A 128360-nucleotide genomic window follows, 5' to 3' on the forward strand; every position below is an offset into this window, starting at 1 on the left:
GTGGCATATGTTTTATGTATATGTATAGAGAATGACTTGAAATTTCAAAATCCAAAAAAGTCGATCCGAACCGTTCATCTTGTTTTCCATATTAATATGTGCTTGGAGATCAAATTTTACATTTTTCTGAATTTTTTTACTATTTATTAAGCCACTTTGAAAATTGTTGATCCAACGGTGGCTGCTAATTTTACTGTTTTGTTAAGCCACCGTTGGATCAACAATTTTCGAAGTGACTTAATAAATAGTAAAAAAATTCAGAAAAATATAAAATTTGGTCTCCAAGCACATATTAATATGGAAAACAAGATGAACGGTTCGGATCGACTCTTTGGATTTTAAAATTTCAAGTCACTCTCTATACATATACATAAAAGGATTATTCGGATCTTATGTGGCCGAATCTGTGAAAAATTGAAAAAAATGGTGAGACTGAGTGGAGCATTCGGTTTGGAGAAAAAAAAAGTGGAGACCGAATGCTCCACTCGGTCTTTGTGGTTTTTCAAAAAAGAAAAACAATAATGCTGGTTCCCTAAAAATTGTTTTTCTATTTATGGTTTATAAAAAAATTTCATTGTTCATCGGCATTCAAAGCACCCTGTGAAAGAAGTTTAGTCTGTTAGGTTGTTTACTGTGCTTGTGGAAAAAAAAATATTACTTAAGCTTTGCGAAAATCAGTTCACACTCCACACTCCACACATATAATATTTTGACCATTTAAAAATTTTCATTCCCGTTCTCATTTCCGTTTCCTTTAGACGGCCAAACAGATCCTTAGTTTTTACTTTGAGCATTTTCATCAATGCAATTGATTAGTATTTGTAAGACAGTCGTCAAATTGAAAGTAGCCACTAATTATAAAATAAATGTATTCATGAAAGAGTAGTAATTGCAAAATTTTATTTTTTAAAAAACAGTAACAATCAATTTTCTTAGATAAAAGTGCCTTTGAAAACTTTCATAATACAAAAGCTTTCAAATTTTGAAAGGATTCAATATTTTTTTAAATGAAAATGAAACTGCCAATAAGAACTTTATAATTACATTTGCAAGTCATTGGAGATACTCATAAATTTCGTCCGCTGTGACCCGTAACATACTCTGTTATAAGGAATTCATAAAAGAGAACCTAGATCCTTTCTCAGCTTCTTTTATTCCAGATGCATAGTCGCTTTTTCCTCTCAATTGAAAACAATAATTGTTATTCTGCGTTCAACTCGTCGGCTCGTCGCTAGTGCGTTGGGCAATGAACCATTTGTTGGGGTTTTACGGTGCTAACCAAAAACCCGTTTAGGCTTAAGTTGCGGAATGACCGTAGAACAAAAATTTCTACGGCCAACTTAAGCTCAGGATTAAACGGGGTATGTCAGGAAACTTTCTAAGGCGGTCCACCTTCAGTATTCATTTGGCATCAAAACCCAATTTAATCCTTTTACAGATCTACTCCATGATTGATTTCTAAAACTTTAATCTACTTACCAATTAAATAGATTAATATAACATATTTATACCTTGTTTCCAAATCACAGTTGGAATGCAGACCGAGCGAGTAGAGCCTCACCAGGGAAGGAATCGACTCGGAGTATCACACGTGTGATACCACTATCGGTTATCCACCAGGACTAACCGGAGAGCGGTTTATTTCTTCTGCCAGAAATACCATAAACCGCGGAATTCTGCAAAAACACTATTCACGGGAAAAAGACGAAAACCCATAAACACGAATTTTCGGTTGCTCAGTTTCATCAATATGCAAAACTGACATACCGCAAAATTCGGTAAAACACTATTCATCGATCCCGTAAATATACCTCACAACAACTCGCAAGATTATACGTCAACTACGTATAACTTTCTTTTCTCAACCGAAACACTATTTGGGAGAGAAACCGAGAAAGAGAGAAAATACCGATCATTTTCGACACGAAACGGTATGAGTGAATTAGCGAATTTCTCTCTACCCCTCCACTCCTATTTATAGGGTTTAGGGTCGGTTGCCAAAAGACCAAAATGCCCTCCAAGTTCGGCCTATTTACAAGATATGCCATTGAATGGATAAGGATGACATGTCATGTGGATAAGATCGATGACGTGTCATCTGGATAGGATCGATGACATGTCATGCGAATAAGCACGAATCTGAAAAGACCCGAATGCCCTCGGCCGAATACAAATAATATTCGTATAATTATTCTGAACAATTATATATATTTTTGTTCGGTTGTTCGTTTCGGTATCGATGACGTGTCATCTGGATAGGATCGATGACATGTCATGCGGATAAGGACGAATCTGAAAAGACCCGAATGCCCTCGGCCCGAATACAAATAATATTCGTATAATTATTCTGAACAATTATATATATTTTTCTTGCGGTTGTTGTTTCGGTAATTTATACAATGTGTCCTGCACATTTATAAATTAACCGGTTAACTTTTATACAACGTGTCACGCACGTTTATAAATTAGCCAATGTTTTTGCTTGTTATTTTTACATAACATTTATAATTTAATTATAACACGTATAATTAATTATAACCATCTTACTATTGATCATAACCAATTTATAATCAATCACAATAAGATTCTCCGATTAACTCTTATATGGTGTGACCCAATAGGATCTGTGTTATGTTGGTAAATAGAGTTAAAACTATTTTAACTTCTATAATCATGAGCGGCATCTGGCAACACATCATGACCATCCAATTACACAGATGATGCTGTACAGTACAATATCACGATCCAGTAAACAATTTACTTGTGTCTGTTCTTCTGTCTCATAGCTATCAGATTAGTTTCAAGGTAGATGTGTGTCATCCTTGCTAACTGAATCTTTTCTTGATCTTGAGCAGATTATCAAATATAATAAATCTTGTAATTATACCGCTAGCAGATAATCTTACTCTATCAAGGGGCCCAGTGATGCTATAGCTCGTATAGAGATACGAGGGACAAATAGTATTCTTGGTAAACCATCACTACCTCAGCTAAGCCATGTATACCGAAGAGCTACCGTTATAACTGCATTTTACCGACAGCGTTTGATAACAATCACACATATACATTTCTTAGTAGGAAAGATGAATACCTCATACTGTAGAACTTGACACTGAATGAAAACATAAATGACACGAACACAATTCTATTTAATGTTTCATTCGGGGTCTGTCAAATACCATGTTCCTAGAACATTAATCTATGTGATTAAAATGACATCTCGTGTCAGGTGGTTTGTAAAACTTAACCATCTTTTAATCCACATACTAACCTTATCGCGGTAATTAGTGTTCCTGCTAATTACCTTGGTCAGTGACTTTTTAAGAGTATATATTATCTATATTATGGAGTTTCACAATTTCAATCATGAACTCGAAATGATCCATAAATTCAATAATACTCAAGGCAACAAGATGATATTAATCATCCAATTCATGAACAAAGCTTTATGATAAATTATCGTATTATTGACTTCTAGATTATTACACTAACACCATTGGCGGAAAGTCACACTTACAAAAGACTTTTCAATATGCATTTCATGTTATATTCTTTTTAGAATTTGTTTACAAAAATATGTTAATGTTTAAAAAAAAATTACAATAATTTTGTCTCGCGTTATTCTATTTTCTTACACAAACCTGATTAGAGATAGAGCCGAATTTTCAAACTATTCAAATAATGTGAATAAAAATCCATTATATAAATTTTTTGTGTTGCATATAGAAATCAATTTTTCAAGACTTGTAGCTTTAAGTTATAGAAAAAATTATTTATAAATACAAAATTTGAAAATAAATAAAAATCAATTGATTCTCATATGTTGAAATTGCATGCTCTACTGAACCTGACTATTGGTAGACAAAACGTAGTTTGCTTACTACTTAAGATTAAGCTTCGTGCTTCTAGCTCGATAATTTTTAGAAACGGATCTAAGATTGTTGTTAGGGGTATCAATGGCACCATTTTATCTAAAGGAGGGTTGAAATGCCGATTTTTTTATATATATCCAAAACTTCAATCAAATTACAAAAAATAACCGAAGCACCGTTGAAATTTGATTTTTACCCAATCCGGTTATCCAATAACCGGATTTTATAGAAATGTCCGGTTAACCACTCCCCGGACTCAAAATGCACAAATCCGGTTAATGGTTAACCGGATTTGTGCATTTTGCCTTTTTTTTTTTTTTTTTTGAAAACAGAAATTTTTTATTTTTTGTATTAAAATATTAGAAATATTGAATATATTTCTTTGAAAACAGATATAATACAATATAATTTGATTTATTAGAAAGACTGCAACAAATAACCCGGATCAATATTTTTCAGATCCGATTTTTCGCGGCTGTAAGAAAAATTAATATATTTCTTTATGTGTTATTGGAAAAAAATAAAAATAATTAGATTCCGAGTTATTGATCCCGGTTCAAAAGTCACTTCTAGGTAATCCAGAAAATATTGTGACATTTCTAGTACATTTAATTAATAAAAAGTTGTATCTATTTTTGAAAAAAATCAAAAACTTTAATTTATTTAATTATTGTTTTTCAAAAAGAATTCTCAAAATAGATACAACTTTTTATTAATTAAATGTACTAGAAAGGTCACAATATTTTCTGGATTACCTAGAAGTGACTTTTGAACCGGGATCAATAACTCGGAATCTAATTATTTTTATTTTTTTCCAATAACACATAAAGAAATATATTAATTTTTCTTACAGCCGCGAAAAATCGGATCTGAAAAATATTGATCCGGGTTATTTGTTGCAGTCTTTCTAATAAATCAAATTATATTGTATTATATCTGTTTTCAAAGAAATATATTCAATATTTCTAATATTTTAATACAAAAAATAAAAAATTCTGTTTTTAAAAAAAAAAAAAAAAAAAAAAAAGGCAAAATGCACAAATCCGGTTAACCATTAACCGGATTTGTGCATTTTGAGTCCGGGGAGTGGTTAACCGGACATTTCTATAAATTCCGGTTATTGGATAACCGGATTGGGTAAAAATCGAATTTCAACGGTACTTCGGTTATTTTTTGTAATTTGATTGAAGTTTTGGATATATATAAAAAAATCGGGTTGAAATGCCTTTATTTTTTTGTATCTTTATTATGCCTTCATTTTTAAAAACTTTAATAACTCAAAATTTAAAACTTAAAAGTCAAAATAAAATCGTTAGATGTGATTTATATTATTTTCTCTATGTGCTCATAAAAAAATTATTACATTTCCATTTTTATGTGAATCAATAAGTTGAAAAATCAACGTCTATAAATTATCCACATTAGTACGTTTTTTATAAGCTCTCGATGACAACCAAAACAGAATTGAAATGCCATAATTTTTTACACGTGCGTAGATAAAATGATGTAGATCATATCCAACGGTTTTATTTTAACTTCTAAGTTTTAAATTTTGAGTTATTAAAGTTTTAAAAAATGGAGGCATGGGGGAGGCACAAAAAATGGAGGCATTTGAACCCTCTTCTTTTATTTGTTTATTTCTATTTATATTATATGTCAAAATATAGATAAAGGTAAGATTCTTTTTTTCGTTAGTTTATCGGACACGGGTAAGGATTTTTTTATTATTTTACCCGTTTTTGTATAAAATATTTTTTAAAAATAAAATTATATATATTTGTATGAAGATAATACATGATACGATAGAGTTTTATATTTTATTAAATTTTCATAATACAAACTAGTTGTATTCATTATTTTTTATTTTTTCTTTATTTTGAAAAGTATTTTATCGAAAGCACATATTAAAATGTCAGTGGTACTTTTTTATCCATTTATCTGATCTGTACCGTATTAAAAAAACAAATAAAAAATAATAAAAAATTATTATCATAGTGAATACATGTATGAAAACGCCTCAACCCGATCCGTATTGTACCTGTTGACACCCCTAATTATTGTCACTGAAGAATGCCAGACTCAGCTAGCATTCTATCTTAATTAATTTTTTGCAGTCTTGATGGAAAGTTTACTTCAAAAAGAAAAATAACCGAGAAAGCATATCCGATCTCATTTTATTAATTGCTGAGTAATTATTCATGTAAAACTCATAAAAATTAGCAGATCACACGACTTTATAAAATGTAGATAAAAATGTTTCAAAACGAGAGATGTTCCGCTCTCAAACTACACAACAATGCCGATTTTTTATTTATATCCAAAATAAAATATAAATTTAAAAAACTAACCAAATAGCTAATGAAATTGCAAAACTATCCAAACCGGTTAACCATTAACCGGACTCAAATCAAATTTCCGGTTATTGGTTTCCCGGATCCATTGAAATAGTCCGGTTAACCATTAACCGGAAATTTGATTTGAGTCCGGTTAATGGTTAACCGGATTTGTGAATTTTTTTTTTTTTTTTTTTTTTTTTTTTTAACAGAAATTTTTTTTTTTTTTTATTTTTGTATTAAAATATTAGAAATGTTGAATATATTTCTTTGAAAATAAATGGAATACAATATAATTTGATTTATTAGAAAGACTGCAACTAATAACCCGGATCAATATTTTCCAGGCCGGATTTTTCGCGGCTGTACGAAAAATTAATATATTTCTTTATGTGCTATTGGAAAAAAATAAAAATGCTTAGATTCTGAGTTATTGATCCCGGTTCAAAAGTCACTTCTATGCAATCTAGAAAATATTGTGATCCTTCTAGGACATTTAATTTATGAAAAGTTGTTTCTATTTTTGAAAAAAAAACAAAAACTTTAATTTATTTAATAATTGTTTTTAAAAAGAATTCTCAAAATAGATACAACTTTTTATAAATTAAATGTCCTAGAAGGATCACAATATTTTCTAGATTGCATAGAAGTGACTTTTGAACCGGGATCAATAACTCAGAATCTAAGCATTTTTATTTTTTTTCCAATAGCACATAAAGAAATATATTAATTTTTCGTACAGCCGCGAAAAATCCGGCCTGAAAAATATTGATCCGGGTTATTAGTTGCAGTCTTTCTAATAAATCAAATTATATTGTATTCCATTTATTTTCAAAGAAATATATTCAACATTTCTAATATTTTAATACAAAAATAAAATAAAATAAAAAATTTATGTTTTCAAAAAAAAAAAAAGAAAAAAAAAAAGAAGGAAAATTCACAAATCCGGTTAACCATTAACCGGACTCAAATCAAATTTCCGGTTAATGGTTAACCGGACTATTTCAATGGATCCGGAAAACCAATAACCGGAAATTTGATTTGAGTCCGGTTAATGGTTAACCGGTTTGGATAGTTTTGCAATTTCATTAGCTATTTGGTTAGTTTTTTAAATTTATATTTTATTTTGGATATAAATAAAAAAATCTGGACCGAAATTTTTATAAATATCCAAATCAAATAACAAATTACAGAATCTACCATGTTTTGCAATGGAATTCGAAAACTAGCCTATCCGGTTAACCATTAACCGGAATAGGCCATTCTTTCCGGTTCTCCAATTCCCGAAAATTGAGAATAGGACCGGTTAATGATTAACTGGAAATAAGGTGTTTGGTTAATGGTGTACCGGAAGTAGGATATATAGATGTTAGGTTAATAGTTAACCGAATTTGTGGATTTTTTTTTTAAAAAAAAACAGAAATTTCTAATTTTTTATTTTTTGTATTAAAATATTATAAATGTTGAATATATTTCTTTGAAAATAGATGGAATATAATATAATTTGATTTATTAGAAAGACTGCAACAAATAACCCGGATCAATATTTTTCAGGCCGGATTTTTCGCAGCTGTAAGAAAAATTAATATATTTCTTTATGTGCTATTGGAAAAAAATAAAAATAATTAGATTCTGAGTTATTGATCCCGGTTCAAAAGTCACTTCTAGGTAATCCAGAAAATATTGTGATCCTTCTAGTACATTTAATTTATAAAAAGTTGTATCTATTTTTGAAAAAAATCAAAAACTTTAATTTATTTAATGATTGTTTTTTAAAAATAATTCTCAAAATAGATACAACTTTTTATAAATTAAAATACTAGAAAGGTCACAATATTTTTTGGATTACCTAGAAGCGACTTTTGAACCGGGATCAATAACTCAGAATCTAATTATTTTTATTTTTTTCCAATAGCACATAAAGAAATATATTAATTTTTCTTACAGCCGCGAAAAATCCGGCCTAAAAAATATTGATCCGGGTTATTTGTTGTAGTCTTTCTAATAAATCAAATTATATTGTATTCCATCTATTTTTAAAGAAATATATTCAACATTTCTAATATTTCAATACAAAAAAAAAAAAAAAATTCTGTTTTAAAAAAACACAAGTCTAAAAAAAAAAAATATGAGTCCGGTTAAACATTAACCGGATTTTTTATTTTAAAAAAATAAAAAATAAAAATATAACTTTCCGGTTAACCGGATTTATTTTTTGAGTCCGGGAATCCGTTAACCGGACATTTGTCCCAAATCCGGTTATTGGATAACCGGTTTGGGTATTTTTTGAAATTTATTCGGGATTTGTATATTTTTTTAAATTTTATTTGTTTTTTGGATATTAATAAAAAAATCGGTCCGAATGATATATTTCTATTCCAATAAACAAAATAATATAAATACAGGGTTCCTTTAAATTGGCATTTTAAAATGATAATTGGTTCAAGTTAGGAAATATTTAGGAGAAATAGTCCAGATAAATTTTCAGACAATAATCTATCCGAACTCAAATTAAAATTTTAAACGGGGATAAAATTGGCAGTTTAAAATGAGAATCGGACCAATTGGTTCAAGTCAGGAACTTTCAAAGTTACCTTTTGTTTTGCTGGGAAATAATCAAGCAGTCAAGATTTTGTGCTTGTGCATGAGAAATGGACATTTAAGCATATTACTGCTGACGCTTATTACTCTGACACATATTCAGAGCCATCCTCTGCTCTTTGACCGTTTGCATTGTTTTTTTTTTTTTTGACTTGAACCGTTTGCATTGTTTTCTTTTAAAGAAATGATGGATTTTAAGAAGCATTTTTTTTATTTGGTGGGGTCCCTTCGATCTATCATCTATGTACTATGTGCAATAGACAGATCGGATCGGATCGGATCTTAATTTTTTTTGTATTTTAATCAATGGTATGATACGATTCGTTTGCTTCTGACTAGACGGGCTGGACGAAAAACAGAGGATCAATCTTTTCATGATACGAAGAATGCCAAATACGAATAATAACATTATAAGCAATAAATTTGCGAATAATTTACGTTTTATTTATTCTTTTCAAACCGAATTTCGAATAAAGTACAAAAAATATATAATACATTTTATTCGCAATAAAAATACAATTTTTTCTAAAAAATCACTTTTTTTTTTTTGGGGGGGGGGGGGGGGGGGGGGGGGGGGGGGGGGTTATTTTTTTACTTTTTTGTTGTACTGATATATCCGAATCACAAATTTTTCACTCCGCCGAACCGAACCTGAACTATCACTATGCAGATTACGGTCCTTTTTTTTTTTTTTTCTTTTCTTCAAGGTTATCTTTAAAACAGATTACAGATTTTAACCTAATATATTTTTAGTCAAAATCTCAAATAGTTTTGAACGCAGAATAATGTGAAAAAAAAATACATGTCACGTTTAATTTTTTTGCAAGCTGATCATCAAATGGGGCAGTTTGATGTCAACTGTAATGGAGCAGTCTGATGTTCAGAGTTGTTTAATTTGTATCAAAATTCACATGTAGGCATGTAGCAATTTATTTTAAAATTCACACTAAATATAAATGGCCCTGCGCGATTTTTACAGTAAATCTAACGGCACTGACCAAAACATCAGAGAAATTTAATCCGATGCTCTTGAAACCGCTCCTTTCCAATCATCAAATAGTTGAAAGTTAAAAAATGGAACTAGGACACAAGCAAGTTGTCACGGACGTTGCTCCGTTTGCAGTTATTCGTGACAAAAAATAATCAATTAAGAGACATTAACAAAATATATTTATTTGGAGTATGAACAACTAACAAGGTACAACCATTGTTTGTCAGTTACAGAAATAATAATAATAAAAAAAACAACGAGGTCTTACAAATGCTAAACTTTTGAACTTCCGAGCAAGTTACTTTGACAACAGCAATGAAGCCATTAGCAACAGATAAAAAATGATTCGAAGCTCGTAATAAAGTCTCACAAGAAAGCATTTGGGTTTATAGAAATTACCAACCCAGAAAGGTTGGTCGGGTAGAATTAATTAATCAATGAAAGCTCTTGCATGGAAATTGGGTTAACCTTTAGATGCCACGCTCCTGTCTCATACTATGATTCTCTTTGACCAAATTAAATGTACTTATTCCCCAGAGATGTAAGGTTGCAGAACGCAAATCTCGGAGCCAGATCCAGTGAGAGTTGGTTCAACATTTTTACAACGAATCCGATCAAGTAAGGTACTGCATCTCGTACAGTGAGATCTGAACCGTCCGTTTTAGTCCACCACGAATCTTTAAAAGTCACTGTGAATCTAAGATTAAGTTCGTATATATAAAATTTGATTTGACTAAAAGTTCATTCTATCCCATGCGGTTCTTTAGTTCCTACTATGGTAGATTGGTAGACACTTTGCCCTGCACTTGTAATTCTGTCAAGGTTGTCATTTGTCATGCATAATGAAATGGGGAAATAAATCTGCTGCGATTCTTTGAAATTGCGGGTTCCTGCTTTCTCAAATCTAACTGTCCATTTGTTTTGAGATTCATGCATAAAAATCAATTGTTTTTTTGAGAGTCGTGCATTCCAAAAAATTAATGGTTAGATTTGGAAAAGCAGGAATCGCAGTAAATTTATTTCCCTGAAATAGTTGTGCAACATATAATTTTGTATTTTCTTCTTTTAGTACAGCACTGTTCATGAAAAATATTTAGTATGTATAATGTAGGCACATATTTAATGGGATAATTGTAACGCACGTTTAATTTTTATATTAATTCAATATTTACAGTATATTTATTAAAAAAGTATTTTTTTTTAGATAAAAAATTATAACAATAGTTGCATTCTTATTTATGTAGATAGTGCGTGCATTAAATTTGAGCCAATATAAAGTTAATGAATGTCATTCGTTACAAATTTATTAAAACTCAACTGTTAAATTTTTTAATTATTTGACGGAAGGTTAACTTCAAATCGATCCAAATCTGATGCACGCTAGATCTGAATAATTGAGAACACATGCAGTTAATTTTCAAATTTTTAAGTACTTTTTTTCAATCACATGCAGTTATGATAAGAATCAGATGTATTATAAAAGTTAGATGTACGCTAGAATCATCCTAAAGTTATGAATTATCCTAACTAATAATCATGTTGAGACAGCATTATGTTTTATTCTCAACATACAAATGATATATTTTTGTTCATTTGAACAATATATATTAAGAAAGTTGATTCAGGTTATGGGGTTAATTTGTATTCTAACAAGGGAGCTAACAGCTGCGCCTGCGCGCATCTTTAGATTAATTATCTTGTTTCAAACATTAGTCAATTTAAACGACCATAACCGTCAATGCATAAGCCCGTCACTCCTGACAGTTATGGGATAACTTTTAGGTTGTTTATTAAAATTGAATACCAATGAGTTTGTTGGCTCACATTCATGCCAGACAAGCTTCAAATTTCACTGGAAATGTTTACAAGCCGATTACACAAATAGGAGAGATTTTGGGTCCCATCTGTTAGTGCCCCAAATGAGAGGGAAGTCTTCTCTTGATCAACGAGCCAACGACCACAAGCTTCAAGAGAGATTTATCATTTTATGTCTTTCAAGTTGTCAAAAGCTTCATGATCGCACTCTTTTTGCTCGTGTATGTAAAGTATATCTATTTGTAAGCTTGTTGTTGGTACAATCTTTGCTAGGCCCCAAAAGGTACAAAACTACAGATTGAGACTGAACCATGGATGGGGCATGAATTAATTGTTTCAAGAAGAAAATAAATAAAATAAATTGGGCCAAAATGAATTGGGTTTCTGCTAGCCCAAGTACACTTCCGATCGGTCCAGTAAGTACACGGTAATTATGTAGCAGAATATTCCTGTAATTTATTTTATTACAGCAATGGGTTTCCAGTTTCCACCGAAGTGCGAGTATAACTAGGGTAAGCTCATCAATTCAAAAATTTATAAATTTTGTATATAAACATTACTGTGAAGAAGATCAGTTTTAGTGATTTAGTATCACTTGTGTTGTAGATTGGTCTTTCTGATTGAATTCGTCTTTTGAAGCTAATTCGATAATTGAACTTAAGTCTTGAAGCTTGTCATTTGTCACATTAGATCAATTCCTGATGCTATACCAAAAATAGTTCTCAATTTGTTTACAATGTACAGCATTTGAAGACCCTCAAAACAAACATATCTCACAAAAAAACGAAAATAAAACAAAATTATATTGTTCTAACCCCCCAACTTACAAAACCTACACACTCTTAATTCCAAAATACTTACAGAGCTTTCTTTTGCACATTGGTTGCCACTTGCCACGGTCTTATCACTAAAACCTTTCTTCCTTCTAGCTTGCTAACTTAATTCTCAAGCTGGTACAATACATGCTACTATTTCTTGCACAAATTGAATCTCATTACCACGCCTCTTTCAACTTGAATTTGTGAACTACTATTATCTACAAACATGTGAAACATTAATTACAGAAAAAACATCACAACTCTTGCAAAGCTGATAAGATAATCACTGGAATTATGCTACCAGTTTAGGTTTCTTTTGGAGGCAAAAAGGGAAATAGGAGCTCAATCTAGCCGTTTTGGTTTCCTCTGCATCTCTTTACATCTGCATCCGGTTACTTCTTAAACTTGTGACGAGGTTGCATGTCTTCATGAAAGCACCTAACAACTACATCCATGCATAGAACAGTTAGTCATTAACAGAGAAGCATACTAGCACCTGACTGAATACCAGTTTGACCAATTTCAAGCCTGCTTCTTTACACTTTTCTTGGCTTGTTTGGTGTTTCATTTGAGGTAACTGGCATGTACATTCTTCGTATTGTACCAAGTAGGTGAAAATCACCATACCTACGTACCAATTTTAAAATTCTTGCCAGTGCAATCCTCAAAATAATCACAAATCGGAAAATAATGAATCAATCCTTGTACATGACTGGTACTGTTGGATCCATACAGGTATCAAATTTAAAACATACATACCTCTGGATGGTATTGTAATATAGGGGAGTAACGGTTAATTGTGATGTATATCTTTTGAAGAAGCCTCAACAGAGCATCCACCTCCTTTCCCAAAACATTAACCTAAAAAAAAAGACAAAATTTATTTACTTGAATTTTCTAAGTATACTGTAGACTGGCCCTGAATGGGTTGGTCACCAGAGTTCAGCCCTTGCCTTTTATTTTAAATAATAAATCTAAGCATATGCAGGTTGGATCCGATCTAGCACACCAAGGATTCTAACCAGGACCTGACGCATCAACCATTTGCATAGCCTCAACTAGGTTATGTTTGGGTTGGAATCTTAGAGGGTAATTTTTTTATTCTAGAGTTGCACAAAGAAGTAATTAAAATAGTACTTCATGTGCACAGATACAGCATTTTAAGATGATTTTTACCTCGCTTTCGGCATTATGAAGCTCGGTACGAGTGACATCAAGCATTTCTTGATTCAATGTACCATTTTTCCTCATTGAGGCAGCCTGTTGGGCTAAGGGTTTGCACTCCTTGTTTAGACCTTCCAATCTGCAGGTTAAACAAAATATAAATATTTAAAATCTTTTTTCTTTTTTGTTGATTAAGGTCTATAGCAAATTATGCACCAACATTTATGCAAAAATTACAAAAATATCTAATTTCTCATTCTTGTGCACTCAAACTCTTTTCATTATCAACAAACACCCACAAGTAGATTGCAATGTTGCAAAGATATATTAGGTACAGAAATATAACTCCAGAATCCATGAAAGCATAACTAAGAAAGAAAGGAATTATGTAATGCATTCTTGAGTTATATGAGTACAATAAAGCCACTTGGTCGAATTAATATAAAAAAAGGTGGGCCCTGCTGCAATCAACCAAAAACAGATGGGCGTTTCTGCAAAAGACTAAAATGCAGGGTTTAATTTGGTAAAACTTTACTTTTATTCAAATATGGAACAATACATATCCAAAATCTTGCATCCATTAAAAACTCGATAGTTTCTATGAGAATTTAGTATTGTTCAGCAAAAGTTTACCTGTTCTCTGATCTGTTAATATTCTTTGATAATTTGGCCTCAGTCTCCGAAAATTTCTTTGATAAATTTAGCATAGACGTAATAATGCACCCTAGATTATCATCTGATGCACTTGAATCATTCTCACATATAACCCATTTTTTTTCAGAATTATTCTCCACCAGATTTTGGCCTTCCTCTGTGGATGTCAAGAAACTGTGAACAGTCCTCTTTAATCTATTGTTCTCTTGATTTGCTAACACCAGTGCTTTCTCCTTTTCTAAGATGGTTGCCTCAAGAGAAGATCTCTCTTTCTGACAATTTAGTAAAATACTCCTGCACTTTTCATCCATAGCCTCCATCAACTTCTTTTTTTCTTCGTTTGCCAAAGCCTGCTGCTGCTCCTCCTCTACAACCATTGCTTGAAGAGAAGATATTTCATTTTGACAGTTTGCCAAAATGTCGGCGCACTTTTTATTCATGTCTTCCTGTAATTTTTTATTCTCTTCATTTGCCAAAAGCAATGCTTTATCCTTCTCTAAATTTTTTTTCTCAAGAGAAGACCTCTCTTTCTGAAAACCCACCAAAACAGCCCCGAACTTCTCATTCATGCTCTCCATCTTTTTGCTGCATTCATCAACCACCTTCCTAAGTATGGTATTGTACATCTCATCTCTAATCCTTCCCTCAATCTCCAATTCTTCACATTCACCCCGGATTTTTTCAATTTTTATATTCTTGCTGGATAACTGGTATGACAATTTCTTTACCTCCTTACTTGTATCCAAAATCACCTTCTTAAGATGTTGATTTTCATAATATAAAGACTCGCCCTTACACTTCAACCTACTAATCTCATCTTGATCAGTGCTAACCACAAATACCTCTATCTTCTTAGAACGAATCTCATCCAATTTTGAAATTATATCTGTTATTCTTTTCCTCAAAGAATCAAACTCCTTGTCTTTTCTGACAAACAGTAAACCCTTAGGTACCTCCCTTTTGTACCTAAAAAGTTCTTCGGTCTTCTTCGACAAAATTAGGTCATGCTGCCGCCTCATATTAATCATCTCTGATTTAAAATAATTTATAATCTCCTCCTTTGTCATGAACTTAACATGTGAAAAATCTCGGTTTTCAGGCCTAATTAGGCTCCTTTGAAAATTATCATCCATAACTTCACCGTTCTCTTCTTTTTGGGCACTTAAGAAATCCTCTATTGATCCCATTCGAACATTATCTTTGAATTTTGAGATTATTCTATCCTCTGGGTTATCAGTTTTATTATTACTTTCAGAGTTCAACAGAAGCTTTAGTAATTCATGCAAATCCTTTTGCATAAAGTCAAGTTCCTGCACTTTCTCTTGCCAGTGCTTGTTTAAGGCCTTAATCACACTCCTTTGCTTACACAACCGAGCCTCAAAGTCATCTTTAACCGCTCTGAAACAATCTCTGGTTGTCAGATTAATGATTTCTCCATGAAATTGCTGTACCAAATCAAGATCATACACTGATGAACTTATCAATTCAAACATATCTCGTATTTTCTCTAATCCTGATTGGAGTGATCTCTCTACTCCATTCAATTGTTGACCAATTTTTCCAACATTTTCAGAATTTTGGTTTTTAATTCCTTCTTTCAAAATCTGGATATGATTTTGAACAGTGGACTGTAGGGAGTTTAAACAATCCTTTGCATCTGAGAATAGCTGCACCAAATCATCAATATAATTTTCTGAACTTTTATCAGAACTTGGGTAGGAAATTGGCATGTTCCTCTCTTTTGAACCTACCAAGGTACTTTGGAAACCATTATTTAGCCCTTGCCAATATGAATCTTCATCAAGGTTAAATTTATGAAACAGGTCCGACCCGTTATGTGAAATGTTGTCTGGGTATGTAAAGTTGGTACAGGGGAGAGTTGAAGATTTGTCAATTGAAACCATGCCGCTTTTGTCTGGAGCCTGAAGTTATTTTGAAATTAAATAAGTGAAATTTGGAAATAATTCAACAGAACATGCAACTAAACCTACAGACATAAAAGCAGAATTTGTTTAGACACACTCTTGCTCCGTAACACAGTGAAATGATATGCACACATCACACCGGTACCAGACCAGTTTGAAATAAATGTGTGGCTTATTTTGTTTACCAGTTTGACAACACTGCTACCAGTATCAGTTTGACCAAGTCATTTAATTGCACTTGGTGCTAAACTGAGATTACTTTGGCTTCATCACGGTAATTTTACAACCGATGCTTAAAATGTAAAATTCGGTGCTCAATTGCAGTACAAAATTTGATACATTGAGGCAGTTACCAGTCATGTTGGATACCGAGACAATCTGTTGGGATGTAAAATTACGGGGAGGGAGGGAGGGATAGAGAGAACAGAAAATCAGTCTGAGGAAAGTGGTAACCAATTATACATTTCTTTTTGACACCAGCCTAACCATAAAACCCAAAGGTCCCAACCTCTTTTTCAAGTTTGCAAAACCCACTGTAACTTAAATCTCTCTTCTTCTTTTTTTTTTTTTTTTTTTTAAGTTGTGTATCATTAATTTCCTTTTTGCAACTTCAGAAAAGCACAGACTTTCAGGTGTCCTACTGTAAAGACAAACTTTCAGGTGTTTGTGAGAACAACAAGCAGAAATTTTATCAGAAAGAAAAAAAAAATTGAACATGAGCATAGACCGAGAACTCTACTGGATTCAATTCTGATTTACAAACCCAATCCAGATAGCTCAAAGAAAACACCGAAGTTAAATTTATTCCTGACTGCTGTCATAAAGTTGAAACCGCTCAACTCTACCTCTGAAAAACAGGAACTGCTCAACTACTCCAACTAAATGAAATTGGATAGAGAGAGAGAGAGAGGAAAGGTTTCACATTTCAAACACCTCACAGCAACTGATATTGCTCAATAATTCACACAAAATAGGAAGAAAACAAACCAAAAATCATAAAAAGAATGAAAATTGAGCCTTACGGATGGGATCCGCTCCATGGATGATAAGTCGAAGTAGGTAGTTACTTCTGTTTGGTAACGCCCTTTAGTAACAGTATAACACTGAAACCAAACCCCTGTTTGCTTTCGTTTCCTTCTCTGTATATCACTGGAATTAAGCAAAAAAGGTGGGATCTTTAAACTTTTTCGCTATTTCTCAGGGGCCTGTCGGATTCTATGACAGGGAAAACATAGGTTTCAGAGGAAAGAAAAAATGACCGTGATACATAAGACAAGCTTTTTCTGGACTTCTCTGCGCTTTTAAGAGAGAGGAGAGAACTTTAGACAAAGTCGTCGCAGGAACACAGAGAGAGAGAGAGAACGATTCAGTGAGAAAGCTTGTGGAAGTAGTCCAAGTCCTCTGAAGTACCTCAAATTTTGAGCTTAGATCCGGACCGTAATTAGCCCGAGGTAGAACGCAGCAGTCCCTTCAATATTTGGGCCGAAACAGATTGAACAGTCTAGATCTAACCTCAAAATTCGAGTTACTATCGGTTATATTAATTCTCGTGTAAGTGGGAGCAGCCAGCAGAGTAAAATAACGCCGGAATTCAGATCCTCCCCGGTACCGTAAAAGAGAATCTTTTAGAATTACTGGATCTGGACCGTTATTTTTAACTAGGCACGAATCTCAAAGCCTAATAATACTGCTCCCTGCGCTAGCCCGCTTCTCGAAGCATCTGGGAGTTAATCTCAAACCGTAAAATGAAGGGAATCTTTTACAATATTGGAGAGGATACTTGTCAGCGGCTGTAACCCATGACCCATCTTAGCATGAAATAAGCTACTGACATTAGACCCATACAATTAAATGACTTGTGGCGGATGCATTTAATAGATAATAAATGTTATACAGTTGCAATATGGCATGTTCATTGTAGTAATAAAAATTTATAGTAAAATTACATATGTAATAAAAGAGAACAATAATTTAAAATAAATGTGTCAAAAATTAATTACAAAATTATTTTAAATAAACTTGTAATAAAAAAACCAATAAAAATTCAACATATATTTGAGATTGGAGAGAAATATATTTCAATTATTTTGTATCCTACTTAAACCACAAAAATAACAAGAACAATAAAAAGACAATTTTATAATTTACTTAACAAATTCATCAAAAAGAATTAAGAAAATAAAAAATATACAAAACAATTGAGCAAACAAACTTTGAGCTATGTAGTCCAATATTTTTCAAATAATTTCTTCAAAAGGTACTCAAATTTATAGGACCAAAATGAAGGAAAAAGGAAAATTATGTTTGTCATATATAATTAACTTAATTCTATTTATTTTTTAGGTTCGAATCATAAAAGGAAATAGACACTATGAAATAGTTGCAGAATATGTTCAATATTAGACATAGATTGTTTAAAAACGTGGTGAGTCCTTTCAAAAAAGAATCTCAAACTGATATTTTGAAAAAGACAATTACTATGCGTTATTTTATAAAATTTATTGGACTTATCAGTGAATTAAACTTTGTAGCGTCTATGCGGCGGATGCTGAAAAGTAACATAGGCAGCTTCAATCCTTCAACAAAATATACCTCCCGGACATGTAACCAATGTAACATTTTTTTTTTTTTTTGTTGATAAAAGTGGACTAGGCCATCTGTTTAAACCAGAGTGTCTTACAAAAGGTCACTAAAAGTCACTAAACCAAAATATGAACAAAAATTAGAAATCAGGAATTTCTCAAGTTGTGAAGCAGCAAGAGGAATATCTAAAGTGCCAGAATTAAAGTGAGGGAATAAGCTACAGTTTGCTTAGGACTAACAACAGACAAGCCAAAATTATGACAAACTGTAAATGCTAGTTTGGCCTTTTACTGTTGTTGATAATGATCAACTTCTTCACATCTATCGCGCAATGAATACAGTTATTAATAGACAGAGAAATGATTTTTTTTTTTTGAATAAAACTGTTTTTAAAAATTTTAACGGAACAAACACTATATGTGGAGAAGTTATGAAAAAAGACTCCACCGATTAGAGATCATAGAAATCAATGGAGAAAAACTTCACATTTATCTAAATTCTGCACTATCGGTGGTCCGAAAATGGCTCTTCCGATTTTAGAGATCGGTGGAGAAAACATATATATATATATATATATTTTTTTTTTTGCCTTGGAGTCTTTTTTTTTATAACTTTACCACAAACAGTGCTTGTTCCGTTAAAAAGATTAAAAACAATTCTATTTTAAAAAAAACACATAAAAACTATAGTATACATTTCCGTGTAAATGCTCTACCTTTGAGTGCGATTTGAACTATTAATTGAATAGCCAATTATTTTTACGACAAAACCTATAAATCAATAACTAATTCAATTGGAGTACCTCTATGGTATAAACTTCAACATAAAACTGTTAAGTAGCGACAGCAAGTGGTGTGAAGAGTTTCACTCACAGAAAAAAGAAATACGTATAACACGTGCTATATTTCAATTGAAAGAAAAAACAAGAAAATTGTTTCTGAGGAAATAGTGAGATTCGATTCAAAATTAGAAATAACTCAAAACAAAACTATCCTGAATTTGGTAAGAATGGAATACTTCTCCCGTCTCCAGAGTACGCAAATAAATAATAATATTTAATACGCCAACGAATCTTACTTGTGTTAACAAACAATTAGAAATACCTAGGCTTTTTCAGAACAGGTCCGAGTCAAATAGCAATGATTTGAAGCACCTCTTTTTATATTAAACTATGTATTTTGAAAACCTAAGGACTCGATTGTATAGATATGTAGTGATTTAATTATAGAAAATGGATTCATTAGATATGATCTCGATTCATTTTTTGATTCCGAGCCAGTAAGTTAAATGTCAATCTTGTCAATTGAGTAAATTTGTATGGTCAGAAAGATAAATATCTGCAGCGATCCAACAACATATTGAGCCTAAATATGCTGGTTTGTTGGAAATTCTTTAAGCTATAGCAGATGAGACTAAATTACTTTTCAAAGAGGATCTCCTCTCATCTGGTGGAGATATTCGTTTGGTTAGTATTGGACTGTTTATAACAGTTATATCAGTTATACTAAGCTATTTAGTAATGTTTCTTTCTAAAAAAAAAAAATTACAATCAAGATAAAAAAAAATCAGAATTATGTTAGAAATAACAAATTAAGGTCACTGAGTTGGATAACTATAAAAAATGGGGTGTCGCCAAACAGTAAGGCAACAAGTTTTGGTTATGTTACTGCGAAAATTCAAATCCTTCTGTAAAATACAAAAAGAATCTTATTTAATAATAAATTAATAATCATATTTTAGGTATGAGAAAAAAAAACATAAATATGAAAAATTTGATTGTTGTTGTTGTTGTTGTTTAAATTAAACGTATTGACTTTATTAAATATCAATCGATCATATATATTAATTTACATAGGCCTGGATAGCAATTAGCAAATCATGTTAATTGGCGGATTACCAAATAATAAGCTATTGCAAGTCAAGTTTACATGATAGACTCCGAATTTTGAAATATGCATAAATAACCAGAGAAATTATCTGTTGTAGATCTCGTTATTTATTTTCAACGTGTTTGAAGTCATATTAATTGGACCTGTAATAAAAATTTATGATCAAAACATCCAACAGAGGTCGGTTTGAAAATCTTCAGTTAAGCCGTATGCGTAGTTTGGTGATTTTAGACTAATTATTGTAAATTCTCGTACATGTCATAACAATTGGCATCTCCGCTCTAGTAAATAATTATATTTTTGTCAATTAATTGATTGAAGATTCTAGAGCTAGCATAAGGACTCTATAAAGTACTATACTAATGTATGATCAAACCGCTTGAAGCTTTTATTATTATTATTATTGAGTTTTACTCATCTAGTAGTTTATTGCAAGTTCTTGTTCGTCTAAATAGTCATTTGAATTGCATCAGCCTGTTTATGAGCATGATCTGATAGGGAAAAAAAATTTGGAAGTCAAATTAATTTAATGTTATTGATCAGACGACAAAATTGAACTTGTTTTCTTTACTAACAGTGGGGGCAATCTAATTGGAATCAGATAAAATTCGGTCCGATATCTTCCAATCTCTATTAAAGTTTGTGCACACTTAATCAACACCAATTTTAAAATTATATGTGTGAATCTAAATATGAATTGGACGGCTTTAATCAGACATCATACAAAATTTGATTCGATTCTTATTAGACCTCTCCAAATTCCGTTTTAATTATGTTTGATGTCCCTGGAATTGCTCCTAACAAGACCTTGTTCGGCAGACACATGAGATTGGAAACGGACTTGAGATATGAGTCAAATTGAACTGTTTGTTACTATGTGTGTGAAAAAAATAAAATTCAGTTGAACTGAATTTTTTTCTTCCCACACGCACAGTAACTACGCCAAATAGGGCCTAAAGGACTCCCAATTCCTTTATTAAACGTGTCCGGGAATTGTGATATAATTAGATGGGTAGAACTAGGTGTTCTTAAGCTCACCAAACACCTTGGTGAGCTTAACTCCAAAATCTATTAGATTAGCTTCAAACAATAAATCAAAACCGTTGAAACCAATTTACTTCACGAGTGATGAATTTACATGTAAAGTTTTTAGAATTTCGAATTAATTTTGTAGAGTCAAGTGGTAAAAAAATGTTAGAAAAATGAATGCACTAAAATTAATTTATAAATTTTCTAATTTTGACCGCTTGACTTTATACTAAAATAATTTGAAAACTTAAAATCTTTGCATGTAAATTCATCACTTGTGAAGTAGATGGATTGCAATGGCTTAAATTTGTCGTTTGAAACCGATATAATGTATTTTTGAGTTAAGTTCACCAAGTACTTTGATGAGCTTAAGATTACCCTAGTTTTACTCTAATTAGATTGCTCTCAATTGAGCAGCAACGCATAATTAAAGGGGCCCAATTACCCAAACTGCCGAGCAACAAATTGTGTATATATCTAGTTAATAACTAGCCTGATTAGAGTAAAGCTAGGGTGTGATGTGCTTACCAAGAGAGTTTGGTGAGCCAATTCCAAAAGTATATCAGATCGATGTCAAACGCCGAATTTAAACCGTTGAAATCTATGTACTTCATGAGTATAACACTATGCAAAATATGAATATGGAATTAATAATTGAAAATAATATACAAAATGCTTAAATATGTTTTTCATAGAATAAATCACATTTTAATGTCAACTATCATTTTATTTAAGCATAACATGATATATTTAAATTACTTTGTTCAATTATATTATATGTTGTTAATTTGAAATTTCCAAATGTTTGAATTCTTGAAAGTCAGACAAATTAATAGATATAACAGAGGATTAAAACCCTACTAATAATTGTAACTTTCTCTTTGTATTTGAACTGAATTGCAAAACTTGGAAATATGAAGGTTAAATATTAAAAAAATGACAACTTAAAGTAAAGAAAAATTTGACCAAATGGCCAAAGCCACGCGGCTAGCTTATGGGCGAAACACCCACGTACTTGTTCTCCCTTAATCAATGGTATTCCTTCTCCCTTAAAATGAAAAAAAAGAAGAAGAAGAGAAATGAAAACGAGAAAAATAAAAGAAAACAACAGAAGGGCTTTTGTTCATATATCTCTCTCATTTGTTGATCATGCTTTTGAGATTTAAATCACTGGTCATGGTAATATCCTCAGGGAGCTATACGGTTATTGGCATGGGTAATTTCCTCTCTCTTGATGATGCTTTTCTCTCTCATGATTAGAGTTCTAATAACCTTTGAGAAATGAAGCATGTAACTGCTATATCGCTGTCAATTGAGTTCAAATAGTAATTGATTGAAAATCTTATTCCTTTTTATTTTGTCTTCTTTATATGTCGTTTAAACCTTAACTTGTTAGTACTGATGTCTTATGGTATCGATTTCTACTGCAACCAAAAAGTTGAGATTGGTCAGTTGATGATTTCGCATCTCTAGACTCTGGTATCATTCAGTACCGTGTTTATTAATTTTCTGTTATGGTATAGTTCACTGGTCAGTGGACTAAATGGTAAAATTTGCTAAGTCGGTAAATTAATCATGTTAGAAAGACTAAAGTGAATAATGAAAATATGAAGTATACGGTAAGGCGTAAGCTATAAAATGGAAGAAATGAAGTTAAGTGAGTATAAAGCTCTTGGATTTAAGAAAATAGAAATGTGGTCTTGCCTTGAGCTTGATATAAAAGAAAATAAAATAGAACACACTTGGACTAGATGTGTATGTGAAATTGATATTTGGATTGTTGAACTTGGACTTGAATTACTTGAATTAGTTAAACGGACTTAGACTTGAACTAGGGGCCTGAATTGAATATAAGTGAAAGAAGTTAAGAAAATAATTAAACAATGATTAGGGATGGTTATAACTTATAAGTGTGCTTCGTTATATAGGTGAGTTTAATTGATATCACAAAGCAAAGTATGATTTTAAAATTAATAGAAGATATATATTCTTTTGACATAGGCTTAAAGAGATTGACGGGACATAATGATTGGCATGCGAGGTTATTGCCCTACGATTAGTGACATCGCCTATTGCCCTACGATATCAAGTGCGAGGTTATTAGGTTAGTCTGATATTCATAACTAGGAATTAAATTGTAACTCGCTATGCATTTTGAATATTTGATCGAACTGTTACATCATATGCATAGCCCAATACAATTGAAACTGAATTACAGGTAAGTCTATTGACTGTCATGTTGATATGGTTTATCGATTGGTTGATTCTTATTGTAAATGATTGATTGAGACCACAGTGACTGAATTAATTGAATATGAAATACTGTAATACTTGAACCTTCATATAGTGGAGAAAAATGATTAATATATCGTAAAGTCTAGCTAGCTACTAGACTTTACTCCAGGATCCTTATGCGCATATGGTGAATGACCTCAACTGAATCCAGTACCGGTTGGATAGGGGATATTGAATAAATGTGAATTGTGACTATAAGACTAATGAACTATGGTAACTGTCTTATCATTGATTTTCTTTCCGATAATGACAGTATTGTGATATTCATTTCATATGGTTTCCGTTAATCAGGTGTCAGGATAGTTAGAATGGTATAAGCCTTGACACGACAGATACATGTTATAGTATCTTTCAGTGTTACCAGACTGGAAATTGTAAAGTTAAGAAATCAAACATTACCAGACTTAGTGGTTGTAAAGATTATGTCTCAAATATTACCTGACTTTATGGTTTAAAAGATTTTGACCCAAACCATTTATTCTGATAAGATCCTTAGAGTTCCGATTTATTGAATTTGATTTTTGTTGTTCAATTGGATACTGTTATTAAGCATTTGCATTCGTCATTATGAAATGAACTATTTGTTTCTCGTGCGGTGATTTCATTCTGAATATGGATTTCCTTCAAATCCAATAATCTGAGTGGCAATCAGTACTGAGAAATAATTTATTATTTCTCACTCGTTTCCCCTTGTGGGTTACAGGTTTATTATACGAAGATAAATAGTGCTTTCGAGTTATATTTGATAGCAGGGTCACCTAAAGGTATGAGATTTGAGTTTATTTTATCTGACATGATGCATATAGTATTTCTCTAGCATCATCCACTATAAAATGTCAGGTAATTTTTGTAAATAAATTGGAATGTGGCAAAAATAATGGATGCTATTGGCAATGCATAAAAAGATCCATGCCTAGTGTTAAGTATATTAAATGGTAAATAGACGCGGTACTAGAATTGTCGCACCTCCGGATCGGGGGTGTGACAATGAGTGATGCATGTACATGCAAAATTTTGAAAGTTTCGAACTTATTTACTACACGGTCAAGCGGTCAAAGAAATAATAAAAATGGAATATATAAAACAACTCATAAATTAACTTATAAAATGTTCATTTTTTTGACCGCTTAACCGTGTAGCAAATAAACTCAAAACTTTCAAAATTTTGCATGTACATGCATCACTCACGAAGTATATGGATTTCAATGGTTTTAATTTGACGTTTGAAGTCGATCCGATGAACTTTTGAAGTTGTGCTCACAAACTCTCTTAATGAGCACATCACACCCTAGCTTTACTGCCTCATCATATGGGGTACATATTCCTTAGAATCATTACAGATAACAGTACGGCTCCAATTACAAAAAAGAAAAAAAAATAGTAAGGCTCCACATAATCATAATCTCCTCTACTAAATTTCACCACAACTGGTTTTGATATACTCTTTAAAAAAAACATCATCCGGCTTAGTTTTCGATTTTTTTGTTCTCAAACGTTGAAGGAATGCCAAATAAAATGCGCGTCCCTAGTCCTGCAGCTAGAAATTGTTAGACTTAACCACTCAGCTCGATTTATCTCCATTTCATTATTAAGCACGTACGGTGTCCAATCTGCTAATAGCTATGATTGAAAAATGAAATTTCAGATTTAATCTCAGTCCTCCAATTACATAATTTGTCTTCTTTTGATTAAATGCATCTGAATAATGTGCAGAAGTCTAAATTAAACTAAAAACATACTCACCACACGTACTGCCACACGATGCATTACAATTAAAATTAAATAAATTTTGAAATTGAGCGATATGTTTCCTTATTTCATTCATTCATTATTTCTCCCTCTCAAATTTAGCGATATAATTATGTTTCCTTATTTCTTTCATTCCTTATTTCTCTTCTATATTTCTATAGCTATTGCCGTAAGAATTTTATAAATATTATCAATTTTGTTTATATACATATCTATACATATCACAATGAAAATCAATTAAAAATCTCAGAAGCACAAATCAGTGGGACATGAAGAAGGAGAAGAAAACAAAATTGAAAAGGTCACAAAAATATGAAATCATATGTACTGAAAATACCAATTATTTTTAATTTAAAGTCTCTTCGTTCAGTTTGCTTATGGCATGGGTATTATATCTAATCAGTTGTATCAGGTATTCTATTTTGTACAAATTAATTTAAAATTAGAAAACTCTTATTTCAAATCATTGGTACTTGAAATACATAATCATCACATCATCAAATTATTATAAGAGATCACGATTCAAAGTAATTAAAATACAAAATCATATAATTCTATTCAAAGATCATGTCCCTCAATTTTTGAATAATTATTAATTTTATTGAATGTTTTTTCATAATTTTTTTCTCTTATAATATGTCCCGTTGCAACGCACGGGCATAATACTAGTTTATTCTTATGTAATCATGTCTCATACATTATGACCTACGAGTGACAAGAATATTTTTTGGGAAACAAATATGTTGGAATCTTCGGGGATTTCAGGGACTCTGAAATTTTGAATTCAACCATCTATATATTTTGTGATTTGTGTATAAAAATCTGTCTGCTTTGAGATTTGTGTATGAAAAAACTTAGATGGTTGGATTTGGAATTTCAAGGTCCTTGAAATTCTTTAGGATTTCAGCAGATTTAATTTCTATTTTTTGGGTTTCCCTTTGTCCTATGCAAAATTAAAGTTTCAAAGAAAATTCAAATTTAGAATATTTAAAATGACTGAGTATATAGTATAACCTTTGAGAAAAAAAAAAGTGTATGTTATATTTGTAAAGATTCCATAGAAGTTCTGGTTTAAATTCTTTCTTTTTTTTTGGTTGAAAAAACACTCATGCCGTATAATAATTCTTTCATAAATAAATGGTGGTTGCATGTGCTTTTAAAATATTTTAATCTTATCAAGGGACCTTGGGCTTAGATCCTAAGCTCTCGAGGCTTATCGCCAGAAAGCCATTAAAGAAAAAAAAAAAAAAAGAAAAAAAAAAAGGAAGAAGAGAAGAACAGTAACGGAATTAGAAAATTTAGATAAGTTAAAATTTAAAATACATAATGTATAGTCAGAGTTTGAACCTGCATTTTTACAATTTTAACTACTAAATTATAAATATATACGTGATAATTTATGAGGAGAGATAAACTACGGGTGGCTGAGTATTTTCTGAATTATATATAGATTTGTTTCTCAGAAAAGATCAAAAGCAACATGAAGCCCCTGATTTTTCTATATATAGCTTAAAAGCATCAGATTAGGGGTGCAAACGGATCGGACAGTGGTAAAACCATATCCGTATCCGTTTTTATTTTCCGGATACGGATACGGATCGGATATTAGACGGATATGGATCGGATATTAACCGGATACGGATACGGATATCCGCTTTTTATAATAGTGAATAACATAATTTTTTTCATAATTCATATTAAATTATATAATATATATCTACTATTCGGATACGGATAATTAAAATTCAAAACCGTATCCGTATCCATATCCGCACGGATATTCGGATATCCGATATCCATATTAAATTTTCAGATACGGAGTCGGATACGGTCGGATAATATCCAACCCGTTTGCACCCCTACATCAGATCCTATCTAAGAGTGTTAACGGGTACGGCAGGTTGGATGTAAGTATTTTCATATATGTACTCCATACTCGTTATGATAATAAAAAAGATCATTATCTTTATCTTTATTTGTCTTTTTGAATAGGATACAAATTAGATAAAAAGATAAAAAATGGCTGTTCTTGAAGGGTACAGACTGTTACTGGTAAACTCGCGGTTTCACAGAGGGGAGGGTTTATTCTGACTCTAAGGAAATGGTGGACTCCCTTGCTTTTGGTCAACCAAAAATACATGACTGGAGAGCTTTTCAAGAGGTCTGGGCATCTTGGAAGATACAAAACCAAGTGGGCATGAACCTCAAAACGGTTTATTGTAACAGAGAAAGCTTGGAGATGCAAATTCCTCATTTTTTGGCAAATAGAGGCAGGATAGAGGGTTTAGATAGCTCAGGTTCAGAAGATGAATTTGTTAGGCTGGTGATGAATGTTTTGATGTAGATCTACGGGTCATGAAAGAATCCAAAAAAAAAAAAGTTGCTATTGATATTTCAATTTGTACTTTTAATAAAATAGTTTTCAAAATAAGAATTTTTTTAATAATAATAAATATAACTAATTTGTATTATGAAAATTTAATAAAATATAAAACTTTATTGTATCATCTTCATATAAATATATGTAATTTTATTTTTTAAAAATATCTTATATGAAAATAGTTAAGATAACAAAAATAATCATTATCCTTGTATCCGATAAGCTAATGAAAAAAAAAAATCTCATCCTTATCCGTGTTTTCAGATAAAATACAAATCGGATAAACGAATAAATAAGCGACATTAACACTCCGAATCCTATCACCGAAGCTTTCCAAGATAGCTACTTCGCTTTTCTTGAACTCATATTCTGTTGGATTTAATTCTCAAATAAATGATACCGTTAGGTACGAAGCTAATAATTGCGAATCCTATCCTTTTCAAAGAGTACTCAATGAAGGTGGTCCAACTATCTTCTTGTGAGCTGTTGGTACTGGCTACAACATCTCATTAATACGTTGAACTACTGAAGTTATTCATGCATGATGCTTTCTTTTTATATATATATATATATATATAGATATGCTAATGTGTTTTCGGTAGCATATGGGACGAAATACACATGATCCAAATTTGAAATTTCAAAATTCAAAAAGTTGATCTGAACCGTTCAACTTGTTCTCCATATTAATATGTGCTTGGAGACCAAACTTTACATTTTTCTGAATTTTTTTACTATTTATTAAGCCACTTTGAAAATTGTTGATCCAACGGTGGCTTAACAAAACAGTAAAACCGTTGGATCAACGATTTTCAAAGTGACTTAATAAATAGTAAAAAAATTCAGAAAAATGTAAAATTTGGTCTCCAAGCACATATTAATATGGAGAACAAGATGAACGGTTCAGATCGACTTTTTGGATTTTGAAATTTCAAATTTTGACCGTGTGTATTTCAGTCCATATGCTACCGAAAGCACATTAGCAAGTTACAACAATTTTTAAGTTACAACAAGTTACAACAAGCATTTTTTACATTTTCAAAGTCCAAATCGTCAATCCAAATCGTTAGATGTGATCTCCACAATAAAATATGCTTGGAGACCAAATTTTACATTTTTTGAATTTTTTTTGCTATTTATTAAGATGGGTACAAAATTCAATGATATGAATTTGACTAGTTTTTGTACCTATCTTAGTAAATAGTAATTTTTTTTTTTAAAATGTAAAATTTGGTCTCCAAGCACATTTTATTGTAGAGATCACATCTAACGGTTTGAATCAATGATTTGGACTTTGAAAATGTAGAAAATGCTTGTTGTAACTTGTTGTAACTCAAAAATTATTGTAACTTGATCCCTCCTCATATATAAATATATATATATATAGAGAGAGAGATGGGCTATGGTGCATTGCAATGCATAGGCCTCTTGTGCATTGGACCATAAATCATCGATTCAAAGTCCAAATGACTGATCCAAGCCGTTCATCTTATTCTCCATATTAATATGTGCTTGGAGACCAAATTTTATATTTTTTGGAATTTTTTTACTATTTTTTTAGATTTATTGAAAATCTGGTGAACAGTAAAAAACAGTAAAAATTTCTGGACCATCAGATCAGTGATTTTCAAAGTGGCTTAATAAATAGTAAAAAAAATTCCAAAAAATGTAAAATTTTGTCTCCAAGCACATATTACTATGGAGAACAAGATGAACAGTTTGGATCGGTCATTTGGACTTTGAATCGATGATTTAAGATCCAATGCACAAGGGTGCCTATGCATTGCAATGCACCATAGCCCATCTCTCTCTCTCTCTCTCTCTATATATATATATACAGAGAGAGAGAGAGAGAGTCCGGCTAAATTGCTGCTAGCAGCAGTTCTGTCCAAGTGCTGCCGGGGCTATATTTAGCCGTGTGATGTCCAAACAACAAATCCAAACCGTCAGATGTTTAATCTATATTATAATCTACTTGGAGACCAAATTTTATATTTTTTGGAATTTTTTTACTATTTATTAAGGTGGTTTGAAAACCGCTGATTTTAATGCTGCAGCAATTTTAACGGTTTGAATTTGTTGTTTGGACATCACACGGCTAAATATGGCCCCGGCAGCACTTGGGCAGAACTGCTGCCAGCAGCAATTTAGCCGGACTCTATATATATATATATATATATATATATGAGGAGGGTTCAAATGCACCCAAATTTTTGTGCACCCAAATGCACCTTATCTTTTAAATCCTTTTTCTCCGTTTTTAAAGTCTGAATAGTCAATCCGAACCGTTAGATGCGATCTATATATTAAGATGTGCTTGGAGACCAAATTTTACATTTTTTGAAATTTGTTTACTATTTATTAAGCCACTTTGAAAATCGCTGATTTTACATTTTCTGGACCATTGGATCAGCGATTTTCAAAGTGGCTTAATAAATAGTAAAAAATTTCAAAAAATGTAAAATTTGGCCTCCAAGCACATCTTAATATATAGATCACATCTAACGGTTCAGATTGACTATTCGAACTTTGAAAACGGAGAAAAATGATGGGGTGCATTTGGGTGCACAAAAATTTGAGTGCATTTGAACCCTCCTCTCTCTCTATATATATATATATATATATTTCTTAACACTTTGAATTTTGAAACTTCACAAAATGAAATACGAAAAAAAGTGTTTGCGAATAATTATTAGCGACATTTTGTTTCTGATTCATCCATCATCAAAGTGCGGCCAGACCACACACGTGTGAAATTTGCTAATAATTATTAGCACTTTGTTGTTGGACGAGCTCGAAATGAAATTATCTTACGCTTCAAACAAGAAAAAACATTTCTCAAAAAGAAAACAAAATAATGATGGTTTATATTAAATACAGCTGTATTACTTCTCAATTCTGCTCTCCCAAGTCCCAACAATCAGGTTTCTTTCTTGCAAACTTTTGACCTGTTCTATTTGTGGGTTGTTATTGCCAGATATAAGTAGTCTTTAGTGGTACGGTTAGTAAGCGTAATAAATTATTTGCAAATGCAATTTACAATGCAGGATGTCAACTTAGGGAACTCCGAGAGCCCCCTAGGGAACTCCGTAGGGAAGAAAAATCGATCGAATGTGAAAAAGAAGACGGAGGGTTTGAGAGTCGTTCAGTCGCTGGTGCTTCATTCCGTCCCTCCACTTGTTCTCCTTCGTCGGTCCGGTTCATCTTGCTTCGTCTCAACTGAACGGATGACTCCGTTTAAGAGTTTCGTCGCTTGTTATATTTTTCTGTTTGTCTTAACTCTTCGGATTTGACTGAGAGTTTGTGAATTCATTCCACCTCGTAGTATCTACTTTATTTATATGTGAATAAGATATGTGTTTTTGGTTGTTGCCGATGATGAGAACGCAAAAAGTTGTCTTTTTTCTTCTCTCTTTCTTCTTCTTCCTCCTTTCTGAGTGATGACTGTCATGTTCCGGTTGATTCAGTTCTCGGTTCTGGTTTGATTCAGTGCCATCTCGGCTGACTGGTGACTGTCATGGTTCGGTTTGATTCAGTGCCCTTTTATTTCTCCTCTCTAAGTGGTGACTGTCACGGTCCGGTTTGATTTAGTGCCTCTCGGCTGTGAATTCCTCTAGGCAGCATCGAATTCGAAAAGAAAAAGACGTTTCGGCCTCGAAGAAGAGTTCAATGTGGCATAGTTCGCGAGCTATGCAATTCGAAGAAATTATTGTCGTGTCTACATTATCATAGAAGAAAATCGGAAGGCATACTTGTTATTCGGACGCAAATAAACCAATTTGCATTCTCTGACTTCACATATCTTTTATTTCTAAACATAGCAATGAGATGATTGTACAAGTAGCTCAATGTATAGGTTTTAATGTTTTTTAATTTAAACAAAAGAATTATATGTAAAAGTTACTTTGTAAATTATCGGATGAATGCAATTGTTTATGGGCTTTCAACAAAAAAAAAAAAATATTTGCAAATGATGTGCATACGGCGTTTCCTAAGGGATTCAGATTGTAGAATGATACATAAATTTGCACCGTCCGTCTTAATTTGTACGAATCTTAAATAAGTTGGCATGATTTTAAAGACTTCCGTTACATCTATGATTGGTCCAAAAAAATTATCGTTCGATTAAGATTGTGTACAGTAATGCGGTACTAAAGGGAATACGCTTCCTTCCCAAAGTGTTAATAACACAATCTGCAAAGAAAGAAGACTCAGTTAAACAACCGGGAAAAAAAAGAATTTATGCACAGAGGGTCCACATGCAAGATTTCAAAGGAAAAAAATAATAATGTGACGTAATAACATGACAAATACATTGTAATTTGATGACACTATGTTACATATTTAATTTGAATTTTTTTTACTGATGTGACTACTAATGTATAATACTTGTGTCGCGCAATTATATTTGAGCACATTTTTTTCGGATTTTAAATTAATTAATTAAAAAAATCAGAATAAATACAAATCTTTTGTTTTAAAATTATAAACAAATTAAATAAAAAATAATATTAGAAAACTTGTCATATGACATGACATGGTTAAATAAGTTTACATGACATATTAATATACTATGATAGTATGATGTATTATTTTCATTTGGAAAAAAAAATGTCCCGTGACATGTACAGTGGAATAAGACTTTTATACTATAGAAATCAAATACACATTGAGAGATAATTATATAAAATTTTCATACTGTAAACATGAATCAGTTTATAGTATCCATGATATCTATCTATAGATATAATTGGGACGTCCGGTTACCGTAGAGAAGAGTACCTCCGTTGGATTTGATTTCGGCGGTTGGAGATCTATCCACCATTACTCACTTTGATCACTGACGCGTGTCTTTTATTATCGATATGTTTCCCTTCCGGAATTGTAGGTCCGATGCCCATCGGACCTGGTTTGGTTCCGATGGGCAACATCCACTGTATATCAATCAAATTCTAATCTAACGGTTTGGCAATATTCTAAAACGAATTTGATAAATGCTGACTCTTAAACCCGTTAACCCTACAAACTCCGACCCGCCTTCTATCTCTCTCTCTCTTTTTCAGTTTCCACGCAGATAGAGTATTAATAATACCCGGGTCGGGTATACCCGACCATACCCGCCCGTGCCCACCGCCCGGGGTACCCGTGCCCGAGCCCGGGTATGGATCGGGTACTCGGGTACTCGGGTACGCGGGTACGGGCAAAAACCGGACCGGACCCATTTTTTTGGACCAATATCCGACCATACCCTACCCGACCATACCCGTACCCAACTATACCCGTACCCTAGTACCCGATACCCGACCACTGTTCATTGGAATTCAAAATTCAAAAATTCAGTTTTTCCCTCCCACAAAAAAAAAAAAAAAAAAAAAAACCAACAAAAAAACCAAAAAAAAAAACCAACAAAAAAACCAGAAAAAAAAAACCGTACCCATCCTACCCGTACCCGTACTCGCCCTACCCATCAAGAGTACACGGGTACGGGTATAGGACGGATAGGGTATGATTTTTGAAAAATATACCCTTGTACCCGTCCTACCCGTACCCGAGACGTACCCGTACCGGGTATAGCCGGGGTACCCGTACCCGCCCGCCCATTAAACCCCTACACGCAGACCGTCACCTCCTCTCTCTCTTTCCCACTCTGCGTCGACCACCTCCCTCGATCGAAAGCTTCAAGAGGAGATGGTAGCGGCTGCAGAGCGGTCCGACGAACAACTCTCCGACCATCTTTGTTCTTACCAATTGCTTCATTTAATTCGCCTATTTGCTCTCTTCATTTTGTCATTCCTATTGTAGGGTTCTTTTTTATATATCTTCTTCGGCGAACAAGCAAGCTTCACAGCAGAGAGAGAAGAGAGAGGATGTAGAGGTCTTCAAGCCTAGTGAGTATTTTTAGCGGGTCAAAGATGGACGAGCTGCCGACGAGGGACCCACAGTCAGAGACATCGAAGTAGGAGGTTGTGCAGAACACCTTCTCCACGTCCCTTGTTCATCTCGTACCCATCGTTATCATTCTCTGCAACATCTTTCTCTAGTTCTTCTTCAACTGGTACGGTTTTGTTAACATCTTGATTTTGATTATTCAATACTAAGCTTAAGCAATTTTGTAATTGGATTAGGTCTAGCTATGTTGATTGGAACAAATTCTCAGCTGTGCTTTGGTGTAGCTATGTTAATTGAATAATTTAGGCTTTAACAAAGATTTTACCATCACTAATTGTTTTTTTTTTTATTATTATTTTGCTTTCCTGCTTCTGATATTTATTTATTTTGCTGGTAAATTATGATTGGACAGGACTTGAGATATGAAAAAAAAAATGAAGGATCAATGCCTTTGTTGATGCAGATGGTACTGATGCAGCTACCAGTAAATTACTTGTGTCTTACAATTTCTAAAGGTTGTGACTGTTTATTATCAACCATGTGCTCAACTCAAATTAGATATAGATGTCTTGCATTATTGTATACTGTTATATGTACTTGTATAAATGTTGGCGTTTTGTAATCTTTACAGTAGCGTTGAAGTTGTATTAAGTTGTAGAAGTTATGTATTTTATTAAGATATAGAAATTATGTATTTATTTGTGAACTTCTTTTATTGCTCTAAGAGCATGTTAACAGATTTGAATCAGAATAATTGTTCATTTATATTGTTACTTTATTGCTCTAAGATGCATATGAGGCATACATATATTGCACGGGAATAAAAAAAAAGGAAAATTACTTGCATAAATGAGATGCATATGAGAATAGTTATTCAGGAATATAAAAGAAAAATTGCTTGCATTGTACTATTGCACAAATATATCATTGGACATAGTTTCCAGTCAGGAAATCTTCTATTTTTTTGTCTTCCTAATGCTTTTTATGTTTTAATGCCTCGATAGTTTTAATAGCAGTTTCCATCTTCTAAACAGTGACAGTGGGAGTGATCTCTTCTTAACTGTGACAGCAAGTTGCAAGCAAGTCACTGTTGGAGATTTCGAATTTGTATCTTTTTTTAATTTGAATTGGACATGGAAATGGACAAATTATATTATATTCTTAATATAAATATATATCACTACTTTGAAAGTCTTAGCAATATTATTGATTCAATCAAAATATGGTGGGTCCTAATTGATTCAATTCACATTCAGTTTACCAGTATATAAAGTGCACTCAAATAATAAATAGAGAGAAATTTCTTATGGTGTATCAAAATATATTGTAACTGAAATATATGTACAACAATGACATTATACCAACTGAAGCAATGAATAATTTAATTACCAAGTGAACAAAAACACAAATATGTCTAAAGAAACTAATTTTGTCTCTACTGTTTTCTCAGTATGATCAACTTCTTATTACATCAAAAATGCAATCATCCCTCTATCTATAATGTAAGAAAGAAAAGACAAGATAAATCAACCAATTTATAGATCAAATGAAAATATCAATCACTGTACATATTACATAATAAGCAACAAAGAGTGCATCTGATTAACCCATTTATATTGCAAACTTTGCATCTCACAAAACCACCATTTTCTTCTTCTCCATCCTCTGAAACAAACACCTTACAACTAACCAAGCATGTTTCGCACGACACAAATTTCATACCGCGCAGGCCGCAACCGCTGCATAGCTCCTGGCCGGGTCCCTCTTTTTTAACCGACAATGATTCCCAACTCCCTAAAGTCTTCCCAAGCTTGCCCCCCACCCTCATGCATTCACTTCACCTCCTCGACTCCTCCCAAGTGTCGTCCATCTGCGAAAACCTGTGGCAACTTTACCGGTGAATCTATCTCCTAGTTGACTGCAAATATTTGATAAAGAAGCTAAATGACAAGTTACAGAGAAGAAGATGCCCTGTAATTACCAATGGACCCCACAAAAGTGAATCCAAACATGCTAGCGATGCTGAGCCTTCTCCATCCTGAAAAAAAAATATAACCATCTCTTGAAATTGTAATTAGTTGTACCAAACCAAATTCTCTAAATCAAAATTTCTAGATAAATTTCTTTTCTGGTAACTTCTAAGCATCTAGGACTGGGAGGGAATCTATAGATGTACAACAAATACAAAAGGAGATGAAGGAGATGAACCAAATTCCTAATCTTATTGACTCTTATAAAAATAAAAATAAAAGATGAAAGGGAATACTTATGACTTGTACATATTGTATACTAATAAAGTCACTAAATACATAAACTAGATATAATCTGACAATTAAATTGATCGAGTTCTAAGTAAATGTAGATTAATTTAGCCACAACATAGATCAATCAGATATGTCTTCACCTCTCCAATAAACCCCTATTAGCTTTAAATCAAATAAAAATAGAACGATCAAGAAAATTTTGGTTCTTGTGGAGGAAAGAGGTTATTTCTTGACGAGAGTAGGGTTTCTGACGGCTTGAGCACCTATGTCGCATAAACCCCAAAAAAACAGCTGAGAATTTGTTCCCATCGACAGACGACTTCCAATCAACATATATAGCTATACCTAATCCAATTACTAAATTGTCTAAGGACTAAGCCTAGTATGGATACCATTAAACAGTTCTTATGTAGCCTTAAACATTAGTATTTTTTTTTCCTTTATTATAATATTCTTATGGTACTGGGATGTGATACCATTATGACCTTGTACTCTCCATTTATATTTCTCATTGAAACTGGTGATTTGACCACTTCTTCAACAACAACAAAAAAAAGCGGTCACTGTATCCTAGTACCAAGTGGTGCCAAAGCTGACAGTGTAAGCACCAAAAATATCTATATTGGTGCTTAAGTAGCTTCGGATAGTCATTAAGAGCCATGAACCCTATACTTTTTCAACCTTAAATTGAATTCAACTATACAGGGAGGTGATGTGAATCGACTAAAAAAAAAAAAACAATAATCCCAAACTCTAGGAGGAACAGAGGTGCAAAGCCAAAGATAGTTGAGAAAAGGAGGCTCCAACCAAAAGACAAGTCACAGACACCTCATGAGCTCCCTAAAGAAGTCTTCTTTGCAATATCACATTAAGGCATATAGGAATGAGGTGGGATTCATGGGATTTTTAGAAAAGTAGAAATTTTATTCCGTTGGCTGTTCGGCTGTCCATTTTGGTAACGGGTAAACCCCATGGATAAGTCCAAAAAGTAGAAAATTTGTGGGAATTTGCACATTAGCTCAGAGCTAATGTTTTTTTTTCCTACACGGCTATCAATGGCAGTAAATATTTTCTTTATTATAAATGATAAAAAAGTTGATGATTCACATGTGATTATCATCATATAAAATAATCAAATCTTGTTTCAATATGGTTTGAATTTGCAGTGTCAGTACAATTTATGATATCATTTAATTTAATAGAAATCATCGATTCAAAATAACAAGAAGAAAAACATTTTTTTTTTAAAAAAAATTGGTGATTAATTTTACTGTGAAATATATCTATGATTATTTTGTTATTTGTTCAAATAGAAAGTAACGAAAATAGATATTCGTTTTTGTGCAAATATTTGTTTGATAATTTCCTATGCTATTTCTAATGAGGAGGGTTCAAATGCCTCAATGTTTTTGTACCTCCATCTCTCTCCATTATTTTCAAAGTTCAAACAGTTTATCCGAACCGCTCAACCTAACCTCCATACTAAAATATGTTTGGAGACCAAATTTTATATTTTTAGGAATTTTTTTTTACTATTTTCTTATATAGGTACAAAATCAGTAAATCTGAACCATCTAAAAACAGTATTTTTTTTACCTATCTAAAAAAATAGTAAAAAAATTCTTAAAAATATAAAATTTGGTTTCCAAATATATTTTAGTATGGAGGTTAGGTTGAGCGGTTCGGATTGACTATTTGAACTTTGAAAATGATGGAGAGAGATGGAGGCACAAAAACATGGAGGCATTTGAACCCTCCTCATTTCTAATACTTCTTTTACAAATTATAGCTAATTTTTTTTACAGATTACTATACAAATTTTTTCTTATTTAAATTGAAATTCATTTATAAATAGTAAAAACCAACCTTTTAAAATAGAATTGAAGCAAAATTAAAAATATACATATTTTTTATTTTATTTCAAGCAAATTAAAAATGGTTAATTATCAATTTGCTAATTTAAATTTAAATTTATTTTTCGGTAATTTGATAACAAGTTTACGAGTAAAAGCATCGTTATAAAATAATAAATATTGTTATATTATTCATATTATTTAATTACACTAATAATTATTAATAAGAATAATTATATTGATATCAAGCATTTTCGAAAGAAAAATAGAAAAATAGGGTTTTTCATAACTAATCCCACTGTACTACCGAACACCCATTTCAACATTCCTATAATTAATCCCGTTCGTATCCGTATCTATGGGTTCTCATTTTTTCAAAAGTGGGTTCCCATCCCGTCAAATCTCATCCCATGTAATTCCGTGACAAACGAACAGACCCTAAATGATGATATACTACCCCCTCTATAATCTATTAAACACCACACATTTTTCTTTTTCTCATTTTTTCCAAATGAAAATTGCGACCGTAATTGGCTTTTCTACCGATATTGCAAACAACATCAGTCATATCACCAGTTATTCAACAGTTTTTAACAAAAATAGAAGGAAATGTCCTTATGTAGCCAAGGTCTGGTTCTGGTCAGGCCGTTAGGCAGATGGCAAGATATTTTACCGTACCTGGAATTCTTTTGATGACACACTGTATTGTGCCTTGAACTTACCTAAATATCAAGAACAGGCCTTTCTTCTCGTGCTCAATTCACTATGTTGGTGTATTTGGACAATGTGAAATGATGTATGTTTTACTCGTAAAACTGTATCATCAATTAGGAATATGATTTTGCTAAAAATTGCAGGTTAATTATTGAATAGGTAATATGGATTGAGTGATTAAATCAACTGAATAATGGTTCCTGTGGAGTTAAATGTCATTTCTATTCAGTGTGTTTTGCCAGCTGAAGCCTTGTCAGATGGGACAAACGGGAGAGGGGCTCCACTGGTTCCACTGGTAACGTTGGTACCACTATTGATGGCTGCTGGATAATGAAATGGTTTCGATGTGGTTTTCAAAAATGACTGGTTGTGTTTTTGTTGGAATGCAATAAGCTGTTAAAACACACAGGTACTTCAAGTGGTGGTGATTGGTACAAATGGGTTGTTAAAACACACAGGTACATGAAATGATTGTGAATGGCATCCATTTGTAAATGGGTACCGGTTGTTGAGTTTTTGTTTGATTCTAGGGAGGTCTTGTGCTTTTAGCAAAGGCAGATCGTGCCAGTGGGCTGTTGAGGTAAGCAATTTTGAAGCTTTGCCTTTTAGTATGGATAGCTAATATACAATTTGCGTTTGCATTTGTATTTAACTTTTCAGCAATAAAATGGCTAAATTTGTATTTAACTTTTCAGCAATAAAATGGGCTTTTAGCCTTGTTGTTAAAAAAAAGGAAAGAAAATGTACGTAAGTTGGAGACTTGAGATTAAAGACAAAGTATGAAGCAAATTAGAGCTCATGTGTATAATTTAGGATTTCCAAGTCTAAAGCATCCAAAAAAACTACTACTCAAAACCCTTACATATCTAACAGCATCAAGTCTCCCACCCAAAAAAAAAGGAAAAAAAGAAGAAGAAAAAGACTTGCCTTTTTCTCCACCTCTTGCATTTTATTTCTTTTCTACATACTAAATTAACTACTTCCAACCTTCTAATTTGAGCCCTTGTGATGCAAATTGATAACTTCTCAGTTTACCTGCTGAACAAAAATTATTTGAAATCATATATAATGTGTTTAGTGTGTGTGTGCGCGTGCGTGTCTGTGTTAAAATACTGCCAAAAATACCTTGCAATTAATTGAAAAACCAAGACATCCTTCTTATCATTTCATGCTTGCAACTCGTCTCCTCAAAATCGGTTAGGTCTCCAAGTAGAAACTGCATAAATAATCCTACCTTTCCAACCTTGCAACATCCAATGGCTCTCTTCATCTATCACAAAATCCTTATGATATATTTCTTTGACCTTATCTTTAGCCTTCTTCATGATATCAAGGTTAAGCGGTATTTGCACAAACCCGGCCCGCAAATTCCTCACTTGCCACTGCTTGTATGTTTCGGGTCTCTCAACCCGCTCCGAACCCTCACAAGCAATTACGTTTAATGCTTCCCTACCGAAAAGATCTCTCTCAATTAGCAACCTCTGTTCATTCTCTCTCGGTACCGTTGTTTCTAACATGTCGAACAGAGCTGAGAAATGGAAGAGGGCCTCACGGAACCGGGTAACAAAAAAGGGTACACTGTATGACCCATTAACAATGCCGTGAATAAACACATCCGGGTTCATTTCCCTAATGGTCTTCAGCACCCGGTTCCTTGGGCTATCCACAGCCACGGTCTCATCAATCAAATTCCTGAACCGGTACAAACAATTTACGATTACGACCTCATCTTTGTCTATATTTAGATCTTCCACCCGAATGGTATCCCATTTCTGGGCGATTCCTTGGTACACAAAAGGTACTTTAAACATTTCTGCATAATCTTCAAGCCTACGGCCTGTTTCTTCAATTCGCTCAGTTGGTCTGAAACCAGGTTGTGGTACGTCTATGCCTGTTATGCGGAGCATAGGGGGACCACCATCCCTGTGAGAGAGCCTTTGTATCAGGCTCGGCCACTGAAACCCGAAATAAATACCAAAATCGATTATGTGAACCCGGGACGCCTTCTCGGCCACATTTAGTATGGTTTGGTTTGAGAAAAAATGAGACACCTTTTTAAAAGGGCAAGCTGCCAAGTACAAGTGGTACGCCTTTAGCATATCAGTAGCAGTTGTTCGTTTTGCGACAAGCTGTTTGTATAACAGGCTGCCAGTACCGGCTAAACGGGCTTCCAACCCATCAGCAAAGCAGTATGCGAGTCTCTGAGACCCATCCCCATAAGGCGAAGAGTGCTGCCTTATTTGTTTTAACAACTCTGAAGCAGAGCGTCGATCATTTGTGGCCACAGCCTGTGCGCAATGTATGAGTAGCGTTCTCAAATCCACCACTTCTTTCTTGCTCTGCCTTTTCCCTTTGGATTTAGTATTGTTCAGACTTTTAGCTTGGCCATTTTGCGAGGCTTTGGTGGCTTCTTGCTTCATTCTCTCTCTTAAATCGGCTGCATTTTTTGCGGTACATTTTAGGAGTACCATATCGAAAATTTTAGACCGAGGCGGCTCATCAGCAAACAAAGCCGATTGCTTATTGCTTCTCCCCTCCATCAAATCCAAATCATGGCCATTCTGGTTTGGGTTTTTCCGAATCCGCGACCCAAAGCTGATCACGATCTCTTTCTCCCCTTCGCTTACTGTTCGAGTTTCCTGTAGTGATGCAACTCCACCAACAGGCTTCTCCATGTCAATGACCAGCTTTTCACTCACAGGTAGGAACTTTTGCGCTTCCTCGGCCCCCCTTCTGAAATTCCAAGCTGGGAGGCTCTCGATCAAGAACTCCGGCACACGAGTGGAAGTGATCAGCGGCTCCTCGAATGACTCAGTGAAATCACTGCCACTGTCACTGGTTGAACTGAACGGAGGCTGGGATGACCAGTCGACTGAGACAGGCTGGTTACAGCTGCTATTGCAGCTCTCATAGGGGCTCTCCAGAGAATAAATGGGTGCAGGTAAGGAGACGGCTCCGGTTCTGCCAGCATCAGGCGAAGAAGGGTATTTCTGACCCAAAATGTCATAAAAAGGCTTGGCCGCAGCACGAACCACGGCCGACTCCTCCTGGTAGTGGCTCACCTTCTCATCTATATCTTCTTCCATGATTCGGCTAATGTAATCAATGGCTATATTGGATATGATTTCGCAATCCTCCGGGTTTTGAGACCAGGTAGGGTTTGAGGCAGTGGAAGTCGAAGTGCCAAACATGTTGGGATTTCGTCAGGAAGCGTAAAACTGGGGTGGTTCTTCTAGTTTTACTAATTGTAAAAGAAAAGAACGGTCCAAATCTACTAATGGTAAGCAGTGGCGAAGCCAGGAATTTCGTCAGGGGTAGGCGAACATATACAGAAGAACCTATATAGTTGCAAAAAAAATTCAATGTCTTTAAAAGCTTGGAGAAGTTCTAATGCAAAATTATCTACAAAAGTTTTGAAATAGCATCAATGGTATTTCACTGGTTTTATAATATTATCATCTGGACCATTAAATCTGATACCATACCTATCTGTTTTTCACACATTACATGATACAATAATCTAATATGTAATTCAATTGGAAATCCTGATATTTAGCTGGCAGCTCAAAACTTAATTACAAGCACAAAAAAATGAGAATTAAATGGATCACTTGCTCAATTGGAAGCTGCACTTCAGCCATACCAGTTGTCCAGTTGCCCATTGCGTAGAGCTCAATATCAGCATGCACAAATCAAAATAAAGTACTGTAAAAAGGTACCTACCTTCTCTCTAAGAGCTCGAATAATGCCATTGAAAGTGGCAGCTACTTGGCATAATTCCCTAGTTCAGAAGCATATCCCAGATCACCAACCTACAATTGAAAAGAAGGTGAATTAAAAACTAAAAATAGTAACTATGTTACAAAGTCATTATAAGATCAGCCTGTTGATATATAAAATTGGGATCATTTGGAAGGCCACTATGTTACGAAGTCATTATCATTGCAAAAATTCCCAAAAATACCTGTTTATTGCATTCCTACCTACATGAATGAAAAGAAAACAATATCTGATAAATACCCAATATCTTCACCACTACCTACAAAGTCATTATCATTGCAAAAATACCCAATATCTAATCAACTTTGCTTTAGACAGTAAATGGTAAGCAAATGGTAAAAATAAACTGAATTAGCAAAAATAAAAGTAAACAATATCTAATAAATTGTGCTTTAATTGACTGTGCTTTAGACAGTAAAAATAAACTGAATTAGCAAATGGTAAGCAATTCCGAGTTCAGACCCATTAAAGAAAAGGTCTTACTGTGCTTTAATTGTCAAAAGCCAAAACCAAGAGTCTAAGCAATTCTAATCATCTGATTCAATTCTAATCATTTAATTGTCAAAAGCCAAAACCAAGAGTCTTACACTCTTACTGTGCTTAGTGCTCTAATTGTCAAAAGCCAAAATCTTACAATATCTAATCATCTGATTCAGTTCAAATTTCTTCAGCAATTCAAAGTCTAAGAAGTTAATTGAATCAGATTAACAAGAAATTTCGGAATTTAGAGAAGGGAATTTTAGAGAAGACATCATTTACATACACATCATTAACACATAACCACCACAGAACCGACATCAGAACAGCACCCCCAGTTACTAGAATCAGAACAGGACAGAACCCGGAAGGTAAGCCAGAGAGCATGGCAACACAGCCAGCAAAACAGAAAGAGCATCAGGTCAGAGGCATTGCATCTAACCAGACAGTAAGTCAGACCAGCGAAACAGAACAGATCAAGGTGAGGCGCAACAAGCACACACAACACAGAACCAATGACAACAGCACAACAAGGTCGAATAGGCATGGCACAGTTCAAATCAGAGGGGAGGAAAATCAGTAAGCAGCTGCCCCTGCCGGGAAAAACAACAACCCGAGCAGTCAAGGCGATATAACTATTCAATCGAATCAACGAATTTCTAATGTGCTTACTTACCCGATTAACAACGGAATCCAAGAAACGGCTTGCCAAGAACGACCGGTACCGAGTCTCTACACCTCGCCGCTCGGTCGTCTCAATCCAGCACCGAAATCAACAACGAGTACCAGTAGTAAGCACGAACCAGTGTCACAATCGGGTATGTCACAGGAAAACGGAAGAGAAAGAGGGGTATAGTCTCAACTCATGAGCAAGGCAACCAAAAGAGGGGGAAAACCACACCAGCCCCAATCACCTATATAGAGGCGAAATTACCAACTATCTCACCTGCTGACGGGCCAAACGAGCAAAGTTGCACAGGGGCGTGGCCTTACTGACAGCCGACGGGACATCGAGTGAGAGAGGGAGGGGATTTCAAATCCGGACGCCATCTCCTAAAAGGAGATAGAAAGGAGAGAGAGGGGGGGGGCGAGAAATCAGAGCGCGTATCCTCTGAGATATCTCAACTTTTGCGTGACCGACGTGTCTGGTGCCTATTTGGGGTGATGTAGGGGTCAGTATTATGTGTGCTTTGAGATTCATGTAGAACGAATTTATACGGTTGGGATTTGCCAAAAGGTCACGCAAAGTTTGAGATATCTCAGAGGATACGAATTCGAGAAATCACGGAGCACTTCGGAGTAGGTCCGATGCCCATTGGACCTACTGATCTGGCCATCCAATTGCATCAAGAATCGTGCACTCTTATTAAAATCCGTATAAGGTTTTATCAATTTCCGTTCGCACAGATCTTAATGCTAATTGAACCTAAAAGTAGGTCCAATGCCCATCGGACCTACTCCTATCTCATCACGGAGATGATGTGAATTCATCCAACCAGTGTATCGAGTTTGCGAATGGGTTTTGGGTTTTTTTTTTTTTTTTTTGGGGGGGGGGGGGGGGGGGCCGCAGAAATCTCACAATGGCGGCTACATAATCTTGCTTCGTTAAAACACCCAGGCCATGTTTGGTTGTGGAGTAAGAGGTGGAGTAAACCCCTTACTCCACGCTTAAGGAGCCAAACGAGGAGTAACATAGGCGGTTTAAGATGGAGTAAGATTTGAGCTAAACCGGAGTAACTTACACCACCTAGAGAGGTGGTTTAGCTTACTCCACCAAACATGATTAACTTACTCCGGTTTAGCTTGGAGTAAGAAATTTAATCCGGTTTTACTTTACTCCACAACCAAACATGACCCCAATCTTTAAAGGTTGCAATGTACCTAGACTTAGAGGTAGGTTGCGTATTTATCGGATCGCAGGTCCCACATGCTTAACAAGAGGCGTTTGGAACAGTACATTAGAATTCTTCATTTTTTTTAATAAGAAATTACATACGCTGATGGGGCGGTATTCACCTACTGTTGTTGGTGCTGGAACTTTAGGAATAAGGACCAAATTTGAGTGTGCTATTGATTCCTTCATTGTAGCTGTTCTGAAAAATTCCTCCACTTCTTTAATGACAATTGGCCCAAATTGAGTCCAATTTTGCTACACCAGTGCAGCTATTACCCCCATCGGGCCTCGGTGCTTTTGTAGGCCCGAGAGCATCTACAGCCCATTTAATATTAGTCGGAGTCGGGAGGCGATCCAAATCTGCGCCCGCAGTATCCGGAATTTTAGTGATCGACTCTAGCACACTAGCAGGTATATGCAGGTGGGTTTGAGGCCTTTGATCCGCCGTGTATATTTTCCTGAAATGAGCAACAAATTCAAACCTGATCTCCCTGTCATTCGCCGCCCAACCCCCAGATTCTTTACATATTGCACTTATACGATTCCTTCTCCTTCTTACCATGGTTGTGGAGTGAAAAAACTTCGTGTTTTGATCACCTAGTAGGGTCCAGTTCAGCCTTGATCGTTGTAACCAGAAGGCTTCCTGAGCCGAGATAAACTTGTGGTATTCAGATTGCAAAAAATGGAACCGGGTTCTAACTGGAACCATTTGCAGTTGCTTAACAAGAGGTAGGTTGCGTATTTATCGGATCGCAGGTCCCACATGCTTAACAAGAGGCGTTTGGAACAGTACATTAGAATTCTTCATTTTTTTTAATCATAATTTTTTTCATATGTTCACTGTTGAATTCAAGAATTTGAGCACCGGTCAAAGAACTATTATCCGGATCACCACTTAATACAGCAGTTCACGCAGCGAGTAGCGAGAATAACTTCATTTTTTTTTATCCAAATCGCCATTTAATTTGCTAAATGAATAAATGATGCATTTTTCAACTCTTTTTTCATAATTTTTGAAGACGGCCCCGTCTATTTTTATTATAAACTTGCATTACTTTTTTTCATTAGCATTTTTTGGTATTTTATACGCCTGTACCAGATAAATTTTTGCACGTGTTCCTTGTTCATCACAAACTTTAGGGTAAATTTCACTCTAGAGGTCACTAAACTTTGTCATTTGTTCAAATCAAATCACTTTATATTTTTTTTTCGTTCAAAATGTTCGTTAGTACTTTTTGGAAGGAATATGCTCATTTCGTTAGTACTTTCAGTGCCAACTCAGATGCGTTCAAGTGCCAACAGGACTAGTAGTTGTAGAGTGGACTTGAGAACAAAACTTTACACAAACTGCAGGTGCGTGTGCTGGGATGACGCTAATGACTAATCAACCAAAGACATTTCCGGATTTCCCCAAACTAAAATAGAAAACTAGAATGTTTTATTATGTAGGATGAAACACTAATGACTAATCACCAATCATAATTCGAGCACCCTGCACCAATGCAGTAATTCTACAAACAATGAAAGTATTGTTTTCATGATTATTAGCAAAAGAAGGGGAAAATGAAGCAAATAAATGTCACTGCTAACTTAAGAGAACAACTTAAATAATCATATCCCCACGACCCCACCCCCTCCCCGCACAAAAAATAAGGTTTCTAATATTTGTTTTAACCTCAATAGACCTCGACATGCCATTGCTTGTTCTTCTTTAGTCGGGACAGCTTCTCATCCCAGTTTTCACCCCGCTCCTCAGCAACCCGCTTTAGTGTTGCCTGGATGCCAGGCATCATACCCTTCAACCCACAGAAGTAGATATGGGCCCCACCATCCAGTAGCTTGAATACCTCATCACTGTACTCTTCTATCTTGTCCTGCACGTACATCTTACCACCACTCTTGTTCTTGTGCTCCCGGCTTAATGCCGTGTCATACCTACAATTATGTACTAAAGAAATATAGCCATAACCAATAGATAGGAGTAAAATGATATTACAAGCCCCTACAAAATCTCAGAACTTTTGCTCTTGTAAAGATGAGAAATACCAAAACAATCCTCCAAATCCATAAAAAACTATGAAAATTACATGTTTAGCCCACCACCATCTTATGGAGGGTAAGTTTGAATGTCAGCATAAGAAAAGGGCATTACAAAAATTTCACATTCCACTAAATAAAGGAAAATCTCCCATGTACATCAGCTAATGAATGAACACCATGTATTCTCCAACAAAATGAGGAGATACCCATTCAAAATATTGAAGAAATCATTCTATAACTGTGCTCCTTTTATTTTCAAAGAAAGGCCCATCCCTCAATTCTTCCATAATGAAGATAGTTTGGGTGACGGAAATACTATATGAGTAATTCTCAACATTTCCAGTGGTGTATCTGAATTCTCGAGCATTTTAGGAGTATAGAGGATATTTTGGATTTTAAAGGGACTAAACAAGAACTCATATTCGTTCCTTTCTTGAAAATGATTACTATAGTTTACCTGAAATTGTCAGGGTAGTCACGTAGGTAGCTGGTGAACTCGTCGTCGTAAAGGAGACTGTCAGAGTTGGCAACACCGAGGAAGAGCCATGCTAGGCCACCAAAACGGTATGTTGGTACATCCTCCATGAACATGCGGCGTAGGTACGCACGATAGGGGGCCACACCTGTACCTGTTGCAATCATGATGTGAGTTGCACTTGGATCCTCTGGTAGAAGCATTATCTTTCCTGATGGTCCTGTATTATAAAATAAACAAGTTATAACATTTTAAATTGAGAGAGAGGGGGGGAAGGGGAGGGAGGAAGAGGGAGAAGGAGAGGGAGAGGAAGAGGGATTGAATTTTTTTATCTTGACAGCCTCTGCCAAGCTCTCAAAAAAAAAAGAGGGATTGAATTTTGGCAAGCACTACTAATATCGGGACATCGAAAAATTGTACCAGTGCAACACTTGTTCCAGTTATGATTGCTTAAATTCAGATATAATTTGCCCATATATGATATTTGCCCATCAATTGATTATTATGAATCCTCAATTAAGAGAGGTGAAACAAAAATTTAGAACAAACAATGCTAACATGGCATCCTGTACCTCTCCTAGATGTTAGACTCAAACAAACCAACAAACGAAATGCACAGGGATTAGGGAGAACGTACCTGCTATCTGAACCTTGTCACCAGGCTTGGAGTCACAGAGAAAATTACTGCATATGCCATTCTTGGAGGGGTCCTCCTTTCCAGTCTCAGGGTCGTAGTAAACAGCACGGCGCACACATAAGGTTGCTGTCTTGCCGTTGAAAGAGTCACCGTACCTGGTCGAAGCAATTGAGTAGAGCCTTACATTGTTTGGGGTCCCTGGCTTCTTAGGATTGTCTCCCTTTAAAAACAAACAGAAGATCACATTTAATATACGATTCTTGTGCACACTATCATTTTGTACACTCTGCACTTTCATGCCTATTCTACCACCTGCATAATATACCATTTTCATCAAAGAAAGTACAGTTCTTGCATGCAACACATACCAGGCTACTTTATTTATGGTAATTGTTATCAGGTGGCCCCCACAATATAAATGAAATTAAAGTAGAAAAATAGTGTCAAAACTAAACAATGGACACTGTAAAACCAGGTGGTATGGTACTTGTTATAGGCCGATTACACATTAACATATACAAACAAGCATGCCAACATTTGAACATGTCCATATACAAATGTCCTCTTAAAAAAGTACGGATGCATAATTGTCCTTTAATTTATAATTACGATAGAAAACATAATTTCTGCTGCCTAAACATAATCAAAATTTTAGGAGGATGATACCGGTGGAATGATGCCATAACTCTGTCCTTCCCAATAAGGTACGTTGCCGCCGTGATCAATTACAATATGACATGTCTCACCAGGTGCTGCAGGGCCTACAAGCCTCTCAACCTTGACGATTGTGGCAGTGTAAGGTTGCTTATTCTTGTACAGGTGGAGTGGAGGCTCTTTTGCATTTTCTAACTCGAGAGGAGTCACTGAAACTTTAGTTTTGCCGGCTTGTTGCAATGATGTGCATTGTACCTTGAATTGGTATTTAAGTTGTTGTATGTTTTTGGCCTTTAAATTAAGAGGGGTTGAGAGCCATGATTTGTTGTTAAAGCATATACTGTTATGTCCCTGAATTAGATAAGCCAACATAATTAGTTCAAGGGAAATTCATATAGACTACAAGAATCTTATAAGATTTGACTATAATAATGTGAATCTCGAATTCTGGCATCATCAAATAACCAAAGGTTTTGTAATTTTGGCTGGTACATACTGGTAAAAAACCTGACCAGCACCATTCTGGGCCCCCAAATGGTCAGTTAATTCTGAGAGAGAAATCCAATTATCTTGCATAAAAGCACTACACAATTGGAGCTAAATGCTAATTATCTTAACATGATTGCTTGTATAGAGCAAAGTCTGAGAGAAATGGGACTAAAACCACACCTTAAACCCAGTAGTTTTTCTCGCAGAAGCATCAGACCCAATCTGAACAGACCAAGAAACCTACATATATATATATAAAAAAAAAAAGTACAACTAATGAGACGATCGCACATGGATCAATCGAAACAACACACACAAAAAAAAGATAAAGACAATGCAAATGTTGCATTTAGTATATCTAAAAGAGAAGCCCCTACTGACGAATTCAGGACTGTCTCAGATCGAAAAGATTGATCAAAGAGAATCTCTAATAGATTGAGTGTATCGTGATGCATAGGAGAGGTCGGGGGAAAGTCGCACACTTTCATTGAACTTTTAGTTATACTAGAAATGCAAAGGCTAAAAAACGAAAGAGAATTAAAATGGATCGACTGACCTGAGCTGACAGAGCTTGCGCCATGGCCGATCGACCTGGTCTTCCTGTATGATCTGTAGAGAGAAGAAGGGATTTTGGTTTTAATTTCAGTAAGAATTGAGATGATTTAAAGAAAAAAAACTGGAAAAAAAATAGCTCCTGGGGGTGACGGAGAGACAAGCAGCCTTTGGAATTGAGTTAATGCAGACGATGCGGACTCCAAAAGTCGTAAGACACTTCTCGACGGAGAGTTGGCAAATATTATAATAGAGGTTTCTGCTATTAGTCCCTTAACTTTGTAAGTATTACGTCCTTCAAGAAAACTTTGTAAATATTACGATGTTCCTTAAGCTTTCAATAGTTAAAATTTCTTGATTACATCCAGGTCAAAAAAATATGAGAAAATTTAGTTGTTTTACTATTAACTGCTATTTAGTCACTACTTTACAAATAATACATTTATATGTAAAATTTATAAATCTATTTATTTAAAGTCAAGTGATAAAAAATGATAAAATAAATTAATGCATTAAGATTAACTTGTACATTTTTATTTTTTAACCGCTTGACTTTATACTAAATAAATCAAAATTTTACAAATTTTATATGTAAATGCATTACTTATGAAGTAGATCGGTTTTAATGGTTTGAATTTGTTATTTAAAGTCAATCCGATAAATTTTATGTGTGATAAATGCCACTAAATATGCATAACACCGTAGCCCAATTCATATTTTATAATAAATATACAATTTTTATAAGTGATTGTCAACTACGTATTTAAACACTATACAAATATATACGACAGTTGAATATCATATGCTGATAATATACTCTAAAAAAATTCCAAAACATGCAGACTATAAAACTCTTTTGAATTTTTTGGTTAAAAATAAGAAAATCCAATAAGATACTAGTCTTATATTGAATCTATTAGATTATTAACAATGGAGATCATCATTTATAAGTATCAAATTAGATAAACAAATTTGAACATAATGAAGATTGTTATCGGATATGTTGCATCTATTTAATACGGTGCAGATAGTAGAGAATGTAATTTATCTCCATTTTTTTTTATAATATATAAAGGTTGGCATCAGATTGTGTGAGTGGTTAGGATAATTTTATTATTTGCATTTTTATCGCACCAAATATGTTTTTATAAACTTTGCTTAATGGATAAATCAATAAGCTCAAAGATACGAGATCACGTTGGTCGTTGGGACATGACATGGGCGGTCGGTACGTAGGCAATTTGAAATGAGAGAAATAGGAGAATTTTCTTTTAGAAGAGCAAGTGAAAGCACTGCTAAAAGAAATTGAGGGAGCAGTGCCTAAATTGAGAAACAGGATAGAAGTAATATATTTAAAGTACAAATAAAATTTTGGAAATCTTATTGGGCTTTCTTTTGAAAAATTGAGGGAGTAGTGCCTAAGTTTCCAGCAAATAGAAGTAATAATACTAAAATACTTGATTGGACTTCGGCAGCTTGATGGGTTAATTTTTATATCACTGTTCCTTTGAGAGAACTTCATTTATTTTGGATTTTACAAAAGAACTTACGAGAAAAATCCCCACACATACCTCAGTTGTATTATTTGCGAGCCATTCTCGATCCCATGTGGCGGAAATACCACTGAAGCACAGCACAAAATTGCCACTTGTTGGCATTAGACAGCCAAAGAAATGTGAATAAACAAGTCTTCTCAACGTTCCTTCAGGGTGAAGGGTTCCAAAGAAAATGTTGCCAAACAGTCAATAAATTACTAACTTGGTAGAGAGAGGTGTGTTAACATGTAGGGCCTAGAGATCAGTTTTCTCTTTGTACTTCGATTGAATTTGATCATCAATAAAGTCTAACAACATTAGCTGGGCATTCTCTTTTAGAATTATCAAGAACTCAAGATGCAATTCTGACCATTGATTTAGGCGACACAAAATCTGCAATAGTATTTGGTGTACAATGAACTAGTTATTTGGGTTTCAGCATTAGCAAAATAATAATAATAATAATAATAATAATAATAATAATAATAATAATAATAAATAATAAATAATGATAAAATAAAACTTGCACAAATACTTGGGTCTAAGGAGTGGCTCAAATTGAGTCTTTACAATATATAATGATATTGAAATTGTCATATACTCGTATGTTTGTATCTTTCTGGGCTTAAAATATGGATGTTTAATTAAGTGCATGAATTTAAACTTAAAATTTTCATGTTAAGCCTTATCAAATTTAGAAAAAAACATTAAATTGTCAAACTGAATCAACTTATGCATTATGATCATGCACGGATGCTTGATATTGTGTGCTCGAGAAACTTACCATTATTTTTTAAGACTGTAATTTTAGAACTTGAACTCATTAGAAGATACTAAATTGTTACAAATCTCAAACGCTAAGGATGAACAATTATTTTCTATACATAATGTTATTGACTTTGCTAGGTTCGGTTGTTATTGTAGATGAAACAATTGTCTCATCCCTTGTACATTTTAATTAGAAATTTCGCGAAACTTGGCATGCTCCAATTATAACATTTTTCATAATATCTTATGTGAGTGTTGTTTCGAAGACTCGTCTGCAATTTTGCTAATTTTATTTTATTTTATTTATCTTTAAAATAATCCAGTGGCTTCAATTCAAACAGCAAGCATTAAAATGCAAAATTGCGTCTCTTCTAAGAAAAAATCTAAATGAAAATAGTCATTTTAACTTGCTATGTACTACTAAAATCACTAACACAAAAATCATGCAGTAACAAACCCCATCACTAGTATATGTCTGGTGCATCTCATATTGTTGCCCTTATTTATTCACAATAACTTCTCCTTGCTCTATAGTTTGGTCATAATATTTTATCAATTGATCAACTCTTTCAACAACAATATCTCATCCAACACAATCATAATTACTTCCAAATTAATTTTAGTAGTAGTTACATATTAAATAGTTATTATCCTATTGATTGTTCCAATCAAGCAAAATAAGATACTTGATGACTTATCCTTGAGTTCCATTAGGAATTAGTCATTCTTGCTATAAAAGTCAGCTTCATTTCGAACAAGCATATTGCTAACAATTCAAAAGATCATCATATAAAAGTGAAATGCACTTTCATTTGGAAGTACCAGTTAATTAGGGTCAAGGCCAAATTGGGTAATTTTTCAAGAAAAACAACTATTTTGCAGGTTAGTAATTTAGAGTTAATATAGATTTCATAGCACAGAAAATCACAGAGAGGACGCTCCAATATGATAGACCAATCACTTGGAGAATACACATTACTTCAGAGGTGCTCCAATGCTAGATGCTAACTATAATAAAAAAGACTTATAATATAGACATTAGAACTTGGCAGCAAACCCTCTCAAGCAATCTCTTCATCCATTGCTACAAGAAAATGTAAAATACCAAGAAGAAAATAATAATCAAAATAAACTTTTAAGTCATGAATCGATGGAAACAGCTTCTGAATGTGATCCAACCACAAGAAACTCGATTTTCTGCAAATAGAATGCAGAAGCATAAGAATGATATATAAATCCTAGAAATATAATTAAACAGCACAAAAATATATATCAACACAGCACCTTTACTGATTGGTTAACTTCTTCTAGCTTATAAAGCAAGAGACCAGCAGGTACAGCAACCTCCACCTCAGATGGACGTCTTGGAGTTCTCACCTGCACAAGTAGCATGGTCAGTTTCAAAATTTCAATAATCCATGTTGAGGGAATGGGGGTCAAATTCTTTTCCAAATTCTGTGTACTTATACATGATTTTCTATATAGTTTTAGAGTAAAATGCTAAGGGTAATGTAAAATTGACCCCAATACGTAGCATGAAAATTTTATATGATTGACCCAATATAGCTTGAAAGTCTGGCTCCACCCCTGACTGTAGTGATAGATTGCACTGATATAATGATACATGTTTAACATGTCAGATCCATGAAAGAACTCGTACCTTTCCACTTGGAGGAGAAAGAAATCTGTTAAATGCAGGATTGTCCGAATGGGATTGCATTCTTGGAGTGGAGAGCTGGCCTTCAAAAGAAGACATCGACATGACCAGCCTGCTTGCCATGTTTTTGATGTTCTTTGCTGCTTCTGCGACAATAATCTGTGGAAAAAGCAACGAACAAACTAAATCCAGAACCGATATTTTCAAAACTTACAAATTGTAAATTTGTTTATTTTTTAGGAGATGGTAGGCATGATTGAAAACATCTAACACTTATTTTAGATATTATTGTAAATAAATAAATTAAGCAAAAAATAACAAAAAGATCAAACAACCGCTCTAAGGTGGTCTGGATTGGTGACGCCTTGAAACTGAAGCTCATCGACTGGAGCAGGCTTACCACGAACTCTACTCTCAATTCTAACTGTGTGCAATCCATACATAGCTTGCAAACAACCTAAAAACGTCGATTGATTAAGAAACACAACAGGAGCTAATAAATAGCAAATCACTTTTCATCTTTAAAACAGCTACTGGTATTATTTCAAGCTTTTGGTTCTTTCCATTTAATCTGAAGTGGAAGGTTTTATACCTTGTTCAATAATAATGTCAATTACTAGGTGAAGAGGCACTTGCTTCTTGATCTTTACAGGCCCCCAGAATGGCATAAACGAAGGCCTACATGCCTAAGAACAACATTGAATCAATAAACAAATAAATCAAGAGAAAAGTTATATAATCACAAAAGATATTATGTTTCACATAAAATAATATATTACCTTATAAACAATATTATCTTCAGTCACATAAAGTTTCCTTGACGAAATTTCTTTCCTTAACACGTATCTCTTATATGGTAGGTAGAGAAGCATGAGAAGGCCAACTCCCCATGCCATAACAAGTAAGAGTGAAATTAAAACCCATATTATGGTGTCATACTTCAAATTATTTCCCTCGAGCTCAGTAAATGATGCTCTGTAAACAACCTTTCCACACAATACTGATTCTTCTGATTCTGATTCTGATATTAAATCCTCTAGTAGCTCCCCAGAATCACTTCTCTGGTGCAAGCTAGCATAGCCGCTCAACATACCTACAAGAAACTAAATCCAGGGGAAGATGAAAATATATTGTTCCATGATAAATCTCATAGCAAAAACTTCTAACAACAAATATTTTTTGCATTGTTTCAGGACAATTACCAAGACAGGAAGAGCAGCACTAACAACTCGCTAACTAAAAGTTATGACAATAATAAAGTAGAGAAGCATCCAGTCAAATTTGAGTATTTGGTATGCATCCATTAACCTTTAGATGATGTGAGTTGTTCTATCTTGAGCTCAACAGGAGGTGAATAAAATTAATTCCACAAATGAAAAAAAAAATATATATTTTGAACTGATAACCTGAAAAAAGCAACGAATATTGATGGTTCAAGGGTTTATCTTTGCTCTATAATTTGCTAGTTAACAATAGTTTCCTTATGATATTATGATCGTTACAAATCTATTTACCAGGGGCTCAAAAGTTACTGCTACATGATAAGGTTGCCAATAGATGTTCCTTTTTCTGGTACAGAGGCATATAGAGATTCTGCACGACAAATAGATGTGGACAGAGAAGGATACAAGGAAAAAGAGAATGATGATATGAGAATCCAATAAATTGAACGCCGAAGGCATAAATATACACACTTTACAACTAATTCATATTAATGTTTCCTCTCTTTTTTTGAAAAACTTGGCAGTGACTGCGAAGGATGCTCTCTCTCTCTCTCTCTCCTCTTCTTCATTGATGCTAGCTTGTTCCAGCCTCTTCCTATGCCTAATCTTATATAGACATGAACATTCTAAACTTTCCAAGCTTCCAATGGATGCATAACGGAAAAGCAACGAAAACCAAAGTAACAGTATTCTCTGAGCTCTTTTTACTTAAAAGAGAAAAAAAAAATACTAGGCTAAATTAGCAACAAATAATTTACACATTCAAGGTGCATCAGAGCCTGAGCAGTAAATCAGTGGCATCTATAAGTTTTGTGTTTTTACCCATGAATTACCCATTTGCACTACATTCTTCAAAATTCATCAATCCACTGTTGACCGTGCAAAGCTACATTTTTGCTTGCTATGAATTTTCGAACTAAATAGCAATAGATGCAAGTTCCCCCACATAATGAGCAAGAATTACAAACAATTTCTGGGCAGAACTTCAAAATTCACTGAGAATTGTAGAGCTTCCAAATTTAATGTACTTCATTAACACAAACTTACAAGAAGAAATTTGATAAGTATTATACAAGTAATTTCAAAGACAGGATAATACAAATGGAGAGATGAATCCAAAGTTTAGTGTCCATTGGTCAGCTCAGTATCTTCTTCTGCTAGAACCCCTACCAAAACGATTTACTCACAGTGGTTTGACTAGCATCATCTGGTCACGGCTCGAGATCTAGTGTGCCAATGACATATCAAATTGGGATGACAACTTTGGTCAGTTCGGAGGGATTTAACTATATTATATAATTAGGTATCATTTCACACCCTTTTCTAGTTTCAAATTTAGTGAAAAGTAAGCAAATGATCATATTTTTCTTATAGTGACGCAATTGAAGGGTAATTTATTTGGGAAATTGGAAAATACCTTGTCGTCGTGAAGAAGCGCGAGATGTTGCTCCGAGAATGCCTCGAGCCTTTTGTCTAGTAGCAATCCCTCCCTTTATTCGTTCAATAGAAAGCAAATACTCAACTTCGCGTTGTGTGGGGGAGAAGAGAAGGGTTTGTGGACTTTGGAGGGAAAGGCGAGAGGATACAGTGGACGAGACAGGACGACAGGAGCGAGGGGACGATTCGGAAAGAGGTTTGCTCCCCGTTTTGTTTAAAGTTAGGGGAAAATAGATGATGCCACTCCAAATCTTCAAATTTAAAAATATGTCACTTCAAAGTTTTGATTTTGTTAAATGTCATTCTAAATCTCACTTATTAAGATCTATGCCACTAATACAATATGAATGTATAATTTTAATTTAACAATTTACATAATAATTAAAGTTACCAAAATAACATTCATCCAAAACTCTCCTCTCCACTCACTCTCCTCTCCGCCCTTCAAAGTTTTCTCCATCGTTTCTTCAAATCGAACCAAGAGACGTCGATTGTAAGTTTTAATGGAACCGATGAGAAGCGTTATTATACTTGGCGCTGGCCCGTCACATGTACGGCCAATTTTCAATGGCCGCAGTCCAAACTAACGTACCCAACGGGGATCGCTGCCAACTGGTGTCTGGGCTTCTGGCAAATTTGGTTAATGGGCCCCGCGGGGTGTTCATCGGTGTCTATGATGGCCATCGTGGAGACACGTGCTCTCAATTCGTCCTTGAGCATTTCTTTCACAATTTCAAGGGTGAGTAGCTAGCTAGCTAGCTTTTCAAGTAAAATTTGGTTATGTTCAGCTTTAATTACAGTTTACTCCTCTGTTGGAAACTTGGAATCTTGTATTTAATTTGTTGTAACAAAATTCTTGGCAGCCATGTACAGTTTTTGGAATATCATTATCGACGGAACTTCTTTTCGCCTGGGAAGAGAGGAGACGAAGAGAGGATGCGAAAAGAACGACGGGTGAGGGTTTTGTATTGTTTAACCTATCAAATTTGGATCGGATCAGACCCATTAAAGGTGTAAAAATGAAAGGGTGAGTGTATTTATGGAATATACAAAAAATACCACTCAAAATACAACATTTATGTTTATTTTTTATTACAAATGTATAATAATTTGGTATTGGTGGCATGGATCTTAATAAGTGAGATTTGGAGTGGCATTTAACAAAATCAAAACTTTGAGATGACATATTTCTAAATTTGAAATTTTGGAGTGACATGGATCTAATTTTTCCTTAAAGTTATGAGCACATAAACGGGAAAGACAAGTTACTTTTGTTGAGAGAGAAGGCAAAGTTGAAACTCACAGCAAAGTAAGGCCTAGGCGAAGCTGAACCTCAGACACCTCGGCCCACAATTCAACTCTTCAAGAATGAGTGCAACTTAGTAATTTTATTCTGATCGCCTGACAACTTTTGCGTTTTAAATTAAATCCCGTAAATAATATCGATAAAGAATTGACGAGTGTATGGAATAACAAATTATACCTTTCTCGCATGGTTGATCGAACACAATATATTTTATGATTATTACATTTTGCAAAACATGAGAAGTATTTTTTTTCCTTGCTCTTCGTTGACGGTAAAAGAGATGATCATTAGAAACATGCACTGAAGTTTTTCAAATGTAGGAAAAACATATTACATGCTTACCATTTTTCTTATTGTTCGGAGGTCCTCCAATAGTTTTCACAAGTAGTCTCTGTCACTTGGTATTTGTGAAGAATTTTAATTTAACGTACATCTTATTATTACAAAATAACAATGATTTCCGTACTTCCTACAACACTGGCGGCCAAGCAGAATGCATATCCTCTGTATTAACTCAAAAGGTCCCTTTTGAGTTAATGAATCTCAACCGTTTCATTTTAAACGGACCCAATCTAGTTTCTACCTATAACATAGGGAGCTCTTTAATATTAGTGCGAATCTAATCCGCGTGAATCTTAAAATATATCGGATGGTCGAGATACGTTAAAGATTCCCTTTTGAGTTAATGTAGAGGATACGAATTTGGTGAAGTGCGGGCCTCAAACCCCAGTGGTCATAACTAGTGGATTGAATTCGGGTAGGGTACGGGTACCTCGGGTACGGGTAGGGCGGGTAGTCGGGTAGGGCGGGTACGGGTAGGGCGGGTAGTCGGGTAGGCGGGTACGGGTAGGTCGGGTAGGGTTTTAAAAAAGTGTACCCTACCCGTTTCAAACCCGTGCCCGTCCCGGGTAACGGGTACCTCGGGTACGGGTAGTCGGGTAGGGCGGGTAGGGTACGGGTATTTTTTTTTTTTTTTTTTTTTTTTGTTAATACTGTTTTTTAGTTTTTTTTTCTGTTTTTAATATTATTTTTTTCGGCGGCAAAATAATTTTGAATTTTGAATTTAAAAAAAACGGGTAAACGGGTAAAGGGTAATGGGTAAACGGGTAAAAGTACACGGGTAAAAGGGTAAAGTAGGTCGGGTAAACGGGTGCGGGTACGGGTAAAACGGGTGCGGGTAGACGGGTTTCGGGTACGGGTAAAACGGGTACGGGTTGAGCGGGTTTTTTCCCGAATCATTGAGTCCGGTCCGTCTCAAACCCGTACCCGTGTACCCGTTTACCCGCCTATACCCGGGCACGGGTACGGGTACCTCGGGTAACGGGTACGGGTCGGGTAAAACGGGTCATACCCGTTCGGGTAAAAGCAAACCACTAGTCATAACAATGTGGGGAGCACAAGATTCAAAATCTAAAATAACTATGTCACACATCTAGCAACACGATTACAACAATAATTGTGAAAATTTAACAATAACATGCAACTCAAACCAAACAAAGAATTTGGGCTCATCTTTAATACTAACCCATGAGGAACTACAGCTAACACAACACTTTTCAAATGTACGGACTGCAACTATGGGTTATTCATCTAATGTTATAATAGCCACTACGAGGAATGTTTTTCACATGCAACCTTACAAAACCTTAAAATATCTCCAAAACCCTAGTACTTAAAAGCTTGATGCACATCCAGATAGGTGAGATCAATGAGAAGAGCACTTCAGGCATGAGTTCTATAATGAATATTTCTGATATTTGTAGGGCACGTGAGATATTTCAACATTTTGCAGGGGTGCATGGATAAGAAAGGACACTTTCTGAGATGAACCTTGTCATCCTAAACTGTCAACACAAAAGGCTCTGAAATGAAATCTAAATTTGTAACTACATTTACATGTTCATCAAGTGATCCATTCCTCCCTGAGCTGCAGAAATGGTACTGTTTACATTGCTCAACAGCTGTGAAAGCCATCTGCGTGTTGCCGGATCATCCTAATTTTCATAAAGAAAGAATGTCACATTTCATCATCTATAAGTACTTATGCAGGAAATAGACTTAGCATCTATCATAATCTCACCCGAAGACAGCTATTGAATGTGCCATCTTTCAACATCTCTGGAAGGCAACTCTGCAAGGCAGCACATGCTCTACAAAATATAGTTCAATAAAATATTACGAGAACAAAAAAAAAGCTAAATAAAAGACATTTGATTTGTAAGATTACTTGACTGAAAAGGGCTTAGTTAAAATGAAGATCTGAAGAAGACCCCAATTTATGACAGAAAATTTAACTGGTAAAATTTATATGTCATGCACAACCTTAAGTCACGATAAAACATGCATCTAGACGAAAACATCCACATGCAAATTGTTGATCTTCTATAGACAAACCTGGGATTGTCAGATAGGCGGAGATAACAACGTATGATATGCTTTAACAACCGTGTGGAAGGTTGCTCAGCAAGTGAAACCACCATGTTTGCCAGGACAGATCCTACTGCAAAGAATCGCTCAGCAGTGGCGCAAATGTACCTCAGCCCCACATCATCCAGAAGTATCTTTTGTACTATAAATGTCGCCACCTATCATTCAAACCACAATTACACTGTCATAAAGGTGAGCAAATATTTGACACACACAAACAAACGCATGTACATATTTTCCTAGCTTCTGTCACAGACCAATTTCGTACAAGTGAGGCACCATATGGGATACAGATCGAGTTCAACACCTGTAGGTGCCAAGTTGAACAATTATTACGATTAGGGCATGCCTGGTACCACCTTCGTATTCTGGGATAGAGTGGAAGAAGAGAGATCCCCCAAAAGAAGTGCAAAAATCAAATAATTATATTGGAACAGGATTGAAGATGTACAAAAAAAATGTAGATTACATTATTACTCTTTCATGGAAGATCTTTACCAAAATTTCCAAACATCTCCCCTTTAAATAAATGGGCGTATAAAAGGGGCCTTATTTCAATTGATTCCTTTCCCAATTATTTTTAATTTCAGATTGAGTTACAGCTAATTGATTTAGTTTGGGATCCCATACTCTGAGACAGGGAAAGAACAAGAGGAAAGAAATAAAAAAATGGAACTCGAAAACTTACTGTTTTCGAGAGCTCACTGCCCATTTCCATGGTGCGCAGACACAAAGGGATTATTTCTGTCTGAAGAAGAAAGCTGATGACATCTGTATCATCAACCTAAACAAAAAAACACAAGTATAACTATCCAAACCTTTCCTGATTGACTGCAATTAAACAAAAGGAACCACAATACTAAAATACCAATATTTTAGGCTACCTTGGTAATACCAACAATTCCCAACTTATCAGAATAAGAATATGCCTGCTTCTCCTATTATATAATCTACAAAAATAGATAGAAAACAAAATTAGAGAATAAATGTACCTTAACAAGAGCACCGATTACACCTAAGCTTGTCAGCCGAAGATACTCGAATGGCCTTGTTTTACTGGTCGTATTTAAGAAAGGGTATAGATACAGCGGTATATGAGCTGAAATGCACACAGAATACACAAAATATATATATCATACCATGTTATAACAAGTTCATAAATTTAGGTAATAAGATTAAAAAGAACAAATTATACTATAACCAAAGGGCTCAAAAAGGTCTTCCTCTGTCTCACGAGTTGCAGCTCTGTCAGCTAGTTACAGGTACCAAACCCAAATGGTACACAATGAAGCCTTTATCCTCTAAGTAGATATCAATAAACAAAATACAGGAAAGATATAACCAATTAAGTATGAGGACAAATATACTACCCAACAAATACCAGCGATAAACCAACTCATATCTATGAGAAACCAGTATATATTATATCAAGGTTTGAGAGGAGGCATATCAGATTCAACATTTTGAATCAAATGTGATGGAAAAGAGTGAACATGGAAAAAGATAAAGCGCAGATTACCATTTAAGAAAAGGATCCTAGTATCTGGGTGTGAAGCCACACACTACAATGAAAACATAAAAATAAAATATTAGTAACCAATTAAACTGATCTTACGGAAAAAAGAAATGAATGAAAAGAAGCATTATTCTAATAGCGCAGACAATGAAATTACAAATATCACCTGGAGAAGAGCAAGTGCATTGCAGACGCGATTTGATGCTGATGGTGTCAGTGTTGGAGGTGAAAGTGCAGGGTATATTGATACGATCTCCTGCAATTCAATACAAATTGCAGCACACTAGAATTTATTAGTTTCAAATTAATAGCACATATGATAAAGGAAATCTAAATGAATGTCTCCAGTTGTCCATTAAGCCCAGGCTAAATTCAATTTAACACCAATACATTATCTCCACACATTAACCCAATTCTGTCTCAAGTAACACAGGAATGCATCAAGCCCCAATTGAGCTCAATTATTCAGTTGACTCAATTCAACCCTTTTGTGTAAACAGGAAAAACTGAGCTTGAATTGCTTAGTATTTCAATCGGTGTCCGCAGCACATCAAGGGGACAAACAGGAAGAAATGAAGATTATTCACCTGTAGAAGAGCAGCTATAGTCCCAAAAGAGTTCCACAACAGTGGTGCAAGATCTTGAAAAATCTCCCTTTTCTGTGGAAAACAGAAACAAATGATAAGTACAGATAAAAGTATGGAACATTTCTGTCCACCCCCAGAAGACTTCTAACAACTACTGAGAACAAGAATTATCTCAAATAATCTGGAAAACAGGGAACATGCTACTCATGGCCATAAACCTTCCAAATTTCCTCAGGCAAAATACCGCTCGGTAATAACAGAAAGGACTTCCAAATAATAACCAAATACTACTAGTGTGTAGATCAACTTAAAGGCTGGAATTACAAGATCACCATACCAAAAGAAGATATTCTGAGAGAATTGCGATCTGTTGGTTCTATTTGAACGCTGTTCTTCCTTAGGAAGTACTGAAGACCCAAATATTTTCTCGGATATAGGAAAAGGGCTCTTTCGACCAAACAGCAAGTGGCGGTTTCGGGGACGGAGAGAGAGAGAGAGGAACCTTGGAGAGATCGAGAAGAGCATTTTCTCTGAGATCGGGGTCGCAGAGGTCAAGCACGAGCTGCTCCGCGCCAAGCATCTTCTTCTCCTTCGCCGCCTGGCCGCCGACGCCACCTCCCGCCGCGCCGCCCACCGGCGAAGGTGACTGAGGGGCCGACATGGCTGGAATGTTTCCGAAGGAAGAAGCACTGAGAGAGAGAGAAGAAGGTAGGTTTGCCATCGGCTGCGGCTCGAGTCGCTGGGAGAGAGGGATGGATAAATGGAAGACGAAGATCGTTTCTCCTAACGAGGTGTTCGGCTAAGTTGGGTAGATTAAAGTTTAAGCTGCTAAGGAGGCGCTTACTTTAGGTCTCGTTATTGTATCAAACGATTATTAATTGAGCCGAATATAGTATAAATTTATTTTTAAATTGATTTAAATTAAATTATTTTACATAGTGGTTTAATTTTATTTCATATCATGGTCTAATTTGAATGATTATAATAATATTTTATTTATATATAATTAGTATTTTCTTATTCGTAATTATTATTAATATGTAATTATATAATTAATATGTTATATTGTTAATATATTAAATAATTATTATAATATATTATAGTTGTTATTAATATATTAAATAGTTATTATAATAATATATTATAGTTGTTATTCATATATTTAGGGCTGGCAAAAAAATTCGAGGTTCGTGATTTGATTCGGGATTGATTCGAGTTTAATTCGATTCGAAATGGGTTCGAATTGAAACGAACCAAACCAGGTTCGGTTCGGAATTAATTCAAACCAAACCCAAACCTAGCCGGGTTCGATCGAAATGGGTTCGATCATTTTTATGGTTCGAATCTCATAATAACATCGGCCGTCCATTTACCTGATGAAATTAAAATCCAAGATAGAGAGTCATAATTTAACTTAGCCGACACTCCCTCGCTCTCAAATCTCAATAACCTAGTTCTCTCTCCACCTCTCCCTAACTCACTCTCCCTCTAGCTCTAAAATCTAGCTGACGCTCTCGGCGACTGGCTGTCTCTCCGGCTGTCACTCCTCTCTCTGGACTAGATGACTGTCTCTCCTCTCTCTTCGGTCGTCTCTCATAGTTCATACCAGGAAAGCCGTCTCTGATGTATTTTTTCATGAACAATTTTTCAACTTAAAAACACTCATTTCATAGTTCATATCGGTAAAAGGAAGCCATGTGAATTCTCCCGCGAGAAAAAATTAATGTATAAACTACCGGAATAACTAGGACTGCTAAAAAATAATTTAGTTCGTGATTCGATTCGGGTTCGATTCGAAAAATGTGTAGTTCAAAATGGGTTCGGTTCGAAATGGGATCGGTTCGAAACGAATCAAACCAGGTTCGGTTCAAAATTAATTCAAACCAAACTCAAACCTAAGGTAAGTTCAGTTCGGTTCAGTTCGTTGCCACCCCTACATATATTGGTATTATTAATAATTATTATTAATATAAAATTATATTGTTAATATATTAAATAATTATTTTAATAATATTAATAATTATTATTATTTTATAATTATATAATTAGTATTTTATTATTATTAATAAGAGGAGGGATCGAGTTACAACAGAGTTACAGCATTTATTTTTTTCATTTTCAAAGTTCAAATCGTCGATTCAAACCGTTAGATATTCAATCTATATTAAAATGTGCTTGGAGACCAAATTTTATATTTTTTTGCTATTTATTAAGATGGGTACAAAATCGTTGTTTTTATTAAAATTCTGCACTATTAAAAAACAGCAATTTTGTACCCATCTTAATAAATGGCAAAAAAATTCCAAAAAATATAAAATTTGGTCTCCAAGCACATTTTAATATAGATTGAATATCTAACGGTTTGGATCGACGATTTGGACTTTGAAAAAAAAAATAGATGTTGTAACTTGATCCCTCCTCTATTAATAATTACTAATTATAATTATATAATTAATATTTTATATTATTAATATTTTAAATAAATTTTATAATAATATATTATAGTTATTATTAACATATTAATATTATATAATTAGTATTTTATTATAAATAATAAACTAATTTAGGCTTTCAAAACTTTAGTTCTCCACCAACTCCAACCAAACAAGAAATACTTTAAGTTATAATTTAACTTTAGACCTCAACCAAACCGGCCTAAGTCATAATAACCAATTTAGACCTCCTTAACTTTAATCCACAACCAAACACCACCTCTTGTAAAATCTCAAATTCTCAATGCCTCAAGTCATTCTAAATGAATAGCTCCTTAAAAATTTAAACAACTTAAAAACATAAGCAAAAGGAAGTCTAAAACAGTAATTTTAAGTTTTACAAAAGAATAAGTAACACTTTTTAGTTTCCTAAGAAGCTCTAAAAAATCTTAAGAATAATGTGCCGAACACTACCAACGTGTTTATATCGTCTCCTTTTTGTAATTTTTGCTTCTTTTTTTTCCTCAAAGCTAATAAGAGAATTTTCATTTCTATAATTATTAAATTGGTTGTGTCTGTGTGTTGTAACGAGAATATACTATAAAAGAACAAGAATTCTCATAGAAAAAAATCACGAAAAGAAAAGATAGATCAATAAAAGAAATAAGTATTCAACAGTATTTACGAATGATATCATAGGAGAGCGAGTATGTTCAAAATTCAGTATTTCATAGAAAATAAATAGAACTTTTAATTCATATGTACACTGACTTTGTGTGGTATTTTATATTAAAATAAAATACTGCAATTTATTATTTTACTATTTTATCAATCTATTATAGTTTTGTTGCATAAAAAATTATAATGTTTATTGTTATTACATGTGGATATGTACCCTTTTTGCTATAAATGTGAATCTGCAATCCTTAAATAACATACAAAGAAACAAAAAATGTAACAATTACTATGGATCTCTATCTATAAATGACATTCTAAAAAAAAAATCAAAACCAATAAGAAAAATGAGTATACGACAAACAATCAAATAATGGGTGTTTAGGAAAAATTTCGAAAAGAAACAAGAGAAATGTGTGGTGAGTGTGTGTTATGAGTACGTGTTTATTGGCGGATCTACGTTGAAATTGGGGTAGGCAAGTGCTTACTCCTGGATTTGAATTTTTTTAATTTGAGCCAGTATTAATTGTTTAACGTGCCTACCTTGATTCAATATAGTGCTTCGAGTTAGTTCGATTTTTTAACCAATTTCTTCTGAGTTTTGGTCAAATATGTGTATTTCGTTTTTTTTTTATGCGATACTTTATTTCGTTAATAGAATGAAAGAGAATATGAGAACAAGAAAAATTTGACAATGAAATCTAGTATTACAATTCTAAGAAATGGATTGGCCACACTTTTTGTACCTTTTATTATTCAACATTTATATTTCGGTTAAATTTTTTTCTAAACTTTGACTTCAATTTGCTAATTGGCTAAGAACAATCCCACTTTTAATTGTGCAAAACAAATTTTCAATTAGCTTACTAAAGATATTTCAATACTGTGTCACTCGATTTTATGATTATAATAGATTTTATGATTATAATAGATTTTATAATAAACAAAGTTAAAGGCATGGAGTTGTAATAGTGTACCCGATAAGTTAATGGATTTGAATCCGATTAGTGCCCTATCTTGACAAAAATCCTGGATCCGCCCATGTACGTGTCTAAATAAATTTATACTTCTATACGTAGGAAAATATCAAAAAGATTCATAGAATAAAAAAGACAGATTGTTTAATTAAAAGGCTTATATTCAATTTGAAATTTCATTTTTTAATCATAGTCATTGGCGAATCAGGACATCTACGTGCTTAATATAAGAGTGGAGAAATTGAGATTTGAATTATTTATCAGGTTAATAAGTTAGTGATTCTTTTATACTAATTTCAGAATAGTTTTATATCGACAATTTTAATTTTGTTGCTGCGACAAAAATAATTATTTTTAGATTTAGCAAAAAAAAAACAGTTTGTAATAAGCAGGAGTGATTCATATCTATTGCAAAAACTTAGAGTGAGTCTATGGTACTATGCATATTACGATTTGGCACCGTGTTATGGCTTTATATTCTAGTTTTCAAATACTAACGGTCGATCCAAACCGTTCATCTTGTTCTCCATATTAATATGTGTTTGGAGACCAAATTTTACATTTTTTGAAATTTTTTTACTATTTTTTTAAATTGATTGAAAATCACTATTTTTGGATGGTCCAGAATTTTCAGATCAAGTGATTTTCTAAATATCTAAAAAAATAGTAAAAAAATTAAAAAAAAATGTAAAATTTGGTCTCCAAACACATATTAATATGGAGAACAAGATGAACGGTTCGGATCTACCGTTAGGATTTGAAAACTCGAATATAGAACCGTAACACGGTGCCAAATCGTAATATGCATAGTACCATAGACTCACTCAAAAACTTATGTGCATTTTAAAATAAAAATAACAAATTATTAAATTTATAACTATTCCATATTCTTGTCGTTGAAATTGTGTCATGGAATGGAAATATACTTTTTAAGTATAAAAGTGCTTCAGCGGAATTTATTTTGAGGTTATTTACGCTGAGAATCGAGTTTTTACTGTCCAAAATGGAACTTGCAAGGGCAGATTGGATGGTGGACTGTGTTGAGATTCGTGTTGATATTGAGATTATTAACACGGGTTGTTAATACTTGCTCAGGTAGCGATTGTTTAAACTTTAACCCTATTTTTGGTTGTGGCCTAAAGCTAAGGAGGCCTAAATTGGTTATTTCAACTTAGGCCGGTCTAAATTATTCATGTTTGGTTGAGACCTAAAGTTAAATCATAGCTTAAACTATTTCTTGTTTGGTTAGAGTTGGTGGAGGACTAAAATTTTAAAAGCCTAAATTGGTTAATTATTAATAATAAAATACTAATTATATAATATATTATAATATTATTATAATAATGATTTACTATATTAAGAATATTAATTATTAATTATTAATAATAAGATACTAATTATATGATATTAATATATTAATAACAACTATAATATATTGTAATATTATTATAATAATTATTTAATATGTTAACAGTATAACATATTAATTATATAATTACATATTAATAATAATTATGAATAAGAAAATATTAATTATATAATATTAATATATTATTATATTATTATAATAATTATTTAATATATTAACAATATAGGGTATTAATTATATATTAATAATTATTATTAATAATAAGATACTAATTATATAATATTAATATATTAATAAGAACTATAAAATATTATAATATTATTATAATAAGTATTTAATATATTAACAATATAACATATTAATTATATAGTCATATATCGTTAATAAGATACTAATTACACAATATTAATATATTAACAATATAACATAATAATTATATAATTATTTATTAATAATAATTATTAATGAAAGGATATTAATTATATAATATTATTATAATAATTATTTAATATATTAACAATATAAGATATTAATTATATAATTATATACTAATAATAACTATTAACAATAATATACTAATTATATACAAATAAAATATCATTATAATCATTCAAGTTAGGCCACGAGGTGGAATAAAAATTAAACCACCATGTGATGCGGCTTAATTTAGGCCGGCCTAAATATCGGCTTATGTCATTTTAGGCCGGCTCATTTAAGGCACGTTTGGTGGAATAACGAGGCCTAAACTCCTTATTCCACCATTTAGGCTACAACCAAACATGGTGTAAAGGTCTTTACATAATTCATACGCATGAAGTTTTAATGTACTGCAGAGGATGAACTTTGTATAAATTCGGATTTATTTCTTTATTTGGACCCGTTAAAAAATCTATACAAGGTTATCATGTTCTGGCATATGAAATTCGTGCGTAGTATGAAAAAAATTCATTGGTACTTTTTGACAGATTCTCTTGATCAAGATAAATAAGTGTGAACCCTACGGAAAATTTAAAATGTGGGAAAAATAGTGAATTATGTATTTGATGTTATTTGACAATTTTAGTATCATTGGATTTTAAACATAACCGTTTTATTAAAAACGTCAACAAACACACAATACACTATAAGTGCATTTTAAATTTTTTTTTTTTTTTAAAAAAAAAGGCTAAAAGCCCGTTTCATTAAAATGAAACAAGTACAACCAAGAGTCACAATTAATCCAAAACCAAATTAACAGAGCCATCGACATCAACATGCTACCAAAGTTCAAAAGGTATTCAAAAGACAAGGCTGACAGAGCCAAAATGTAGATCTATTAATAAAACCCCTTTATTTAATCTCTAGCTAATTCATGGTAAATCAATGATTACTATCCATCTTCTTCTTGTGGATCCACGGTTGTGCCTTGCCCAGCGAATATGTCCAGTTGTGTGTCCTGTTGAGGTGCCAGAGCCTGTATGGGAATTTCATCCAACTCACCCGGCAGCCATAGACCTGTAGAGTAATACCAATTCTGCAATAATATCCTTGAAGGAATGCCAATTCTGGTAAAATTGTTGACTAATACCCATCCAATACCAAATCTGTTGAGTAAATCTACATTTCAGAAAAAGATGGTTATGAGTTTCCTCTTGGGTACAGAAGTGGCATTTGGTACAGCCGGACCATCCTCGTCTTGCCATATTTTTTTTAGTAAGTAGTTTATTATGAGTAAGAAGCCACATAAAAGTAAGTGCATTTTAAAATAATTATATGCATAATTTTCGATGTATATATTTACTTTTTGAGAAAATAACAATTTTATGAGTGTGCGGGAAATATATATTGGATGTTTCTTTTTTGACAATATCGATGATTTATGAATCATAGACGTATCCATAATTTATTAAAAAAAAATTAAAAACACAATAAAGGAGAACTGTAAAAATTTCGAATTATGTTTACTTGTGTATTTTTTGGATAAACTCGAAATTATTGCTTTTATAAGTGCATGATTCAAAATTAACACCATGTACAAAATTGTGCTTCAATCTATTAATGGATCTAAGTATACATGTTCTACTTGTCAATGGCTACGATTGAAAGATGAAATTTCAGATTTAATCTCAACCCTGCAATCACGCAATATGTCTTCTTTTGATTAAATACATATATTTTATGTATAAGAGTCTAAATTTAGTTAAAAACATATTCGTCACACGTGCTGCCACACGATACATTATAATTAAAATTGAGCAGACTCTAAAATTTAGCAATATATTTCTTTGTTTCCTTATTTCTCCCTCTTCAATTGAGTAGACTCCACCTTCTGTTTTCTTTTCTTTTTTGTTTCCTTCTTCTTTGTTTATATACAGATTAGAAATTGATTTTTTATTTATTTTCTTATTTGTCTTTCTTTGTTTTTATACATATATTGATGTGAGAAATTTAAAATATATTTTTAATTTTTTTTTTAATTTAGAATATATAACCCATGACCCTTTGAAAATTATAGAAGCCCTCCAATAAAATCAAGAAAAATTCATAAAAGCACAAAGTAGCATGACATAAAGAAGGAAAACAAAACAAAATTAGAAAGGTCACCAACAAATGTGATAACGATAGCAGCAGAAACCTTAGAAACATGTGAGGCAGCATAGCTTAAAATTATCCGAATGTTGGCAACTGAAGAAGTAGAGAGTGCACGTATGCTTTGTTAGCTTGGTTTTTGCTTGTTCTTGTGATCGGGAAAAAAATGGATGCGCCAAGTCTAGGTCAAGCTGTGAACCCCCTCAAATCGAGCAAACTTGAAACAAGCATCTTTATTTTTGCTAAAAATATTGTATATTAGATTATTATTGTTAACATCTTTGACTTTCATTTGTGCTTGAGAAACCCTAAGGGATTATCTCTCTTCTTGATGAGTGTTGATACGTAATTCTTAAAATTAAATTCTCAATAATCCCTTTTTTTTCTTTACTTAAAGCATTAGACTTTGAGTTTAATTAGGTTTTACATCTTTAGGAAATAAGTAAATTTTTAATACTTAGACAACATATGCTGATGTAAGTAAATATGACCATGTTACCAACAACAATCTTGTAATGTTAATAAATAACATAATTAGGTTTGGTTTGCACTTAATTTTTAGACAATTTATTTTATGTAGCAGTACAATTGATTTCTTAAGAGTTTGTAATTTATGGAGTATATAATTTTGTAAAAAAAATATCAATGTATATACACACACCACGATGGCACTTTTTATTCATGTTATTTGATATCATGTTAGGGGTGCAAACGGGTTGGATATTATCTGACCGTATCCGACTCTGTATCCAAAAATTTAATACGGATATTCGATATCCAAATATCCGTGCGGATACAGATACGGATATGGTTTTACCACTATCCGATCAGTATCCGATCCGTTTGCATCCCTATATCATGTTGTATGCCGATATTGAATTGTTGTACGATATTTGATATTAGATTCGAATCAAACTATTATTTGATATCATTGGTACTTAAAATCCAAAACCATCACATTATCAAATTATTATCAGAGATCACGATTCAAGGTAATTAAAAATACAATATTAAATAAATTCTTTATTGACATCTCTCAATTTTTGAATAATAATTATTTTTATTGGTACTTTTTTTTATAAAAATATGTTTTTCACGTTGCAAACGCAACGGACACGGTACTAGTAATTAATTTATGCATCATTCGTAATTATAAAATACTCTAGTTAAACTAAAAATAATAATTAGAATAAAATTCTGTGGTGCGTGTTGATCATGTTTATAATCAATTTAGACATCGTGTCATCCTCTTTGGTGTGTGCTGATCATGTTTATAATCAATTTAAACTTCGCCTGTTATGATATAATCACCAAAACTCCCAAATGAAATCTAATTATATGTTTTCCATATCCATAAATTAATCAATGCGTACGTAATCACACAAATAAACTCTAATGAACTTACTATAGAACCATTCAACAATTAAGTTGCTCTCGTATTTTTAGCCGAAAAGGAGTTTTTATGTTTATTTAAAAGAAGCAAACTGTACTTCTTATATCTCCGGGAGGATATCAAACATCAAACATCAAACCGGGCCATTCCAACAATAGATTTCAAAACAAGAACAGTAATTATACGCAAAAACACGGCATTTACCCTGTTCAACTAATTAAATAACATACCATAATAGCAGAGTCACGGCTACAAAGTACGGTGTCATAACACTACAATAACACACCACAACAGACCACTTTTCCCACCTGAACCAACTGCTAGTTTGACAACACAACTACAACAAAAGGGGTTCATATAAACAATGATTCAAATAAAAGACCAGTTAACGAACATGAAGGCAAAACAGTGGGGCGAATCATCTTCATCTAGAACCTTCCAAACCACCGCTTCTTCATACGACACTGGCCTCCCCATGCTCGACATGCATATGCCTCCTGGAAGCCGTGCAAAACCCTAGAATCAAACATTCAAAAGAAGAGATATATAAGACAGCATATTGATGAATGACTTGCTGAGAAAAAAAAAACATCAAAATTACTATGAAGTTAACTCTGCAGACCCAATAGAAGTCCAAATTTAAGGGTCCATTAGGGTCTATAACACCTCAGTTTTACATATAAAAGGTACATACAGAACAATTGGACCAAAATTAAACCCTCAATTCCATGGAGTTCACCTGCTTTGTCCAAATAATGAAACTACGATTGGGTAATACCTGTTGCATGATTTTGTTAAATTCAGAGCAAAGCGCCTTGCGACCAGTTTCATCAAGAACAGATTCAATCCGTATCTCTTGGAGAGCTATTAGTGTTGTTTCCAGCATATCTAAACCAGCTTGGTTTGCAAAGCTAAACACTGGGGAAGCCTACAACAAATCACATATGTTATTAGTTTGGAATGGCCAGTAAAGAATCAATTAATTATACCAGACAGTTGTTGAACCATACAAAGGGAATCTTTGGTTAAACCTTAATCATGAAAATAAGCATACCTTCAACGAACAGCACAAGACGGAATCAGAATGGTGCCAGAGAAGCTTCAGCAAGGCATCACCACCATCCTGACAATCCCCTCGAACAAGCTCATTTCCAGTATGAGCCCTAAACATTCAAACAGCCGAACATTAGAACATATCAGAAACCCATATCTGCTAGTAAAAATACAATCCAAAGCTCTAGACCAAAGCAATTAAGCATTACCGGTAACTTTTTGAAACCCATTCAGCAAGGGTCTGCGCCGCTGGGGATGCATTCGCTTGCTTCATACCGATCTGGGTGCAACCAAGGCGGGAGGGTGCTATGGCCATAGCAACTCTTTGCACTGAAGCAACAACGCTCCTCACATACTGCCGTGCCATCACAGCCACACTATCACGAAGGTGATTCTCATAAGCAAATTGGAACGCAAGTGTCAAGACCGATCTTGTTCCAGTAGAGTTCATGTTGTCATTTGTATTGCGGGTTGACCCATTCGAACCAATCTCAAGGGTTGACGCCAAGTCCAGGGTTCGATTGGCAGCTGGTGCATTCTGCATAGTTTCATAACACATAATTTGAGCAAGTAAATACATGGACCAAACAACGTTAAATAATGCCATATAGTATGCGAAAGCCAAGTGACAATTTTTTTGTTTGGAAGAAATGGAGAAAGAGAATCTACCGATTTAGGTTCAAGTGGAGTAACACGGAAACCAGAAGCAAGCAATGGGGCATCATCAGCAAAAGACTCATCAATAGGTGCAAAAACAAGCTGTGCACATGCTCCAGGGGTGTTTTCATCAACTCCGGTACAGAGCTGTATTTTTCAAAAGATAAGTCAGTTCCAGTATGTCCAATATTAATTCCAGATCCCAACTGCTGAGCAAAATTTCAACAATATTTTAGAGAAGGGGCAATATACCAAGACAGTGTCCATTTTTTTGTTTAACTAAAAAGTAGAGAAGTGATTCAACTTGAAAAAGTGTATAAGGCGGATGAAAAATAGAACAATTTCAATATTGTCAGAGGTAAGAATGCATACTTGGAGAAAATACATGTCCCTTGACAAAAGAAGCTCATCTTGATTAAATCCATGATGTCCCTCAAGCCTAACAACCTCCAGCAACTGAAAGCACATAGTAACTAGTTATTTCACGTTTAAACATCAGAAACCAAAATTACAAGTGTGAAAATGGGCTTTACACGAGAAATTTACACTATTAGGTAGCCTAGTTGCAAAGTTCCAAATGACCACAGAATTTTATTTAGGCGACTCGTAAACATATAATATTCAACATTACAAGCTTACCTCCTCATTTTCAACAGTATGAGCTAGAGGCAAAATGACCTGACTTCCCCAAAAGCCAGTGTTGGATCTCAGCCCAGGTGGGAAAGGGCTATGAGCCCTAAATGACGAAGCAGAGTAGGCATCAACACCGCAATCAGCCCACTCTGAGCGGTGCTCCCTCAGAAACTGGACAAGGAGAGCCGGTGGCACATTCTACAGCAGAAAAGACAGTTTTTCAGAAGAATACAAGAAAAAGTAGTTCGGTTTGAGGGATGGTCATGCTAAGGCAAAAGCAAGAGAATACCCGCAGGAACTTCAAGGATTTTTAATAAACTTAAGTACTCCATCAAACTTAAAAGATATCTCCATACTTCTATTTTTTTCTTTATTGATTATTTTCTCACTGCATTCTCACAATAACTTGAATTAAAATAGTTCCTTCTTTTGGTCCATAAACATGAGTGATGCGAAAGAATAATTAAGACTCGTCTTTTACATAAGAATATAAGATATCGCTCAGTTAACAAAGTAAAGCAAAGTACTTAAGCAACATGGATGCCACAATGATCCTTCTCTTGAAAATTTTGAACAGAAAATCAGTACCTGGAGCAACATGGATGCCTTTGCACACAGGACACCACCACCAAGAGCAGAGAAGAGAGCTAGATTAGCATGGGTCCCAAGAAGCTTATCAGGAGATGAATTTACTGCAACAGTGACATCATCGGAACCGTCATTGCTCAGTACTGTCCAGCCATCATCCACAAATCCATTTACTGCGTCATTGAATCCCCTGTGTAAAATGACAGTTTTTTTCAAGTAGGAAATCAGTCATATTTAATTTAATATTAAGAATGCAACAAATTTTTAAAGGAAAACGATAAAAGCAAATTCAACGTAGAAGTTGGGACAGTAAGGTAAAATTACCGGCTAAGCCTCTGGCTGAAAGTTCTCAGAACGGCAGGCTGGCGAGTGCCGGTGAAAGAAACCTCACCACTCAATTCAAGAGCAATTTGTCTTATATGACGTAAAGCCTGTCGAAGTAAAAAACCAGCAATAAATGAGTAACAGAAGCGAAAAAGAATGTGTAGGTAAGAGTAAGTGTGTGAGAGAGAAAGAGACTAACTGCTATTGTTGCTTTCTGTGCAAGAACTTTTGGTGATTCATATAATGGCCGGATAACCTCTGGCACATTCCATACCTGAAGAAGAAGTATATTATATACATAAGAAAAAATGAGCTAGAAGGTTGGTAAATTCCCAGGAACACAGCCCTTAATTGATTGCAATTGCTGTAAGGCCAAAGGATAAAAACTGCTGGCACTCAAATAACTGTCGTTCATGGTTCTGGTTGATCCCCATTCAACAACTGCTTGCAAAACTTAAACAACCTATTACAATTTAAACTAATAAACTATTACTTTAGTGTATAAACCTAACGTACGTCCCTTGTTAAGCCCACACACGTGGACAACTATGTATATCTACCAAGTTGTGTATGGGCACAAGTACAACACATGAAGTGACGAGAAAGCACAACTTACATCCCAGTCGACATGGTCAACAATATGAATCATGGATCCACCACCTTCACAAGGCCTGATAAGGTATCCACTTGGAAGCATCTCAGCTCTGACAAACCCTGCTGTGGTGGGACCAGCTGGCCCCCCGGTTGACGGTGTCAAGGACCTCTCACAGATCTGTTAACAGAGGCATAAAAAAGGAATTTGGTCCTTTAAAACCCATATGAACTATAAAAAACAACATATCTTTGTTCTATTATGCATGCTCCAGACGCATCTAATTTCCTAGGTAGAAATGAACAACTTTGGGAATGAAAAAGAAAGAAAAAAATACAAATAAGAAACATATACAGTTCACGCACCACAAGACTACCGTCATCTAAGGCAGTGGAGTAACGCAGTGTCCAAAAGTCACGAGCAGCGGCTATTGTTGTAGGTGCATAAGTCTACAAAAGGAAACAGCAAATAGAAGAAACTAAAGTCAGAAGCCAGTTCAAAAAAATATGATCAGCACTTACAAAAAGAAGTATATATAATTGAGATTGAAAACCCAGTGCAGATACGTAACCTCTCATACAAAGAGGAAACAGAAAAGAAAGACCGTGAATGCATATTTCACATAAGAATCAGAAAAGAAGTATGGACCTGCATGTATATGAGCTCGATATTACCACCGTTGCCGGTGGGAACGATAGTAAGCACATCAAGGCGGCGACAGTCGCGAAACCAAGATGGCCGATCTTTCAGTATCTCCGCAACCTATACAAGTAAGAAAATTAGATAGTCAATGAATTTAATCTGGTACAGATATCAATTGCATGCACCTGAAAGCAAAAACAAATGTACTTCAAATTATTAACCTGTCCACTCATAAACTAATTTATTTGACAAGTCCTCAAACTGTCTCCAATTTCTCACATTTTATGATAAGAAAAAATTATGAATGGAGATTAGTTTGGGCATGTTTTGGTGAAAATAGATGCAATTTGCAAAGGATACTTGGTATACTTATTCTCATGTTGTTTTCGCGGAGCTGACATATAATTTGTATGGTAAACATGCAAGTCCAATTTTTCTTAAAAAAAAAGACATTAAAGCATAATACAATTAGTAACATACCTTAGTGGGCTCAAGGCCCACAAGGCCACAGGCTCGAGCCGCAACTCCACTACAATTGTGGGAAACGGCAATGATTCCAATGGAATCCGGACCAGGCTGAAAAAAAAATACAAAAAAGAGCACGTCAATTAGCTAAATATACTGGTAAAACTACATTGAATTGGACTAAATGAAAACAAACAGTCTAGAAATTCCACATATTGCAGAACAATGTAGAGGTTACTATGAAGATCTTATTTTCAAAAAAGTTTAAAATAGCATAGAGAACTATTCCAAATTCCATAAAAAGCATAAGTTTGCAGAAGAAGGTCCAGCATTTATACATAATTGTAGTAGACCTTATTGTCATTGTAGCAGATTTTCTAAATAGCTTAAGAACAATGAAAGCATTTGAATGGTCATAGTGGAACTTAGCAGTTCTAATAAAAGCAAGGTATAGTCAAGTACCTTCATCCCCACCAATGGGACCCACTCAACAGAAGTTCCTGTAGCTTTCGACAGGAACTCGGCCAATGTCTCCTCAGCTATTGCTAGTAGACTGTCCAATGACATCCAATGAAAAATCAATTAGAAGCAACACGAGTGAGAAAAACAAAGGCAAAACCATACTAAAATGAATAACAAATTTTGCACTCAGCAAATTAAAATGTGAACTCAAAAACTATGCAATGTTTTTAGCAAGATGATAATTATAAACTGTAAAAACATCAATAACTACTCTCTACAAATCTCCCCTTCAAATTATATTGATATTTAACTGTGCTCACACTTTGTGATGGAAAATGAGTTGCATTATTCAATCAAGCCTGATGATAGCATGGTCTTAGATATCAACAATAGAAGTTCCCGATATGAAAAATCAGGGGCTAAAATAAAACTCACCTGGCAGGGTTGTTGGCATCCCTAGGAGGGTTCTGAGACACAGGATTTTGCTGACTGCGTTGACCGCTTGTCACCACCGACTCGCAACTTGTGTCTGTTGTGGCTGCAGATGTGTGCTAGAGTACAAGAAAAAGAAACTCAGCTATACTAACAACAGGATCACAAAGTAGGAGTACAGATGTGGTTTAACTTTGAGACATGAAAGTTGCTACCACAAATGCTCAAAGGTTCTCTTTTAAAATAAAAAGGTAACAAAAGAAAGTTCTACAAATTACCCAAAAACATGCTTTGTAAAACGAGCATATACTGGCAAGACTAAAATGATGACAGGATCTTCCATTTACATTTTCATGGACAGAATATATCAAAACTGGGCAGAATGTATCGAGGAACCAATTAAAACTGCTCCGTCCCAGAATAGTTTCTGGCTTCTCATAAATAATAGGCCAAATGTTCATCGAACAGATGACATGAAATACCAAGTAAAAAACATATCAGCAAAGGGAAGCAAAAAGTATACATGGTGAATCTGTTGCCGCATGTAGCCATTCTCATACACGAGATGAGACACCTGCTTCTGGAGGCGATCATTCTCCTCCATTAACAGCTTGTTCATGGCGGACAGCTTGCGGTTCACTGTCTGGAGACGTGATGCCTCCTTCCTCTGTTTCTCTCGGCATCTGCAAAGAAAAATTCCAACAGTTGATGAGAGGAAAGAATAAGTGAAAAGTGCACTCCGGATTTAAATTGGAAAAAACAGGTGATTTATTTTAATCTTTATGGAAGTATAAATTATAAAAAAAAAATACATTTGCAGAGCTATAGGTTATAGTATTCCATATAAAAACCATGCATGATTCCTATGTTTGCGAATGAAAATTCACGTTCATTTGTATCTGTCCATGTTTCTCAGACTGTTCATGTAATTTATAATGTTGAAAGGAAAGAACCTGGAGTACCTCTACCCCCTAGCAAAACACGATAATTAAAACTAAAGCAAAAAGAATTTGTGATAACATAAAATATCTTTTTAGAATTCAAGCAAAAATATTCACCCAAACTTCAAAGTCCAAAAGCACAAAAAGAATTGAACTTTCCGCTAATTCAGAAAGCTCGGATAATTTTGCATCCGAATTTAACAATGCTGTGAATTGAAGCGGATCAGAGCACCACAATTCTGCTTAGAAGTCCGATAAAACCTCATGACATTTTATATTTCATGTATCTTACGAAAAAGATAAAATTAACTACTCGCTTCAATGTTGGGAGACAGACTCGACTTTGCATATAATAGAATACAAGAAAAAATATCTTCAGAATACAGAAAAAACAAAACTTTGCTCCAATGTGGTCCATTTTTTTCTTCAGCTAAATTGCCAGTTGGCTTCCATTATAACATAATGGAGCTCGGTACATGAAGAGAAACACTTCTGGGGCTTTCATCACTGAGAAAACCCACAGCTTCAGATAAAGTTATAAACGAAAATACAAACCTTCGATTCTGAAACCAGACTTTAATCTGCTTAGGCTCAATGTTACACAGAATGGGGCACTCTCTAATCAGCTGTTGCCTCCTCAACGAGCTTGGCTTGGGGCACTCGTTGTACACTCTCTCGAGCGCCTCCACTTGCTCAGGCGTATACCTCACATATTTCCCTCCCGCATCCAACCCCCCCATGAGGGAGTTGGAGCTCCCCTTGTCCTTTCCAACCGAGGTCACCGGCACCATCGCCATATGTGAAAGGAAGAGATCGGTCGACAGTTCCTCTCCTACGCATCCGCGGGATTGGAGGCGCTGAAAAACTAACCCTAACCCTAGATTTGTGAGGCTTCTCTCCGCGCGCCCATGGAATTTTCTCTCTTTATATCACTGTTTGGTGCTTTGTGAGCTTCTAGGTGTGATGGATAGATATAAAAGAGAGGAAAGGCAGCAGAGAGACAGGAAGAAAAGAGATTGTAACTGATGCTGCTATTATGTTGTTTGGACCTGGTTCATTCCGTTTGAAAATAATAATCTGACTTATTGGGGGGCCCCACTAGAATATTTGTGTGATACTGGACTTGTAGTTTTAGAGCAGACAAATTTTACTAACATCAAATACGCTTCACAGTCCATACTGTAGAGTGGAAAGTTTCATCCCGGCCCCTAGTTTAACCAAAATTATAATTACTCTTTTGTCGTGTATATAAACAACCCGCTCCGAAGCGGACTAAGGATACATTTGGATGGAAGTTAGAATAGCTAAAATAGTAAAATTTAAGAATAGAAAATAAATAGTGATTTTCAAATTGGTATAGAAATGATGTTATTCAGATTAGTAAAGCTAGCGTGTGATGTGCTCACCAAGATATTTTGTGAGCACAACTCCAAAAGTTCATCGAATCGACTTCAAACGCTGAATCCAAACCGTTGAAATCCATGTACTTAATGAGTATGCATGTACATGCAAAATTTTGAAAATTTTGAGTTTATTTGCTACACAGTCAAGCGGTCAAAGAAATAAACATTTTATAAGTTAATTTATAAGTTGTTTTATATATTCAATTTTTATTATTTATTTAACCGCTTGATCTTGTAGCGAATAAACTCGAAACTTTCAAAATTTTGCATGTATATGCATCACTCATGAAGTACATAGATTTCAACAGTTTGAATTCGACGTTTGATGTCGATTCGATATACCTTTGAAATTGCGTTAACCAAACTCTCTTGATGAGCACATTACATCTTAGTTTTGCTCTTAAGTTTGATCTGATCAACAAAATTTTCTTTCGAGTTGTAATCGTTGTTAAAGATGGGAAATGATATGAATAATTATAGGTAGGGGGGTATATTCGAAAAGATTCATGTATCAATAGGGGCGCTGTAGTGAGGCGCAGTGCCTGCGAAGTTGTGCCAGTCTACAGACCACTTTCTATAAAGTAGAGAGAGAAAGAGAGCACGAGTAGTATAACGAGGAAGAATAAATTCCTGCATGCACCTGGCGTTTAAACAGTGCAATATATTTTATACACTTAAATCGGGACCCAAACAAATTTTGTAACCAGTGGGGACCACACATATTTTTAAATGTGAAGTTGTGGAGAATATATAGGATTTTCCCAGGAATAACTTTTGTATTCTTTTAATACAGGGTTCTATTCTTTCGAAGGAAATGTAGGAGGGTAAATCAACACTTTAGTAAATTTAATTTGATTTTACTTGTGGCCGCAGCCGCTGCACAGGTGTTGGTGGCTTTTATGTCCTCTGTGATACCCACGGACTGTGTTGGGGCTTCCGACATTTTAATACATGAACTTAAACAGATATAAGTAAGATTATAACCCATCAACCAGGGGTATCAATGATGGAACCGAATCGTCTGCTCCCCTGGGTGTAGGAAATTCCTGCCTCCAGAGTCACTGCAGAGTGAGTCTCCATTAAAATCTAAATCCAAAACTATTTTAACCCTAGACCCTTTAACAGTAACCGGACCCACCCCGCAGTGACTCTGGGGGCAGGAATTTCCTGCACCCCAGGGGACAGGAGATCTGATTCCATCAATGATACCCTTTTAGCCGTTTATCCGATTCATACCGTATTCGATAAGGCGAGTATGGATAAAGTTTTTTTTCGTTAATTTATTGGATATGAGTATGGGTAAAGACTTTTTTTTGTTAGCCAAACAGGTAAGGATATGGATAAACGCTATTTATACCTGGTACTCTATAGGTTAATTATATAAAATATAATATGATAATGTTTGAGCAATAATTAGTGAGTAATTTTGTTATTTAGTGTATTATTTTTACTGTAAGAAAAATATTAAATATATTATTTGTATGTTTTGTTCTTTAATTAGATAATTAAATATGTCGGAATATATATTTTTGTTTTTGAATTCTCTTGTTTTATGAAAAATATGATTTAGTTGAAATTGATTGCACATTTATTTTTCTTTTTCTTTTTTATTAGTAATATTATTGCATATGTGAGAAATAAATGAGTTTTGATGTTTTATTTGTAAAATATAATAATTACTGTTTCGTTACTTGATAATTTTAACAGGTAAAAATAAGGTAGAATAAGGTCAAATCTTAATAGGTAAGGGTAGGGTATGGATATGAAAATGCTTCCATCCTACCCGTACCATACCCATTGACACCCTTACCATCAACTAAACGAACACCTAATATATCTGACAAATGTAAAAAATTGTATTCTTCGCTACCATTCAGCAGCCATTGCACGCTAGCGATGGCCCATGGTCGCTATTAACTCAGTTTTCACGTCTCCACAATAATTGGGGATTCGTATCATCTCAGGTATTGCAGACGATAACCCTCACTTTACTGTTTGAGATTAAATCTCAACCGGTTTAGAATTCGGATTAACGTAGGGGGTAGGATTATTGGGCTTTGTGATTTGTGCCGAGTTAAAATAAACGGTCTAGAACTAATAATTGTAAAAGATTCCCTTATCAGATATTGCCTCATTTCCAATTGTGTTTCTTTTCATCCAATATATTTTTCATCTGTACTTATTTTTGTAACCATATTATTCCCAACTCCAAGGATAATGAATATGATGTTGAATATAAAAAATAGATATATAAATTGGCTAATAATTAATTATAATCATAGTATCACTAAATTATATTTTAGTACAAATACATAGGCACACATAACACACTCACATCCTTCTCCTCCCAAATTTAAGTCACAGCATAATTCCTATTGGATTTTGATTTTGGATTCCTATAATAGAGGACTATACCCATAAATATTGGAGAGGATGTGAATTCAATAATTGAAGCCCAGATTTGTTCCTATTATCAGATACAAAAATTGTATCTCTATTTTTTTTTTTACTCGATTGAAATCCCGCAATGATTCAGTGCTGTTAGTGTTCCAAAATGTTTACCAAAGCAATATATCGAGATTAAAATAAGTGAATCGTACCTATTTTTGTGAAACAAGTCCAAAGGACTTTTCTTTGAAGCAAGGGCAGAAAAATGTCCGTTTCATTTTTTTATTTTATTTATAGTAAAAGAAAAATAGGTAAAGCCTTCAAATTTCATACCGCCCAACTAGATTTTTTCTGTATGGGTTTCAAATTCATGACCTCTCACGTGAAAACCATGTATAGTTAGCGGAATGGATCCGAAAAGTGTTATTTTACAAGGAATTGCCGAACAAATTTAAAAAATAAAATAATAGATCGTACAGAGTTATTATGCTCTCCCAAAAAAAAAAAAGAGAGAACGGTGCTGAGATTGATTATCACTCCAAACGAAATATTGTCAAATTCTTGGTTTATTGAGAACTTTGTTCTGAGATTAATTCTATGGAAAACAAGTTAAATTAATATTCATTGGTTTTGAAAAACTGTTAATTATGTATTTCTATATTATTTTGTTTAGTATACAAATTAACTAATAATGTCGTCAAATCCAATTAGAATATGGCATGTTTTGCTTGTAAAGACGAGACAAAAATTTGAAAATAAATTTATTCTGTTCTAAAATTTTAGATTAGCACATTTAGCTGACAATGACTATTGAAATAAAATAGACCTTCAAATTTTGCGGACTATCTTCTGTTATTACCATTTTCGAAGGTTCCAACCAAACAATAGTTAATGGAGCTATCTAGAGTTGAAAGATTTGCTCCCTCCTACCTAGTTCGATTAAAAATAGGCATGAAAATTCCTCACCAATAAAATTTAATGATATATCATATTTTTACTCATAATAGCATTATAGTTAAATAAAACCAATTTTTCAAAAAAAAATATATATATATACAACAACGAAGTCCAATTTTATCCATATTTTTTTAATATATCAAAGGCAAATTTAAGACAAAATAGTCTTCTAAAAGGCTCTAAAACTGTGCTCCATAAAGGGTCACGTGGTGGAAAAGAGGTGCATGACTGCATTTGCTCAATGTTGTTCACCCGCTCTAAAAGAGGGACAATGGAAGGAGAACTTTACTATAGCAAGGGGGAATGAAGGGAACTTCACGTACTATTTTGCTTAGATATGCATACCCCCACGATTTGGAGTGTAAATTTATTTTGCGGAGGGGACGCCTCCCCCATTGCCCTCTCCTTCCTTCTCTTTAATGGGGAGGTTTTCCTATCCGTTCTGAAGCATAGTCTAAAAGAACTTAAAAGAAGTGTGCTGTAGTGGGTGCAACTTTAGTCTTATATTTTTGTCGGTAAAATTTAATTTAACTACACAAAGCGTATTTAAAATTTGTAGGGTTAAAATACATTATTGATTTTGTGTTCCATATTCTTATCTCCATTTTCAAAATCCTAATAATCGATCCAAACAACTCAACATGATATTCATATTATAATGTGCTTGAAGATCAAATTTTATATTTTTTTAAATTTTGCTTACTATCTTTTTAGATACGTACAAAATCACTATTTCGGATGGTTTAGAATTATTTGAAAACAATAACTTTGTATCTATCTGAACAAATGGTTAAATAAATACAAAAAAATACAAAATTTGATCTCCAAACAAATTTTTAAAAAGAAACATGTTAAATAGTTCAAATCGACTATTCATACTTTAAAAAACAGAGAAAAAATATTGAGCATAATTGATGCGCAACTAATAATACATTTTAACCCCACTCATTTAAAACTTTCTTACACAAATGTCATACCACGGAAATTTTTGTTTTGTGCAATCCCATACTAGATGAACATATGCGATGAGAGTCCCTGTGCCGCTAGAGTGAAATTCTGCTATATAAATAATATGCATTCGATCAGGGACAAATTTACACTCGACTCCAAAGGTCCGAAATTTTTAAATATACCATTTTAAGAAAATAAATAAACCAAAACACCATCGGTGGCTGGATTTAATAAAAATAGCATGGCCGCTTTGGCGCGAAGCGGGTACCCTGAACGTGGCCGCTATGGTGGGAATCGGCCACTATATTGGGCCGGCTTTAGGCCCAGCGGGGTGGCCGCTTTGGGGGGTAGCGGCCAGGGCCGCTTCCTGGGGTAGAGGGCACCCTGATAAAATATATATATATACAGAGTTGTATTATTGAGGAGAGAGATATTCATTTGACGCACAGAGGTCATATGCCACTAGTGCCGCTTCACCCTGTTGTTTGTTTTTGTACTTTTTTTTACTCTAGTGATGTCATATACTGTGATTTGTTATATCAGGATGCTTATCTTTCTTTCATGTTGTTATTTATTGTACTATTTTGCTTTTATCTTTCATCATTTTTCGTCACAGTAAATCTGAACGTAACGATTTGTAAAACAAACAATAAAACAACAAATAAATCACAAATAAATCAAAACAAACAATAATAGTGCGCCTAAATAGGTGTATGCATGTTAATACAATAAACGAGTAAACAAACAATAAATCACAAATCTAAACTTGAGCGTCGGATAAAAATACATTGCTTGCATCTTTCTCAACCTGAAAATTTAATAACAAAAATGTATTGTTACTCCTCTTTCTCAACCTGAAAATTTCATAACAAAAATGTATGAGTTAACTACCTCGTGCATCTCGAGCAGCTCTATTTTGTTGTTCTTGTGTATCCCGGCGAGTCTGATGTCCTCTCCTTCTATTATGAAGTAAATCAAGCCACATCGGAATCCTATTAACTCGCCTTCGACCCAAGGTAATATTTTTGTCATTTGGAACAAGGATTGGGCCTTCATTTTCCGGCCAATCAGACTGATTGTCATACACATGCCATTCACCCAGCCATGTGTTGATAAGTGTCTGTATGTGGTAGTAGTAATGTACAAACCTTCCAGGGTCAATGCCACGGAGACGGCACACTGCCAGAACATGAGAACACGGTATTCTGTTTAATTGTGGCTTCTGGCATGTGCATGTAACCGTGTTCTCATCCATGATTACCACCGTGTATTTATAATTCGCATTGGTAGACCGGCCAGAAGCGTCTTTCATGTATGCATTAACTTTCTCTTGTGTGGATGTTATCTCAAACTAGTTCCAGTTGCCAAATCCACCGAGCGTCGTCATAGATTGTGACCTCCCGCACCGTTTGTTAATCAACTACGAAAAATACATTGCTTGAAATTAATAAAAATTACAAAAATAAAATAATTTAATTAAAATAACATACCTCGTGCACACGACATGAGAACTGTTGACCCTGGCTTGCTTCAAATTGCGCTTTTGCCCTCCTTTGAGCAAACCATTGCTGACATTTGTAAAACGTGTCCTCAATTATTGCTGCTACCGGCAACCTACGAGAAGATCTAAAAACATTATTGAGCGACTCGGACCCGTTCGTCGTCATAATTCCCCAACGGAAACCCCCATTCAACGCCTGGAATATCTTCCATGGTTTAGGACATTCGTTCTCATCTTGATCTAGATACTTACCCACACCATCCAACCAATTCAGAGCCCGATCACATACATCTCCCATTGCTTGCATTCCTTGCTCATATCTCCTCATCTTTCTCTTCGCCACACATATCCTGAAGTACTTGATTGCTTCTTCATTGCAATGATTCTTTGTCATATTTTCTGCTATGTGAGTAGCACAAAGACGGTGAACGCACTCATCCTCATCTTCCTCATTCCATCCCAGATCATCCTGTCGAAACACCTTTTTTATGCCCTTACCCCTATCAGTGATGACACACACAAACCTGGAGCGAATTACATTGCGCCTCAACCATTGCATGAACCATGCACAATCTTCAAAATTCTCTGTATCTACCAATGAAAAAGCCAACGGGAGGAGCTGATTTTTTGCATCGTACCCGGTTGCAATCAACATTTTACCTTTGTACCGGCCTGCTAAGAAACAGGCATCAACAGTGATGACAGGTCTCAGGTGTTGGAAAGCCTCTATGCATGGTCCAAATGCCCAAGCCGCCCTATTAAAGTACCTATAAGGTCCAGGCTCACCAGTTGGATATGAGGTAACATCAAACAATGTACCTGGATTTTTTCGCTTAATTGCCTCCAATAAGGGGACTATAAGCGCATATGACCCCTCTCAACTACCAAATTGGCGGGCAATTGCCAACTCCCTTCCACGCCACAATTTATTGTACGCTGGTACCTGACCGTTGTACGTTTGTGCACAAGCTATTCTGATAGAAGTGATACTTAAATCTACGTCATTTCTCATGTGCGCCGAGATGCAATCGGCAACCATAGCAGCGGTCAACTGTGCATGATCTATTCTTGTGGCATCCGCATGACAAACATGTTTTGTTGGGCACTTGGATACTTTCCATTGTGTACCAAAACCAGTGACCCTTGCATTAATGTACCAACCACATCTGGGGTCCTTGCACTTGAACCTAATTCGTTGTTTGTCAATGTGCGTATTCTTAATCTCTTTATTACAAAGAATGTGAAACTTGTAAATTGCAGCTTTCATTTCCTCCTTTGAATCATAGGTTTGTCCCTCTGACAATTCATTTTCAAACTCTGCATGTCTACCAAATAACCCCACATTTGCTTCCTGAAAACCTGACAGGTCATTGAAAGCTGCAATCGGGTGCTCAACCCCGCGACCCATTATCCGAAACCCTTTATCAACCTTGAATTTTTTTGTCTGCCCGAGCACAGGCCTCGTATCTGCTGTGTCACTGTGATCGCTCATGCAATCAGGATCAACATCCCCCCAATTTTCCTCTGCCTCTTGTATTTCCGGATCCACCGTCTCCTCAGTTTCCTCCGGATCACAAGGCTGGGCTCGGGATCGATGGGAGTGCTGACTATTAGACGGTCGGTCCCTCTGGACTGGGGCTTGACTACTCTCAGGCATGTCAATCGGCAAAGGGATTCGGGACCGACGGGAGGGCCGACTAGTAGACCGTCGGCCCTCCTGAACTGGGGCATTACTACTTTCAGGCATGTCAATCTGGAAAGGGGGTTGGGACACTGGACTTGAGGAGGTTGAGGCATTAGCCCGAATAGCACCCTGGATTAACCTTGCAAGGGGGTTAGGACGCTGGACTCGGTTAATCTCCACAAAGAGTTCAATTATCTTGTATCCACCCCCAGAAAAACTAATTGTCTGGTTGTACAGTACCTGCCAGACTCCATCATTCTGAACAGGAAAAAGTTGGAAGCAAGTTTGGCCTGAACCAGTGGGCATGCTAATTTTGGCCTGAATATCAAGGTCATATCGATCCTGATTCAATCCGAGGTTCTGAGAAATAATCGATTTCAGAACCAACAAATCAGTACCCGAGATTACAGGTATCACAGAAACAGGCCCGATACTGTAATAAACCCCATTAGGGCCTGTTAAAATCTCACCACCAGTGTAAATAGATACCATAACAGCCATTTGGTATGAGTATAAGAAAACCTAAAATTAAAAATTAATTAAATTAATTATAAATACTAATTTTTTTTTTATAAGAAAGAAAATAAAATACTTACAGCTGAAGCGGCACTAGTGGCATATGACCTCTGTGCGTCAAATGAATATCTCTCTCCTCAATAATACAACTCTGTATATATATATATTTTATCAGGGTGCCCTCTACCCCAGGAAGCGGCCCTGGCCGCTACCCCCCAAAGCGGCCACCCCGCTGGGCCTAAAGCCGGCCCAATATAGTGGCCGATTCCCACCATAGCGGCCACGTTCAGGGTACCCGCTTCGTGCCAAAGCGGCCATGCTATTTTTATTAAATCCAGCCACTGATGGTGTTTTGGTTTATTTATTTTCTTAAAATGGTATATTTAAAAATTTCGGTCCAAAGGTGCTTAGCCATTTTATAATTTTAAAAAAAATAATTACGTAGGTTGAAATTTTTTTTTTTTAAAAGAGGCTAAAAGCCCATTTCATTGCTGAAACAGTTAATTACAAAATGCCAACAACCAGAAAACTAATGTTAGTTTACGTAGGTTGAAAAATTGAATCTTTATTTTCGTAAAGTTTTACCAAATACTAGATGTCTGATTGTAGTTTAGTAGTTATGACTTTATTTTATTCTTAAAAAGTCTTAGACACAAATTCAACTAATAAAAAAGAGAAGGGGTTATACCATTTTATGGTGACACATCTTGACACTATATTTTTATAAGTCATTTTGATAATTTCAAAATTCGAATAATCGATCCAAACCGTTCAACGTAATGTCCATATTAAAATGTGCTTGGAGACCAAATTTTATATTTTTTGGAAATTTATTACTATTTATTTATAATTTTTTAAAATTGTTGTTTTTTAATGATTCAAAATTGCCTGAAAAGAACAATTTTGTATACATCTTAATAAATACGAAAAAAATTTCAAAAAATGTAAAATTTGGTCTCCATGCACATTTTAATATGGAGATCATGTTTAATGGTTCAGATCGTCTATTTGAATTTTAAAATCACAAAAATAACTTATAAAAATATGGCGTCAAGATGTGTCACCATAAAATGATGTAATTGGATCCCTTCTCAGTAAAAAAATTAATAATTATATATTTGGGTATATTTTATGTTTCAGTCTCCTAATTAATTTTCTGGTTCCGCTCATGCATTCGATCTAAAAAAGGTAAGCAAAATCTTTGAAGACCGCATCACTTATTTTTTACGAGATATTTCGTAAAGAAATCTGTTGTCAATAAATATTGCGTCATTTGTTGGTTCCAAATCTTCTTATTATTTTTATTGTTCAGGATATAAACAACAACAAAAATAGAACACCTTCGTTTATATTCTGTCGAATATGAGAAATGTTCTAGGTTTGGTCAAAATCAGGCCTGTCATTCAACTCTTACACCGTACCCGCTATGAAGCGATTCCACGCAGAATATTATATTGGACGACACCAACAAAAGCTCTTTCTGCCTAAGGCCTTCGACTAAAAAAAAAAATGCTCTTTATTGTAGGTAAAAATATCGTATATTGGTTTTATTTATATTACAAAATCATAGGATCGCCGTCAAACGGCTTGCTAGTTGCTACTTGCCACAGTGTCATCTGCAACAATGTTTGACAAGTAAAATCAAATTAAAATAAAATAGGTATTATATTACTTTAAAATATGAATAGGATAAAAATACACAACTGAATGACTGATATTGTCCACTGATTGCACTATACATTTATTTTTTCTATTCTTAAGTTCGAACAATTGATCTGAATTGCTCAGCACGAGCTACGTATTAAAATATTTTTACGGACCAAATTTTATATTTTGGACCATTTTTTACTATTATTTTCAGACAAACATCACTGTTTTCAAGAGATTTTGAGTCATCCAAAACAATGGTTTTGTGTCTATGTAAAAAAAAATATTAAATTTGGTCTTCAGACACATTTTAATATGAAGATCATGTTAAACAATTCGGATCAACTAATCAAACTTTGAAACGGAAATAAGAACGTGAAGCATGGTTGGAGCACAAAATCAATATTATATTTTATACCGCACTGTTTGCTATGAAACGATTCCACGTAAATTACTTTTATTTATAACATAAAATCATCGACAAATGTTATGGCCCCCTAGCCATCATATCGAGCACATATCGAGCACGTCCCCCAACTAGTTTAACTAAAAAAACATTTCATTGTTATAAATAGAGGTTTAAAAACTTGCAAGTAACTTTATATAAAAAGTTATAAACAGAGCTTTGAAAGCTTCAGTATGAGTGCTCATGAATTCTACTTTCAATAAATATAAAAACAATGACTTCAAAATAACTATCGCTTCCTGAATTTAAAAAAAAAGACTTGAAAATAACTCAATAGTATCTGAAAGAGAAAATTGAGTAGAAAGTACTTGTGTTTTTAGATTCGCAAAATTTATCATGGATCGTTAGGAAAATGGACAAGAATATTTGGAGGAAAAAAAAAGAGTGGGTGAAAGAAATATTTTTTTTTTTGTTCGAAGACAAAAATAATTAGGAGTTAAAACTACTCAGATTTAGAATTTAAATTCTCATAAATAGAGGTTTAAAAACTTGTAAGTATATTTAGAATTTAAATTCTTATAAATAGAGGTTTTAAAACTTGTAAGTAACACTATATAAAAAGTTATAAACAGAGCTTTAAAAGCTTCAATATGAGTGCTCATGACTTCTACTTTCAATAAATATAAAAACAATGACTTCAAAATAACTCTCGCTACCTGGATTTAAAAAAAAAAAAGACTTGAAAATAACTCAAAAGTATATGAAAGAGAAAATCGAGTAGGAAACACTCGTATTTTTAGATTCGCAAAATTTATCATGGATTGTTAGAAAAATGAATAAGAATATTCGGAGGAAAAAAAGTAGTGGATGAATGAAATTTTTTCTTTTTTGGTTCGAAGACAAAAGTAATTAGAAGTTAAAACTACTAAGATTTAGAATTTAAATTATTATAAATAGAGGTTTAAAAACTTGTAAGTAGATTTAGAATTTAAATTTTTATCAAACGGCTTGCTACTTGCTGAACTCTGTCATGGGCAGCATCAACGTTTGACAAATATCCATAAAAAACTGTTTAAATACCAACAATGTTCGATAATGACAATCAAATTAAAATAAAATAGACATTATATCACTTCGAAATACCTATTTTAAAATATATATATATATTTACAAAAAATATTACTTTAAAATATTGACGTGCAGTAATAACAAAGATATTTTAATTACATGGGGTAATATTCATTATTACGATCCAAACCTGTCGGGTATTGCGGTGACAATAAAACGGTAACGATCAAAAGATTCAAAACACTTCGAGATCTTAAATTTGTGTTGCTTTAAATAAAAAACACTCAGAAGCTGTATTAACTGACTTCGTTTTAATTAATGCGGTTGACACCTTAAAACATCTTAAATACTTGAATCAGCTTTAAGCCTCTCACAAGGCCACAAGGGGAACGATGTATGTCAACAAAATGACAAACAGCAAGAAACAATGAGATCAACACACCGGCATGCTCTTCTTTCTTTAATAAACTATATTGTCTCGTCAAAGATTCCGACCCCTCGAATTAAATTCGACGGTCACTGTCATGCAAAAAATACGCTGAATCTCCACAAACAAAATTTTGTTCCTTCTGAACTTTTGGATGGATGGAATGGAAATGGCGCCATTCGAATCATAGGATTCAACTTTGCTCCGAACATGGCACATTATGTTAATATCTATTCTCTGCATCGCTTTGTGTCCCGAATATTTTTGTGGTTAGCATTTTGCACACGCGGAGAAAAAGAAATTAAAAGTTGACAGTATATTGGAAAATCTATATGAAACTGGTAGCGTAATCTTATTACTTTATTACTTTCCATTTGGTAAAACCACGGCTCTTTATTTCTTAATTTTTGAATTTGGCCTATTTAATTTCTACTTTATTTGCTCTCCAGCTCAGTCCGTTGTCTTCATCAATTTTAAATTACAAAAATTTAAGTAGTAAGTGGCCAGCATGCATTAAATTCTTTTTCTAATTTGCGTGGCATACATGCCAATTAATGCCTAAGCGTGCAAAAAAAACAAAAAAAAAACGGCCGGGCCGTGAATTTTTTCCACGGTTGGAAATAAAAATTCCGAGCCGTGGATTTTTTCCACGGTTCCAAATAAAAATTCCGGACCATGAATTTTTTCCACGGTTCCGAATTTAATTCCCGACAGTGAATTTTTTATACGGTTTGGGTATTTTTAAATTCTTTTCAAAACCCTGGTTATTTCTATTAAAATATTTTTAAAAATGGATAAAAATAAAAATGTCGGTCCAATGCATTCCCAATGACAAGTTTACCACTAAATAATCTTAAAAAAACTATGGTGATTTATTGATAATACTAATACTTTGAGAATAATTTATTTTTATAATACAAATAATGTATCAAAATTTTCCTATTTTTATAAAAACAAAAAAAATGTATATTGAATAATTAATACTGACTGCGTAGCATTATTTCGAACAATTCTGCTAATTAATTCAAATATAATTCGAATAGACGTTAAAATGAAATAATATGCATATAGTACGATATTCTTTTTCGCAAACTTTATCAATAAGGGAATGCACTCTGCTCCTTTTCTTGAGAAAAGGTCAAGAAAAGGAGGACCCTCCTATTCTTCAATCCGAACCGTTGAAAATCGATCAAACGGCTTCAATTACATCTAATTTGTTTTAATAGATTATATTGATATAAAAGAAAAATGTAATTGAAGCCGTTTTTAATCGATTTTGAACGGTTCGGATTGGAAAATAAAAGGGTCCTCCTTTTCTCAAACACTTTAAAAAGAGCAGATTGGCTTCCATCAATAAGTATTAGTACGTTTCCACGTCTTTTTTTTTTTCTTTTATTTCAAACTAGTGGGCCCAAAATTTAATGTGGTTATTTTTCTTCTTAAACACTTTAAATTATTTTTAAGTTGTATCGACCACATGATAAGATGGCTTGGAAAATACTTCAGGAGACCAAATCCGGATAAATATTATTTAAGACTCTGACTGCCATGACTAAGATAAGGGGAGTGCTATTCTACACGCAACAATTCTAATAACGAGCGCTCAGAAGATTTTATTTTACTTAATTCTAATTTTACCCTTCAACACTCTCTTTCTTCAATTAATGCTTCAATTAACGCAGAAAAGGAAAAGTTCCCTTCTCTTCCTGACCTCCTCAAATTCGTATCCTCCAAACTCAATACAATTAACAATTAAAACCCAAATAAACAAATACCAGTGTTTCCTTAATGGCCTTTTAAAAGGTGCTTTCAAGTGACAAATTAAACTCAAATTAAGTTTTTAATAAAAAAAAAAAATCATACATGAGCACTACTATGAAGCATGTAAATTCTTGATTGTGCACATACTTACAAAGTGAGCTTATGCTTGGTTTCAGAAGAATTTTCTACACATCTTTTGACTAAGATTGTTTTGCATACTGTTAGATACGAATCCTGTTAAGATTGGTAACAGACTCCTTTTTTTTTCCCTTTAGATACGAATCCTGTATAAGAGCTGAGCCTAGACTTAAAAAAAATGATGTTTTTGCTAATATTTATTGAAATTTCTTTTGCACCGGTATGTGATGCTTGGTACCAATTTAACTATTAACTCAAGATGATTGGTACCAATTTATGTTAGTTTTAAACCAGTTGATTGCAATTTAACTCAGCCTCTTCACAGATTAATTACAACACATTCACTAAGAAAAAAAAATGAGTATTGGTACCAGCATTGGTACAGATCAACCCTTTAAATATCAACAATATACATCATTTACAAGCATGAAAAAAAATATTGAAATAGAAATAGAAATGCTTGTATTTAATGAAAAAATTATAACAAACAACAAATAAATTTATGACGAACAATAAATGAATCATCAAAATGAGGATACAATAAAATTATACTTGGCAGCCACTGCCAAGGTTTCAAAAAAAAAGAAAAAAGAAAAGAGGATACAATAGATAAATCAATATCATGAAATTTGATCTCATTTGGAGTTTCTCTTTTATAAATTCTACAATTTGATTTGTTTTCATTTGTGGATGAAAAATTGAATATCAGATTGATCAATCGAAAATAAAGAATCTGCAATGTGCCATAATTGAGTGTTTTCATTTTTGGAATGAGTCACTCGGGGAGAGAGAAACAACGTTAAATGAAGAAAGAGAGCGTAGGGAGGGTAAAACAGGTATTAAGAGAAAATATTTCTCTGAGCGCTCGTTATTAGAATTTTTGCATGTAGAATAGTACTCCCCCTAAGATAATCAAATCCACGTGATATAATTTAAGTTTTTTAGATTTTTATGTAAGATGTCGGAAATCAAATCCATGTGTGTTCAGAAATCAGAGGTAAATATTGTCGCAAACTAAGATAATTGCCAACATTTTTGAAGAGAATTTTCGAGTAGAACTAGGTGTTCTTTAGTTCACCAAATATTTCCGTGAACAAAAGTCTAAAATCCATCGAATCAGCTTTAAATGACGAATTCGAACTATTGAAATTCGTCTATCTTACGAGTGATGCGTTTACGTGTAAAAATTTTAAGCATTCGAATTAATTTAGTATAAATTTAAGCGGTTAAAATTAGAGTGTTAATAAATTAATTTTAATGCATTTATATTTTGAATTTTTTTGACCACTTGATTCAATGCAAAATTAATTTCAAAATTAAATTTTTTTACATGTAAACGCATCGCTGGTAAAATAGATGAGTTTCAACAATTCAGATTCGTCGTTTGAGACCGATTCGATTGGCTTTAGACTTGAATTTATCAAAAGAATTGGTGAGCTTAAAAACACCGTAGTTCTACTCGAGAATTTTCATTCATACAGCTATAAATGTTAAATTTACTTGAGTACTTTATTTCACTTTGGTTTCAAAATATTCTAATTCAAGAGAAATAAAAAAAGCTTATTTTATTCCTTATAAATATTAAATAGTTAGTTTACCATAACATAAATTTATATCATCGACAAACTTGGACAACTATTCCGCCGATCTTTACTAAAAAAAATATTAATTACCTTTCAACTCTTAATCCACACCGTGATGAATGCGTATCCTCTGCATTAACTCAAAAAGGAATATTTTGAGTTAATGAATCTCAACCGTCTGAATATTAGGGCGATCTAGTCTGCACGAATCTTAAAACAGATCTGATGGTCAAGATTCCCTTTTGAGTTAATGCAGAGGATATGAATTCCACCGTGATGAGATTTGTATCATCGGCTCAGTACGTCAATGACGAGTGCGTATCCTCTGAGATATCTCAACTTTTGCGTGACCGACGTGTCCGGTTCCTATTCGGGGGTGATGGTGGGGGTCAGTGTCATGTGTGTTTTGAGATTCGTGCAGAACGTCTTTAAACGGTTAGAATTTTCCATAAAGTCAAGCAAAGTTTGAGATATCTCAGAGGATACGAATTCGTCAATGACTACTGCTACCAGTAGGCAGTAGGCATTGCCCCGTGAGCCGTTGAAAGAGAGAGAAAACGCGGTCTCCAACAAACAAGGCAACAATATCTCGCCGCTTGTGCTCCAACGTACGGTACTGAACTATACTGTTGCAGAGTAGACGGATCCTTGAAAAAACAGTTTCGTACCGGGCCACCCACAACGGTATGACCGTATGAGCACCTATCTAGAGGCATAGACCTGCTATTAAATATGCCCCAACAGCAGAGAATCTCATCCGTCAAATCCATGACAACTCCCAATCCAACAGCCTCTGCAAACTTGGGAAACTATTACAGCACTGTGCCAAGGTGGCACGGTCACCTCACCTATTCCTTTCTCCAACTTCCTGCGCGCGTGCTCTGTTGTGTAACGAGGATTTAATTTGAACCGTTCCCTCCAAATACTGACATGCTGTATGCAGTATGCTGAACAGTTTGCATTAATCTGTCATTTATTCAACTTTTGTGTGTCTGCTTTTGCTTTTGTGAAACCGTATCTGTGTGGTATTAAATCAACGCTGTGAAAAAAATCAGATAAACAACCCAGAAATAAATGCTTGCACTTGACCGTAAGTCCGTAACTCTTTTTGGCTTGGTTTTTACACTGTTAGGTGAAAGCGCGGCCACATGGAAGCGCGGTGCAGGGGACTAGGGAAGTAACAGAGGTGCTTTTACTGCGCTTTAAATTTGGTTTTACTATCTTGCTCTTTTTATTTATTATTTTAACCGGGTTGCTTGCCATTTTATACGCTGGTTGGAGGAGACAAGGCAGATAAATGCATGAAAAGGGGTGGGGGCAAGAGACCTTTTTTTTTTTTTGTGTTTGTCCGGCTGTAGATCCGCTGATAAATCAAAACTTAAAATCTGACCCCAGATTTTGTGTTGTTACTTTCTCGTGTATTTATGTAGCACTAACAAGGTTATTATCATGATAAAAGATGGAGACTGAGGTTATTATTGGTTTGCTATTACTTCCCTGGGAAATATTCTCACTGCACAAGAACAAAAGGCCAATCTGTCCCCTATATTGCCTTTTTCTCTTTGACATGATAGTACTTTTATTGTCAAACAATATAAATTAAAATAATAAAAACTTCCAAATTTATTTTTTGTTGGTATTGCACAGAGCAACTTGTAAGGTATTACGTTTATCTCATGGATGCATGCGCATGTTTTATGCACATAGCCTAGCTTTTATTTGTCATTTGTGAACCAAATAGATACAGATTAAAGAGGTAAGAGGAGGCAAACATGCTCTCCGTTCAAGTACCGGGTGGGACCAAAACGCAATGACAAAAATTCTCGGTTCAGTCTGAAATGCTCATTGTTGATTTGTCCCACAATGGCCCCATTAAAATCAAACACAGAGATTTGGAAGAGATAATCTACCAATCCTCTGAACAAAAAATGGTGGTGACCTACAGAAAAGAAAGGAAAAAAATGAAAGGGAAAACATGAAAGAAAGAAAAGATGAAGGCCTTTTAACAGTCCCTAAAGCCCCTTTTTCGGCCTGGTGAACCCTTACACCAACCATCGACCAATTAGTCCCTTTCATCTTTTGTCTTAGGAGACCCGGTTTCTAATCCTCTCCATTTCTTATGGTGCCATGGTGCCTTGAAGTGGCCTAATTAACCTCCAAATTAACTCAGTTTTTATTTCAGTCTATACACAAATGAAGCTCATCATTGTAATGCTTCTCATTCTTTAGAAATTTAAAAAATTAACAAAATGTTATAATAAAATTGGATACAAAATGGCCAAGTTGGCCAATCCTGGTGTATTTTAATTACCTTCTCATTAATATTGGGAGCATAGTCATGATTTTATCAAAGATATGTAAAAAAAATATTAGTACGGCTAACAATTTGCGGACTGTTATGTATTAACTAATTTAAATTGTGCGTAGTTTCGGTGTAAGCCAAAAAAAATTCAATCTGATTATACATAGATCATGCATGTTATGTATTAACTAATTTAAATTGTGCATAGTTTCGGTGTAAGCCAAAAAAAAATTCAATCTGATTATACATAGATCATGCATGCACACCCAATTTTCAATACCCTTATTCAATGTGGTTCCAACTCATTACTAAAGAGATGCAATGTAACAAATTATCATACCGACATAACACGGACCTACAATGCTTTTCAAAAGGAGAATTCCAGTGATATCAAAACGGAGAGAAGAAGCTATCCTCTTTTTAGGATGTTGGATTGTTCATTTGTTTGGCCCCAAATGCTCCCTTCATTCCCAAGCGTGTCATTAAACTTTATTCAACAAAAGCTGGTTAAGAGGATAGAAATCAAGAATAGAGAGAGAAGCAATGGTCCTTTTGAATTTTCTTGATTTAAAATTTACTTGGACTTAAGGTTGACATGCATAGCTTGGTTGCTTTTTTGTTCTTCCGTGGAAAAAGGATCCCAAGCTCAAAAAGTGAGCAAACAAGCATGACCTTGCACAGTTGCGCTATTGCTGCTGCCATGGGACCCCCTCTTCACTTATTCCATTTAGTTAAATTAATATCAAGATATCATGGTTTGTGCAATATAATTTATAGTTTATGGCAACCATATAAAGCGGTAAAAAAACGTAATATATATATTATAAGTAGGGAAAAAAGTTCTAAAAAGAAATGATAGACGCAAAATGTTTTACCAAACTCAAATAAGATACTACGTGTAATATAAAATAAAGGAAAGAAATATGAAAAATTGTTATTTTCTCAGGGAGAAGACAAAAAGGTACAATGCACAGAGGAATTAATGAAAGTTGTTCAGACTGACATCTCAGTGCTTAATGGGTTTGACTATGCCTAATAGTAACATCTAGTTTCAATATCAATTTCTCTGAACTCGTATCATAAAATACAAATACTAACTAGCATTGCAGGAAAGAGATAATAATTCAGCGAAACTTACAAGATTAAATACTCGGTATAATTAATTGTTGAACATCGTTAACAATTCAGATGGAATATAACAAGGAATTGGATTTTGTTCAAAAAAATTTGAACAAAATTTATTTAAAGTCGGACCTAAATTTTTCAATTTGAGTTGAGATTCATCCGATCTGATATAAATTTAGATGCAGATTTAGTAAAATATAATATCGGTCAATTGATTTCTATTTATTTTAAATTTATACTTATATATAAGTTTCCATATATTGTGGCGTAAAATGTTACGAGTATACCTATACCGCATGTAAATTTTATATAATTAACTCCTATTCATGTTTAATCTCAAAACTTTAAAGTTTTACTCTAATCTAGTATAAAATCTAATAAATTACATTTTTTTATATACTTTAGTGTAAAATACTAATGGATACAGTAAAATTAATATTCATATTCAACACGAAAATTTTGTATAATTAACTCTTAAAATAAATTTGAACGTTTGTTTTTTACCATGTATGAAACCTAATAAATTCGAAATATTTATACGAATCCCGATTTCAACCCAATTAAAGTAAAACATTGTTTAAAATTTTCCGGACAAAAATCATAAGTTGCATCTTCCCGAGCAGTCTTGTCGCAGTACAAAGAGTCTTACCAGAAAGATACAAAACATCCGGTTGTTATTGGAAAGCGAGTTTTGTATACAGTTGGAAGACATATAATAGGATTTGTTTTCCTTGAGAGATGTAAAAGATAATGACATTGTGATGCTGTTTTTCTTTTTTGTTTCGTCTAAGTTTCTAACTACGATGCGCGATGATTGGAAATGTGTGTGTGGCTCTTAATTATATCCTCCGTTTTTTATAATTATTTCCAAATTATGAGTCGAGATCAGCATACATATACCACAAATGAATATTCGTTGTTTTATTCGATTGCATCATTTGCAATAACCGGGAGTTTGATCTGATGAATAATTATAGTTTATACTTGATCATCGGATGCAACACCAAACACGCACGCAAGCAATCAATGAGAAAATGCTTTGAGACTTAAAAGTGACTTGTGCGCGCTTATCATGGTGCCCTTCATTGATTCAGCAAGATATAAATGATAAATCAATCCCATACGAAACACAAACCCATGACGCTCATGGCTAAAATCATCTATGTTTAATAGTAAATAATTCCCTGTTAATACCCCAGAGGTTTATACAATCAACTTGATCTAATTAAATACTGTGATGTGCTTACGCTTAAACCATGTTTCACCAAATTATTTAGCAATATTCTTACCCTGTTAATATAGACATAAATCATGGTACCATCTACAAGAATCTTCAACTATTTTCAAGGATAAAACTGATAGAAATTTATATCGACTTATTATCGGTAATAGTTATTTTTTATCCTCGCAAATAATACATATTCCTGCAGCAGTCATTCCATAGAAGTACTTTGATAAAATTCGTCTATATTATTATCTGCATGAAAAAGAAAACAATACATGTATTTACTTACAAAACAAATTGTTGTGTAAAATTGAATCTGACTAGTATGAAATCAGAGCCTATATAACATTAACTCCAAAACTCATTGGATTGATTTCAAATGGTGATTTCAAACTGTTCAATCCGGTCTACTTCATTAGCTTATAATTTTCCAAACTTATTTAGTATCATGTCATGCGGTCAAATGTGAGAGGCTTTAAGTTAATTTTAATTCATTTATTTTTTAATATTTTTTTCACTTGACTTGATACTAAAATAACTAAAAGAATAGTTTTTTTTGCATGTAAACGCATAACTCGCAAAGTAAATCGATTTGAATTAATCATTTGAAGACTATCCCATAAATTTTTAAGTTAGTGTCATATGACACCAGTATCATGTTGGGACTGAAGAAAACCATCGTCGATCACTGCAAGACCATCTGTGTTGAATCTAAAACTGAATAGCAGAAGCGTACCTTAATCCATGATTGTCTTGTGTGAGAGAGCGCCACCAATTCGGTTCTTCCAGAATAGCAAGGCCCTTTAGAGAGTTTTTTTTAGTTCTGCCTTCTCCAGTGTCTCTCACACTGTCATCTAATGGGATAATGAGAGATGAATTGAGGATGACTTTGTATTATGGAGACCAAATCATATATACAACTCAAGAAACCTCTTGGTTGTCTAATTTTATAATTATTCAATTTAACTCGTAATTAAATTGAATATTACTCTTTAAGTTCTACACATTAAAGACCCACACTCTATATAACACATTATTGTTCAATAAATTATAAACGGTAAACGATCACTTTTAATTGAGCATAAAATTGATAATATACAATACATAATTATTTTACATATTAATTCAAGATTAAATTAATAATCCAACATATCATAGTAGCCGGACTCTATATTAATTTCTTGTCATGAGAAATCAAGAAAGCAGGCGTCTTTGGTTTGCTCGGATGAGTAAAAACAACTAGGACCTACTTGCACTAGAGACATTATTAGAGTTGCTCAGTTGCCTCATCCCACTACTGATCTATTGTCAGATTTCGGGCTCCTAAGCCTGTCATGCGTGTTACAGACTTACAGTATCGGAAACCAATTAGCGTTATAACGGAAGTCACTAGTGAACACATATCATTTGTGTTACACGTATTGGATTGGTTCAGTTTTATCCATGTTCTACTGTTTTTAATTCAACTGTAGGTTAGAATACTTACAATTTATAACCAACCATCATGATGCATCATCCATATCCTTTCAAATTTTACGGATTTTATTGACAAAAATATCCTATATTGATATATATATATAGAGTTAGGCTGGGGTGCTATGGATAGCATAGTGGCCTCCCGTGCTACGGCTCAATATTTAAGTTTTCAAAATCCAAACGGTCGATCCGAACCGTTCATCTTGTTCTCCATATTAATATGTGTTCGGAGACCAAATTTTACATTTTTTGAAAATTTTTTTTTACTATTTTTTTAGATAGGTAGAAAATCAAATATCTTAATGGTGCAGAATTTTTTAGATCAAGTGATTTTTTACCTAGCTAAAAAAATAGTAAAAAATTTTCAAAAAATGTAAAATTTGGTCTCCAAACACATATTAATATGGAGAACAAGGTTAATGGTTCGGATCGACCGTTTGGATTTTGAAAACTGGAATATTGAGCCGTAGCACGAGAGGCCACTATGCTATCCATAGCACCCAGCCTAACTCTCTCTCTCTATATATATATATAGAGTTAGGCTGGGGTGCTATGGATAGCATAGTGACCTCTATGCTACGGCTCAATATTCGAGTTTTCAAAATTCAAACGGTCGATCCGAACCGTTCATCTTATTCTCCATATTAATATCTGCTTGGAGACCAAATTTTATAATTTTCTGAATTTTTTTACTATTTATTAAGTCACTTTGAAAATCGCTAATCCAACGGTTTTACTGTTTTGTGCAGCCACCGTTGGATCAACAATTTTGTAAAATACTTAATAAATAGTAAAAAAATTCAGAAAAATGTAAAATTTGGTCTCCAAGCAGATATTAATATGGAGAATAAGATGAACGGTTCGGATCGACCGTTTGGATTTTGAAAACTCGAATATTGAGCCGTAGCATAGAGGCCACTATGCTATCCATAGCACCCAGCCTAACTCTATATATATATATATATTTGTTTATAAGCATGCATGACGCCTCGTTATTAATAATTAAAAATACAAATAAAATAAACAACACAGATACGGGCGTATGGAACTGTGAACGTAGAAGATCCCAGCCGACGGGCAGGACACGTTGCACAAGCAATTATAGGCTGTGACTGGGCCCGGCTTAGAGAGGTGGATGGTGGGCGCATGTTCCTCGGTTTTCGCTCTTCCTTTGCTTGCCTCTTACACCTTGTTGCTGCGGTTCACCACAAATGTCTACCATCAAGCTGTCCTTTCTCTATTTTATATTTTGGAAAGGTACAAGTGGTCTGCCGCCTGCGGCCTGCCAAGTAATTAATCAAAGCAAGACAACTAAAAAAAAAAAAAAAAATCAAAGCAAGACAGAGATAAAGCGTTCATCCATTCAAATGTCTTTCTAACTTATTTACAAACATATTATAATATACAATCAACGTGTTTAATGAAGTACAGGTATTTTTAAAACTATAAAAGAAATAACTTCTAAAATTATTTTTTTACTGATTAATTTTATACTAAATGAATTTAAAAATTTAAAAACTCTACATGTACATATCACCCGTGAAGTATATCAGTTTCAAGTTTCAACAGTTTGGATTCGTCGTTTTGAACCAATCAGATAAATTTTTAAAGTTATGCTCACAGAGCTCTTTTTGTGAGTATATCATACTCTAGCTTTACTTATAATATATTATGACCATGGTAAAAGAAAGTTATAGGTATTTTTAAAATAAAAAACGAAATAATTATTGATAACAAAAAATTTAGTATTTTACAAATTATATAGATTTTGTGGCATCTTTAATATAACGAACACATGTTTCATTTAACATATAGACGACTATTGTTTACAAGACAAGTAAACTAGCCATAAAAGATGCAAGAACTGAACTTCAAAAGTGAGATTAAAAAGACTGCAAAATAATATGCTGTAAAGAGTGACGAAAAAAATATTAATGCATACAAAATTATAAATTTTTAACATGGTACGATTTTTTTTAATGTTTTACTCGGCCCATATGTGAATATAACTTCATTTGAATTTTGTTACTTACTCATGTATGCGAGGGGTGCTAAGCTATTTTAATGATTTAATTTTTTTTTCATTATGTATGCTAAAATTTAATTAAATTTTTGGTTTTTTATGTTTTATGTAATATAGCCCTCCTTATAAATGACAAATATTTGCTTGTTATCCGTAAGAGTTCTATTTAGTGTTCATAATGTTATTGATTCAAAATCCTCCGCATCATATTTTTATTTTATTTGTCTTTTTTCACATTTTAAGTATTTTATAAATTAGTCCCCGCCTCTTCAAATTTGTTAGTTCCGACACTGGTTAGAGAGAGACAAAGGAGGATGGCACCATTTTTTCTTTTATAGTTGCCTATGATTTTAATATAATGACATGGATATTGTGGTCCATGCAAATGCAAGGGAGTGAGTTGGAAGACTTGCAGTGCAGTTGCTGTCTCCACTCTCCAGCATATAACAATTATAATATATTCGATGGACGTAATAGAAATTATATGAAACTTTTGGTTCTTTTCTTTAAGTAATATAAATAAATAAAATGTTTAAAGTGGTTGGAAAAAAATAAAGAACAAACTAAGTAATAAAGGTAAGAACAATTTCATGTCAATGAAATTTAAATATTGGATTCAAAGAAACTGTAGCTAGTTTCTATGAGCAACATAAAACGGCCCAATGACCAGTAGTATTTAAAATTAATCAAGCCCGCTGATTTTCTTCCTGTATGTTTTGTGAGCTATTGTAGGCCCAATCTGAGTCTCTCCTCCCTTTTACAAAATTTCGATGTGATGTAAGCCCGTTATCATAAATCGGCCCTTTAATTTATTTCTTCTTGTTTCATCTTTTGAGCCCAGCCCAGTTGAAGCTACTCGTAAATTAGTTGAAACCAAAACATAATAGATAATGCCTCGCGTTTTATTAACTTAAGGCCCGGCCCAAAATATTATATAAAACCCTCCTTTCTTGCTGGTTGTGATATATAAAACCTTCTCTTTTGCTGGATTTTGCTCTCCCCAAAACCCTAGCGCCGCCTCTGTTCTGAAGGTACGGGCTCTTCTATTTAACTTGGGTATTTAATCCATCTCTTCCCTGTCGTGCGATACTGATCCGGTTATTGTTTTGCAGCTTGCACTTCGATTCTCTCTCTCGATCTACGATCTAAGCTCAAGACAAGTTAACAATGGCGTAAGTTATCATTTCAATTTTTTTCGTGATTGTGTTTGTGGGTCATGCGTTCTATCTTAGATTCGACGCGTTTAGGGATATATTTTAGTTTACATTCTATGCGGCTAACGGGAATTATACTTTCCAAAAGAAAATCAATGGAAATTAGAGTTGTCGCGACAAGTCCATATGTCATGCGTGCATGATAGTTTCTCGGCAATTTTATATCCCTAGCTGTTTTAATTTCTGTTTCTGTATATTAGAACCGGAGCTGTTTTCATTTCCCCTATTTACAAAAAAATCCCAAATGTGTTCAACATTTTCGTTCCTTTTTCTATATTTCAAGTGTTTACATCAATGATACCTTAGACCTTCCATCGAAGCAAAAAGTGGAACATTCTAGGTATAATGCATTTGGGTTCTTTTAGGAAATGGAACCAAACATGATTTGGACCAAAAAATATAATTTCCAGCAGTTCTTATTATATTTCGAGCATTAAATTTGTTTTAAACCTGGAAGGGCAAAAAGAAAAAGTAGATAAAATAAATAAATCCTCAACATAAAAAACCAACCCTTTAATTTATTCCCAGTGAGGAGGTAGCAGTAGCAGTTGAGGCACCAACCCCAATCCTTGGGGAGCCAATGGATCTCATGACTGCTCTCCAGCTGGTGCTGAAGAAAGCTGCAGCCCACGACGGCTTAGCCAAGGGGCTGCGTGAGGGTGCCAAGGCTATTGAGAAGCACGCTGCACAGCTGTGCATTCTGGCTGAAGATTGTGACCAGCCTGACTACGTCAAACTCGTTAAGGCACTATGTGCTGAGCACAATGTGCACTTGATCACCGTGCCAGCCTCCAAGACCATTGGTGAATGGGCTGGGGTATGTTGACTTATTGCTTTTTTCATTCTGTACCGTGTATACATTTGGTGTTTTGTGCAAGTTAGGATTGCTTTATGTTTCATTTATGTTGAGAGGCAAGGAAAATCGGGACATTAGACAATTTGGGATTTCTCCTTGTTATTTGATCAGAGTGGTACCTTTCGGTCATTTTGTTATCCATAATTCTCTTTGTGTAATTGCTATCCGTGGACTATTTGTGTGCTTTGATGAATTAATGTTACCTTTTCTTGCAATGCAGCTTTGCAAAATCGATGCTGAGGGAAAAGCAAGAAAAGTTGTTGGCTGCTCTTGCCTTGTAATTAAGGTCCTCTCTCTCTCTCTTTCCCAATGTACATCTCTCAAACACACATTGTAACACAGCCAAATGAATGTGTACATATAACTTTCTAGCAGTCGCATACTCGCATTATTACCTTGGTTCCTTGAATTATAGTATATTGAAGGGTTTACCAGTGATAAAGTGTGAGTCATAAAAAAATAGTCAATGTTTCTCAAATTTTACTGCCCTTTTTCCAGGATTACGGAGAAGAGTCAGAGGGGTTGAACATTGTTCAAGAGTACGTTAAGTCGCACTGAGATTAGTTATCTTCTTTTGAAGTGATAGTTGCCGAGGAATTTTGGTTGTACTTCTGTATTTGAACTCGTATTTATGGGTTTTGTTATTTGGTTTGTTCTGAAAGCTTAAAAGTATGACCTGAGATTGTCAATTTTGATCTTTTCTTAGTTAAGTAATGCTTTATTTTATACTCTCATTTAATTAGTTGTTTGTGATTGGATGAAGGGGAACTCGTTCACTTTGATTCCTTGGTGTTATTATCCAAGTTACTACCTTCATATTGATAAAAGTACTTGGTGCAGAAGATGTACGTTCAGTGGGTAAGTTACTACCCTCGTAGCTTCTCCCAGATTTTCAGAAAAATGCTTATAATCTGAGAGAATAACAAGATCCTGTTATCCCTTTTCTCTCGCCTCACTTTTTGAAGAGAAGCGGGCAAGGCGCTGTTATTCTGAGAATAGATCATAATTCGGTTTTTTCAATATTGGAATAGAATTATAGAAATGAGCTCTCTTAGTGAACGTAGTAACAAACTAACAATATTCACAAATCTCTATTTAGAATCCATTTAATCGATGATGGTCTGTAAATTTCTGAAATGGTAAAAAAAAAGTTCTATTAAAAATCTAGGTGAGTTACTTGAATGTACAATTTAGCCCGCTTGATGTCGAAGATGGATTTCTACAGGAAAATGTAAGTGACGGTAACAATTTATAATTCTCTAAGAACTTGAGAAAAATCAAACGTCAAATACTTGTTTCAAATAAACGAATTATTGAAACTACTACTTGCATAAATCCGTCCCACTAAAGAGAAAAAAATTGAAAGAGAACAAGAGAAAAACATATGAGAATTGATGAAGCTTGATTGAGACCACTATAGCAAATTATATGTACGGTTGACAAAGGTTCACCAATCAATACCAAGCTGCTTTGAGTTGAACAATTCTTCAACATACTGGATAACAGGTCCGGATGATCTGACAAAACTCTGCATCTCAACTTTTGCTGAGCTCTCTGTGCAAAATACAAAAAACCAACTAAATTGAGTCTTTTTGTAAGGCAATCATTATGTATATACTGATAAATATACAAACAATTTTTGGGATAATTTGTTTAAAAAGTTTTTGACTTGCAGATTGAGGTAATGACGAAAAACATAATCATAGATATGACCAAGTATTTCCAGCAATGCTCCTTGCATCCCATGACCAAAAAAACCCAAAAAAAGAAAGAGTGATAGTCTGATAACTATACCTTACCAAAACAAAGCATTATATCCAGGAATTAATACATTCTAATTCTCGGTAATATACATAACACAATTCAAGACCCAGATGTAATAATTCAGCAAATGAGACATTGAGTGGATGTTAGAAAGACCTGACAGTAATCAAGGCATTTGTGTAAATGAACGTACCATCTTCATTCAGCCTTTTCAAGAGCTGAGACTTGGAAGGAAGCGCATACATGCCAGCTCCAACTGCTTTTCTAATAGCCCAACCATGATGAGGTGCAAAAACTTTTGCATAGGATACTGATGCTGCTTCTCTCAGTGAATTGCCCCTGTATAAAAACTTTGTTAACAAGGATTTTGCGAAGAAAAAGAAAAAAGAAGAAGAAAGTTGGTGTAAAAGTTGGCACCGATTCTTATTGCTGGCTAAATGAAGAACTAAATGAGGTAAGATGGAAGTGTCTTTGGGCTTAATGTTGAGCATTAGGGCTTAAATAGCATTTATCTGGTATTTGAGCAAGGATAACTGATTGTACACCAGCTTAGAAACCACAATTGCAGTCTTAAATACTAAAACCAAATGTGATTCCTTCATTTATCGATCAGATATAAGAACATACAATTCACATGAAAAGGGTGTTTGACACAATACAGATGTCACATGACAAATGAGAAGTATTTTTATATTCCCGGCTCAAAATTTTACATATCACTGGTCTAGCAACTTACTCTGATTTGATGATCTCCTCAAAAAGAACTCTGACCATGTCGAGCCCACGTAATACTCTGAGTAGATTTCTCGTGTGGCTCCCGCCTTGTCTCACACAGCCATGTTGGATGTCTAATTCTATCATATTTTTCAATGTCGAGATAGATTTTGATGCCTCTATCAAATCATCCACCTGCCACCAAGTCCATTCTAAATTTCAAAGAATTTTGTATGATTGGTTTCATATTGTGGAAATAAGACCCATTCTACACCCAATTAAGCACTCCATCAAAACCCAGTTATGCTACTTAAGCTATCTGTTAAATACCAAATTCAAACATTCGATCAATGCTGAGGTAGAATTTCAAGCATCAAATCTTCTCTTCAGATAAAATGGAACTGGGATCTCAATTTAAACAGGAAATGAAATTGTTTGGTATTTGCTTCTAACCTTACAACAACCCCTTTGCTAACTCTTTTTTTTTTTTTCAATTAGGGATCACAAAATGTATTGAAAGATGTTATCTAATACTTTAATATTTTGATAGATTTTGAAGCCACCATCAATGTACCAGACTAGATTGTCTAACCTAATTCAAGTTCAATAAATTCGAAAATCATTATATACCTAATTGTATGAGCTAATATAACGATAGATTCAGAATCTGAATTGATTCCAATCAAACTTGACAGGGCCATAGATGCATAAATCAAGGTTAATAAAAGGTGGATGAGATATATTAAGACTAATTTAATATATACGGGTAGTTATGTTCCGTGAAGCTTGGTACAATATTATGTGGTTCTAGCATATAACCAAATCGAGACCTAGATCAACCGAGTTTATTTCATTTTGGGGGCATATTCAACCTGAATAAGCCCTAAAATGCATCGAGCCAAGTAGAAACTTATTAACTGAGCTCACTTTGGTGTTCATGCATAGGTAATTTCTCCCAGGAGTAAGTGCAGGAAACAATTGAAGAAGCCCTTAGGAATTAAGGCAACAGCTCATAAAAATATTCACATAATTTCCATCTTTTTAAGTGGGTCAATGCCAAAAACATCAAAACAGCTAATAAACAAAAGGTCTAAAGCAACAGATCTAAAGGAAAGAGAATGTCCATGCCTTAGATACATAATCTTTCTCAGCGAATTTGAAGGCGATGCCAAGACATCCAAAGAGAACCGACACGTGTGCGCACGCACGAGAGAAGGGCGCGACCTCCATGGCCGCACCTCCACTTTTTGCCACATCGGCAAGCGGGCCGAATGCCGCCGCAATCTTACGCAGTGACTTCTCTTCTCCCACCCCGGACATTTTCCTTTTTCTGTTCTATTCTTTCTTGTTTTCGTCCTTTTGTCTTTTTTCAATCAAATAAAGTGGAACTGGAAAGTTATTCGTTATTTTCTCTTTTGCGAAATTTGTAGACTTTTAAAATTCCGTCCTTCTAGAATCTAAGAACTGTTTTAAGCATTTTTCCTCTAGACGAGTAGACGGCTTAACCGGTTAACCACCGCGTGAGCATCTTCCTCTGCGGTACCCTACCGGTTAGAACAACTTTGACCCCCAATCAAAATAATTTAGGCGGTTATTTAAATTATAGAGAACCGCTTGAAGATTCGTGCCAAGTTAAACAGATGATGATCTCATTCTACATGATAAAAAAGTACTGCACTGTATTTGAACCCCCCCTCTAGCTGCTTATCTCCCAGGATCAAGACTTTAAGATTCGTGCGTACCGTGAAACCTCCCCTTTTAAGTTCGTATTTTTTTCTCCGTCTCCAATCACATATTAATATGGAGAACAAGATGAACGGTTCGGATCGACCGTTAGAATTTTGAAAACTCGAATATTGAGCCGTAGCACCGTAGCCCTCTATGCAACTCATAGCACTGTAACCTTACTCTTTAATTAATGTTGATAAAATGCTGTCATATATCAACAAATATAATAAAAATAAGTAAATTAAAATATAGATATAAAGAAGATTAAAATAAAAGAAGACAAATATCTATGTAAACTAATTTAAAAGAGCTGAAAAAATTAAACGGCTTGATCTGTCCAGAAATTACTGAAAATATGAAATTATTATTCCTCTCGTGTATTGTCTGCAGGGGTGAAACGGAGCGGTATATCCATATTACTTTCTAATTTGTCGAATACAGATACGGATCAGATATCAACTGAATAAGAACACAGGTTGGATAGAATATTTATCAAAATAATATTAAAAAATATTAATAAATATTAAAGTTCATAATATTTATCTAATTATAACGGTGAATAACATAATTTTGTCATAATATATATTTAAATATATGATATATATCTATTATTTGAATGCGGATAATTGAATCGTAAAACCATATCAGTATCCATATTCACACAGATATTCAGATATCGGATATCCACATAAATTTTTTCGAATACGGCTTGAATATTTATACCATTTTCACCCCTAATTATATGTCTAATAAATTTCATTAAAAAGACCTTTTGATTTCTTTATTCATGTAGTACAACATTCGAACAACAACTTAGTATTTCAATGCAGTGTTTGTAATTTTGTTTAAATCATGAATTGAAGAGCAAGTCATTCAATACACTTTCAAACCTCTATGTATATTATAAATAATTTTCTTACTTTGTAGATTTTGAATTCATAATCTCCTTGCCACTATACCAAAGACAAATTCTTATAGTGTGTGCATTTTTAAGTAGGTGCTTGTCCATATTTAAGTAGGATGTAAAATAAATGATCAGCATTCTCCAATACCTCTTTATAGTAGACCTGTGTCTTTCATTACATTACTTTTGAGTTAAAGAGGCTATCTCGTAGGAGAGCAACCACGTAAAATCTTTTAATTAAAGAAAACTTTGTTCTTAACATTTTATTCTTCGAGCTTATTGTGTCAACAACAAATTGTATTATTGTTTCTATTTTTCTATAAGTAACTTTCGAAGAGAATAATCCATCAGTCGGCAGTCGCACACCTGTTGTGCATTTGATTCTGTTCATATCTCCTGATAGTAAAAACAAAATTAAACAATAGCAACATCGTGTGGTCCTTCATAAAGAAGAAAAGAGTATATAGAATATTAATCATGCTCTTTAAAACTCGAATATAGTGTCCAGAGATAACATGCTCTGTTTTTCATTTCTCACACCACTTTTAACAAAACGATCTTTATTTTGAATCTCAAGAATAATGATTCCTAAACCATTATTTTATTTAGACAGGCGCATCTTTTTTCCACAAACTATAACCACCATTGTCCATTGCATTGGGAGATGATACTCATACGACATAATTTGTTACGATCAATATTATATTTTTTTAATTTGATGGATAATCCTAGCCCTTTTTAATTATTTCATCCAATAGCTTGTTCTATTCCATCCATTAATGAATCCAATTAAGTATATATATTTCTTGAACAATTTTTAAACACTAAATCTTTTATGATTAATTTTTGTTCGATAGATTCATTTTGATAGGCAATAATTTACGTAAGATATTAAGTTCATTTCTGGTGAATTTGAACAGAAAAGTTGTTTGATTCGTCTATGAACTTGTTGTGTATCAGCTCTGTACCAGTGTGTTGTTTATAAATACCGAGCTCTTGAGGTTCATTACAAAATAACATCATTACAATATCAGAGACGCAATTCCTTATTCTTTTCTTCTGGATTCCTTTTCCTTTTTGTTATTCTGTTTCTTCCAAAGGGTGACAACTGACAAGCGTCCTGGTGGAGAATATCTGAATATGCCATTCTGCAATTTATAAATACTAGCTTTGTTCTGCAATCCATGAGCCATGAGCCAACCAAATACAAACATCGTTTTTCTGACAATGAGGATTTCACTTTTATGGGCAAACCCTCTTTTCCAGCTTTACGGGCTTTAATAAAGTGATAATGAGATTTGCAGAGGTGATTTTAAGGCCGCATAGCCCAATTAGTCACCATAAGTTACTCTTTATACAAATTTAAATTCTGATATGATCAAATGGGCCTACGGTTTTAGGAAGATTTTTTGCGTTTCAATTTTATATTTGAACTGCGCATCACCAGATTTGTGTTCTCCTGTCACATCTTGCTTAAAAGTTAAAACAAAATAGTAGCAAGACCAATCATGTATATTCCATCTATCGTTTCTTACTCTTGATAATTTGCCCACGGGAAAATATAAGGGTTCTATGTATCTTCGTGAACATCAAATCCTTTGTGTTATATAGACTAAAATGACACTTATATCATACTAGCAAAATTTTTGACATCAGTATTATATGACACTAACTACAAAATTGATTGGATAGACTTGAAACAACTAATGCAAACCGTTTAAACCAATTTGCTTTATGAGTGATGTGTTTACATGTAAAATTTTTATATTTTCTAGTTATTTTAGTATCAAATATCAAGCGGTTAAAAACGTTGAAAAATGAATGCATTAAAATTAACTTAAAAACTCACACATTTGACCGCTTGACTTGATACTAAATAAATTTGAGAAATTATAAATTTTGTATGTAACGCACAACCAATGAAATAAATGGGTTTGAACAATTTGGATTCACTGTTTGAAATCGATTCGATAGGTTTTGGAGTTGGTATTATATAGGCTAAAATGATACTGATGTCATAATAGCTAGACTCTTAGGTTCAAGTTTTTCTTCTTCCTTTTTTTTTTTCTTAAATTTTGTTTTGTTTGAGGTTATAGTACTCCAATAGTTTCGTAAAGATGATTTTGCAATCAGTGGCGAGTAGGAATTAAATCTTAAAATGGACGCACGAGATGTGGTATTGATACACCAAATTATAAAAACTAAGCTCTTGACTTGAATATTAAGACCTTAGAGAGATGAATACATAGTTTTAGTATATAATATACTACAAGCTGCATGCTAAAATAAAAATAAATTTGTCGTCCATATATATATTCAAAATCTTGACCTCTGTTTGCTTTTCAAGGACTAGTATAATAACTAATAAGTGACAATGCAAGCATAACATGCGAAATGTTAAATCTTAGAAAATGCGTGCCACGTAGTCCTCGTCTGCTGGATTTATTAGAGGTTTTGTGTGCGTATTTGGAAAAAAAGTTAAACCGTTGGAATGTCTGCATCTGTGCAGCGGCAGGTGATATATATCGTATCTGGAGTGTTAATATTGTGTGACAGTGATATAATATATATAGCGTGCTAGACTGTTAGGAGTAGAATTTTGAGTTCTGACATCTGATTGCGAGGAAAATGATGCAACCTGCTGTAGTCTGTAGATGTTATGAAGGTAGAGACGGCCAAACTTCATAAAATTTTATCATTTTAAGAGTAATTTTTAATATTATGTAACTCACCCATCGGTAACTTGATCATAATAGAAAAATTGCTTCAGATGACATATATCTGGGGATTCGGATTTCAATCACGAGTGTAGTTAGGATTTTTATCAGGGATAGACAAAATATTTTACTGGTATAATTAGCGGGTTGCAGGCTGTTGTGAATTAACTGATTCAAACTGTGAGGTATCTAAGGATAGGCATTGATTTCAATTGGACAAAATTGCGTCAGCAGCCAACGATTTAAGGCACCTCAAATCATTGATCAAGTCTTTTAAGCTTTATTTGTGAATTAAAGCAACTAAATTTGAAGTTGTTAGCATAAATTAAAAATTTGATCCAAATTGAATCATAGAACAGGGGCCCCTTAAAAGATAAAGCGACCCAGTTTCAAAAATCATGATCAGGAGGAGAACCAGCCTGAGTTAGGTCTCCTGCAAATGAAAATATCATCTTCCATCAAATGGAAGTACAAATATATTTATATGATACCTTTTTGTAAGAGATAAGAGGGAATAAAGTTGATAAAAAATCAGAGGAGATGCCTGTAAAGTTATTAAATTTAGATGCAATTTGAGCGATTGTTGGCACGTCTAATTCAGAAAGGACCCATGCAGAGCTGTGGATACGAATTGCAAGATTATTCAATTTGGATTCGGTGGATGAATGATCAGGGCTACCTTGCAAACCCTTTACTTTGTTTCTCAGAAACTTAATCTTAATTTTCTTTCTTTACACCTTTCAAAAAGAAAATGATTTGATGTTGATTGCTTAACGCTTATTTAGTTTCTTTTAATTTCCTACTTTTTACTTCTTTTTATTCTTGTCGGAATTGTAAAATGACATCACTTGAAAGTGGGGATATGGACTGTTCGATCCGTGTTGAAATTTGTGTGGAGAATTAAAATTATAAAATGCCCTGTGAATTTAAGCAGGTCGTGCGAATCTCAACACAAATTGAATAATCCAGATCGGACATTAAGCCAAATTTTGTATGATGCTCATCGAACCCCCTTCGCTCCCACGTGTAAATTGTGCTTATGGACGGATGTGGATTTTTTTTCTTTGTAAACTTGTCCTTCAATTTTTTTTTTTGAAAAAAAAAAAGAAAATTGAAAGAAGGATTTTACTTCATTTTTTTTCTTGTGCTATAACTAATATCTGGCTGAAGTTACAAAGGCCTCTTGTTAGCTAGCTCAGGCTAAGGCTTAATCATATAATTTACGGTTAGGCTCAAAGTTCTAATTACCGGTACAGGAATTACGGTGAAATTTAGCTTTCATGACGAAAAGAGCGTTCCGGCATCATACGAGTCAGGAGTCACCATCAACTCAATTTTTTGCCCCAATTAGTAACACCAGATTCGAGGTCCAAACAATGAATCCTCTCTGATTTTAAAGGACAACGACGACATCATTATCCATATTAACAATCATATCATTTTGAAAACATCATGTACTAATAAGATATTTTAACTCTCCCATAGTGCTTAATCAATATTCCATAGTGCTTAATCAATATTTTTAAATTTCACCTGATAAGATGTATAAAATTAAAGATTTGACTATATATATTATTAGGAGGGATCTAATTACATCATTTTATGATGATATGTTTTGACACCATATGTTTATAAGTCATTTTTGTGATTTCAAAATCTAAACAGTCGATCCGAACCGTTCAACACGATCTCCATATTAAAATGTGCTTGGAGACCAAATTTTATATTTTTTTTTGGAAATTGTTACTATTTATTTAGAAATTTTAAAAATTATTGTTTTTAATGGTCCATAATTGTCTGAAAACGATAATGTCGTACACATCTTAATAAATACTAAAACAATTAAAAAAATATATAAATTTTTGTCTCCGAACATATTTTAATATGGAGATCATGTTGAAAGGTTCGGATTGACTGTTTGGACTTTAAAACAAATATCTTAGTATATATGTATTTTTTTTTTATTTCCAAGAAGTTTTGTAAACACTTTATTTAAAATATATTATTCTTGAACTCCATTTTCTGCACCCTTAAACTGAATCTTAAGTATTTATATTGACACACACAGTATTTATATCTAACCTAACAAGTGTTAATTTATACGTAGTATATAAAGTGTTCAAATTAAAAAAATTGCTGAATGAGTAAATATATAGTTTTCATAGTTTTTAATTCTAATAACATGAGGAATAAACATTTTTATCATTTAATACTTTCTAGAACAAATATATAAACACATCCGAGCTGCAAGCACGGATAATGATTACACTATCATTACACTTTATTTAATTGCCAAGTTTATAATTATTTTTGAATCAAGTATTTGTATATATCTGCATATTGAAAATCATATTTTAAAATATTAATCCAAATAATTATGTTAAATTTAATATTAATTATTTTAATATCTATTGGTCACGCCCAAAGAAAATATTCAGAACGGTGCCCTTTTTGTGTGTAGATCTTGACAGATAGATCTAGCTCAGTAGATTCGATTCTTTATTTAGATTTCGAAGTTGACATCAATTATGTCAACCAAAAATTGTCGCCATAACTTGTGGCAATAATACTTGCGACATTATAGCACTTTACAAGACAAATTCAGATGTAACCTTAGTTACAAGATTTACAAATTATTTATTTTTTGTGATGATTAATTAAAAGTCGAATTATTCAGTGGACCGAATTTTAACTGAAATATTCACGAACTTTTCTTAAAACTTTTTTTTTTGCTTCCTTGTGGGACTAAAATCTTTGATTCAGATAATTCCGAATTATACCCAAATTATTTTCAAATTACAAACTTTTAATTTTGCCGAACCGAATCCAAATAATTCATTATCACTAAGGAGTATGCAACCAGAGCACTGCTTCTTCAGCAAAAGGTGATCCGTCGATTTTGTTTTTCGGCTTCCGTAGGAGCACTATAAGAATTTACATTAAATTAATTCTTTTATTAATATTTTTTCCACTGAACAGATCATAAAAAACTTTAAAATAATTTTAAGTGGAATGTAAGTAATCTAAATTAATCCAATGTCACAATTCTTTAATACCCCAAATTTTATTAAGTAGCAATTGTCTTCTTGGATTTTATTTCCGAGTAATAGTATCATTAAAACAGGAGTTGGAGAATAATTAGGGATGAAACCGTTATGGATAATATCTGATATGTATTTGATTTGTATTAGAAAAATTAAATGTGAATACCTGTGTGGATATGGATACCGATATAGTTTTAAGTTTTAATTATCCGTATCTAAATAGTAGATATATCATATATTTTAATATATATTATGAAAAAATAATATTATTCACTATTATAATTAAATAAATATTATGAACTTTAGTTTTTTTTTTGTTATTTTAATAAATATCTGATCCGTATTTGTATTTATATCTATATCCGACTGATATTCAAATACGTATATCATATATCCGAAAAAAAAAAAAAATGGATATGATTTTATCATCGTCGGCTCCGTTTACACCCCTAAGAAAAATGCATTCATTGCAGAATTAATTCTTCATATTTCTAGATAAGATAACCTACTGTCTTCTAAATAAAATATAAATAAATTTGTACAAAGAATATCATTTATTTTCTTTTTGTTTCTCTTAGATCAGGACATCTTTCCACGACTGCAAAGTCCCTCGTTATGGGTTTGTGGTGAATTAAAATAGTTATTTATTCTTTTATTTTTCTTTCTTCTTTGTTTTTCATTGCAGGAACAATAATAAGTGATGCGGGAATCCATCATGGTTTCCACTATTTTCCACTTTAATCCGAGGACCAACTTTTTTTTTTTTTTTTGCATGTCATGATTAATTATGCGTCGAAACAAAACCAGATTAGATTTGTAATTCGGGGGCGGACGTATAGCACGTTTTCCTCAGAATTAATTATTTGTATGGCATGCGCTTATTTTTGTAAGTACGCTGAATCAACTAATTAGTTTGTGAAAAAAGTCTAACCAGGTTCTCATTTTTGTATCCCGCCAATCTTAGTACCGATCCTATCACGAACCGGCCATCTCACCAGACCTCTGCAATCGTGTTTTTCGTCTGGAGTGAAAAGTTTGAGGCCTGTTCGGAAGCACTTGTTCCTGTGGGATTTTTGGAAAAAAGTAAGGTAATAGGAATTTTTTTCAAGTAACATGTTCGGCGATGTTGTATTAATTCTCTTTTGCAATTCCTGATAGGATATTTTTCTAACTTTGCCTTCTCACTCGTGGGGAAAAAAATTTGACTCAAAGCTTTGATTTTTTTTCTCAAAAGCTGGAGCCGCTATCTCAACTCTCAAAATTTTGTATTAATATAAGAAAAAATTGAGCAACTAAAATACTTGAGTCACTCGGCATACTTAAATAAAGACTAATTTGAACTCTTTTAAAATTAACAATCAAGCACAAAAATAAAAATTAAATGCATTTCAATAGTACAATAATAATTGAACAATTACGAAACTAAAAATAATTAAACAAAACAGAATTTAAAAGTACAAAAAAAATAAACAAGCATAATTAAACTAGCAACACTTAATTTAAACTTTTTTTAGAATCTAATATATACAATTATATTGATCATAATCAGTAATTAGTATTAATACACTTAATATAGTTTAATATTATTATTACATCTTCTATACAAAAAAAAAACAAACAAACAAACATCCTGACAAATTTTTCATACATTTGCCGAACACCTACATTTACAAATTTCCTATGAGTTAAATAACTTTGGTTTTGACAAATTGAAATTCTCATATTAAAAATTCCCTTTCCTACAAAATTCTCATGCTACCGAACAAGCCCTGACGGTGCAACTAGTCTCCTCTAAAAAAACCCGCTGCATATGAACAATCTCACAAAATGTGATCTCGCGACCCCATTAGTGGAGTATTGCGAAGCTTACATTCTTGTGTCACCCGACACAAACCTCCTGGGTGAAGATCTTGTTTTGTAATATTTACCATAGAAACACTTTGTCCTTTGTTGGACAATCAGAGGTGTCGAAAAAAAAATTGCCATAATTTTTATGGCAGCAGAGGATTCAAAGTCCAAATAACCAATTCAAGCTGTTAATCTTGTTCTTTATATTAATATGTATTTGGAGACCAAATTTTATATTTTTTGAAAAATTTTTACTATTTTTTTAGATTTATTGAAAATCGCTGTTTTTTATGGTGCAGATTTGTCTGAAAACAACGATTTTCAATAAATCTAAAAAAATAATAAAAATGTAAAATTTGGTCTCCAAACACATATTAATATGGAGAATAAGATGAACGGTTTGCATCAGTTATTTGAACTTTGAATCAGATAATTATTAGTTCAATGTACAAAAATGTCTATACATTGCAATGTATCATAGTCCATCTCCCCAGGAGAGTATTGATAAAATCGGGTTAATTGACCCCGAAGTTAATATTGATGAAATTAAGAAAAAAGAGAGGAAATATCAGACCATGTAATCTGATTTTGCTAATGGTCGCACAGTCCGCCACCCACCGTGCCAATTGCAATTCTTTATTCGTGTCGATAGAGGCATTATGAAATTTTGTCTGAACAGCTAGAGTACAATGCTACACTAATGATGTACATGTAAACTATTAATTTAATTTGCTTTGGTTTTTTTTTTCTTTTTATAAAGATCGGAGGTCAGGGCGTCAAGCCACTCAACTATTTAATACTCTTGTTATTACAATAAAATGATTTCTTTCATTTGAGTTTCAAACTCATGACTTCTTACATAGAATGTCTTTGAAATAGACACATTTTTATTTTCTAAAAAAAAAAGAAGAAAGGAAAATACACATTGTTTATGTTTAATCTTTCCTTCAGCGTAGAGGAAAAGATAATTAACTAATTGCCATATTTTTCTATAACAAATGTGTCTCTTTTAAGATAAAACGTACCAAAACCCTTAACAAGAGGGACGAATTGCTAATAAACTATTGGTACCAAACAGTACCGATTTTTTAAACTAAGACTTGAAAAACTAACAAATTTTAAAACGTTTAAAATATTTACATGTCATCCCAAATATAAAGTTTGTGAAAATTTAACAAATTTAAAGCGTTTGAAAAAAATTATAGAATTTTGATTTAAATTTTATGTCTATTGAGATATAAAATGAAAATTAACAAGCTAGATCCATTAACTTTGCTAGCTCTTGTTGTTATAAAATAAAGTAAAAAATGAGTTATCAATCAATCTAATATTTCAAAATTTATTTAATTGTGGAATGAATATTGTGATCTTGAATTAAATCAGATTATTGATAATTCTGATCTGACATGATTACCCTATTATTGTATTTGTGGAGTTGTTTAACTCTTGAATTATTTGCTTTGAAATTTTCTTTATTCATATTTAAAGCTCCTTAACTTAATGCATAGACTAATTTTAAATACTAATTGCTAAATTCTTTAAACATTTTTTTGTTTTGAAATACAAGTACAACAAGTATTGTTTGTATTGGTTCATAGATAGAAACAGGTCAGCAAAATGAGCTAATCTGTCTGGACATGATAACTGCTCTTGAGTTTCTGGTGGATTTGTATGATTTTTTAATGAAGTTATGATATGAAATTTTGTATGGATGTGAGGATGGTTTTTGCTGAGGTTCTGGCAAAAAATAAAAAAGGAATGTACATGGCTGGAGAAGATGCATGGTGGTTGATGGTGGGTGTGTTGTGTGTTGTCATTTGGTATATAAAAAAATATTTTTTTATTCCGAGTATAACAATAAAAATAATTTAAATTCACATTCAATTGTTTATATTATTCCAGCGCATAGCTTATTTTAATTAATAAGTTTCATGCAATAAAGAGACGGGAGCACTAAGCAATGGAGATAGGCGCAATTGGTTCTTGTCACTTAGACTTGGATAGTGCTGAAACTTGGAACTTTTTCTAAATTTAGTTCTAGTTTTTTTTTTTTTTTTCAGGGACAAAAATGTGTATTGCGATCAAGTCATAACATGTTTATAATGTAAACTCTGTATAAAAATATTATTTTATACAAGATTTATATTCGTAGTGGAGTGAGGTTATGGTACTATACATAACACATATATTGATCCGTAATTATGAATATTTTCATTTTAATGTTCAAACAGTCAATTTGAACTCTTCAACATGATTTTTATATGAAAATGTGCACATGTACATGCAAATTACATTTTACTTTTCTTAGATTTTTTTACTTAGCTAGATAAAAAATCACTATTTTTAAATGGCTCAAAATCTTTAGATCAAGTGGTTTTCTACCTATTTACGAGTACATTTTCATATAGATATCATGTTGTACAATTCATATCAATATTTTGAATTTTGAAAATAAAAATATAAATTTATAGTATGGACTAATATGCGGTATGGATGGACCGTAACCTAAATTTTATAGGATTAGAATAAAAATTCTCTACATAATTGGGTACATGCTTTATGATGGTAATTGTTGTTATTATGCGATAAGAAAAATAAAAATAGACAGCGAATGCATATTATTATTTAGTCTTACCTACTTGACAACGGCTCTGTAACTAATTCATGTTTGTTTTGCTTAACAATATTTTTGAGTGAAAAATGATGATAACAAAGAGTTTATTTATACGACAATTATTAGTTGGTAATACGAACCCATTTGATGTACTAGTTTTTTTTATATGTGAAACACTTGCTTTTAGCTGTCTGAAATTAAAAATTAAAAATAGAAGTTAAAATCTTGTCATGTTTTATGTTTTAGTGGTTTGATGTTGCCCTCACTTTTATTTCAACTTTTTTTTTTTTTTGCAAGAGAACGTATTTGTTCTTTCATTATTTCTTCTCTCCTTAGTTTTCTTTCATTTTTATTTATCAAACTAGTAGACAAATATTAAAATTATAAAACATTAATACCAGATAATTGTATTTTCTAGTCGTGTTATTCACCAAACAATTGAAATGATGAAAGAGTATAAAAGAGAATAGATTTCTATTTCGTACTATAATTATATTTTCTAGTCGTATTTATACACTTGTATTCGACGAGCATGAAATGTGAAGTAGTGAAATTGAAACTATTCCAACTAGGGGCTGTAAAAAAGCTCGTAACTCGTGATTTGCATCTGATTCGCTCGCTAACAGTTTGCTTGTTACTAGACCGAGCTGTTAATAAGCCAGCTCGCCACTAGCTCAATTCAGAATTAACAAGTTAAAGTTGGGGTCTAACTCGCTCACCAATTCGGGAGCTGGCTCGACAAGGCATCATTATGTGAATTTGTATGAATTTGTATGCATTTTATACTGTTCAGCTTAATCCAAAAAGTTTATAGAATTTATTTTCTTCTTAAAATAAGGTCTAGCCAGACCCAGCGAGCCAACTTGCCAGCTAGCTCGGTCCAACTTGTAAACAATTTCAAAATAAAATTTCAGCTCAAACATCTAAAATCAGCTCACTCGTGACTCGAAGAAGCTAACTTGTTGCCACCCCTAATTCCAACCTAAAGAGCCATCTTTTTTCAATTACTCTGTGATATAATCCGGTGAAATAAGAAAGGAATAAAGTGAAAAAAAAAAACAGTTCATAATTTTATTATAATTTGAATGTTTTCTTTTTCACATTTTTTTTTTCCAAATTCTTCAAATTTCACTTTTGTTGGAACAAACTATTTCACTATATATAATTAGAGATAGGCTAATGTGCTTTCGGTAGCATATGGGCCGAAATACACACGGTCAAAATTTGAAATTTCAAAATTCAAAAAGTTGATATGAACCGTTCATCTTGTTCTCCATATTAATATGTGCTTGGAGATCAAATTTTACATTTTTCTAAATTTTTTTATTATTATATTCCTTTTATTGTGGATAAAGTTCTATATATACAGTGGCGTAGAAGTTATGATCCGATGGTTGTGAATTAAGTAAAATTATTTAAAACTAATGAACTATCGACTATGAGGATTCATTGTCTACTTGTCTTCTCGTGATTAATTTTGTAATTTCTTCTAAATTAATTCACATCATACTTTGCATGCAGATGATAAAACCACGACCAGAACAAACTTATAAGCGAATAATATATATATTGGCAAAAATGTTTTCAAAAATTACTATTGAAAAATAAAAATTAACACCATTTGAAAATAAGAAGAGCAAGATTTTATGGATGAATTTCACAGCGTGAATTTTTTTTGATGAATTAAATATATCTGTTTTTCTTTATAAAATTTTGTCAATTTTAATTCTCAAATATTTTTTTTTTCGAAACAAGAATAATTTCCTTGTAAGCATTAGTTTTAACCTTAATTTCTGGGATAAGTGAATTATTTTAGTCTAGAAATTAGCATTCAGAAAAAGCAACAAAACCAAATTGAGAGAAGCGAAGTGTGAAAACAAGGCCGGATAGAATGTACACAATAGAAGTCAATTGGCCTTGCATTATTAATAGTTTTCTTATGTCATCTAGACAAAGTAAATAGATGTACACGAAATTTACCTTCAAACCAGCAAAAGTATTTCTTATTACAACCTTCATACAATTATTAATAACAATAAATTTGTGAAATTTAATACGGAGACTTAGTAGACTGATATCATAAAAAGTAATTGTTGCATCCGCCCAAATGTATCTATAATCGACTAAAAATATTACACACAATTAGCACATATAATGCTTTTTGAAAGGCATAATTTGAAATATTAAAACATCAAATATAATGTGTGATAATAAAGATTTGAATCCAAATTTACAGTTACAAGTAAAATTCTAACTACTAAACTACAAGTACATATATAACATTTTATTAGACTGAAATATAAAAAACTTAAAAATATCCGTAATTAATTTTTTAAAATCATATAGATAACTAAGTATTTATAACTTGACCGTAAATCGGTCATACTTAGACATTGTACACATTCGAGACAAAAAAAATATATTTTTTTAAATCATATGGCAGGGTATCCACACCGCATTACTAGTATGCCACTTCGCATTTGTTGTTAGAAGACAGTATCTATTCTACTTAATATAATTAGTTATAATTTCGTATTTTATTATTTAATTTGTATAATAAGAATTAATAATATAATTTAAATAGTGACATAATAGATGTATCGTATTCTTAATTTTTGAAAATTGCCGTATCGCCGTATCCGTATCGTATCCAATACGATACCTGTATCCGTACCCGTATTCATGCAATATAGGCGCACACAAATATTAAAGAAAAACAAACAGATCGTAAAACATATCAGACAAATTGAAATCCATTAAACTCAAAGTAGGTCAGATATCTATCAGACCCTAGAGGTGGAACTAGAAATTCATAATATGAGATACTAAAATTAAAATGAACAATATGTTGTTGGTGGTAATTGAATCTAAGGTCTCTCCAATTAGACATGTGATATTTTATGAGAAGAGCTAGACTGTGTAAAAAGTAAAAAAAAAATCAATTCAATTTCAATGTACATAACAAAAATTTTAAAATTATATAGTGGCTTAGCACCCGTACGGGTGAATGTAGATCCGTCTTTGATCAAACCTACTATGTTCTATGCAGAAAATAGTAGCAACATCCAAGTAAAGATGTCAACCCATCGTTCAGTTTTTCGTTATCTACACCTACGAATTCTCTTCTGTATTGGATGACAACCATACCACTTTGTATCATAGTCACAAGATTTGCAGATAATTCATTTTTTTTATGATGACGAACCAAACGCCGAATTATTTGGTTGACCGTATTTTGACTGAATTATTTCTGAATAATTCGCGAATTTTACAAACTTTTTTTCCTAATTTTTGGCAGAATATTTTTTTTTTTCTTGTAGGACTGAGATCTCTGATCCGAATAATTTCCGAATCATTCAGGAATCATACCTGAATTATTTCTTAATCACGAAATTTTGATCTTGCCGAACCGAATCCAAACAACATACTCTGTATATCGAACGGTAATGTATCGCACTTGTCAGTAATGCATAACACCGAATATTTACAAATACTCTGCCACTATGAACCCTTGGACTTATAACGATATAAATACTCGTGAACGCGTCTTCGGTCTTCGGTTCGGTCTTTCGCCTGATTTTATTCTGTGATTTTCAAAGAGGCCCCTTATTTACTGTTTCCCCGTTTTTTCAGTACAATTTCAGTTTCGACCTTACAAACTGACGAAAACCATGCATATTTTTCTCCTATGTGAAGTACAGCAACGAAAGCACAAAATGTCCATCCTTATCTGATCTCGTCATTTCCTTGGAAAAATATGATTTTTTTTTTCTATTCGATATTTTCTCGGTGGAAATTAAATGCGTTTTCGCCCTTTGTTATATCGGAGCATCTACATTCCTGAAACTCTTGGAGTTTCTAAATAACTGTTAACTAATTTTTAGAAACTTTATCTCTGAAAGTTTATAAACCCTCACATCCCTGAAACTCAAAATTAGAGTTTCTTAATTGCCACATCAGCAAATAAATTACAAGAGAAAAGAATTTTAGCGAATTATTTAGCCACGTCAGAGTTTATAAACGGTTTCTTATTAAGAAACTTTGAAGCAAAGTTGCTAAATAAGAAATCCATCTGCATCCCTGAAACTGGTTTAGAAACTGCCACATCAGATTAGAAACTCAAAGAGTTTCAGGGATGTAGATGCTCTGATACATCCATCCTGTATTTTGATTAAAAAAAAAAAAATTCGGCCTAAAACTTCTACACCTAATTAAAAAGATCACTCGAGAACCACTGAAACCTTGTGTTTGTATGTCTTATAAATTACTTTAAATCCTTATTGATATGTAATATAGTGCCATCATTCCATCAATATAGCATTTTTTTTCTCGTTTAAATTTTTTTTCTTTACAATAGATAGATCGAGTGTAAATTAAATGATCCTTTTGAAAATTTAAAAATGAAAATATATATTTCATAAAAATGAGTAAATTGTATGATTTCTTATTAATGTCAGGTCATTAATTTTTTTTTATCTGTATGATATTTTTCTTGTTTATTCTTATTGACGGTTTTCATATTATTTTATGTTTCTCTTGCCTTGTCTAACAAAAAATATTTATTAAACTTATCTAATGTGCAATAAAAAAATCATAGTAATATTTTTTTTGTATCTCTCTATAAACTTCTTCATAGTTAATAGTATTGTTTTCTGTTGTATAGACTTTTATGGATAAAAAACAGAATTTAGCATTTTTGTTGATTTGTCTTATTTCAAAATTATATTTTTCTTTAATAATAATAATATGCAATGGATTTTTTTTTGGAATGAAGTCTCAAAAATAATTTTAATGCTTCTATCAACTAGGACACTATTTTATTTTATAGTAATTAAAGCGAGATTCTATTGACAAATTTATTGCACACCTTTTCTAATTGCTCGAAGAAAACAATCATTTTGAATGGGTAATCGTAGCATTGGATCACTTGTGTTAAAAAAAAAAAATCTACATTTGACTTTGAGAAAAAACATAAATATTGATATTTGATTTCAACACTTCTTTTTTCCAACATGTCAAGAGTTTCTGTTATTTTATTTTAAATACTTTTTATCAAGTCCTATCTCATTTTTTAAACGTATAATTCAATGTTTTCTACGTAAGCATATTGAATTTGAATATTTTAATTGCCTGTATTTATCTTCGTACCAAAATATTTCGGTCAAAGCCGATTGTTAATATTTTTGAAGGCATTGTTCAAGCCTACTTACTATTTTTATTAAATCGAAATAAAATATATATAAACAAGAGATGGAAGAAAATCGTGACCTTGTATTTTTTTTTAGAGGAAAAAGTTAACCATATTTGTAATTTTAATTGCATCGGTCACAAATCACAAATATATGATCTAAGGAATAATATTTTGTCGTCACAGCAACATGAACTGGTTGCACGAGAGTACGAGACGATCATAATTTCAGGACCAGTTAATGCGAATCTTTTGCGATCAACACAATACGAGTATTTTCTTAAAATTTGAGGGCGTAATCAGAAAATTTTAAATTTTGGATGGAATCGAGGAGCAATTATTGATCCGAAGTCCCAGACTACCTACTTTGCCTAGAGCGAATACACAGGCTACAGTTCTTCTTTTGAAAGTAGAGTAGTAGACTACTAATACGCATGCGGGTCCCGTTGTCAGTGACTCATCGGGGAAAACAGAGGAAAAAAGGAGCGAAGAAAATTTATTACAATGTACACGTGGCGTCCATGTAAAGCGGTAGGACGAAATACCGTTCGACGGTATCCCGGAGTGGAAGTGCATGCAACCCTCCGACAAATTTACTGACCGCAGAAGGGCAAACTCGTCAAAAATTTCCCTCCTTTTCAGGTTTTGAAGAACCTCTCACCAAAAGACCAAATCCCGTCTTCTTTAATCGTACCGTATAAATGCCAGTGCTTTTAATTATGTGCTCTGATTGCGGTCTCCCACTGTTTCCCCCAGTACTTTATACGAAGCCGAGCCCTATCTGTAATAAATTATCAGCCTCCTAAATAAATCTGATTTTTTGAATCAACCTTTTTATCATATCGCTTATGTTTTTTTTTCCCACAGTATAATATATCATTTGAATCTATTAATTTTTATTCAGAGTTTTAATAATATTTTGTACCATATATTTATTAAATGTCATATGTATCATTTTCACAGTGCTATGCTTCCCATTTAAAAAAAAAAAAAAACATGTGTGTTTAATACTGCTATTTGTTTACTTTTACATTGGATTATACACTTCAATTGTAATATTTTAAAAGTTAAAGGTAATATTCATGTTTAAAAAACTTAACAAGTTTATATCTAGTTTTTGAATGTATGTCTTCAAGAAGTCCGCCGACCTCATGCGCTCAAAGCAAGAAATAAAATAGTATGAGACAAAGGAAGCAAACCTAAATTCATGCTTCTGGGCTAATTTGAACGCACAAGTTAAATTAGAAACACTGAACACTTGTCTTTAACAACTATACATAGTTCTGTCATTTTTTTAAATATCAGTGTTTATTTTCTAAAAACTCGGGATAGACAAAAAAAAATCCATTCAAAACACTACAAGTTCAGTAACATTGGAGCTTGCGTTATTTTAAAATTCTAGATTTTTAAAGTTAAAAAGCACACACAACTAAGAGTATATGTTATGCTTTTATTACAAGATATTTTAAACAGCAACTTAACAATTATGTATTATATCTATTTAAAATAAAAAAATCTTAAATAACGTTGAATTAGTACATGAGCTTAACTATGCATAACATGTCATTAAAGAATATGAAACACAATGTTGCAAGAGAACGTATTGACTAATACAATATAAATATTTCACTGTTCGTGCTATTTACATATTTAAAAGCATAAATTAACCACTAAAATCTCATTAAAATTTGGTCTATGAATACTATGCTACTACACGTATAGATCGATATACTCTACGGATGACACAAAAAAGAAAATTAAAATGGAGGGCAACAAGGAATATTATAGGATACAACAAATATTAAGATAAAAAATGACACTTAACTTCCATAGCTATATTTTTTGAAAGCATCTAATTATCTACCATTTGTCCACAGATTTGACTTGCGTGAATACTGTAACACTACTTCTACATGCTGTATAATTATATAATATATTACATAAAATATATCAGTTAATTACAAAACATCCAATAACTATTTAAAGTGGTTCTATGATAGTTAAAAATAGATTGCAACTTGCACAACATGACAAAAAAATTGTACTTTCAAACAATACTTTTGAAAATTGAAGTTATAGGAAGTTATTAACAGTTAGTGTTAGTTATTAACAGTTATTTTGACAAAAAACGTGACAAAAAGGCAAATTTAAATTTTCCGATTATTTTTTCTATTCTTTTTTCTCGATTTAATGAACACACAAATAAATCATCAAAATAATGAATACTGTAAAATTGACCACTTTAACTATAAAAATAAAATGTACAAACTATAAAATTACAGGCATGCAAAATTCACAGATGATAACGATAAAATAAAATGTTGAAAAATATCAAGTTAAACTGTGAAATGAAAAGGTAAAAACTATAAAATTAGAATATTAAATAAAATTAAAAAAATGTCAATTTTCAATACTGTAAAATTGTAAACCTAAACTGTGAAAATAAAAAGTAAAAACTATAAATTTACAACAATGTAAAATTAGCAGGTGAAAACAATTAAATACAATTTAAAAAAATATAAATTTTCAATACTGTAAAATTGTGAATTTAAAATGTGAAAACAAAACGTAAAAATTATAAAATTTCAATAATGTAAAATAAGCATATGAAAATGATAAAATAAAATATAAAAAAAATACAAAAACAAAACATACAACCTACAAACAATAAATACTGTAAAATTTATAAATCTAAATTATAAATCAATTTCAT

General features: G+C 33.4%; 8 protein-coding genes, 2 long non-coding RNA genes and 1 pseudogene across 17 annotated transcripts; 2 read left to right on the plus strand and 9 right to left on the minus strand.

Annotated features, from left to right (window-relative positions):
- Nucleotides 1-12365: 12365 nt before the first annotated feature.
- LOC144558357 (uncharacterized) lies at nucleotides 12366-17492 on the minus strand. 2 transcript variants are annotated; one of them, XM_078307189.1, is made up of 6 exons: nucleotides 17278-17402; nucleotides 17196-17242; nucleotides 14228-16170; nucleotides 13607-13733; nucleotides 13190-13291; nucleotides 12366-12875 (listed from the first exon to the last, which is right to left on the minus strand). In XM_078307189.1, the coding sequence occupies exons 2-6, from the start codon at nucleotides 17211-17213 to the stop codon at nucleotides 12807-12809; spliced, it is 2259 nt and encodes a 752-aa protein (XP_078163315.1). In that variant the 5' UTR covers nucleotides 17214-17242; nucleotides 17278-17402; the 3' UTR covers nucleotides 12366-12806. The 2 variants fall into 2 exon arrangements, with proteins under 2 accessions (XP_078163315.1, XP_078163314.1); XM_078307188.1 differs by having other exon boundaries at nucleotides 17196-17492.
- Nucleotides 17493-33741: 16249 nt separating this feature from the next.
- Nucleotides 33742-34752, plus strand: LOC144558484 (uncharacterized). The gene is made up of 2 exons (XR_013512926.1): nucleotides 33742-34153; nucleotides 34400-34752. It is a non-coding gene; the product is annotated as an uncharacterized LOC144558484 (long non-coding RNA).
- Nucleotides 34753-35400: 648 nt separating this feature from the next.
- Nucleotides 35401-36638, minus strand: LOC144557860 (uncharacterized). Its single transcript, XR_013512811.1, has 2 exons — nucleotides 35944-36638; nucleotides 35401-35867 (listed from the first exon to the last, which is right to left on the minus strand). It is a non-coding gene; the product is annotated as an uncharacterized LOC144557860 (long non-coding RNA).
- Nucleotides 36639-39596: 2958 nt separating this feature from the next.
- Nucleotides 39597-44055, minus strand: LOC144557858 (scarecrow-like protein 9 pseudogene; annotated as a pseudogene). 3 transcript variants are annotated; one of them, XR_013512809.1, is made up of 4 exons: nucleotides 44022-44055; nucleotides 42542-42630; nucleotides 39944-42156; nucleotides 39597-39853 (listed from the first exon to the last, which is right to left on the minus strand). The product of XR_013512809.1 is annotated as a scarecrow-like protein 9 pseudogene, transcript variant X2 (transcript). The 3 variants fall into 3 exon arrangements; XR_013512810.1 differs by having other exon boundaries at nucleotides 39597-39856; nucleotides 43752-44040; XR_013512808.1 differs by having other exon boundaries at nucleotides 43752-44038.
- A 2331-nt stretch (nucleotides 44056-46386) lies between these two features.
- Nucleotides 46387-49971, minus strand: LOC144557859 (ferredoxin--NADP reductase, embryo isozyme, chloroplastic-like). Its single transcript, XM_078306482.1, has 6 exons — nucleotides 49821-49971; nucleotides 49445-49504; nucleotides 48788-49126; nucleotides 48122-48341; nucleotides 47467-47704; nucleotides 46387-46904 (listed from the first exon to the last, which is right to left on the minus strand). Exons 1-6 carry the CDS (start codon nucleotides 49842-49844, stop codon nucleotides 46646-46648), a joined length of 1140 nt encoding a protein of 379 aa, XP_078162608.1. The 5' UTR covers nucleotides 49845-49971; the 3' UTR covers nucleotides 46387-46645.
- A 3040-nt stretch (nucleotides 49972-53011) lies between these two features.
- Nucleotides 53012-56629, minus strand: LOC144558815 (uncharacterized). Of its 2 annotated transcripts, none has more exons than XM_078307693.1 (7): nucleotides 56417-56629; nucleotides 54556-54869; nucleotides 54369-54462; nucleotides 54112-54233; nucleotides 53780-53935; nucleotides 53404-53496; nucleotides 53012-53316 (listed from the first exon to the last, which is right to left on the minus strand). In XM_078307693.1, the coding sequence occupies exons 2-7, from the start codon at nucleotides 54865-54867 to the stop codon at nucleotides 53260-53262; spliced, it is 834 nt and encodes a 277-aa protein (XP_078163819.1). In that variant the 5' UTR covers nucleotides 54868-54869; nucleotides 56417-56629; the 3' UTR covers nucleotides 53012-53259. The 2 variants fall into 2 exon arrangements, with proteins under 2 accessions (XP_078163819.1, XP_078163820.1); XM_078307694.1 differs by having other exon boundaries at nucleotides 54556-54879.
- Nucleotides 56630-59168: 2539 nt separating this feature from the next.
- On the minus strand, nucleotides 59169-63094 carry LOC144557914 (Cell differentiation, Rcd1-like protein). Of its 2 annotated transcripts, XM_078306567.1 has the most exons (10): nucleotides 62775-63094; nucleotides 62273-62344; nucleotides 61852-61941; nucleotides 61689-61731; nucleotides 61162-61268; nucleotides 60858-60953; nucleotides 60137-60327; nucleotides 59823-59892; nucleotides 59639-59736; nucleotides 59169-59602 (listed from the first exon to the last, which is right to left on the minus strand). In XM_078306567.1, the coding sequence occupies exons 1-10, from the start codon at nucleotides 62991-62993 to the stop codon at nucleotides 59590-59592; spliced, it is 999 nt and encodes a 332-aa protein (XP_078162693.1). In that variant the 5' UTR covers nucleotides 62994-63094; the 3' UTR covers nucleotides 59169-59589. The 2 variants fall into 2 exon arrangements, with proteins under 2 accessions (XP_078162693.1, XP_078162695.1); XM_078306569.1 differs by having other exon boundaries at nucleotides 59169-59736; nucleotides 62775-63092.
- Nucleotides 63095-71885: 8791 nt separating this feature from the next.
- Nucleotides 71886-79450, minus strand: LOC144557753 (homeobox-leucine zipper protein HOX32-like). Its single transcript, XM_078306327.1, has 18 exons — nucleotides 79031-79450; nucleotides 78058-78217; nucleotides 77538-77653; nucleotides 77103-77193; nucleotides 76656-76751; nucleotides 76182-76295; nucleotides 75899-75982; nucleotides 75558-75713; nucleotides 75141-75215; nucleotides 74942-75048; nucleotides 74618-74807; nucleotides 74036-74227; nucleotides 73769-73852; nucleotides 73409-73543; nucleotides 72949-73277; nucleotides 72741-72849; nucleotides 72465-72614; nucleotides 71886-72202 (listed from the first exon to the last, which is right to left on the minus strand). Exons 1-18 carry the CDS (start codon nucleotides 79270-79272, stop codon nucleotides 72056-72058), a joined length of 2577 nt encoding a protein of 858 aa, XP_078162453.1. The 5' UTR covers nucleotides 79273-79450; the 3' UTR covers nucleotides 71886-72055.
- Nucleotides 79451-85321: 5871 nt separating this feature from the next.
- On the minus strand, nucleotides 85322-87332 carry LOC144558054 (uncharacterized; the record flags this gene model as incomplete). The annotated part of the gene is made up of 4 exons (XM_078306760.1): nucleotides 87105-87332; nucleotides 86561-86897; nucleotides 85665-86494; nucleotides 85322-85525 (listed from the first exon to the last, which is right to left on the minus strand). Coding segments are annotated over exons 1-4 (1599 nt in total), but the record flags the coding sequence as incomplete, so codon positions are not given.
- Nucleotides 87333-104003: 16671 nt separating this feature from the next.
- On the plus strand, nucleotides 104004-105883 carry LOC144557915 (small ribosomal subunit protein eS12). Of its 2 annotated transcripts, XM_078306571.1 has the most exons (5): nucleotides 104004-104087; nucleotides 104169-104228; nucleotides 104799-105087; nucleotides 105347-105412; nucleotides 105625-105883. In XM_078306571.1, the coding sequence occupies exons 2-5, from the start codon at nucleotides 104224-104226 to the stop codon at nucleotides 105682-105684; spliced, it is 420 nt and encodes a 139-aa protein (XP_078162697.1). In that variant the 5' UTR covers nucleotides 104004-104087; nucleotides 104169-104223; the 3' UTR covers nucleotides 105685-105883. The 2 variants fall into 2 exon arrangements, with proteins under 2 accessions (XP_078162697.1, XP_078162696.1); XM_078306570.1 differs by lacking the exon at nucleotides 104004-104087 and having other exon boundaries at nucleotides 104100-104228.
- A 532-nt stretch (nucleotides 105884-106415) lies between these two features.
- ACD11 (Glycolipid transfer protein (GLTP) family protein) lies at nucleotides 106416-109018 on the minus strand. Its single transcript, XM_078306572.1, has 4 exons — nucleotides 108733-109018; nucleotides 107627-107799; nucleotides 107084-107229; nucleotides 106416-106680 (listed from the first exon to the last, which is right to left on the minus strand). Exons 1-4 carry the CDS (start codon nucleotides 108922-108924, stop codon nucleotides 106574-106576), a joined length of 618 nt encoding a protein of 205 aa, XP_078162698.1. The 5' UTR covers nucleotides 108925-109018; the 3' UTR covers nucleotides 106416-106573.
- Between the last annotated feature and the right edge of the window lie 19342 nt (nucleotides 109019-128360).

This window comes from Carex rostrata, chromosome 8 (assembly GCF_964058835.1).
Source record: "Carex rostrata chromosome 8, lpCarRost1.2, whole genome shotgun sequence".
Taxonomy (NCBI): domain Eukaryota; kingdom Viridiplantae; phylum Streptophyta; class Magnoliopsida; order Poales; family Cyperaceae; genus Carex; species Carex rostrata.

Bases quoted from the DNA above. Each gene is read 5' to 3' on its own strand.
- LOC144558357 (XM_078307188.1), bottom strand. The intron at 13,292-13,606 runs GTAAAAATCATC...CTTTTTTTTTAG, and splicing joins TTCATAATGCCGAAAGCGAG to GTTAATGTTTTGGGAAAGGA. The intron at 12,876-13,189 runs GTATGTATGTTT...GCATGGATGTAG, and splicing joins TATTACAATACCATCCAGAG to TTGTTAGGTGCTTTCATGAA.
- LOC144557914 (XM_078306567.1), bottom strand. From the start codon at position 62,993: ATGGCAAACCTACCTTCTTCTCTCTCTCTCAGTGCTTCTTCCTTCGGA. The intron at 61,732-61,851 runs GTGATATTTGTA...TTTTCATTGTAG, and splicing joins ATGCACTTGCTCTTCTCCAG to TGTGTGGCTTCACACCCAGA. The intron at 59,737-59,822 runs GTGAGATTATGA...TATGAAAATTAG, and splicing joins CATTCAATAGCTGTCTTCGG to GATGATCCGGCAACACGCAG.
- LOC144557753 (XM_078306327.1), bottom strand. From the start codon at position 79,272: ATGGCGATGGTGCCGGTGACCTCGGTTGGAAAGGACAAGGGGAGCTCC. The intron at 76,752-77,102 runs GTACTTGACTAT...TTTTTTTTTCAG, and splicing joins TCCCATTGGTGGGGATGAAG to CCTGGTCCGGATTCCATTGG. The intron at 73,544-73,768 runs GTATGCATTCTT...TGAAAAATACAG, and splicing joins GGGACATGTATTTTCTCCAA to CTCTGTACCGGAGTTGATGA.
- ACD11 (XM_078306572.1), bottom strand. From the start codon at position 108,924: ATGTCCGGGGTGGGAGAAGAGAAGTCACTGCGTAAGATTGCGGCGGCA. The intron at 107,800-108,732 runs GCATGGACATTC...ACTTGGTGGCAG, and splicing joins AGAAAGATTATGTATCTAAG to GTGGATGATTTGATAGAGGC. The intron at 106,681-107,083 runs GTACGTTCATTT...TATTTTGCACAG, and splicing joins GAAAAGGCTGAATGAAGATG to AGAGCTCAGCAAAAGTTGAG.
- LOC144557915 (XM_078306571.1), top strand. The intron at 105,088-105,346 runs GTATGTTGACTT...CTTGCAATGCAG, and splicing joins CCATTGGTGAATGGGCTGGG to CTTTGCAAAATCGATGCTGA. The intron at 105,413-105,624 runs GTCCTCTCTCTC...CCCTTTTTCCAG, and splicing joins GCTCTTGCCTTGTAATTAAG to GATTACGGAGAAGAGTCAGA.
- LOC144558815 (XM_078307693.1), bottom strand. From the start codon at position 54,867: ATGTTGAGCGGCTATGCTAGCTTGCACCAGAGAAGTGATTCTGGGGAG. The intron at 54,234-54,368 runs GTATAAAACCTT...CGACGTTTTTAG, and splicing joins TGACATTATTATTGAACAAG to GTTGTTTGCAAGCTATGTAT. The intron at 53,936-54,111 runs GTTGTTTGATCT...CTTTTTCCACAG, and splicing joins ATCCAGACCACCTTAGAGCG to ATTATTGTCGCAGAAGCAGC.
- LOC144557859 (XM_078306482.1), bottom strand. From the start codon at position 49,844: ATGGCGCAAGCTCTGTCAGCTCAG. The intron at 48,342-48,787 runs GTATCATCCTCC...TTGTTTTTAAAG, and splicing joins GTTATGGCATCATTCCACCG to GGAGACAATCCTAAGAAGCC. The intron at 47,705-48,121 runs GTACGTTCTCCC...TTTATAATACAG, and splicing joins TGACAAGGTTCAGATAGCAG to GACCATCAGGAAAGATAATG.